This window comes from Gracilinanus agilis, chromosome 4 (genome assembly GCF_016433145.1).
Source record: "Gracilinanus agilis isolate LMUSP501 chromosome 4, AgileGrace, whole genome shotgun sequence".
NCBI lineage: Eukaryota > Metazoa > Chordata > Mammalia > Didelphimorphia > Didelphidae > Gracilinanus > Gracilinanus agilis.
The window spans coordinates 445609961-445716639 of NC_058133.1; the positions used below are offsets into that span (position 1 = coordinate 445609961).

The following is a 106679-nucleotide window of genomic DNA, read 5'->3' on the forward strand; positions in this document are numbered from 1 at the left end:
AGTCCAAGTTTCTATTAATTTCTTCTTTTTCTGGAAGACCAACGATTCTCAAATTATCTCTTCTAGACCGGTTTTCTTGGTCTGTCACTTTCTCATTGAGATATTTCATGTTTCCTTCTATTTTATCAGTCTTTTGATTTTGTTTTATTTTTTCTTGTTGTCTTGAGAGATCATTGGCTTCTAATTGCTCAATTCTAGCCTTTAGGGAATGGTTTTCGGCTATAATCTTTTGGTTTTTGGCTATAATCTTTTGGTTTTCCTTTTCAATCTGGTCATTTCTGGTGTTCAATTTGCTTATCACTTCATTTGATTTCTGAGCCTCACTTTCCAATTGCAAAATTCTGCCTTTTAAGCTCTTATTTTCTTGCCAGATCTCTTCCATCTTCTTCAACATCTCATTTTTGAACTCTTTAATAGCTTGTGACTAGCTTTCATTTTTTGGGGAAGGTTTGGATATGATTACTTGTTTGTCCTCCTCTGTTGTCTGGATTTTCTCTGTGTAAAAGTTGTCAAGTGTTCCAGAGTTTTTCTTGATAATCTTTTTCTTCTTCTGGGGTTCTCGGTTTGCCATCATTAGCCCCTCCCCTTTTCAGCTTTGTATTCACACTCAGGGTCTGCCTGCACTTTCTAACCTCCATGGGGTTGTGGTCTCCTTGTCCTTGGGGTCAAGCCTCCTGGTTGTCCCCAGTCTGCCCCTCTGCCCGAGGCTCCTTCACAGTCTCAGGGGCTGCTTTCACAGCCTCGCTCCCATCTGAACCAGGTCCCCACTCGAGGTCCAAGCCTGCACTCAGGATCTTTGTCCACGCCTAGGGCACTGCCTTCACCCTCACAGATGCTCGGGAAAGTCCGTGCGCTGGAGATCTTTGTCCTCACCCAGGGCACTACCTTCACCCGTGCAGACACTCAGGAAAGTCCGAGAGCGTTCCTTAGTCACTTGGGGTCCTAAGTCTTACAACTCTCAGGTACAAGCCCTGGAGCTGTGAGTGACCCACTGGTTGCCCCAATCCTGCTTTTACTCTTGTGCATTGGCTTTGGCGCTGTGCATGGTGTTGGGGGGGGTGGAGGGGCTTCTTCCTCTCACGTTTTAGTGAGATCTGTTTCACCCCTTTATAGCGTGGAAATGCCCCGATTCCGTGAACCTTCAATGCTGCGCCCTGTTGTGGGGGTCCTTCATTCGTCTGGATTCATTTTTATGTCCCCTTGAGGAGTCCTGTATGCTTCAGTTTGGAGAGATCGAGCAGCTGCTCCTTACTCTGCCGCCATCTTAACTGGAAGTCTCCGATAAAAAACATTTTTAAGAAAGGTATATTAAGCACCAATATTACTAAAATATACAATGCTTATGTGGTGTTCGTAGCAAATTCTTATCAAGCCAGGAAAAGCTAGATGAAAACAAAAAAATAGAGAAAAGAATGTAAAGGTGTATTTTGAAGTCAAATAGGCTTGATTTTGAATTGTGTTTCAGCTACTTATTTGAGTGACACAGGTCACTCAAACTCCTTCAATCTCAGTTTCCTCAATTTTAAAATAGGATGAATTATAGCCCTTATTCATAGGGCTGTTGAGAGGATCAATTAAGTTATATGTATATTTTTTCCATTGATAAAATAATATTTTTGATGTTGAAATGCACTACAAAGCCAAGGATTTTGATGGTAAGAATTATCTTTTATTTGTCTTCTTCAGTAGCAATGACTGTAACAACTCCAGAAGCAAATGACAGGCTGCCTCTCTACAGGGTGACTTCCCAAAATGATGGCTAAGGATACTAAACTGAAGTATTATATTCCTGAGGCTCTTAGGTTCAATATCCTAGAACATTTCTATCAGAATTTTAATGTAAATATAAGTCACATTGGTAGTGGTAGTCTCACTTATCTAGCACTTTTTTCTTCCCATCACTTTCTTTGCTGGTGTCTCATTGCTTCAGTTAGGCAACCTCATATAGGACAATTGCTTGGTAGCTGATGGAAATGGCTATCCATTTCGCAACAAAAATTGTTTCCCTGGGTGTTAGCTATGAAAGACAGATCTCTACTTTCATTGATGTTCCTATTCCCCCCCAAGGATACAGATAAAAATACATCCATGTTATTTCATCAGACTCTTATCATGTCCTTCTATAAAATTTCCATAGGGCCCCTACTAAGTATTCAAGGATTATTTCTTTTTTATTCCTTAATATTTCCAGGATGCCAGTGTAACTCCAGAGCCATCCTTTGGTTATCCTTCACTTTTGATACATTATCAGCCCAACTTATTTGTTGGTGAAACAGCTCTTTGAGGATATTCTTTAAATTGCTTCTATTATGTCATTATTTTGTTTTAGAATATTAAAAATCCATTTGTGTTCAGCATGTGCCTCTACATTACCCTTCCTCTGACCCTTCAGAAGTATCTTGGAAGTAAATTGGTAATAGAAATGTAGGACTAGAGGAAATTTTAGAGATTATCTTTTTTGAATGAGTAAGAGGAGACCCAGAGAGAATAAAGGACTTGTCTATGACTGAATATGTGGGATATGGAAGAGAAAAAATGTGGATATTGTTTTTTAAAACCCTTATCTTTCATCTTAGAATCAATACTGTGTATGAGTTCCAAGGCAGAAGATTTAGGACTAGACAGTGGTGGTTAAATGACTAGCTCAGGGTCACATAGCTACGAAGTATCTTAGGCCAAATTTGAACCAAGGACTTCTCATCTGTAGTCCTGACGCTCAATTCACTGAGTTACCTAACTGCCTCTTGAATGATGGTTTTTTTTGAGCTAAGTCTACTATTATTTTCAATACATCATTCATAACATGGTAAGTAAAACAGAACTTGGGTTATCAAGAAGTGTCCTATAACATGTTTTTTTTTGTCCTCATAAAATAGGAATTCAACAGTAGAAACAATAACATCCAAAAAATCATCTTAAACATGTTTTGGAAATGGCTAGTTCCCACACTTTTAAAATGAGCTATTATGCTCTCAATCCTAACCATTCTCACTGCCCTAATAAGGAGTATAAATTGATAGTGCTGAGAAGTGACAATAATGCTAATTCAATCTTATTCTATTGTTATTATAGTTGTTTGGTTTTAAGTGCTTAGTAGAAGAGCCTAGCTCTTTATCCATTATGTTATCCTATTTTTTCCTGTATAGTAATTGCCAGATCACAATGACTGAAAGATTTTAAATATAACATACCTGATTTACATGTCAATTGAAGAGTTATAGCATCTAAGGGCAACACTAGTTTAGAATTTAGAATGGAAAATCCTTTGTACTGTTTTATTCATAAGACTGATAGTATCTTTGAGAAATTGTTCCTTATGAAGCAGAGGAGCAGTGGAAGTTAAAACTAGTTTTAGGAAACTTTGTCAAGGGACCCAAATGAACAAAATCATTCCAAAATTACAAAAAGGATAAAAAGAAAGGACAACAAACAGGAAAATGGAAAAATTTTATAAATGCTTTTATAATTAATGTTTTTTGCTAATGACAACATAGTATGCTCACACTCTAAAACCACAGTAACTGATAAGCTCATAGAGAAGAAAGAAATGATTTTATGGGAAACTAAAACAGGAGAAACAGTTGTATTAACTATATATTCAGAGGCAAGATCCTTTTTGGAGGGGATATATTTGAAGAGCCTTGAGGTAGCAAATTTTAATGTCTCTTTCTAAAGAAGGAGAGATACTGAAGGCATAGTAAAAAATTGTGGAACTCATTATAATATCAACCCTTCCATCCAAAAATAATGTTAATATCTAATAACCTATTCATCTACTTTCATACACGTACATGTGAGTATAATTTTATAAGAATAATTTATATATACATCAAGAACATATATGATAAATATTCTGGTAAGGAATAGACAGGTTTTCACAAAAGTAACACTCAACAGTAGGTCACATTTTTCTATATATTATTGACTGAAAAACATAGAATATTCTGTACATGACATCTGATTGTGTTATTATTTGTTTTGTAATTTATAATAATATGAACAAATAATCTTTGACTAACTCCCTGACCCAGAAAGCCCAGAACATAATTACAAGGTAGCAATGAATTGTTATAATAACTATAAAGATAAGTCTTTGCGCTTGTCTCTTTAAAATATTTGAACACCTCTTCGACTTAGAAGGAAAGGTTTTGGCTGAACAGAAAATTAGCCATGCAATGGGAGCTGTAAACAGTTAAACTCATGAGTTGTGTGGGAATTTTACCCTTGAAGAATATTATAAAGAAAATGCTGGTGTTGGGGAGAAGATATTTTTTATCTTCTTTTCACTCCTCTTTATGGTGCCTAGAAACAACTTACTCAAAGCAAGATATCTCAATGAGTAATTTAAATGTCCATCAGAGAGAATTTGAAGCACTGTAAAGAGAAAAATCACTCTGGCTAAATAGCAATATAGAAATGTAGTTGTGGGAGGAAGCAGCTTTGAGAACACAAACCCTGGCAATTCAAAAGGGAGCTAGCTATGGTCTTACTGAAAGTTGAGGGAGTAGCTGATAGAGAGAATTATAATTTGTTAAACATTTAATTCAATAGAACAAAGCATTGCCTTAAAGAATCTTTTCTAACATTCTGTCAATCATATGTCAAAAATATTGAATCCTTGAAAGTTATAAAAATAAAGATAAATTTGAGAGACATATATTTGCCAAAAGAATTTGCCAATGAGTGAGAAGGTATTCAATACAACAAGGGGGAATCTCTGTGCATGTTGAGATCCTCTAGATTTTTGGCATCTATACCTATAAATATACCAAGAACAAATAACATGAATAGACAAAATTCAGAGTTGTAGGAGGAGGAAGAGAGGGGACTGAATGGCTATGAGGAAATATAGTCAAGCTCCTCTAGTGACCTCAAATATGCCCTAAAAGGAAAAGTCTATGTAATTAGAATGTTGTACCCTAAAAACTCCATCTCTTAGAATTGTTTTTCTTATCCAAAAGTTCCTTTTTCTTTCATCCCCATCTTGTGTCCTCACATTTTATAAATAAGTTGTGTGTAACTCTGCCCTTTCTCTCTTCTTCCACATTTGCAGCTGGGAAAGCTGGTTTGATCTAGGCTTTTACTTTTATCTTTTTATTCCTCTTATGTCAAGTGATTATTAATAAATCATATAAAATATAATACTTGGAGTTATTGTATATTGATTTTAAGCTTACAATCCCATCTTTTAATATCAATATTCTATCATTATTATTGTAAGACTATGAATAAAGCAAATAGATAAAGAATAGAAATGTCTCCAAGAGTAAGTGCATGTCATAAAGAGGGCAATAGAGAGGCTAATAATGATTGCTATTAGGCTACAATGCAACAACAACAAAAGAACATCAAAAAAGACTGTGAACAGGAAAATGTATAGTTGAACACAAAAAAGACTAAGTGCTAAGATCTATGGATAATTTGTGAAGATACAGATCATTCCACTGATATCCTCACATCATCAGGGGGAAAAGAAAAAGGCTCAAGTATGTGGGATAGTCTTTTTTTATGAACTTAAGAGGTGATACATACAAGAATTTTGAAAGACAGGCCAGCATACATGAAATGCAACAACAGATTAAAAATCCAGTTTGAAATCTTTTTTATTTATTGTATTTTGTTCTAGTATTTAGTTCATTCTGATGTTTCATAATCTGTAGAGATGGCATTGAATTCTTTAAGATTATAGACACTTAAGTATAATTTTAAGTCCTACAAAGTTGCCATATAAACTAAGGATTAAATTTTTAATCCAAATATATCTTTTATACAAAGATGATTCTGGCTCACCTCAGAGAGGTTCAGTTCCAAAGAGGTGACCATAATAAGATTTATTTCTTGGCCAATGTAACCCCTGAAATTCATTAAGATGTGCAGGGGATTTGATGTGTATTAGTGAGAGACCAACCAGAGTAACTAAATCAGAAATATTCTGAAGTCTTAAAAAAATCCAACAATTTAATATTCTTTTCCCAATATTCTTTTCCCATGGAAAATCCAGGTAATTTAAGTTAGGGTGATTTCTTTGCTTCAGTTATCTTATTTTTTCAAATGATTATTGATCTAGAAATAGAAATTATCTCATGAGCTAGCTGGCCTGGCTCCCTGGTTTTATGAAAGGAAAAAAGCAAGACCCAACATTATAATGGAATACTATTGCACCAAAAGAAATGACAAACAGGATGAGCTCAGAAAAACCTGGAAAACTTATATGAACTGATGCAAAGCAAAGTAAAGAGAACCAGAAGGATATTATATACACTAGTAGAAACAGTGTACGGTGATCAGTTGTGAAGGTCTAATTATCAGTAAAACAAATTTCCAAAATATCCATGAAAGACTCATCATGATAAAATGATATTGATTATCAAAGAAGGAACTGCTGGAGCCCAATTAGAGATCAAAGCATGCCGTCTTCCACTTAATTTTGTTTCTGAGCTTTTTATTGCATGTGATATGTTTTTTTTTCTATCATGGCATAAGCAATATGTAAACACATATTGTGTGAAAACACTGGTATAATGTATATCAGACTATTTACTGCCCAAGGACAGGGAAGAAGGAATGAGAGAATCTGACTCATAAAATGTCAGAAAACAATTGCCAAAAATTGTTCCTGAATGTAATTACAAAAAATTAAATTAAAAAGAATAATCTGAGCTGCAAAAAACAAGTGAATTGCTTATGACAGATGGTAGTCATCAGAAGTAGAATTTGAACCCATCACATCTGAATCTAGACCCTATTCATTTTCCATTGTTCCATACCCTCTGCTTAAATTCTCTTTGTACATCCAGCAAAGGAACAAGTTAACATTTTGTTTGTAAGGCAGGATGGAGTTACCTTTTACATACAGAAGATATCAAAATCCTAGAATTTTTGGACAAAGAAATCCATCTAGTTTAGATTGTGACAAGTTATGTCCTTTCCCCCTAAACATCCAGAACTATGAGATCTTTTGTATCCTCTCTTCTTTATATGTTTGTTTCATACTCTCCAAGTCACTAGATTCCATTTTTTAAATCTTTCTTCCTTTTCCACCAAAAATTGCAAAGGACCAGGCATGTACACATATAAATGAAGGAAATTTTTTTTGAAAACAGTGAAGTACTGGGTAATATTCCAGATTTGCACTGTCAAAGAGCACATGAAGACTACAAATGAACCATATTTTTAAAACACAGTGAAATTTTTCTGTCATTTAACTTATAGTTAAATTGCATAACTACACACATAGTTATAGTAAGTTAAATGGAAATATAAATTATTTAGTCTCCATACATGAGCAATTTTACATGTAAATCCGTTGAAATAAAAAAGTATGAGGATGAAGAAATTACATTCATGACTATACTAGAAGCTTGAAGATATTTCTCTTGTTTATAGCAGGCAAAGTAATTATGACCGTTGCAGAAATATTTCCTTCCTGGTCTCTCTTCTGCCCTTCCTATCACTCAATCTATACTTATTAATTTAAAAATAGATCATGGAATTATAGAATGTTAGAGTTGAAAGGAGACTTAGAACTCATTTGGTCCAACCTCATTATATTAAGGAAATCAATGCTGGCAGAAGTTGTTACTTTGTTAAGGGCACAGAGAAATAGAATAATAATACCACCTGACATTTATACTGTTTTAAGGTTTACAAAGCATTTTGAATCCATTACCTCATTTTTTAGGGTTTGCACTGGTACTGGAACAGTAAGGGTGACACCACATGGACTTTACTGTATATGTTTAGTATGTTATGGTATACAGAAGGACAACATTTAAATTAGAAAAATATTTAAGTTCTGCTTCTGATATTTAATAGCTGTATGACCATGGACTAGTCACCAAATCTCAGTGATCCAGGACACTGTCTAAGAATGTAAATTGCAAAGTGTCCATTTGCATTGAGCTCCTTCCACATGTGAAATCACAGGTCCAGACATAATCTCACAAATTTTGTCCTTTGTTAAAGTCACATTCAGATTATCTATTAGTAAATTGTTTTGTTAATGTTAAATAATATGTTAAATGTTAAATAATTGGCAATTTATTTTGTAACTTAAAATTCACAAGGCAGATTATATGCATTAAAGTGATTTATCCTCATAATAACATTGTGAATGAAATATTACAGATATCCTATGAAAGAATAGGAAACTGAGGCTCAAATAGGTTAACTGCCTTGCCCCATGTCATATAAATAAGTGTCAGATGGGATTTGATTCTATATCTCACTAATTCAAATCTAGTTTTCTATCCACTATACTATACTGCTTCTCACATAATAAAAGCAAATGTTAAGAAAGGAAAAAAAATAATTATTAGACCATCCATCTTGATTTTTGCTTTGGGTCAATATGTCGAGGAATGCATACTTCGTCTGAAGTTAGTTTAACTTCCACCAAGTCCAAAGATAAGTATAAATGACAGACACCCTCTCATACTTCTTAAACCAAGTTGTCGCATGTGCTGAGAATTCGTTAGCCATACATTTTATAGTTATAATCCTGTTTTAAAAAAATCACAACCTGATTTTTTTCTTTTTAATCAAACTGTTATACCCATATAAATTTAGAAAGTTATACAACATGTTTCCAAGGATGTAGAGGGTTTTAAAAATATTTAAAGACAGGGACATTTTCTCCACAATTTATGGATCAAAAATTAGTTTAGAAGAGGCTCTCTATAAAGGTAAAGAGGAAAGATCCCAGAGTCAAGAAAGAACCTGTTTAATTTTTTTTAAAGAAATAAAAATAAAAAGAGGTCTCAAAGATCTAAATTCCTACCTCTTATTTTGCCACAGATTTCTTTAATAAGATGAATGTAACAAGTTGATTAGACTTTACAAGCTTTAAGAAAAGTCAGGACCACTTACACTGAAAAATAGGCCTCAGAATGTAAATTATTCACAGTTCATTAGACTAAGACAAGCATTTCTCAAACATTTCTCCATGCTTGAGAAAAGCGACATATTGAACTCTATTTTACTGTGAGGCTCAAAATGGCAATTAACAGTCTTAAGCTGCATATAAAACCCAATATGAACTACATTTACAAGAAAATTGTGTGAGAATCAAATTATGTTATCTTTGGTTTGAAGAACTAAGAAATAATTGCCAATAAGTATTCATGTATAGGACCAATTTTTTGAAACAAGTTATTTTAATTACTACTAGTGTCAGGAGTACGTGAGGCTGATTTTATTAGAGTTAATGTGTTTAGGAAAGCTGCCTGAACTAGAGCAGTTTCCTTGACAAGGCAGGAGGATTGGACTGCTACCTGCATTGTTCAGTTTCTTGGCACCATGCTGAGAGAGGGTTTTACTTTTTGAAAAAAAAAAGTCTGTCTTGAAATGACTTCTTAAACTTTGCTTGAAGCAAATTAAATTGGAATGATAAATTATATCACTCTATTTAAAATGTTTCAGCATGTCTGCTAATACTACTAAGAAGTAGATAAATGAATTCAACAGTTGGAACAATCTTCCCCTAGTTGGATTCAATCACTCCAGTGATTAGGTGACGAAGAGTTGAGAGCTGATCTGTTGTTTCTGGCTGTCATTTCCCCTATTACATCATGTCCAAATGAGCAGAAATTTCTAGTTTGTTATGGATGCTCTGTCCCATTTCACTCTCTCCCCCAACACAAACTCTCTACCTTAAAGCTCTGACTGCTTTACTACAAAAAGTGTCAGTAATGAGATAAATTTCAGTCACCAAGAGGCAGACAGAGGGAGAAAAAAAAGGGAGACTGAGAGAGGAATGAGAGCTGTCCAAGGTACTAGATTCTGTTGTAAAATCAGGAAAAGCCCCATTCTCTCTCCCTCTGTGTATGTGTGTCCAAAGACAAAACTGGAAATTCAACATATCTTAATTTAACATATGCAGTCTTTCTTTCACCCCATCTAAAAGTTAAATGCTTTCTTACTCAGATTTTTTCCCCATTTCAGTCCTTGTAAATTTTCTTCCATCTGAATACCTAAAGGCTCCACAAACACATATCCAGATTAGCTTATTTACATGTAACTGTGCATATTGTGCAGCATTCAACTTGGGTAGAGGACAATACAACCCAATTTATATATTATCAAGATGTGATATAAATTAGCAGTTTGTGAGCTTTCCATTGACTATTAATCTGCAGTTATTCTACAATGAAAGAGCTGTTGGCTGGTTGAGGGAAAAATCAAAGATCCTAAAATAGAAGAAGTGAGCTGCAGTTATAAAAATAAATCTCTAGAAAGAAGAGAAGAGAAAAGAGAGGAATGTTCTAATCTCACCTTCATCATAATCTTATTAGCATTTCTCAGTGAGTAGTTCAAGTATCAGTCTATACTCTTATGAATCTGTCTCATAAATATGTCAAGTGCAAAGTATAGTTATTTTAATAGTCTGTGTTGGTGGGCCATCATGGATTTAATTAAGAGACAACTAGTGTATGAAATATGACACAAAAGCACAGGACTTAATGGAGAAATGTTTTACTGCAGATTTAAATCAGGGCCACAGACTTAATGATGATCTGGTCTCAGAAATCCTACTTAAATTTAATTAATGCAGGCTAGTGCAGACCTGTTCACATAAGAGTAAAAACATGGACATAAAAACATTAATGATTTAAGATTTTCAAAGTACATTGCCTTATTTATAAGGTTGTGTGAGCTTGGGGTTATTAATAGCTTATTGTTTTGAAATTTATTATATGAGATATTTAGAACGTAAGCTGCATAAAAGTCTTTTAAAAACACCATTTCCAATCTGCTTGTTTCATGGATGCTTCTGAAGCTTGTGATTTCTACCTTTTGGCACAAATACAACCAAGCACAGAATGTTGTGTTAGTTGGTGGGAATTATTTAATATTATGCCTTTATGCCTTATTTTTATATAGATTATATCCATAGAGATGGACAGAATAGAGATAGCTGGATTTCTGGATATTTCACATATAGATGAAAATATATGATATTGATAAAATAATAATTAGCAATAATATAGTTAGTAAAAAAACAGTTATCAAGTGCCTACTTGGATACAAATGCCATGCTAGCACTTTAAACTGTGCAAATATTTTTGGAATACTATCTAATTTATACCTTACTTTCCTGTGAGTTAGAGATTAGAGACAGAGACTTGTGATTTCATCAACAAATGAGGCACTTCCAGGAAAAAAATCTCCACCTAAGAAGAATGGTACCTTCTTTTAAATGTATTATCCAAGAGAGTGGTTTATAGCACTGAGAGGCGATAGCTTACACATAATCATAAAGTCATTATATTTTCAGAGATGGAACTTGAAGCCTGATCTTTCTGGATTAGTGTCCTAAACTTTATCCACTGTTCCTTTCAAAATAAGGACTATAGGTAGAGGCATCTAAATAGTACAATGAATAAAGTGCCAGGCCTGAAGTCAGGAGGATCTCAGTTCAAATCTGGCCTCAGACATTTCCAAGCTGTGCAATCCTAGGCAAGTCACTTAAATTCTTTTGCCTAGCCCTTATCACTCCTTTGTCTTAGAGCTGACACTGAGGGGGCAGCTGGATGCCTCAGTCAATTGAGATGAGAAGTCCTAGATTCAAATCTGGCATCAGACACTTCCTAGATTTGTGACTCTGGGAAAGTCACTTAACCCCCATTGCCTAGCCCTTACTGCTCTTCTGTCTTAGAATCAATACAAATTATTGATTCTAAGAAGGAAGGTGAGGGTTAAAAATAACTGACACTGACAGAAAGCAAGGGTTAATAGAAAAACAACTATAAGCATGTATATATGAGTGTTTGGTGGGCTGAGAGGTGTGGAAGTTGAGTGGCAGTGTCCGGATCTGTAATTTAATTGGTGTGATGGAACTCCTCATATGGAAATTTTCTTCACAAAAGTGTAATCAGTAATTCTTATTCTTGAAGAATTCCTTAGACCACTGAGAAGTTAAGTGATGTTCCCATAATCATACAGGCAGAATGTGTCAGAGGTAATAAATATTTGAAACCAAGACTTTATCTCCAAGTCCATCTATCTATAAAATAATGCTTCTGTGTTACAATGATAATACTGAAAACCTCAATTTTATTTCTTCATGATACTTGGTACATATGTAATCCTCTCTCTAAATTTCCTTACATGAAAAATGGCAATAATAATAACTTCAATACTGACCTTTCAGATTTATTTTGTACATAAAATATTTTGCAGAGGTTAAAGTTCTTTGTAAAATTCAGTTATTGTTTTAATTGCTTGCCATATTACTTATAAAGGGAGTTCTAAAAGTCTTAGTACAGCTTTAAGTTATAGTAGTAGCTTAATACTGCACTAAGACTTTGTGGACATGCTGTATAATGCTTTATATTTTTTAAATATCATTTTTATCTGCATCTGTGATTTATTTGATTCCCAATGAGAATACTACTTTTACCAAATGCCATCACAATTGTTCAACAACTTCACAAAATTACTGAATTTTGGAATTGGAAGAGTCATTACATTAATCTAGTTTATCCCAATGAAGGAGGATCCTATCATACCATACCTGAAAAATGATCATTTAGCTTCTATTTGAGAATTTCCTGGGATTAGAAGCCCATTATCCCTTTTTTTGGCAGCCTGTTCCACTTTTAGAACAATTCCAAGTGTTGGGCAGTTCCTTCCTGACTCTGCTGTCCAATTAGTCTAAATTCTTGTCATCTGAAAATCTGATGAGCATGCTATTTAGGACTGAATTCCAATAAGTGATTAGAAGTGTTAAACAGCAAAGGATCAAGCTTCCTCAGATATTCTACTGAATGCCTCCTGCTATATAAACACTGAAGCATTAACAATTATTCAGAATACAGTTATCCAACCAATTCTCCATCCATTTAATTATGTTATAATCTAGTCAATGATTCTCTCTTCTTCAAAAGGATAATGTAAAAATCTTCATCAAGAGCTTTACAAAAATCTAGATAAATCATTTTCACTTACCATTTTTAAGAGTAGCTTTGGGCACTAAGGAGATAAATAAAGTGAATAGAGTCCCATAACAAGGATGTGCCAAAAGGAGAATTTGAACTAGAGCTTTTCTGACTCCAAAGCTGGCCTCTCTGTCAACTATACTTTGATGGTTCATACTTTTATACTTAGTTGTTATTGAATGTTCTTCATTTTCAAAGATGACCAATAACATCACTAGGTAATGTCTTAACTTGCACATGAATTAAATTTAAGTGAGACAGAGGTGTACAGAGTCATCAGTCTTACTTTTTCTTCCAGAGTCTCCAATGTTCAGTGTTAGGGTAAAAGACACGATGACTGCCAATGGCCTGGAATGCAGTGGATGACCTTGGTGTCTTTGATGTCCAACCAGTCTCTAAGAAATCCACAATGCCTGCTTCAGCCTCCTTCAGGGGCACTGGAAGAAATTATTCACATCTGCTAAAGGTAGATTGAATTGTTTCAAATGGAATCAATTCTCACAACAACCCTCTATTGGTATGGGGACCATGATGATATTTTTGTATTTTATTGAAGAGAAAACAAGGGTCACAGGGTTATGTATCCAAACTTACAGGGGTAGTGAGTGGTGGAAAATGGAATTAGGACACAGCTCTGCCAACTCCTAGTCTTTTAGTTATATTTTACTATACCATTAACAAAGGAATTTTTTAATTTTCCAATAATTATTCAGATTACATAATTTGGACACTTACATCTTCTTGATATGGTCATAATAAGTGACTATTTTTACTAAGTCTAATTCTATTCAAAATTTACATGTTTGATGTCATTCCTTCTTTACATTCTAGAACTTTGACTTATTTAGGCTGCAATACAATTTACTTTCAGAGAGCTAGGGCATTAATATTTTGCTACATTAATATTGGACCTATATGACTAATTATTAACATTGCTTTTCATAATTCAGAGTTTGCATCATTTTTGCTCTGATTTTTAGCCTTCCATCATTGCCCACAGGCTTGAAGATATTTTAGAAATTATTTTAACAGTCTCAGTAAGGCTGATTTTCTGAATTCCCAAAGGTATACCTCCTCCAATCTTGCTGCATTATGAGCGTTCAAATTTTTCTTATATTCCCTCATCTGTCCTTGCACAGTGACCCTTTGGCAAAGTCTGCAGGACTCCCCAGTTATCATAGTTTACTAAATTTATCTCTTCTTTCTCTCTCTGCTTTCCTTTCTTCCAATCTTTTTCTTGCTTGCTTCCCCCTCCTTCTTTCCTTCCATCTATGTTTCTTTGCCACTCCCTGCCTCTCCTTACCATTTTCCATAAAAAAAATCCAGTAAGGAATAGATGATTAGCCATTTTAGAATTAACATCAATTTTATGCCCCTCCTCATTCATTAATAATCTACATCCTCTGTACCTCTAATATTCTCTTTTCCCTTCATATATTTATGAAAGTTCTTATTCTTATTCTCTTTAATTCATTTTAACATTAACTCATTCCGCATTTTGACTGCTCATCTCTCCACCAAATTTTAGTGCATCTAGCTCAATCTTTGTTTCCTTCTGAGTTCTGATTTTTCTTTAAGGTAAAGGGAAACCAATGCCAATTTGGAGAGTTTTTATTTTATAGCTTGAAATAGTCATACAATTAATGCATATAGACATCTTTCTTCATCTTTTTTTGAATACACAATCTCCTTTCTTATTCAACTACATAAATAATGCCCATATCAGGACTTTTATATTCATTTGTGTGATCTTGAGCCTTCATCTTTTCCAAAATGTCATCAAGTATATTGAGTTCTTACCATGTTCGAGTTGCACTTATAGATTTTGAAAGGAGTTGGTTGTTATAAAGGCAGTCAAATAGATATTATTAACCTTTTATTATATAAAAGTAGTTTTGAACATTGCTAATGAAAGAATTTATTTCTCTTGGATAAACATATTTGTTATAATTTATCACATATTTATGACCTAAAAAACAGTACTAGTTTTAGGAGACCTTTAACACATGACAAGATAGCTATTAGTAGCCGCCTGGTCTTCCGTTGCCAATCTGAAATACAGAAACATCATGTACATGGGAAGTTGCTTGACTTTGTAAAATCCTGGACTGAGAATGAGAAAGGCCTTTAAATCTTAGGAGCTATGGGGCAATGGGAAAGTCATGTCACCTCTCTGAGTCTCAGTTTCCTCAGTTGTAAAATGGGGTAAAATATATTTGTATTACGTATTTTACAAAGCTATTATGAATAAATAAGATATTGCATGTAAAACACTATTTAGACTTTAAAAGGCATTATGTGAACATCTTAAGTAGTATTAACAGAAATTTATAAGCAAAATGTATAAAACTAAATAATGAAAAATTTTAATAGACAGCTAAAATAAATCTGGGAATTTTAAAAATGAATTTAAGATTAATCCTCAATTGACAAATAAGCAAAGGATAAAAATGGATATTTTTAGAGGAAAAGGTCAAAGCTACCTCTCTGTTCATAATATTTGAGTCAGAAATGTCTTGAGGCACCTCATTATACTTCTCAGATTGTCTAAAAAAAAAAGGAAAATGACAGACGCTGGATGGACCGTTAGAAAACATGCACTATTCGTGAAGCTGTGAATTAATCCAAACATTCCAGGAAGTAATTTGGAACTATTTTCAAAGCTTATTAAACTGTGCATACTCTTTGACGCAAAAAGAGAAAAGGATCAATATGTACAAATATATTAATAATAGCTATTTTTGTGGTAACAAAGAACTGAAAATTGAAGGGCAATCCATCAACTGTGAAATATATGAACAAGTTATGTTATATGAATGTGATGGAATACTATGGTGCTATAAGAAATGATAAAGGAGATATTTTCAGAAAAGCCTTGGAAGACTTACATGAACTGATACAAAGTGAACCAGGAGAACAGTTTACACAGTAACCTCTATATTTTAAAGATAATCAACTATAAAAATATTTACTCTGATTCCTGACAGTTTCAAAGAACTCAAGATGAAAAATGTCAGCCACCTCCAGACAGGGAACTGATGGTCTCAAAAGACAGATTGAAGAATATTTCTTTATTTATTTTTCTTGCTTTGGGAGTGGGGGATTTGCCTAATGCAGAAATTTTTTTTTTTTGTGCGACTATACATATTTGTCATGAAATGTATTTTTCCTCCTTTCTCAAAAGGTGGAGTTTGCCAAAGAGGGAAGAATAGAATATGGAAAGGAAAAACAAAGATAAAAATCATGTGTTTTTAAATACATTAAAATATGTTTAAAGCAAACACTTAACCTTTTTTTGTGTGTCATGAATCACATTAGTCAGTCTATTGAATATTACATATTCCTGGGGTAGAAGAGAGAGTGCTGAACAGGCCTCAGCATACTTAAATGAAATATAGCAGAAGCAGAAGGAGAAAAAGAACTACTTGTTTAGTCCAGCTTCAGCAGGTTAAGAGCAGACACCAAAGCAATACAGAAAAAAAAAAAAAACAAAACAGTAGTGATAGGGAAATGGTCCCGCATAATCCAGATAAAACAGTAACCTGATGGGATCCATAACAGGCAGCAATGGGAGGAATTCAGTCGAGCAATATTCAGCCTCTTGGTAGGATTTGGCAAAATCCAACTCCAACTAGTTGAACTGAACAGCTATAAACCTCCACACAGCTCTGAGATTGAAACAGCTGAGTATATTCTGCACACAATGAGCATGAGACAATACTCCTTCAACCCAAGAACAGAGCTAAGCTTCAAAATATAGACAAGACCAAGGGGAAAATGCCCCCAAATGAGCAAAAGAAAGAGAAAAAGCTTGAAGCCAGAAAAATATTTTAACACGAGAGAAGACCAAAAAATAAGCTCAGATGAGGAGAGCAATAGTAAAAATAAAAATATGAGAAGCCCCAAAGGAAAATGTGAAAGGATGTGAAGCTAAAAATGAACCACCAAAAGAATTCTAAGAAAGAATAGATAAACAAATAATAAGAAACTTAGAAGAAAAATTAGAAGAGAAAATGATAGAAAAAATCAACAGCTTAGAAGAAATTAAGAAAATTGATGTCTTAAAAAGGATATACAAAATCTCAAACAGTAACATATTTCCCTAAGAAAAGAAGTACAAAGTCTCAAAGGAAAAAATGGCTCCCTTAAAATTAGAAATGGACATATTGAAGCTAATGACTCAATGAAAGCAGGAAACAGTAAAAAATTCAAAAGAATGAAAAAAAACAGGAGAAAATTTGAAATCTCTCACTTGAAAAACAAGTGACCTGGAAATACATCCAGGAGAGATAATCTAAAGATTCACTATGAAAGTCATGATCTAAAAAAGAATCTACAACATTTCAAGAAATTATCAGGAAAAACTACACTGATGTTCTTGAACAATAGCAGAAAATAGAAATTGAAAGAATATACCAATTATCACTTGGAATAAATCTCAAATTTAAAAATCCCAGGACTATTATAGCCAAATTCCAGAAATCTCAAGTTAAGGAGAAAATAACTACAAGTAGTGAGAAAAAATCAACTCAAATATTGTGGAAGGATCAGAAAGCATGGAATATGATATTCTGCAATGCAAAGGATATAGGCCAAGACTCAAAAATCACCTACCTCGGGAAACAACATAATACACCGGGTGAAGAAATGATTGTTTAATGAAATAGGGAAATTCCAGGAATTCTTGGCAAAAAGGCCTTAGCTAAAAAGATAATTAAATAACCAAATTTGACACTCACAAGAATCTTTTAAAATAGAAGCAGAAAAAAAAAAACTCTAGGAAATCAATGGGGTTAAACTGAATATATTCCTGCATGGTAAAGTGGTGACTAGTGTATGAATATATTTGACAACCATATAGAAATCAAGATAATGGACAGTTACCTGCTTAGAATGTGGAATGAACCAAGCCTGTCAGGGACTTTATAGGAGCCAATGGCAATTAGGCTCGGGTATAAAAACCAGGAATTTGAAGGAATCTGGAACTCAGTATTGAGATTTTTTGTTTGAGAAGAGTGGTTTGGGTAGGCCATAGGTGAACTGTATTCAATCATCAACCAACAACCAACTTCAAATTTATGTCACCAATCCCTGTTCCTGAATTTCGCTAACGAAGAAGAACAACAGCATATCATTCAGCAGGATAACCTTGACTTTAGGTTGGGCCTGCCTGGCCCAACTGGGCTGTTAACAACCAAACCTTGATGACCAGTATATCAGACTATTCATCAATAATATAATTAGCTTTAAACAGTTAAGGACTTCCTATTTTCATTCTCCTAGCCATTACCTTGCTCCTCCTCCCTAAGTCTATTAGATAATAAATCATCTTAAACTTACTACTGATTTGAGCTTCATCAAAAGATCTAGTGGGCTCTAGTGAATTATATCCTGTGACAACTTGAGGAAAGAGGATTATTACATCCCACAGAATCAGTGATCAATCTGTAGCCAGTCATAAGCATTATCCAAGGCACTGGGTTTCGGTTGGGTAAAGCTAGCTAAAAAAATCTCTCAATGGATTCCTTGCTTGGCTGGTAGCCCCGGGATACTGTTATCACCTGGAGTTTGGGATAAGTAGATTCAATATATTATAATAACATCTACTGCAGTGGGTGATCCTTCTGCTTCACTATCCTGTCTTAGGTGTCCCACATAGGATTCAACACCCACAATTAACCCTGCTCCAGATCCACTTAACTTTATATAACAGTTTTTGGCAAATTAAAGGGAATTGAATCTAATAATAACAAAGAAGGAAAATGGCTGTGGGAAGAATAACTTTTATAGTATCTAGCCTCTGCCTGATGATATACACCATTACCCAGGATGCTTACACTCTGTGGTTCAAGACTATATCAGGTTACCTGCTGAAGATTTTACTAATACATGATTCTTATAAATGGCTAGCACTTAGCTTAGTGGAATTGTTAGGATTCCTGCCTGCTCTAGGAGCTATTATAGTATCAGTTTTTCAAGGAATATGGACATTAAAGAAAGTGGTTGAGCATTTGACCAGGTCAAATCAAAACCTAACATCCTGGCCTACAGTTCATGAAGACTTGGAGGTATTGTCTCATGCCAATATGAGATATTTAGTGAGGTGCTGAATTGATTTACTTGAAGCCATTAGGTTACATCCCAAGAGACCTAACTCATGGACCAAGTTTGAGAAATTAAGGCAAGAAGAAGACGAATACCCAAGTGTATACTTGGACAGGCTAGTTGAATCTGCAGAGAATTTGCTTGGATACAAGGATAATCAGTCACCTGAAGCTTTGGAACACATATGTAGACAGTTTGTCAAAGGGGCTGCAGTGCCAATCCGAAACTACTTTTGCCAGAACTTCCCTGAATGGGAAACTCTGTCCATTGAGGATATTGGGAAACAGGCTAGTTATATACATGACTCTCATGTGAAAGAACAAAGGGTTGCCAGAGAATCTGAGAATGAGAAAGATACCTTAATTTAAAGATTTAAAGAGACAACTTAAAGAAGCAAAGAAAGAGAAAGAATGGGAAGAGATCAAAAACTTGGCACTACAGACCAGTAGGGGACAAAGTCAGTCTAGGCAATCAGGAGGCTATAATAACAGAAAAATAACATCAATGGAAAGATGTGTTATCTGTGTGGATGTCAAGACCACACAGTTAAATTTTGTAAATAGAAGAAGCAGATTGATTTCAACAAATCTTATTGCAATGAACAGCGTGATAACAAAAGAAAAACATATTATAATTCCAAGTGGTCAAACAAGGATGACAAACCTCACGATGGATGTTGTGACCATAAATGCAAAAAATTTAGCCAGTCTCCTTCATCTCCTTCATTTGATGAGATGGAAGTTTACTTGAGACAAGGAGAAAAACTGAAAAGCTTATGAACCAGCTGACTAGTACTGGCAAAAGACTGTGAAAAAGGTGACTGCAATAAGGCAGAGGGAAAAGACAGCACACTGACTAGGCTGGGCAAAATATAAATGAATTTACTTTAGGAAATATAAGGGTTAGTAATCAGACTGCTGAAAAAGATGAGGAGAAGCAAGACATCTTACAAATGAGGTAATATGTATATGGGACATCAAAAAATGAACTTAAAGAAAGTCAGCTTGCATATTCCTTACAGGGTAGTTTGGATATGCAGCAAAAGGACTTAATAGGAAGGATTAGTAATTGTTTACAAAAGGATGAAGCATTACAATCCAGCTTGATGCTTCAGAAACTGCAGCTCCATAACAGTCCATGGCTGATTGACAAGAGAATTCTAAAGGAAGATGTGAGTATGAAACGATACAGGACATAACAGGTCATATGTACAACACATATACACTTAAATTCCCTTCACATGTACATAATTGTACATATGTTGTATATAGTTAAGAGTAAAAGGGTACTTTAACAATGGAAAGGGGGAAATTTGTATCACTAGGATACTTAGGATTTCTATACACCAAGAGATACTTAAAGTATTTAATATACTTTAGTGATCAAAGAAAATAATGGTATTAAACTGATGACATTCTTTGCATGGGAAAATACTTATGGTATAAAATATATCTAAGATATTTTAAAGTAATCAAGGAAAAGCTTGGATTTAAACTGATTACATTACTATGAAGAAAGTGATAACTAAAATGTTTAAAATATCTATGATAGTCAAAGTACCTAAAATACCTAAAGTATTTAGGATGCTTAAGGTAAAGAAGATATTTAAGCATTTTATCACTATTAATATAATGAATAGGAGTATATGTAGAGAGCAGGAGTAAGTTGAAAACAATGGGATATGATTGTTTAAAAATCAAAGGATAATGTGGCCAAATTGGAATATTAATGAACTACTGGTGGAGTTGTGAACTGATCCAACCATTCTGGATGGCAATTTGGAACTATGCTCAAAGGGCTATAAAAGAATGCCTGCCTTTTGATCCAGCCATACCATTGTTGGGTTTTTACTCCAAAAAGATCATTGATAAACAGACTTGCACGAAAATATTTATAGTAGCACTTTTTTTGTGGTGGCAAAAAACTGGAAAATGAGGGTATGCCCTTCAATTGAGGAATGGCTGAACAAAATGTGGTATATGCTGGTGATGGAATACTATTGTGCTCAAAGGAATAATAAACTGGAGGAATTCCATGTGAACTGGAAAGACGTCCAGGAATTGATGCAGAGTGAAAGGAGCAGAGCCAGAAGAACATTGTACACAGAGACTGATACACTGTGGTAAAATCAAATGTAATAGACTTCTGTACTGGCAACAATGCAATGACCCAGGACAATTCTGAGGGACTTATGGTAAAGATGCTACCCACATTCAGAGGAAGAACTGCAGGAGAGGAAACACAGAAGAAAAGCAACTGCTTGAACACATGGGTTGAGGCAGACATGATTGGGCATGTAGACTCGAAACTACCCCACCAATGCAACTCTCAACAATTTGGAAATAGGTCTTGATCAATGACACATGTTAAAACCAGTAGAAACGCATATCGGTCATGGAAGGGGGGAAAGTTGGGGGGTGAAGGGGAAAGTAAGAGCATAAATCGTGTTACCTTGTTAACTTTTCTAAAAAATAAATATTAATAAATGATAAAAAAATAAAAAATAGGGGGTAGCTGGGTAGCTCAGTGGATTGAGAGTTAGGCCTAGAGATGGGAGGTCCTAGGTTCAAATCCGGCCTCAGACACTTCCCAGCTATGTGACCCTGGGCAATTCGCTTGACTCCCATTGCCTACCCTTGCCACTCTTCCACCTATAAATCAATACACAGAAGTTAAGGGTTTAAAAAAATAAAAAATAAACTTAAATAATCAAAGGATAACAATGAGCAGTACATTATGAAAAGATAAAAGGTGAGAAAATTGAGAGTTAAATTATCTCTTATAATTTATGGTGAGGTTATGGAATCAGGGTACAACTCCACAAGCTCTGAGGTTTCCCAGGGAATCAGTTACTGTCTGTAACTCCTACCATAGAGTCCTTCAAAGAGAGTGCAAGCAACTTCCTTCTTCCCCATTCCATGTGGAATTCTCCAGCCCTTCCTGCTAGATCCACATTAACTATATATAAACTAATACCTAAATAATGCTCACAACAATGGTGAGTAATGTTTAAACCTTACTCTCATCAAATTTTGTACAAATTCGGAATAACATTTATGCTCACTTATAGAAATGTCTTATCTAATAGGAAAGTAAGAAGGGAAAGGGAAACAAAAAAAGAGGGGACAAACAAAAGAGGAGAAATTCACGGAGGACAGTAAATAGAAGCAAAAACATTTGTGAACAGTGAAAGGTTGAAAGGAGAGAAAGAAAATGATAAACTGAGGAAAAAATAAGATAGAGAGATCAGAGATGGGGGGAAAGGAACTACTTAGAAAAAAATTCAGAACTATTTTTGTAGTGGTAAAGAACTGGAAGTTGAAGAGTTGTCCATCAATTGGGGAATAGCTAAATAAGCTGGTTATAATGGGAAGTGACTGCTCCATAAGACATGAGGAACAGAATGAGTTCAGAAAGATCTATAATGTCTTACATGAACTGATGCAAAGTAAAATTGAGCAAAACCAGAACTGTTTATACCAGTAATGGGCAAACTTTTTAAAGAGGGGGTCAAAGGAAAGGAAATGCTCATCTGTCAGTCTGTTTCTAAAGCAACTCTTTCGGAGTTTCATTGTATTGTATCCTACTCATTGTATTCATCAGATTAGGAATAATGTCGCCTACCAGATAGAACATTTCAGGGGGCCCGCATCTGGCCTGCAGGCCATAGTTTGCGCATCACTGGTTTATACAGTTACAGAAATACTGCAAGTTGATCAACCATGATGAACTAAACTAATATCAGCAAATCACAGTTCCTAGATAACTCCAAGGGACTTTGATTGTTTTTTAAATGCTATTCATAGACAAAGAAGAAACTGTTGGAATTTGATTGCAGATGAAAGCACACCATCTTTCACTTAATTTTCTTGGAGTCTTTTATTGTGTATGTGGTATATGTGTCTTCAATCACAATATTGGGGATTGGAAAATATATACTGAATGAAAGCACTGACATAACCTATATCAATCTATTTACTACTTTACTTCTGGAAAGAGGGGAAGGATGAAGGGAGAGATAATCTGAATTGTAAAATGTCAGGAAACAATTGGCCAATGATTGTTTCTACATGTAATTGAAAAAATAAATTAATACAAAAATTATAAAGGAATCATCATAATTATTTGTTCAATATCACATAAGTAGTATGAGGCAAAAGTGATATTTGAACATAAGTTCTTTGACTCCAAAACCCACTTGTATTTCCCCTTCCCAACATGGCCTATCCCCACTAAAACAAACAAACAAACAAACAAACAAATACCTACCCTCCACAGAAAACCAAAACCTATGACAATTTGTACAATAAACCCAAAGGAAAAAATAACTAGAAAATGAGGTTGATTGTGATCATGTTAAAATGTTATTGGTTCAGAAAAGAATTTTTAAATAATTCTGAAAGTTAGTTTGAATTTATATTACAGACATTAATATTGTGGTGGTATAATTGGATAGATAAGGAACATGGTTTATCTTCAGGAAAATGCATAGATTCAAGTCCTATATCTAACATACATTGACTATGTAAAATTGGGTAAGTTACTTAGACTCTCTGGGCTTGAAGCAACTCTCTAAGATTGTAAATCTAAGAATAGTTACCAATCTCATTTGGCAGAATCAAGTCAAGAAATATTTATTAAGTGCCTACTATGTACCAGACACTATAATAAGCCATGCAGTTTTTTTCCCAAATTAAACCAACTTATCCCTAATATAAAGGAGCTCAAAGTCTATTGGGGGAGACTATGAGCATATTATTATGTACAAATTTTATATATATATGTACATATATATATGTACATATATATATATATGTGTGTGTGTGTGTGTGTGTGTGTGTGCTAAGTTAGAGCTAATAGCAGAAGGACAGTACTAAAATTAAGGAAGACTAGGAAAGGCTTTATGTAGAAGGAAAGACATTAGCTGAGACTTGAAAGAGATGAAGAAGAGATAAAGAAGCATTCAGAAGACCCAGTGAAAATGCCCTAAATCAGAATGGAGGGTATTATAATAGGAAGGGGGCCATCATTACAGTATTACAGAGAATATTGTTGGGATAAGTAAGGCATAAGCAAATTGGAAAAGTAGAAAAGGATCAGGTCATGATTGCCTTTAAAAACTAGAGGATTTCATATTTGATCCTGTTCGCAACAATCATTGTATATGATTCCTTTTATCTTCATATCTTATTTGTATATATTGGTTTTCATACTCCAAAAGAGCAAAGATTGTACTGTATTTCCCCTTCTTTGTATCCCTAATGCTTAGCACAGTTCTTAGAGCAAAGGAGGTGCTTTAAAATGTTTATTGATTGACTGACTGATAAAAAGGTGGGTGGCATGATTAAACTTGTACTTTAGAAAGATCAATTTGACAGCAGAGAGGAGGATGGGACTGGGAAAGGAAAGATGACTCAGAGAGATGAACTAGTAGACTATTATAATAGTCAAGGCATAAGGTCATAAGGGTCTGCACGAGGGTAGTGATAATATGAGAGGAGAGACAGGACAGACATGAGATATATTAAAAAACTGAAAAAATAGGACATGGCAACTGTTTAAATGTAGGGGATGGTGTTATAAAGAAAGAGGACTTAAGGAAGACATTTTGTTTTTGAGCCTAATTGACTTGGGAGGTAATGATAGAGTTATCTCATCATGAAATCAAAATAAATAAAATCACAGATTTTACGCCTCACCAAAATACACACACACACACACACACACACACACACACACACACACACACACACGTAAAAAGTTTCTAGTTTGACTATTCATTTGACCTGGATTACTAGAGTGGTATATTTATTTATTTAATTTTATTTTTCCCCATTACTTAAAACAATTTCTGACATTTTCAAAATAATTTTGAGTCTAGAATGCTCTACCTCTTTCCCCCAACCCTGCCAAGATGATAAGCAATCTGATATAAATTCTGTATGTGCTATCACATAAAATATTTTTCCATATTAATTTTTCTGTGGAAGAAAATTCAACCAAAAAATTAACAAAGAAAATGGAAAAAATTGCTTTGGTCTGTATTCACACTGCATCAGTTCTTTCTCTGGAAGCAGATGGTATTTTTTTTATCATGAATTCTTAGAAATTGCTTTAATCGTTGGATTACTGAGAATAGCTAAGTTATTCACAGTTATTCATCATATAGTATCACCGTGTACAATGTTGCCCTGGTTCTGCTTACTTAACTCTTTTTCAGTTTGTGTAAGTTTTTCTAGGTTTTTTTTTTAACTCTTCATTCTCATCATTTCACCATAACCATATACAATAACTTAGCTTTTCCTCAGTTGATGAGTATCCCCTAATTTTTCCAATTCTTTGTCCCCACAAAAAGAGGTGCTTTAAATATCTTTGTACATAAAGGTCCTTCTCTTTTTATCTCTTTGTGATATAAACCAACAATGGCATTGCTAGGTTAAAGGATAGGGAGTATTTGATAGCCCTTTAAGCATAGATCCAAATTGCTGTCCAAAATCGTTAAATCAGTTCATAACTCCTCTAACAGTGAGTTAGTATCTCAGATTTCTCACATAAGTTCCAATTTCTGTCATTTCCGTTTTCTGTCATAATAGATGACCTGTTAGGTATGGGATAGTACCTCAGAGTTATTTTAAATAGTATTTCTCTAATTAATAGGGATTTAGAACATTTTTGCACAATTATAGAGAGCTTTAATTACTTTGTCTGAGATCACATCCTTTGACCATTTATCAGTTAGAGAATGGCTTATATTTCTGATACATTTGATTTATTTGTAAGACATTATAAAAATGTTTTGCACCACTGTGATTAGTGTATTTATTTGCCCTATTTACTTTCTCACTACATTTCGCAATCTTCCTTTTCTATTATCTCCACTCTTTTTCTCATATCTTCTTCCTCTCCTATTCTCCTATAGGGCAAGATAGATTTCTATACCCAAATGACTGAATATGTTCTTCCCCTTTTGAGTCAATTTTGATGGAAACAAGGTTCACATATTTCCCTCCCCACCTCACCCATCTTCTCCTACACTATAAAAACTCTTCAATGTATAATAATTTAACCCATTCTATTTTTCTCTTCCCCTTCTCTCAATGTATTTCTCTTTCTCAAGCTTTAATTTTATTTTTGTAAATATCCCATCATATTCATTTCATATCCTTGCCTTTTGTCTATGTATATTTCTCTTAACTGCCCTAATATAAATGAAAGTTCTTAGGAGTTACAAAAATCATCTCCCATGTGTAAGAGAGGAAAGGGTTTTTATTTGATATATTAATATTTAAAGGTGTGGTTGCCAAGGAACTGAATAAATTCCAATTCCTAAAATGATTTTAGTAATTTATTTACAAAATATAGGACAGAGTGGAAGTAGAAAGATGAGAAGAGGGTAGAGTAAGAGACTAACTTAATGAATTAGATTTGTATTCAAGTCTGGGCTTTACTCCAGCAGTGTTCCAGAGTCCCAGCCTAAGAGCCTAAAAGTCAATTAACAAGAGGCTTAATCACAAGGGCTTCTCCCAATCATGGGCCCCTTCAGAGGCTAAGGTAGTCAGTCTTCTTCAACCACCATGTGTAGTTCTAAGGGAAAGAATTAAGAACAGTCTCACCAAGGTCACAGGTTCCCATGTCCAGTGCTCCTCCAGCTCCAAGTCAGGAACAAGAAGAGAGCTGAACTCACTGAACACTCTTTTAAAGTGGCTTCTTTTGCACCATTTCCTGTGCCTTCCTCTTAGTTTACGTGTCCAATAACAACAGATACTTTTCTTAGGACTGCCCAGGAGGCAGTCAGTAAATTTTGATTCATCACTTACTTTAGCACATGTGGGTCACAGACCTCCCACTTTGTTAATTAAATGAAGATGTTCTCATCTTTGGTGATTAGATTAAGGATGGGCAGGGCAGATTTAATTTCATTATCACACATGTATGGATATAAAGAGTTGAACCTTAAATATCTTTTTTTTTAATTTAAATTTTTATTTTTTAGAAAAATTTTCCATGGTTACATGATTCATTTTCTTACTCTTCCCTCCCCCTCCCTCCAACTCCCCCCCTCCAATAGTTGATGTACATTTCCATTGGTTTTAGCATCAAGACTTATTTCAATATTATTTATAATTGTTCTAGGGTGATCATTTAGAGTAGACATTTTTTTCATTATTTTCCCTGATATTCTTGATCTTTTGATCTTCCAAATGAACTTTGTTTTAGTTTATTTCTAATTCAGTAAAAAAGTTTCTTGGTAGTTTAATAGGTATGGCACTAAATAAGTAAATTAATTTGGGTAGAATGGTCATTTTTATTATGTTAGCTCATCCTACCCATGAACATTCAATGTTTTTCCAATTGTTTAGATCCAGTTCCCTGAATAGTATGCTCAGTTTTGCTGGTTAAGTGATTCTTGGTTGAAATCCTAGATCTTTTGCCCTTTAGAAAATCATATTCCAGGACCTCTAAGCCTTTAATGTCGAAGCTATTAAATCTTATGTTATTGTGACTGTGCTACCCTGATATTTGAATTGTTTATTTTAGCCACTTGCAATATTTTCTCCTTAACCTTAGATCAATTTGGTCATGATATTTCTGAGAATTATCCTTCTGGCTCTCTTTCAAGAAGTGATCAATAGATTCTTTCAGTTTTCATTTTGAATTTCAGAGCAGTTTTCCTTGATACTTTGTTAAATTAAGATGTCTAAGCTCTTTTTTTAAAGCATAGCTTTCAGGTAGTTTAAAAATTCCTAGATTATCTCTTTTGGATTCATTTTAGGCCAATTGTTTTTCCAATGAGATAGTTCATTTTTTTTTCATTCTCTTTACTTTGTTTCTTGATGTATTTTGAAGTCATTGACTTCTATTGGCCCAATCCTAATTTTTAAAACATGATTTTCATGAGTAAGTTTTTGGTACCTTTTTTGCCATTTGGCAAATTCTACTTTTTACAAAGTTATTTTCCTCAGTGATTTTTTGGTACCTCTTTTTCCATATGGCCAATTCTGCCTTTTAAGATGTTCTTCTCTTCAGTGAATTTTTGTATTTTTGTTTCTATTTGTCTTGATTTGATTTCTAAGGATTTCCTCTTTCCAATGGATTTTGGTGCCTTTTTTGCTAATTGGCCTATTCTGGTGTTTAATATATTAATTTCTTCAATATTTTTGTGCCTCCTTAAACAAACTGTGGACTTTTTTCATGATTTTCTATATCACTTCTTTTCCCAATTTTTCTTCTACCTCTTTCATTTGGTTTTTAAAAACCTTTTTGAGATCCTCCATTAATTCTCTTTGGGCTTGAAAGCAATTCATATTTTCCTTGTAAACTTTGTTTGCAGTAATGTTGACTTTGTTGTCTTTCTGAATTTGTGTTTTGATTTTCTGTGTCACCGAAACAATTTTGTGTGTTGAGTTTCTTTTTTGTTGTTTGCTCATTTTCAGCCTTTTTTCTTTTCTTTCAACTAAAAAAACTATTAAAATAAGGCTTTGTAACTGTAGTGAAGGAAATAGTATTATAAGCATCAGGTTCTTTGTGCAGCTGCCTTCCGAATTAGCTGGGATTTATAAGCTTTCATTTTTTTCCAAAATGGTATGATGTAAAGACAGATATACTTAATACTCACCTGGTCTATGCTCTAGTCTGTGTAACCACAAGCACTCTTTTCCACCTTGGAACTGTGATCAAGGCCCCTTTTCCATTGTGGCTGCAAGAGCTAGTGAATACTAGTGCTTTTCCTCTTCCTGAGACCACAACAGAGAATTGCAACCTGAATTTGCATATGGGCAACATGACAAGAGACTTGCACCCACAACCAGCAAAGAGAACCCTTATAATAATCTCCTTCTGAGCAGTTTTCCCACCTGTCCCTCTTAGTGTCTATAGATGAGGCCTCTGGAAGCATTTTCTGTTGATTCAGTCACACATACCACCACTACCCACTAAGGGCAGTTGCCCCATTAGACCTGTTTTTTTAAATCTTCTTTATGCCTCACTTCCACCTTGGCACAATAAATCTTTCATGCCAGCCTACTAAGTTGTTTAGGGCTGAAAAAACTCTCAGTCCATCTTTTTGTAGGGTGTTTAGCAACTTCAGAATTTATATTGAGGTGTTATGTCATGTTTTTGGAGGTAATTTGATAGAGATCAAGTGAATATGTATTCCTTCTCTGCCATCTTGGTTATGCCCTCCTAGAGTGGCAAATTATAAAAACACTATTTGGTCATGTTGAGCATACACACCTAAAAAATGTTATCGCTCATTTAGATTTTGCCTTGATAGTTCTCATTTTGATTTTTAGATACCCTGATGTTTTAAAAGAACTATTAAAACCTTCATGAAAAAATTTCTGCTTCTGGAGGAAAAAAATATACAGCAATTATCTTAAATTACTGAAAAATGAGCCCTTTAACTATGATGTAGTTATTTCTCTTCTCTAGAAATACCACAAAGGTGTTTTTAAAGTGTTAGTATATTTTTGTTTTCCCATTTTGTTATGTAAAGGATGGCAGTATGGAATCCCTGCAAAATACAGGGTCAGCCTCACGCAGAATTCCAGGGGACCCCCCCCCTGGAGAACTTTGGGTGAGGGGACAGTTGAGAGGGAGTTAGTCAGTTGCTTCTGGAGGGTTAATGTGGGCAGATCTCATTGCTTACTGCTCCTGACTTGGGGGTTCACCTGAGAGGGCCATTGTGGCTAAGCCATTGTGGTTTCTACTCAGGAGTTTGCCTGCTTAGTAGGATTAGTTCTTACCAACATCAATAAAACAATTATTTAGTGATATGGAGATTAGAAATATTCATTATTAACAAGAGAGCCAGTTTAGCCAAGTACCTGTCACCCCTTCCTGAGGAGGGGAAGGGCAGCTTCAACCTAACAGATCAGGGTTATCCTTTCCTTATCCAAAACCTAATTACTCCCTCTAGCTTTTCCCTTTCCTTCTTAATATAAGTTTTACCTTCAATATCTGTGCCTGGCAATTATTTGGGGTTACTCACTGCTCCTAGTTATCACATAGCTTGAATCCTCTCAGGTGCCAGTTCTAAGAAGATCAGATCCATCTCAGTCCTCAACATTTAGATAACTAGCTTCTACTTATTCCTCTATCAGACCTGTGGGGAACATAAGTTAAAGAAAGGGAACATCATAAGAGTTTGGCCTAAACAGAAACTTGCTAGAAGAACCTCAGCTTGTCTCCATAATCCCAACTGAAAAGCAACTGCTTGGGGGGAGGGGTTTGAGAGTCAGGAGTGTCTAACCCCCTCCCTTCTCACTGAAGCCTGTCAGTCAGTGTCTGTGACTTGGAGGTTACTGGCCCTGGCATAATTATCTTGCTTCCTCCATCTGTTATTATCTACATAAAGACTTGTAAATCTTAACTTTAGATAGGAGGATTAGAGTTAATTGAATTGCATTTAGGAAATGGTGTATATTTCAGTGATTCCACGCTACCCCTTTCAGAGGTAATTCTGACTTTCCAAAAGTCAATGTCATCAATTAGCTGTCTTCTCACTTTGGAATATCCATCATGGACTGAGATCTTACATTGAAACATCCCTCCACCATACCAGCTTCCTTCTCACAATGTTTTCCTTCCAGAGGACTCAATTTGGGGGATAGGCACAAGTCAACCATGTTTATGTTACCCCCCCCACACTTTGGATTTTGCCACCATGTCTCTCTCCAGATACATGAACCTTTTATTCCTTTGTAGAATATCTTTTTTTTCAGCTCTCTTTTATGTGTGATCATCTCCCATTAGTATATAAGCTTCTTAAGGACAAGCATTTTCTTTCTTTTTTTACCTAAAATTTGTATTACTAGTGCTTGTCACAGTGCACATAATAAATATTTGCCGCCTTATCAACTCATTGACAACAAAACCTATTTTAGTCTAATATTACAGTAATTCTTTGAGTCTATGGATCATAGTTTACTATAATTAGAATCCAAATAAAATTTCAGGTGGTCCAAAGGACAACAGAATAATTAATGGTAGGCATAGGCAAGTTACAGGAAGAATAATGTAAGGAATTTCATTCAAGAAATGTCTGATCAGAAAAGGAATGTCCTTTATATAGCATGAAGAGAAGCAGACAGCTATCCAAAGAGTGGAGGACTAACAATTATAAAATGTTAAAATGATAATTCTTTTTTTAAAACCCTTACCTTCTGTCTTGGAGCCAATACGCAGGCAGAAGAGTGGTTAGGATAGGCAATGGGGCTCAAGTAACTTGCCCAGGGTCACACAGCTGAGAAGTGCCTGAGGTTGGATTTGAACCTAGGACCTCCCTTCTCTAGGCCTGGCTCTCAATCCACTGAGCTACCCAGCTGCCCCCTAAAATGATAATTCTTGATATTTGTATGGCAATTTAAGTTTCTCATCAATAGCTCTGATCATTTCACCAACCCTGTGAGATAAATCCCAAAGGTATAATTATCTTCACTATATGATGAAGAAACTGTGCCTATGGGAAGTCAAAAAATTTACTTATGGTCACTCAGCTATTAAATATCAGAGGTAGAATTTGAACACAAGTCCTCTGATATTACAGCCAGTGTTCTTTTCATTTTGATAGCTTAGAATAAGGTTAGCAAGGCCTATGACTAAAGGAAACATTGATAGATCTGAGCTCAGAGGAGCAAAATCCATATCCCTTTTCTGTCGCACAGTTGGGGGGCTGAAAATGAAAGTTTTAGTGTGAAGTCTCCAAGATGTTAGCAGTAGGAGGGAACAGTCAGTTGTAATACATATCTGTGGGTGCAATCACTATTATATGAATACTATTTATTGAAAAATTATAGGTTGGGACAAATTAGAAGCTAGTTGAGAGGAAAAGAATAAGGACCATTGAACACGTCTCTATAGATGATTAGTTGAGAATTAAAGTATATACTGCAGCCAATGAATGTTCAAAAACAAAACACCACCACAGTTCTTGGGCTTAAATGAATTAAGGTAAAACATCCTCTAATAGATATTTATCCTATTATCCAAAATAAGTTTTTCTCTTTTCATAGTGTATTCAAGGTAATGCAATCTTTAAGTGATGTCTGATGAGTTAAATGAGTATCTTAATATTTTAAATGTTACAAACAAAGGAATAAATATATTTTTAAGGATTAACACCAATGATAGATACTTTCATTTACTTTGTCTATATGTACAAATTTACTCATATGTGGTTTCTACAATTCAAGTATAAGCTCCTTAATGGCAAGGGCTATTATTGATTTTTCTTAGGAGACCCAGTGCTTAGAAGAGTGTTTATTATGTTGTTGTTGTTGAATTTTGTCTAATTCTTGTGATCCCATTTGTGATTTTCTTGGCAGAGATACTGAAGTGGTTTGCTTTTTTTCCTTTCCATGCTGATTTTATAGATGAGGAATTGAGGCAAATGGGCTGAAGTGGCTTATCCAGAATCACACAGCTCTGAGATCAGATTTGAACGCAGAAAGAGGAATCTTCCTGATTCCAAGCCCAGTGCTCTATTCACTGTGCCACATAGATGCATCCAGTTGGTATATACCAAGTTCTTTAAAAATGCATGTTCATTGACTGATTCATCCTTAATTGTAAGAGTAGGTGCTCTACTCATAAAGTAAGAATGAGGCAATAGATGGATCCACTAAGAATGTTGGTGATTTGAGATTTGAAAGCACCAAAGGGAAGGAGGCTTTTAACACATATTTGGATATCAGTGGAAGCTATCCAAAATAGAGCAGATTAATCACACAGACTTAAAAAGGTATGGAATGATTTATCTGTACCAGTGAAAATATTGCCCTCCTACAATCATAGAATTTTAAAGTGAAAAGAAATCTCAGACACCCCAAACTACTCACACAAAGAAGCCCCCATTTCATTTTATTCAATAACTTTTCATCCAGTGTCTGTTTCAGTTCCAATAGTAAGAGGCTATCCACTAACTGCCAAGAAATCCATTATACATTTGAACAGCTTTAATTTTTAGGTAATGTTTCCTGACATTATCTGCAATTTCTCTCAAACTTCCTGATTCTACTCTTTAGGATCTTATGGAAAGAATCTAATCACTTTTCCACATATCACTCCTTCAAACATTTAAACAAAGCTATCATGGCTTCCCTGAGTTTTCTTTCTTTTCACCCTCATTATTAATCTACATTTTTGTTTCAACTTCTTCATAGAGCAGGGGCTAAAGAACATTCACAAACTTGGTTGCATTCTGTTAAGTTATTAATCCCCTCTGAAACAGTGATACCCTGAACACAATACATTATTAGGATAACAGCTCCATTTGTATAAATTGTTGTCCACAAAAAGTCAATTTGGGGGAGGAAAGCAACTACCAATCTTAGTATTTTCTCTTCAAATGTTCAATGGATCAGTGATCTGGCAAATCACAACCCCTTCATTTAGGCTCATCCTGTGGAATACTTGTGAATATCTTCTCCTAAGTTTATCAAAGATGGTCCACTCATGATAGAGATAGTCTTCTATTTCTCCTCATAGTGTGAAGAAATATCATGTAGCCAATAAACTCAATTCCTCATTAAAAATAAAATAAATTTAAAAACATGGGGGAGGGAATAGCATTGGGAAAAAATGCAAATTTTGTATGAACAGAAAATTTCCTACATTTATATATGTCCATTGCCACCTACTGAACTACATTACAATCATATGCCAGAGATGATTAATAGTATGTATTGCTTCGAATACCACCACCAACTCAAACATCCTTAGCCTTTGCTCACATGTTTGATTTTTGTAATGAAATCCAAATTCTGCATCCCCACTTCTAATTGATCTCATACTTTTAGAATATTTATATAAATTTGTGGCTAAACATATAATTTAACCCATTTTAAGTGAACTGACAAACAACTTCATTTAAAGCACTAGACACCTCAGTGAAGCTCAGGTTACACTGTTTGACTGAATTGACCAATCCAGTTTTCTACCATAGCAAATGTCGTCGTCTTCTTGTCTCTAATTTGAAATTTATGTAGTTCCTTTCCTCTGAAGGGAAAATTTAATCTACTTCAATATTACATTTAACAGGTTATAAAAATAGCTTCTCACTCTTTTAAATGGCATATGTTGAATGGGCCAAGAGGAAAACTAGTGGAACTTATTTTACAGAGAACATTTTATCCCAAACCATTACCAGCTACAGGATGGTTAGTTGCACTGCACCTTTTTCTTATAATCACATACAGAATTAAGCCGTAAAATTTATTATATGTACTCTATAATTGTCCTTTCTATATATAGTAGAACTATACATCTCTGTTACTTTTTACAAGTCTGAGGCGATAATTTCTTCACTTGGCTTTCCTGGATACATTTATCCTTGCTGGTCTTCTAAATCATCTGTCAATTCCTCCTACCTCCTTGCAAACATGGAAACATGAGCCTAGTTACATTATAACATATATACATATATACATATATATATACATACACTTATGTACATGTATATATATACATATTTTAAATTTGCTAATAGTTAATATTTTGTACTCCTCCTAGATACTTTTGGAGTTAGAAACACAAAGTATTTCAGGGAATTAAGCTTTTAGAGGTGATGAAACCATTAAACCCTAACCAATCCCAGATTTTACACAATAGTTTTAAATTTCTATTACCATGCTATGGAATGTAGCAGATTATGTCAATTTTCCAAAGACTAGATTAGATAATTTGGAGAAAATCATCTCTAATGGTTGATACATAAGATAATGAATTCTTTAGCCATGGCAACCCATGAAATAAAAATTTAAAAGACTTTATATATTAGGAGTGGTTATGCTGGTTCATAAGGGGATAGGGAGACTATTTGTGTACCATGCCACTAGACATAAAAACTCAATCTCTTACAGGGAACTAGTGCTGGAAATTTCATTGGAATTCCCATTTCCCTTTAGGTAAGTCTTTCTGACTTAGTTTTACTGATTGCTATGGTTATTATATAGCATTTTATCTGAGTTAAAATCATTTTTATATTAAGGAGTCATATAATTTTTATTAATCTTATGTAAAGTTGTTTTTATTGCATTTTATGATCCATGAATGTTAACCCTACAGCCTGATTCATTGGATTGTCCTGAGTTAGACTTGGCTCCTTTTAGGCCTTCAATCTTGTTTTGCCTTCTTCTATTTTCAAAATAACTGTAGCAAAATAATGCAAAAGAAGTTTCAATAGAGTTATAAAAGCACACAGTTTTTAGATTATTTAAAAACATTAATTTCACTGTTGATATTCTAAATGTGAAATTATTGTCCAATGTGTTATTACAGAAATTCAATTATAATCATTTGGATATTCCTACTAGAATTGAAACCTAGAGATATGAAGAAAGTGTAGCTAAGTGGAAAGGGAATTCATAAGTTTTCCTTGGAGAGGAGTTGGCAGAATTGTTTTTATCATGTAGACAAGGGCCAGTGAAACATGGATTCAGCTTTATTGTTGTTAAATCATTTTCAGTCATGTCTAACCCTTTATGTCCATATATATATATATATAGTTTTCTTGGAAAAGATACTAGTTCTGCCATTTCCTTCTCCATTTCATTTTACATAATGGGAAACTGAGGCAAAAGGAGTTAAGTGGCTTGCCTAGGGTCACACAGCTAGTAAGTGTGTGAGACCAAATTTGAACTCAGGTTTTCCTAACTCTAGGCCTTCTACTCTATCCACTGCACCACCTAGATGTCCTGTGGATCTGAGAGTGGTTTCTGTATCAGTCAGGCCATCAACTTGTTACCAAAAAGATAAATAATAATAAAATATTAAGAAGAAAAAAGAGAATAAGCTACAGCATACTTATAACAACTTCACTATGACATGTATGAGAGCTCTTAATAGATAAATGAATAAGAATGAACATAAATTATCACTACTTCCTGAGAAAGTTTTACTCATCACAATAGTAAGACAAAAAGAATATAGTAACCAATCCCTTGTCGCATCACCTTGCTTCACAATAACAATCTTCACCAAGGATAACACTAGTTCAGAATGTAAATTCATTTTTAAAATCTTATTAAGCATGATAAAGGGAAATTATCGGAAATATTGCTTTGTAGAATAGTTCATTGGAGGACAGAAAAATTAGTTTATAGAATATTGAAGTTACTTAAATTAACCCTCCTACTTAATTGAGATCATTTTAAGGGCACTTAAAAATTAAACTGGAAGGACAACTAGTCAAAAATGCAAAAAGGTCTGCCAAAATTTCTACCAATAAATGTTTCCCCTCTACCAAAGATAATAGAGTCATAAAATTGTGAGTCCAACAACACCAATATCAATATGCTAGAGGAAGAATTAGAAATGTCACTAAAGCAAATAAATAGAGAAAAACAAGCAGACTAGTATAACTTTACAAAGAGGAGCTAAATACTGGATATACATTTTAAGAAACAAATCTCAAGATATCTTAAAATTAAGATTCTGGGCTATCAGAATTTGCTTGATGTTAAAACTACTGGGGGAAAAATGTTGATTGAGAAGATATTGGTAATCATAAGCCCAAATATATCCTTTTTTCAGTTCTATAATATCTTTATTAGACTAATTTATATATGTATCCAGGACACATGATGAAAATATCATGAGTCAAGCTTTCTTTAAATGATATCAAAGCTTATTTTATTTACACAATTGATTGATAAGTACAGAGAATACAGGATATTGTGCTTATTGACAATAAAAATAAATTTGATTTAGTGAAGCAAATCATAGCCTCAAGACTTTTGTCCAGTTATAACTCTCTCATCGATGTGTGAAAATCTTAAAATATGTCACCATATACTTAAAGATAAAAGTAACCTTATCTAATGATGCTCTATTAATATAAAGACGCAAAAGTTTGATGTATGCTTTTCAAAAGAGATCTCAAAGAAGTCCAGACAGTAGTACAAACTAGAGGAGTTGATTAGTAAAGTTTAGATGAACAGCAATTAGATCAACAACTCACATTTTACCAAGACACATTCCAAAAAAATATGTCATGGAGATTTAAAAAAAAGTCACATCATAAACAAATTACAGGAACAAGTTAAAAAACTTCTATCCATGCACAGGGAAAGAGCTCATGACTAGGCAAGAAAAGGACAATTATTCAGAAGTTAAAATGGACAGTTTTGATTCCATAAAGAAAAAGGTTTTGCACAAAGAAATCAAATATAGTTAAAATTAGAAGACAGCCAATAAATTGGGGGTGGGGGAGAATCATAGCCACAAGTTTCTTTGACAAAGGTCTCATTTCCAATATTTATAAGAAACTGATTCCAATTTATAAGAATAGAAGTTGCTCCTCAATTGTAATATGACCTAAGGATTTGAACAGGCATTCATTCAAAAGAGAAACTCAAGCCATTTAGATATGCCAAATCACTAATGGTTAAAGAAATGAAAATTAAAGTAAAAATGGATTTCCATCTCACAATCATCAAATTAGAAGTGCCACCAAAAAAATAAAATCATAAGTGTTGGAGGGGATTCAGGAAAACAGGCATACTGATGCACCGTTAATTGAAGCTATGATTTGTTTCAATTCTTCTGGATGGAAATTTAGAATTATGTCCAAAAGGTTAGCAAACTGTCCACACCTTACATTCTCATGATACTACAGCTAGAATTATAACTGAAAGCAACTAGAAAAAGAGGGGGAAAGCCCAATGTTTATATACGAATACACATGTGTATATATATTACACATAACCTACATATATATGTAAAAACCTCACATATAGAAGACAATATATAAGAATAAAAAAATTAAAGGGGTCCCCAATAATTGGATAGTGATTGGGATTTAAGAAATTAAAAGTGAGTTTCTAATAAATACAGGAAAACTTCTATGACCTGATGCAGGTTAAGAAAGCAGAATAGGATCAATTTAAACCATAAAATATGATATTTAATACCATGTTATCTTGTAAATACAGTACTACATGTTCTTTAATATTTTATTTTTATTTTATTTTTATTTCATTTTTAATTTTTTTAAACCCTTAACTTCTGTGTATTGGCTCCTTGGTGGAAGAGTGGTAAGGGTGGGCAATGGGGGTCAAGTGACTTGCCCAGGGTCGCACAGCTGGGAACTGTGTGAGGCCGGATTTAAACCCAGGACCTACTGTCTCTAGGCCTGACTTTCAATCCGCTGAGATACCCAGCTGCCTCTCTTTACTATTTTAATATTATGCAATATTCTAAAAATGAATTCTCGGAAATGTAAAAACTCTGATTAATGAAATAATCAAACTTGTTCTTTATAATTAGAATAACAATATCAACAGGGTTGTTGTGGGGATCAAAAGATATATGTGAGTGTAATATACATGTTACTTTATAAACCCTAAATAGTTATATAAATTGCTCATTATCATTATTCATAAGAATAATAATCTTTGTATGCCATTGTACACCACAGATGTACAATGAGCAGTACCTAGAATTGGATAATAAAAGAAATGAATGAATTGTGCTTTAAATAACTCCAGTAGTCTTCTAGAAACAAAATCCTGTCTCCTTCTTAACCACATATTTTCTGCTTATTCGATTAGGCTGTCACTCCATAAGAAGTAGAATGATGTTCATGGATCAGGGTCAAGGCTTGGAATCAGGCAAATCTGAGTTCAAATCCCACCTCTGACATTTATCTATAGCTTAATCAAGAGAAATTTTTATTCTAGGTCTCTGAACCACATCTGTAGATAAATTTTGCATCTGAGATTCTTATTTGTAAAATGAGCATAATAATACCTCTAATACCTCCCTGACAGAAGCACTATAAGGCTCAAATGAAATAATATATGCAAAGTGCTCAGCAAACTTTAATGCAAGTGTTTTATAAATACCAGTTATCATCATGGACTATCAAAATTTCTGAGAGATCAAGATTGTTCATCACTCAAAGTACAATGTAGAGGTGTCATAGTGGGTATAGATGAGCTATAATATAATATTAGTACTAAATTACCTTTAAAAACCTCTCTTAAAAATCATCAGAGATATGAGACTATCAAAGAAGTTAGACTAATCAACTAATAATAGTGAGAGATGACAGGGAAATTCCTTAGAACTGATTTGATCTCAATATAAGCGAAAAAATTTAATGGATAGCCTGGGGAACATTGGTGAAAGAATATGTACAGCAATTGCCTAGAATAAAGCATCAATGAGATATATCCTTCAATACTGGAGGTGGAATATCCATGTAAGGACTTAATTAGCTGAGCCCTGACAAAACACTTGATATTGTGATGAATCTTTTATTTTAGTAGACATTTTTTGAGATTAGGGAGAGCCTGTTGTTAAACATCTTGTGGCATATCCTTTATTAGTGCAGATTACAAGCCCTCCATATCATCCCGTCTTAGGTGAGTCTTGTCCCTCTGTAACTGTAATATCTTTAGCAATAGCTATGGAGCAGAATTCAATAACCTGTATCAAATATTTATGTTCCCTCTTCCTAACTGGATAAAGTGGATATGAATCTTCCCTAAGCCTTGTCTATACCTACCTGGAGTAATTATTTTAGAAAATATCTTTTCTTCATCCCCAGTCCTTTCCTCCCAACCTTCCTTCTCTCTGGAGATTTGATGCTTTAGAAGAATTCCTATTGATATTGTATCTGAGATTAGGAAAACAAATTTGCCCTAGATCAAGAAAATTTCCCAGGCAATGCATCTATTCTCTTTTCAAGCCCTGGTTACTTAATTTGATTGTATGCTTGGTTTGCAGACAATCTAATACACTGGAAATGATATCGCCTATTCCTTGTCCTTTGAAGTGACTTTAAACTCTAAACTTTTCACTCTACACAAGAAGGAATCAATATCACAAGTATGTAAATGACTTTGTTTATTATAATACAGCTAATCAGTAACAGAACAGGAAGTTGAAACCAAATATTCTGACCACAAATTCAGTATTGTTTCATTAACCAAAGTCTGCATCTCCTTAGTTGGGTGAAATAAATGCTACCTCATGAACAAAAATCAACATTGAATGGTTATGTGGTGAGAGTAAGTGATAATGACGGGTAACCTTAGTGCTACCTTGGTATCTTCATGATGTCAAAAGAAATCAAGAAAGAGCCCCAGAACCTTAGGTTCCTCTCTTCCCTGTCTCTAACTTATGGAAGAATATAGACAGTAGTTGAATAGAACAACTAAAGATGCATGGGTTATGATATTTATTATTACAAGGGATACTTACATCGATGAGGTGATAGATGAATTGAATTTTTGAACTGAGGAACTGCTCAAATACACAAACACATTTCTGATTGTCTTCTGTAATTGTTGTTGTTCATCCTTTGTTTCAAAGAAGGCCAGTGACATGAGAGTGATGTCTTTACTTGATCATAAATTGGGCTGAAGTGAGGTAATGTTTCATAAAGTTGTCAGACTCACTCTTTCTTCCACAGTAATTGAAGTCTAGTGGCAGGTCAAAAGACGAGAGTTAGCATTTGAAGCTTAAAAAGGGTAAGGGCCTTTCCTTGGTAAAAACAAAAACAAAAACAGAACAAAACAGAACAAAAATGGACCAGGAGAACAATGGCAATACTTTTTCCTGAATCACACTACCTTGGAAGTGCAGTAAAAAAACTTGAAAACAATAGGGAAAAAAAAGCCTAAACGTTGGGATAGTGAGCACCACCACTGCAAAATGAGCAGAAACCAAATCAAACATGAAAGCCAAAAAATTGATTGAAAAGATAAAAAACAATAACAAAAACTAATCATAAAATGTTCATTAACCATAAAAAACTAAGAGCAAGACACTAGCTCAGAAGACAACACCATGAAAATACTCATAGGCAAATCTTCAAAGGGAAAAAAGGCTGCTTAGTTACAAGCACAACAAGAATTGCTAGAAGAGATAAAGAAAGAGGTAAAAAGACACCCAAAAAGATTTTTTAAATCAAGGAAGAGCAGTAGAAAAAAATGTGGGTAAAAAAATGAGAGGAATGCAAGAAAATTATAAAAAGGAAATTAGCAGCTTGGCAAAAGACGTTAAAAACATACTGAGGCTTAATGATAAAAGAGGTGGAAACTTATTTGAATATTAATGTATAGGCTTAATTTGCTTTTAGAAAATTTATTTACTAAGATGGTAAAAGTAATAAGTATTAGGACAAAACCCCAGAAACACCAAAAAATGTTGAGGCGCCCTCTCCAACAAAAATAAACAGAGTGAAGGGGAAGAATGGGATTAAATAGAGAGTATGATTATAATGGAGCATATATGTCAAGAACAGATGTGACTAGAGGGTAGACTGAATTCTTCTTTAAACAAAGGGTCACATTCATTGAAATGTCTTTCTTCCATAGAGAACATTACAAGATATAAAATGAATAATTTTGATTATATTAAATTCAAAAGTTTTTGTACAAACAAAAACAATGCCACCCAGATTATAAGGGAAACAACAAACTGGTGAAAATTCATAAAAAAATTTCTGTGATAATGATCTCATTTCTCAAATATATAAAGAACTGTCAAATTTATAAGAATTCCAGCCTTTTCCCAATTGATAAATGGTCAAAGGATGTAAATAAGCAGTTTTCAGATGAAGAAATCAAAGTTATCAATAAAAGCAAATTTAAATTATGTTGAGGTATCACCTCACATCTATCAGATTTACCAATATGTCAGTAAAGAAAAATGATAAATGATGCAGATGTGGCAAAATAGAGACACTAATGCATTGCTGGTGGAGTTGCGAATTGATCCAACCATTCTGGAGGGCAATTTGGAACTATGTCCTAAGGGCTATTAAACAATGTTTATTTAATAGTAATAGTACCCTTTGTTCAAGTAATGCCACTACTCAGTCTGTATCCCAAAGAGATAAAAAATGGGAAAGGATCTGATTTTCAAAAATATTTATACTGTTTTTTTTGTTTTGGGAAAGAATTGAAAAATTAAGGTATATCTCTCAATTGGAGAATGGCTAAACAAATTGTGGTATATGATGATGATGGAATACCATTGTGCTATAAGGAATGATAAACAGGATGATTTCAGGAAGAGCTGGAAAGTTCTACATGAACTGATGCAGAGTGAAATAAGGAGAACCAGGAAAACATTGTACACAGTAACAGCAATATTGTGGAATGATCAAATGTGATGGATTTAGCTACTGATGGCAATACAATGATCCAGAACAATTCTGAAAGACTTAAGAAAAAGAATGCTATCCACATCCAGGGAAAGAACTCTTGTAGTAGAAATGCAGATGAAAACATATGATTTACCACTTGTTTATTTGGTTATAAGTTTTGAGGTTTTGGTTTTATAAAACTATTCACATACAAGAATGAATAATATGGAATTATTTTTCACATGGCAATACATACATAACCCAGATTGAATTGCTTGTCAGCTCTAGGAGAGGGTAGAAAAGAAGGGAGGGAGACAATTTGGATAATGTAATTCCAGAAAACATCTATGGAAACTTCTTATTAAAAATAAAATGACAAAAAATTTCTTCTTTATATAGCATTTTTTTTCTTCTGTGTTTCTCTATGTTGCTCCTCTGGAAACTATACTATTACTATTCCATTCTCTCTTCCTCTAAATTCTCAGTCTATTGGTCACCCTATGGATATACAACCTTCACATTAGAGATCATGAGCCCCCACTAATGTGTCTTCCATGAGCAATCTGCCAGTAGAATCAATTTTCTATTAACAAAGATATATATGCAAATAGTATAACAAGAACAGTAGTTACAAAATATTACCCCCATAAAACCTTGACACCCCCCTATATCAATTATATTCTTGGGGAAAGTGGACTAAAACCTAGAGTACAATGGTAGTGAGATGCAGAAATTAATATGTTATAACCAAGGAAACTCACAATTCCTGACACTGTAGTGACTAAAATTCTAAAAGTAAATCGATAAAAACAATAATCACTAGTAGATATATAGTTCTTTAAGGTTTGCAAAGAACTTTTACATGCACTTCATAAATGTTATTTCATTTGATGCTCACAAAAACCTTATGAAGTAGATTCTTTCATTGTCTTCATTTTATTTTCTTTCTTCATAAATGCTTCCTGCTATTTTCTCAAAGTATATTTCTCTCCACAGCTCAATTCTCAGTAACCAAAGGTCATTTTCTGTGAAATTGTTATCTCCCTTGGGTGACTATTTCTCTGTATCTATTTCTGTCTTCCATGTGTTTCTCTCCTCCCCATTGGATGTAACATCTTCAAGTGGTCTGGTAGCCCCCTTCTAAGTTATATGTCTAATATGTTTGTGTTTATGGGATAGAAACTCTGCACGAGATTTCTCTACAATGGTTCCAAGTCTCAATGTCCTTTAAGAAATGTTTAGCTATTGAAATTCCCCAGAAGTCTAGTTAATTTGTTTTCTCAATTAATTGAGTTGGTCCCTTCTTGACAATCAGAGAGTTTTGCATTTCATAAGGGCATGGATCCATTTTGTTAAACATTAAATCCTGTCCAGGTTATCATTCATTACTATGCCACCATGAGATGGGGAAGGGTGAGCCATCTCATCCCCTTATCATTTTTCCCAGTATCATGAAGAGTTTCCATTTTCTAATGGTACTGTTACCATTGGGCCTCTCAAGCATGTTCTTGGGTTAATGATATATCCTGAGATGTTCCTGAATAATTTTATCTTTAAACTCTTAGCCCTAAGAAATATAAATGTAAGAAGACTTTTTTCAGACTTTATTGGTTAAATATAAATATAAAGAACTAGGAACTTTTTCAGCAAGAGAGATAATTACTTTGTCTCAGGAATTGCTATGGCTATCCCCTGGATAGATGTGTGGGTTTGCATGTGTGTATGTGTATGTGTGTGCCTTGTGCATATATATATATATATATTACAACAGAAGTAATTTTGGAGTTGAAAAATAGATGTTCTGGAACTCCATGACCCTGGATAGACTAACCCCTAAATAAATTAGAATTAGGTGTTTGTCTAGTTTTTGAAGACTAAAATTGGGAGGTCAAGAGAATGCTCATTATAAGCTGGAGTAAGAGCCAATCCTAGACCAGGAATCTGAGTCTAAAAAGCATATGAAGGATGATATTTAAGTAAGAACATATTTAATCTTTCTTCTGAACAGGTTAGCACCTAAAGCAAAGAATCTCAAGACTGTGTGAGGCTGGGTAACTAAGATTCAGTAGGGGGAAATGCAGTCCGTTCCTTGAGGGGAAAAGATGGAAAGGTTTATTCTAAGGGCTGGACTGTTCTTGGTCCTAAGGCTGACAAGGGCCATTTATTTTCTAAAAGAGTTATAAAAAATGCCTCAGGACTATGAGATTGAAAGCAGGACAAAACTCCTTCCTTGAATCTCTTGAGGAAGAGATAAAATTATGACCAAAAACTTCAAAGAAAGGGGAGGAAGAGAGGAATGAGCATTTATATAGTACCCACTATGGGCCAGGTGCTGTCCTAAGTACTTTACAAATATTATTAAATATGATAATAACACTAGAAAATCATTTCTATACCTGATTGTACAGTGAGAATACTGAGATAAGCATAAATTAAGTAAGTGACTTGCCCAGGTCCACATAGTCACCAAGTATAGTAGGCAGGATTTGAATTCAGGAATTCCTGACTCCATACCTAGTGTATTATCCAAAGAGCCACCAGCTACCTGAATCTAGAGGTGGAAAGCAGAAATTTCAGAGCCAAATGGCTGCTAGGAATATATCTTGCAGTTTCATGCATGTCTATCAGAGCAACATAGGTAGAAAACAACATGCCTGATAGAACATTCTCTGGCAGATACTATGTGTTCAACAGACCAGATTCTTGGGGATGCAATGTAGCATGCAGAGACTACTGGGAATAGGTCCTATTGGAATGGTCTGGTAGCACCATAAGACATCAGTGGTTGTAGACTCTAAATGACCACTCTAGTGGAAATATCAATAATATGGAAATAGGTCTTCATCAATGACAAATGTAAAGCCCAGTGGAATTACGTGATAGCTATGGGAGGGGTGGGAGGAGAGAAAGGGAAAAACATGAATCATGTAACCATGGAAAATTTTTCTTAATTAATCAATAAAAAAAGTAAACTTAAAAAAAGACATCAGTGGTCCCACTGATTGAAGATGTAAAGTGTTTCTGCTTAGGTGTCTTGCTTCTACAAAGTGTTCTGATCATACTTATTGTCTATGAGTAACCCCCTCTATTTAGGCACTCTACCTTCATAGCTTCTCTACATGCATGTCTCCCTACCTCTGTCCATACAGATTTCCATGCTTCTCATTAATGGTATGGGAAGTTTTGGGGACAGTGTACCTCAGTTTTGCAAAGAATTTATTTAACTGTTATTTTTCTTTCTATGAGATTTTATTAAATTTCTTTTGCTCTAGCTAGTTGTGTACTACAGCTATTAAAAGTGCATATATTTATCAGAGCTATGTGCTATGATTTTGAATGCCTGTGGGTACACAGAGCACTTTAAATCTGGAGTAGTCTTCTCTGATGGGATCCATTTTGCAAGTTGGAAGGGTATTCCCATGTGCTACAGAAGAAAATTGATTCTCTATCCATAGTTGTTCTCGACTCCTGTTATATTTGCAATTTGTCTTCTTTTTCAGTCGTACATTTCTTCAGGTTACAGTAAATAAATTCAGTTATTGGAGATTCATTCATTTTGGTTCTAGTCTAAGATTTCTTAATGTTATATACATAATAATTATGTTTATTATGTTTTAGTGGAAAGAGCACATGGCTTGTAATTAGAAAACTTAAGCTCAAATCATAATTTTGCCATTTACACCCTTGTGATCTTAAGTAAGTCATGTAAATTCCTTAGACTTTGTTTTCCTCATCTGCAAAGTAGGGAGATTGTATTAGATGACTTCTAAGATCCCTACCTCTATTCCATGATCTTCTGCTCCAATAAAATACAAATGCCTCTGAAAGACTGGTATTAACTGTTGATCATAATTTACATTTTGTTGGGAAAATAGTATTACAGGGAAGAAAGAGCCATTTGTTTATAATCATTTGTCTTGGATTCATATCCCAGTAGTGATACTTAAGAGCTGTAACATTTCTAGTCCCTTTTTCCCCATCAGCAAAGTAGGAATAACATCTGTCTAGTGTATATCTGAAGACTGCCACTGTCTCCAAGAGGAAACGGAGAAAGCATTACAGAAAAATAGCCCCAGGGAATATGGAATTGATCAAATATAACCACTAGGGACCAAAGAAATTGTACTAACCACTAAAGAGTAGTTATTGTTGATTGGTATGTTTCCAAGTATAAAAGTCTGTTTCCAAATCTTTTTTACTGTGTACTCTATAAGTACAAATTATGTATATGCCTCCAATAATTTAATTAATTTTATTCATAAATATATGTAGTACTATACTAATAATTATGGATTCATTAAATATAAAATATTTAAAAAGAAATGTGTATATTGTAATACACATAATAAAATGTTTTAATATTGTATATACAATTATTTGTATATACTTATACAAATATGTTAATCATGCATACTATTAAATTTATACAAATAGAAAAAAAAAGATGAGATAAAGATGAAATGATATTTTGTCATAGAGATAATTGGGATCCACTAGAGTTTAGAAAGTAGAGAAGTTAATGGTGAGTCTGAGGATTTAGGTCAATCACCCTGCTGACAGTTATGAGTGTAGTGCACTGAAGTGGAGGAAGACTTAAGATAGGAAGATCAATTAGTCTAATGAAATAGGGAGAAATGGCGAGAATACAAGCATTTATTTAGCTCCCTAAAAGGACCAGACATTGTCCTAAATGATTTACAACTATTTTCTCATTTTTGTCATTTGATAATGGTTCCAGAAAGAAGTGGCTAGTCCCTGAACTACGAGATAGATGTCTAAGTAGAGAAATGGAGATACATGGGCAATGTTACTGAGGAAAAAATACAATATTTGGCAACTAATGTAATATGTAATAATTTGAAGATGACCTTTAGTTTGTGAATCTGGATGAGGTTTGAGTGAAAACAAAAAAAAAAACTCTGTTATTTTAATAACAATTCATTTGAGCCTGCCCTCTTGCTAAGCTCACTCTTTTCATTAAAATAATAGGGCATGAGGCATATTATTTACTAATCACATCCATTGAATGTAAAAATCCATTGTCCTGTCATGAGGGGCTTGAGGTGAACCCCCTGGGTTAGGGAAAGGTACCCTTTGCAAGAATGCAAGGCTCCAAAACTTAGCTTAAAAATAAAAAGGGAAATTTATTCATTTAGGAGGTGATGTTGAATCTGCCCAGGTGGAGATGTAAAGCTGCCTCCCAGAGGGCAAGACTTCTGGGGTCTTTATATTCTTTTTCACAGGTGATATGTGTTTTTTTAACCCTTAACTTCCTTGTATTGGCTCCTTGGTGGAAGAGTGGTGAGGGTGGGCAATGGGGGTCAAGTGACTTGCCCAGGGTCACACAGTTGGGAAGTGTCTGAGGCCAGATTTGAACCCAGGACCTCCAGTCTCTAGGCCTGACTCTCAATTCACTGAGCTACCCAGCTGCTCCCTTGTTTGTTTGTTTTTTTCCCCACAGGTCATATGTGAAGTGAGGAGGGTACGCACTCAGGCACAAGGGGGAAGGGCAGGGGGCCTGGTCATCTGATAGAGGTCAGCCTGAAGATATAGGGGGTGATTCTCATAGTTTAGGAGACAGAGAGATGTCTTAGATACAACCCGGTGGTATCAAGACAGAGCCTGAAGGTGTATCTCTATGTCCATTTCAAACCCTAAAGGACAATTCAAGTAGGATACTTCTCTTCTGGGATTTTGCCATTGATGTAACAGGGCCTTATCAGAAGTTATCAGATGTTTTAGGGTTAATAGTCACCAGGATGCAAGGAAGGAAAGATATTTTCCTGCTTATGGTTTGACCTGAAACACTTCTATAATTTGGGGGGATACAACATCCCATGCCAGTCCCACAAAGGACTTTTGAAGCCAGTAAAGAATAGGCACTACAAAGTATGGAAAGAAAATTTTCCCCAGTGACACCTAAACAGATGCAGTTTGGTCATCAATGGCCTGGTGACCTAATATCAGCTCAAAGAGAGGTAAGGTTAGAATTTTAGTAGTACAGTAGACTTGGAGGACATTTCCAGATAAATGTCGATGAAGTTGTTTTGAAGAAAAGCACTGTAATTGGCCATAGTAGGGAGGGTGAAGAGAGCTCAGTTTCCCACACTAATTGGTTAATCAAGCATTCCTTGGTTGCAGGGCACATAGCCTTCCAGGAAGCCAAAGCCTTTACTTTGAAGACTTTGGTATAGTGGATAGAAAGTTATTCTCAGAGTCAGAAAGACCTAGGTCCTAGTCCTGGTATTAACCTCCCAGGCAATTCTTTAAGATTATAAATTGTGGAATAGGTGGGGGACCTGAATTAATAGAGTTTCCTTTCTGCTGGTTCTACCACCTAAACCAATGAAATAAGTAGGCCTATACAAAAATAAAAATAAAAATATATCAATTTTCTAACAATAAATTGGATCTTTTATGTAGTGAACCTTATTTAGTGTTAACTATATTTTAATGCCTCTAGAAGTTGTAACAATTAAATTTAGGTTTCAACTCAATATGAGAGTTATAAAAGTGATCACTGTTTATAAAATATTAGCCCCTAAGTCAAAATGACTGTTAGCAGCTTTTATTTACAAGGTAAAGATATTAAAAGTGGGAAATGTAGGAAGCCCTAAATGCTGCTCCAGTGAAGTCCAGCTCAGCCGCTGGCAGAGGCTTCTCCAAGTCCAGATCTCCATGTGGATTTCCTGGTAGTGTTCAGCCAGAAGTCCTGGTGGTGTCTTCAGCTAGAGTTCCACCAAAGCAGAATGACTCCAAGGAAAAATGTGTCTCTTCAGCTCTACTCACTGATGTGGAATCCAAGGGAAAAGTCTCTCCAAGTAACCAGATTCTCCAAAATCAAGGAAGCAAAGAAAGCTCCTTTGACCAAGTTCACCAACACAGAGAGAGTCCCAGAATTTTCAGGTTGTTTTTTTTTAAAGTAGTTTTCTCAATGACACTTCCTTTTGTTCCCCAACTTCATGGGAACCAATAACAGCCTTCCAATTTGCCTAGCACTTGGGGCGGGGAGGAGGGGAGGTAGTGGTCTTTGCAGGTGTGAGCTTTCTCCAGTAAGTGACTTCTGAACTCTCTTACCTAATGCTTATCTAGCTACTAAGTAGTGGTACTTTAAGTTCTGATTCGATTAACTAAAAATAAACAAAGAGAATAAAGAATTCCCTTTCACAATCCCCCCTGTGATTCTACTGGGAGAAGAACACGTTGAAATCTCTCAAATTAAATGCTTAGTCTCCTCAATGAATCATTTCAAATATTCAGCTTATATCTCTAAAGATCTTCTAGCTAAAGTTGCATAAATATTGCACTTTCTAAGAGATTACAATAGTTGGAGATAAGAGGGAAATAAAAGAGAGAGAGAGAGAGAGCAAAACCAATTATTGGTAGGCACATTGACAAAGAGCCAATTTGAGGACGATCCCCTTTGGCATGAGTTTAGATCCAGAATAAATGTGTCCAACCCCCTTCAGTTCAGGTGACTACATTCCAAATTTCATTCTGGATCTTCTGATGCAATGTGTAGTTTCTGCAGGCTTCTTTATGGCATCTTCTCCAAACAGTCCATTTTCTTTGTTTGGAGAATTAGCAAGCTTCTTTTCCTGAAATTTCTCTCAAAAATTTTAAATCTTCAGTTCTGGGTTAAGATGGCAACAGAATAAAAAGCAGCTGCTTGACCTCTCCTAACCCACGCATATAGGACTCCTCAAGAAGACATAAAAACAAATCCAGACAAATGAAGGGACCCCACAACAGGGTGCAATATTAAAGGAACATGGAATCGGGGCACTTCCATGCTATAAAGGGGTGAAATAGCTTTCACTAAAGCGCAAGCTGAGCAACCCCCTCCCCCCACCACCACCTACAGTGCCAAAGCCAGTGCAAAAGAGGAAGAGCAAGTTTGGGGCACCCATTAAGTCATTGGCAGCTCCAGGGTCTGCTCCTGAGAGCAGCAAGACTTAAGTCCCCAAGAGGCTAAAGAACTTACGGACTTTGAACTCAGACCCTGAGCATAGGCCTGAACAAGGATCCTGAATGCAGGCACAGACTCAGATACTGAGCACAGGCACAGACCTTGAGTGGGGACTGAGCACAGAGGGATGTACAACTGTGGAAGCAGTGCCCTGAGACTGTTAAAGGAGCTTCAGGCAGAAGAACAAACTAAGGGGACCAACAGGAGGCTTGACCCTGAGAACAACTAGACCTGAGACCTCAGGAGCCTAAAGACCACAGACAGACCCTGGGCTTGAGGATAAAGCTGGGAGGGCACACAGCTCACAATGGCAAGCCAGACTCAGGAACCCCAGAAAAGAAAGATGAAAAAGAAACCTTTAACACTCGACAACTTCTACACAGAAAAAATCCAGACAACAGAGCAAACAGCAGAGGATAACAAAGAAATAACCATATCGAAACCTTTCCAAAAAATGAAAATGTGTCACAAGGTCTTTAAAAGTTGAAATGTGAGATTATGAGAAAGATGGAAGAGATCTGGCAAGAAAATAACAGTTTAAAAGGCAGAATATCCCAACTGGAAAGTGAGGCAAGTAAATCAAAGACCAGAAATGACCAGATTAAAAAGGAAAACCAGTCTCTAAAATCTAGAATTGGGCAATTCAAAAAAGATGCCCCCAAATCAAAAGAACTGATAAGCAAATTGGAGACCAAATCAAACAGCAGGAAAATAGGATAGACCACATCGAAAAGGAAAGTCAAAAGCTTATAGAAGAAAACCAGTATCTAAAGATTGGGTAAGTAGAAACCAATGATCTCTCAAGACAGCAAGAACAAATAAAAGTCAAAACACTGATAAAGTAGAAGGAAACATGAAATATCTTAATGAGAAATTGACAGATCAAGAAAATAGGTCTAGAAGAGACAATTTGAGAATCATTGGTCTTCTTGAAAAGGCAGAAATTAATAGAAATTTGGACTGCATACTAAAAAAATTATTCAGTAAAACTACCCTGAAGTTCAACAACAAGAGGGCAATATATACATTGAAAGGATCCATAGATCACCCTCTACATTAGACCCTGAAAAGACAACCTCCAGGAATATAATAGCCAAATTCAAGAGCTTCCAAGTAAAAGAAAAAATTTTAATAGAAGCCTGAAAGACACAATTCAGATATCAAGGAGCACCAATCAGGATCACACAGGATCTGACAGCCTCCACATTAAAAGACTGCAAGGCTTGGAATATGATATTCAAAAAGGCAAGAGATCTGGGTCTACAACCAAGGGTCACCTACCCATCAAAATTGACTATATACTTCCAGGGGAAAGTTTGGGCATTCAACAAGGTAGAAGATTTCCAAGTATTTGCACAGAAAAGATCAGGACTAAATGGAAAGTTTGATATACAACCACAAAAATCAAGAGAAACATGAAAAGGTAAATAAGAAAAAGAAGGGAAAGAAAAAAAACATATTTTTTTTTAAAAAATTTGCCTCTTTAAGGGCTTCAATGAGATCTAATTATCTCTATTCCTATGTGGAGAAATTTTATGTGTAATTCTCTGTAGTGAATTCTATTCAGTATTATAGTATTCACTATTATAGTAATTAGAAGAATTATTCATAGGGAGAGGTTAGAATACTAAATGGTCTAAGATGATATGGGGGTGGGTGGGAAAGAGGGGGATGAATAGTAGAGGACACCAAGAGAAACTTGAATGAATAAGAAAAATAGGGTATTCTATTACACACAAAGAGGGCATGGGAAGGGGAAGGGATGAATACTATTATAAGAAGGAGAGGAAGAGAGCATTAAGAGGTAACATTAAACCAGGGGTTGGCAAAGTATGGCTCTTGAGCCATATCTGGCTCTTTTTAGGGCCAGATATGGCACTTATTGCAGGAGCCATGAAGTTAATTTTTTTCAGGCTCTGTTACAGAAGCACACAATGTGAGTGCTGTACGGCTCTCACGAAATTACATTTTAAAAAATGTGGCATTTATGGCTTTCATGGCCAAAAAGGTTGCCGACCCCTGATTTAAACTTAACTCTCAGTGTAATCAACCGTGAGAGGGAAGAGTAGCTATAACCATTGGGATATTAAACTCTATCTAACCCTACTGAGAAAGTCAGAAGGGATAAACCAAGGGGAGCAGGGGAATGGGGAGGTCAAAAAAGGGAAGGAAGAAGAAGGGGGAGTGAGTTCATTGGGCCTTAAAAATAAAAAGAGGGGAATAAAAAGGGAGGGGGTAGAAAGGGAAGTAAATCAAGGGAGGGGACAAGCGTTACTGGCTTAAAGGAAACCACTGATATAAAAGGAAATAGTGTAAGAAAAAGAGGTAGAACTAGGAGAGGATACCAAAATGTTGGTGAATACACAACTGATAATTATAACTCTGAAAGTGAATGGGATGAACTCGTCCATAAAACGGAAGCAAATAGCAGAGTGGATTAGAAACCAAAATCCTACCATATGTTGTCTACAAGAAACAGATATGAGGTTGGTGGAAATACACAAGTTTAAGGTAAAGGGCTTGAGCAAAATCTTTTGGGCTTCAAATGAGAAAAAGAAGGCAGGAGTGGCAATCATGATTTCTGAAAAAGCCAAAGTAAAAATAGATATGATTAAAGAAGACAGGGAAGTTAATTACATCCTGATAAAAGGCAGTATAAACAATGAGGAAATAACAGTGTTCAATATGTATGCACCAAATGATATAGCATCCAAATTCGTTAGGAAAAACTGGCAGAGCTCAAGAAGGAAATAGATAGTAAAACCATACTATTGGGAGATATAAATATTCCTCTTTCAGAACTAGATAAATTAAACTAAAAAATAAATAAGAAAGAGGTAAGAGAGGTGAATGAAGTCCTAGAAAAATTAGATTTAATAAATATGTGGAGAAAAATAAATAGGGACAAAAAGGAATACACCTTCTTTTCAGCTACACATGGTTCATTTACAAAGATTGACCATGTAATAGGGCATAGAAACATTGCAAACAAATGCAAAAGAGCAGAAATAATAAATGTAACCTTCCCAGATCATAATGCAATAAAAATAATAATTAGCAAGGGCACCTGGACAGGCAAATAAAAAACTAATTGGAAATTAAATAATAAGATTCTCCAAAACTAGTTAGTCAAAGAAGAAATCATAGAAACAATCAACACTTTCATTGAAGAGAATGATAATGATGAGACATCCTACCAAACTCTGTGGGATACAGCCAAGGCAGTACTCAGGGGGAAATTTAAATCCTTGAGTGCATATATTAACAAATTAAGGAGGGCAGAGATTAATGAATTGGGCACGCAACTTAAAAAATTAGAAAGCAAGCAAATTAAATATCCCCAGATGAAAACTAAATTAGAAATACTAAAAATCAAAGGGAGAAATTAGTAAAATCGAAAGTAAAAGAACTATTGAATTAATAAATAAAACTAGAAGCTGGTATTTTGAAAAAAAAACAGATAAAATAGACAAAGTACTGGTCAATCTAATGAAAAAGGAAAGAAGAAAACCAAATTGACAGTATCAAAGTTGAAAAGGGAGACCTCATCTCTAATGAAGGGGAAATAGATAAACAGACTTGTACGAAAAATATTTATAGCCACGCTTTTTGTGGTGGCAAAAAACTGGAAAATGAGGATATGCCCTTCATTTGGGGAATGGCTGAACAAATTGTGGCATATGCTAGTGATGGAATACTATTGTGCTCAAAGGAATAATAAACTGGAGGAATTCCATGTGAACTGGAAAGACCTCCAGGAATTGATGCAGAGTGAAAGGAGCAGAGCCAGAAGAACATTTTACACAGAGATCAATATACTGTGCTAAGATAGAATGTAATGGACTTCTGTACTAGCAGCAATGCAATGACCCAGGACAATTCTGAGGGACTTATGGTAAAGAACGCTATGCACATTCAGAGGAAGAACTGCAGGAGTGGAAACACAGAAGAAAAACAACTGCTTGAACACATGGGTTGAGTCGGACATGATTGGGGATGTAGACTCAAAACTACCACATCAATGCAACTATCAACAATTTGGAATTAGGTCTTGATCAATGACACATGTTAAAACCAGTGGAAATGCATATCGGCCATGGGAATGGGGTATGTTGGGGGTGAAGGGGAAAGTAAGAACATGAACCATGTAACCATGTTAAATTTTCTAAAAAATAAATATTATTAAATGTTAAAAAATTTAAATCTTGGTTTTTATAAAAATTATACAAAGTGGAAGGTCAGATAGAGGGTCATCTGGCTGTTTGTGAGTACTGTGCTTAACTAGCTTTTCCTGGTGGGACCCATAGAATAGTATATCTCAGAAACACTTATAGATACACCATCTGACTCCTCTATGTACTCACTATATCCTTATTTATATCTCAATTAATTTAAGCCAAGCAAATTCCCAGAACATGAGTCTAGTCCCTTTTACTCAAATTCTTGAACTATCTTGTTATCTCACAGTGTTGTCATGGGTAGAATACTTTAGAAATATAATTATCTTTATCAAATTCAGGGCACTTAGGGAGTGTTGGATTTTCATGAGGCAAAATAAAGGAGGGTGACATAAAAGCATTCACTTTAAATGGATAAGATTGATTAGGAAGGTGTTGTGCAAGAACTTCAAGGGAGAGAGGGAAAAGAAGGAGAGATGGAAAGGAATGACTCAATGAATGTTGAATTAAATCAGTGTAAATTAAATTGAAGGAAAACAGGAGTTGGAGAAGAAGCACAGAGTAGGTAACAAAACATTTTGACAGGTGTTCTTATGGGCAGCCTGAGAATCAGATAAGTATGAACAGTGGAGGCAGCTAGGTAACTAAATGGGTAGAGTGCCAGCCCTGAATTCAGGAAGACTCATCTTCATGACTTCAAATCTGGTCTCAGACACTCACTATGTGATCTTGGGCAAGTCACTTAGCCCTGTTTGCCTCAGTTCCTTCATCTGTAAAATGAATTGGTAAAGGAAATGGCAAATCACTTCAGTATCTCTGCCAAGAGAAATCCCAAACAGGATAAAAAAGACTTGCACAGAATTGAGAAATAAATTACTAAATGATAACAATAACAACAAGTGAGCATTTATTAACCACTTCCCCAAATACCAAGGACTGTCCTCAGCAATGGGCATACAAATAAGACAGTTCTTGCTCTTAAGGAGCTCACATTCATGATTGAATAACAACAAAATAGATGGAAAAATCAGGATAAAGAATCCAAAACAGTAAATAATCTGCAAATCATTTGTATCTGTTTTTGGGAAATATTGTAAACAGGATGAGGATTCTGACTAATCTTATACCCATAGTAGTTGGTATTTCTCTAAAAAACATATGCATTGATGATGGAGTGTCCACTATTCCTAAAGTACACTGATTCACTCAGGGAATAAGATTTAATCTACATTCTTTGTTGATTTGTTGGTATATAATTGAAAGACTGTCACCTGCTCAACTGTTTGCATCCACTCAAATGCTTTGTTGCTGAGGAGTAGCAGCTAGCTAGTCCTCAATCCCTTGTTGCTCCATGAAAACAATCACTTCCACTATGACTTACTGGAATACATTTACATATTCTAAGTTGCCACCTACACTTATGGTATTCTATCTATGCAAAATGAAAAATGGGTTCTTCTATATAATATGGATACTTCACCATATTTGTGCAGCAAGACTGTTATTGGGCCATCTGCTATTGTTTTTTCTAAAATTGTCCATAATTAGGCATTGGATTATCCACACTACTACTCATTCTTCCTTGTAGCCAACAAGGAGTATCCATTTTATTTCACAAGCATTTGTTGCTCATCCACAGATTATGATCTCTTAATTATCAAATATAATAGCTGTTTCTCATTACATATTGAACTTGCATTTGATACTGTTACGCACTGTTCTCATGAATACTCATTCTTCTTTGGCTTGTAATAACACTTCTTTCTCTCTCAGTTTTCCTCTTTCTCTACCTGTTGATTACTTCATGCTCTCCTTGACTGGTTTATCTTTCATAACCCATCCCTTAGCCTTGAGCATGTAAGATTTCATCTATTCTTTCCTGGCTCTCTTTTTTCTCTTCTCTTCTCTTTTCTTCTCTTCTCTTCTCTTCTTTTCTCTTCTCTTCTCTTCTCTTCTCTTCTCTTCTCTTCTCTTCTCTTCTCTTTTCCTTCTCTTCTCTTCTCTTCTCTTCTCTTTTCCTCTTCTCTTCTTCTATTCTCCTCTTTCCTCTCTGCCTACCTTCTTCTCTCTCTGTCTCTTTCTTTGTCTCCCCCCTCCCTCTCTCCCTCCCTCCCTCCCTCTCTCTTTCTCTCTCTCTCTCTCTCTCTCTCTCTCTCTCTCTCTCTCTCTCTCTCTCTCTTTCTCTGCCTGTCACCTTGATCTCAACAATTCTTCTGTATTTATCAATCATTTCAATACAAAATGACAGATATAACATGTATATGCATGTATAATAAGCCAAAGCAGAACTCATTGTCTTTTCCTGTAAATTTCCTTTTCCCCTAAATTCATTATTTCTCTTAATATCAGTTGTCATTCTATTCACTCAAGTTCACAACTTCAGAGTTATATTCAACTCTTCCCTTCTGTAGGACACTTCAGGGAAAATGGGCATCCTACATTAATTATAACTGGGTAAACGTGGGCAAAGGAAGAGGAAAAGAAGATAGTCCCAAACTTGTTCAAATATAGGCTGCTGGTATCAGGCACTTAATTAAACAGAAGTTTTTAAAAGGTCTGCCCCTTAAAGTGGTTCATTTATTTACTCCAGAATGACACAGTTTAAACTTTAGTAATCAAAAACTGGCTCCTATGCATAAATATTTTCAATTTTCAATTCAAATTTTCAAACTATTCCAACAAAGTCTTCCTTCACCCATTTTTGTTCCTAATTATAGAGAGAATATTGCATGATAAAATCATAGAGGACAAGAAACTGATACAAGAAATTGACTCTCAAAGTATCATCATGGATTTGACAGGTAAGAAAAGCTTGTCCAGTCAAAATTCTGCATTCATACATGCCAACTAAGGAACTACATGACTGATGATGTTATTTGCATGTTAAATTGCCCATCACCCATTGGGCTTGGACAAAAGGAACTTTGCAGGTGCAGCCATGGAATTATTTGAGGTTGCTGAGAACCTTATCTCATCTTGATATCTGGGGACTGATTCAAGGCAAAAAGTTTACAAAAATCAATAGGGCAACAAAAATGCTACCAGATGCCAAATTTGCATCTGTTCTACTTGTGCTAGTTTTCCCTCATTCCCAGAGGTTAATAGAATTCAAACTTTGGCTAGATGCAAATATGCTTGGAATTTCTCCATAAAGGCAAATTTCCATGAAAATTTCACTTTTTCACTTAAAGAAAATAGGATGTACTTTTTATGTTATGTTACATTATGTTAACATTGATTTATAACATTATAAATTACATTAATTGCATTATATTACTTCATATCACATTGCATTATGTCATGCTAACATCATATGATATTTGAAATTAAATTACATTCCAATTGTATTAAGTTAAAATTAAACCATTCAATACTACTTTTTGGTTCTAAAAAAATTTGGGGGTTTGATAAAAGACTGGTTCAAGTGAGAAATCCAAAAAGACTTTAAGAATAATAGATATCAGGGCAGCTAGTTAACTCAGTCAATTGAAAGCCAGGTCTGGAGACAGAAGGTTTTTGGTCAAAACTGGTCTCACTTCCTAAGAGTGTGGCCCTGGGTAAGTCACTCGACCCTAATTGCCTAGCCCTTATTACTCTTCTACCTTGGAAAAAATACTTAGTATTTATACTAAGACACAGGAAGTTAAAGTTTTTTTTAACATTTTTTGTTTTTTAAAAGAATAATATAAATCTAGTAATAGAGCTAACCTCTAATTATGTCCATGAATGTCTGTTTCATAAATATATTATTTCATTTCCCTGCCTTAAGAAATATACTGTCATAGATATGTCAGTTTTCCTTTGTTTATGCCTCTATTTATTATTTCCTCAGGATTTTGCAGAATTTCTTGGCTGTAAGAATTGTATTGGTCAGGACAATATTCAAGGAATATACCACTACACTTGTTAAAAAGTGGATCGTTTCTGACTATTTATTGGATAAAAGATAGAGTTAGGCTCAAGTCACAACCAGATTTCATAGAATAAATGTCCATGAAATATTTATTGACATGTAAATAGGAAAAGAGCTGTTCTTTGAGGCTACTTTTGGCCAGAATGGCACAATGTGGATCAGGTATCACATCAAGGCTTGATGAATTATAACAAATAGATCAAGGATTACAATTGAGTTGCGTAAACACAGAAAGATTTAAAGAGTACAAACCAACAATTCGAAGGTAAAAAAAGAAAGTGTCAGGAGCAAATCATATCAATCTCCCTTACTTCATGAGATGACAATAACAATGATACATATAAATTATAGGAATCATTAGATAGGATTACAAATGCAGGTATAGAATGTGTAGAACTTTGGACAGTTCTGATCAAATAAATGCATGCATGCCTTGCATGAATAAATGAATAGAAAAGCATGGAGCATACTGTATGCAAGGGAAGGGTAGACAGAGAAACATAAGGAGAGAGAAAGAGAAGAGAGAAAGAGGGGAGAGAGAGAGAGAGAGAGAGAGAGAGAAAGAGAGAGAGAGAGACAAAGAGAGAGAGAGAGACAAAGAGAGAGACAGAGACAGAGAAAAAGAGAGAGAGAGGAAGCATGATCTGAAAGTGGGTTAGATATATGGATTACGTGTGTTTATATTTACTGACTCACCAATCCAAACAGTTTAATATGAGGAGAGCTATCTCAAGCTGAATAGATTAACTCCTTGATGAAGTTGGGGTATGTTTTTCTCTAGAGTGCTATGTAGTTAAGAAGGTGTTATAAGTCATGGAAAGGCTACAACAATGAGTCATATGAGAAGATGTCCAGAGTCAAAGGTCTGTTTTCTGGAATAAATCACCAATAGCTCATAATAATTGTCATTTTTCTCTTTCTAATAAAACTAGAAGATAGTAAAAATTTTCAATCATCTAATTTAATGTTTTGAGTTATAATAAGATAGAATCCCATAATATGTTACGATTAGCACTATATGAAATGTATAAATCAAAATGTTTTAAAATTCATTTTATAATGAATTTACTTTTACATTATTGATTTTGAAAGAATTTTAGTAAACAAATATGTTTCTGTATGTTTGTATACATACACATATATGTATGTAGATATACATATGTGTATACATGCACACATTATATAATTTGAAGAGGCCAAGTTTGTCTTCGGAGTTCAAACACTATCATTGTGCCTTCCTTCCTGACTCCCTTTCCAGGTAGTTCTTTCCCTACTCCTTTAAAGGATTACTATCTTCAGTACCCTCTGGTCTCCATCTCTAGCTCATGCCCATAAACTGAGACCTCCTTCTGAGCATCCTACTTTGGGTATAAAAAAATTCTAGTTAAAGAATTAATATTAGAGTTAGATCTTTAGTGAGAATAGAAGAGGATTAGATGATGAGATGCCTACATTTACATGAAATCTTTGCCCAATTTCATTCTCTCTGTCTGGAGCTAGATAATAAAGCAAACAAAGAAGCAAACAAAGGCTTTACTTTTTGGCCAAATTTCAGATCAATAGAGCAACTGGGCCAGAGCCAATTTTCAGAGGCATCTGTGGTGAAAGAAGCTACAGATCATTAAAGAGGAAGAAAGTCATAAGCATCAGCACAGTCGGCATTTTTTTGGCAAGCTCAACACTGAGGCCAGGGATTGAATGTACATGGAAATGAACTGTCCACTCCATTCATAGGGAGTTCCCCTTTCTAGATGACCATCAAGGGTTCTATGCAGTGTCGAATCAGTGTAGGGAAACATTGGGTTCCACCGTGGGTGTCTATGCCTGTGTACTATGAAGGTTGCAAGTTCCAGCACTCATCACAAACTTTTCACGTAGCAGTCTTTCATTAAAAATGCCTACAGTCCTTCTGGCTTTCTTCATACATAGAATTAAAGCAACATAGAGCTATAAAATAACAGTTTCATATCCAAAAGCATTTGTGAGAAATCATACCTTATGGCTTACACTAGCCTTTAATGAAAGCTATCACAGCTTGCTGTGTAAATGGCAATCTCCATTTGAGACAGTGCTATTTCTCATGTATAAAAAAATACATCAAGTTGTCACTCTGTCATAGAATCATGGACTTTAAGAATCTGAAAGATCTTTTGAGGTCCTGACATTGGCAGGGCATGAGGCATACAATAAATCAAGGGCGAGCAGCTAACCAAGGAAGCAAGGCAGAAAGATCTCTGTGTTAGGGTAGTTTGTGGAAGCATTCAGAAATTGGAAGAGAGGGATGGGGCACAAGAAATCAAAGACAATGGAAAGCGGATAACCACCTATGCCAAGATAGTAATAATGTGAAATCGTTGCCAAACATACAAAGCTAAAGGAAGACGAATTGGATGTTAATATTAATAATAATGTTATTTTCCTCTACTCGCTAAGTGAATATCCATCTTCCCGTTTTATATCTTTGTCAAAATTGACAGTTATAGGATTGTTGAATGAAGTTGTATCAGTGATTGCCTCTATCATGGAATCTCACAAGATCCTTTTAGAAAATATGTTGGGAACATCTTAGAGGAAAAGGTTTCTAAAGTTAATATTTTGTTTTATTGAGCTCAAAGCTTTAAAAATAATGTTTAAAAGGAATCAAATTGGTGAGATACTATTTTTTTCAGTCCTCTAAATAATTCTGTGATTGTTAAGATGTAACCATTTACCACAGTAAATAATTTGCTGAAGACTCCAGGTCCTCCTCATCTTGTGTCTTCATCAAGAACACCTTCCATGTATAGATTTAAAAGTAGAAGGGATCTCAGTGACTATCTAGTCCATAGTTCCCATTTTAGAGATTCATAAATTTAGACCTAAAGACTTTAAACATGTTTTCTGAACAAACAAAGCAACACATCTAGAATTTAATCCCACATATTTTTGCTCCAAATTCTACAGTTTTCTTCTACCCTATTAGACTGGATCTTTCATGTGTGTGTATCATTTCCAAAAAAAGATTTTATGAATAAGGAAGTAGGCATTTGGGCCAGTGATTTTTTATATTTTCTAAATAATTTATTTTGGTAGCAATCAAACTATCACTTTTGAATTCATTTCAATTCTTCCTTTTCACATATCTTCTAATTGATTATTTGTTTCCTGAAAGGTTACATACTATCTCTGGAATGAATTTCTTCCATATGTGCTAGATATTTTGAAGCTGTTCTTCCTATCTTCATCTATTTTAATATTTCTTCAGATAACATCAGTGACTGAAGTATTAACGGCATATGTGAAAATTCTGCTGTCATCTATAAGAAAATAATATGTTCTACTTTTTTGGGCCTGAAGAATGGATGGAAAAGGGGAAAAATAGGATCCAGAAACACAAATTAAAAGGCTACAGTATTTGAGAGGGAATAGTCCTTTGAGAGTGAAGGACATAGAACACAGAAGGAAACAAATATAAAGGATAATTTGGAAATAGAAAGGACACAACATAATGCTGATTTGATATGGAGGTGAGAGAGAGTGATGATCGGAGAATATTTCTGAGGTGAATAGAAAGTGAATAGAAAGATAGTGCCCTCCTCAAAATTAACAGGGAAATCTGGAGGAGTGATGGATCTTTTAGGAAATATAATAGGTCCTTTCAAGACAAGGTTCATCAAGAATAAAGTCTTACACCTAAAATATTTATAGAAAAAAATTATTAGCTTTTCTATGGAGGGGAGAGAGAACGAAAAAGTGTGACTAATTCTCCTCAAAAGTTTCTAAGAGTTATATGTAGAGTTCAAAGGATACAAGCTGAGGGGCCTGAAGTAGGCAGTTTCCAAAGAGGGATAGTTTCCAGATGTTGCTTGAGATACATACACACCAGCAGGTAAATATAATCATTCAATAAAACTTTCTTTTGTTATTGCCATCTTTATTGCCTTCTACTGGGCAGATCCAAAATATAAGAATTTTGAGTGGAATCAAGACCTGCATGAACACCAAAAAAAAATTGGGGTGGCATTTGAGCATTCCTTGAAGTAGTAAGATCTCTGGTTTTCTTGGCGTGTCTCTGGGGTCCACATTCCCACCTCATATTCTAGATTAAATAATATCTAGAAATGTTAACCTAGATTCAAAAATATTAATAAACAATAAAGCATTTCCCCAAAAACAAACAATTTTTTTAAACTTAAGAACTGATATTCACAATCTTGACTCCAGAGAACTGATGAAGAAGCATACTACTAACCTCCTACAAATATAAAATTGTTTCATGTTAGAGGGAGATATATAATTTTAGAAATATCAACGTTGAAGTTTGGTTTGCTTGACTACCCATATTGTAACAAATGCACACTAGCTATTTTTCTTAGTAATACTGGCTACAGTGGCCCTCTGGAGTTCCTGGGGTACCTTGAGAAAGCTTATCTTTTCTCTGCTGATATTAGATTGAGACTGCACTGACTATATAATTACCACTGAAAGGTCATAGTGGGTAATGCCCTTGTTTCATTTAACCACTTAAAATCAATTAGCTTTTATATTTTGCTATCAAGATATGATAAGAACTTAAGTCCAAACTTATCTCTCAACAATTTGGGGGAACAGTTTCCCTTATCCCACTTTGGCCTCCAAGGAGCATAGACTTAAAATTATTTAAATTCATACAAAATATTGGTCCTTTCAAGTTCCTTTCTAGATGTGGCATTTCTACTTAGATGGTTGTCTCAGCTACTTCTCAACTCAGTCCTGAATGTCACTGGAAAAGACCACTCCTTTCTCTTTGAGGTATTATTACTGAGTTGTTGTCAGAGCTCAATTTCTGAGTCCCTGAAATGCTACTTTCCCTTAACTTTTTAAGTTAAAAGAACAATTGCCAAGGAAGGCAAAGAAAATCCAGCTTGAGCATGGACTCAGATTTTTTTTCAGTGACATCATCTTGTCTGTTAGCTCTTGAGTTTATGAGCTTTTAGAGGAACAGAAAAACAACTTTTATAAAAATGATCTTTCTATGGGTAAATAAATATCCACCATACTGAAACCCTGAATCTAAAGTGTATGACCCACATTTTAATGTCTAGAAAGAATGCTCTGACATTTCTTACTTCCCTTACTTAAAATGGGCAGTAAAAACCTGGAAATACTGATTTCTGATGCTCATACATCAGTTTTCCTGCACCACATTGACTGGATTTGCTAAATAATTAATTTCGTTCCCATCATATGTGACCTAAAGTAAAATCTCAGAAGAAATTGGTACTATGCCAGAGGGGACAAGACTGTCCTATTCTGGCTGCCTGGGGCCCTATTTTTTAAATGGATATTTCTTGTTATATCTAGTACAAAGTCTATCTGAAACCAAAAGGAAGCCTCATATGCTACAGGGATACTCTAGAACATTTTCGAACACATATAGGAGTAAATCAGGGATGATAACTCTTCCCATCATTATTTTATGTAATTCTAGAAAAGTTAGCAATAGCAATGAGAAAAGAGGAAGAATTTAGAAGCACAAAGATGAGTAAAACAGAGATAAAAACTATTTCCACTTCCTGATGATATGGTGATATACTTGGAAAATACCTGGGAACCAGTAAAGATAGTAACAGAAAATTAATAACTTCAGGAAAGTTGCAGGCTACAAAGTAAACCCTCAAAAACCAATAACATTTCAGATGATGATGGTGGTAGTGATGATGATGATAATTCCAAAAGGAATTGATAAAATGTAATTTTAACTTGTTAAAATGTAATTTCATTGAGTGACTGGATTTTTACTTAAACCTGTCTAGGGCTATGATCTTCTCAGGCTCATAGAGCAAGATGGCTACTCTCCGTCCTAGGCCAGTAGATGACCACTTTTTCTTCACTTAAACAGTAACGGGTTTATTATAAGTTTTTGATTAGGGTAAGGTAAGGTATGTGGGCTGAGGATTCCCTTTTATTAATAAATATTACCTTTTCCATACCTTCTGACTCTGACTTTCTCGCTCACTGTCTCAATAACCCTCCTCCCCGTATAATCTGACTATTCTAGGCTAAGCCCACATTAATTATAGTCTCTAGTGAAAGTCACAGATTTTAGTGGAGTCAGGAACTGATTCCAGATGAAGCTAAGGCCCACCAAGGCAACTGAGCAGTTCAGGTCAATGTTGCTGGAAATTCCTGCTTGAGACTTCTCCAGATGTTGTATCAGATTATAGGACCAAAGATAGATAATATTCAGGAACTGGCTGGTTTCTCACAGGAACAGGTCATTCAGAGGAAAGAGCTGGCTTTGGGAGGTGTTTACTTCTCCAGAGTCCAAACCCAACTCTTTAATGGCAGTTACCTTTCTCAGAATTCTAACCCTGGATTCTGAGAGCTTCCTATGTATTTCCTGGTTTCCTTCATTCCATCAACTCTACATATCCATTCTGGTTCATTTCCTTCTTCCCAAATTCCAATCTATCATTCTAGAAAAAGAAATTCATTCCAGTAACCATAAGACATAAAATATATGGGAATCATTCTACCAAAGCATAGAAAAACATATAGATTCAGCTACAAAATATTCTTTAAAGAAATAAGGAATAAGTTAAACTAGATGAGGGAATATTTATACTCATCACTGAGTTCTACTAATATAATAATTTTAAAATGACCAAAAGTTTATTTTTTTATACTATACCAATAACATTATTAAACAGGTAATTTATAGAACATATATATGTATATTAAGGCATACATACTTATGTGTATATGTGATTTAGATCATTCTGATATCAGCTTGTTATAGTTTAAAATTTTTCTTCTGAACTCTGTTTATCTGTCAACTTCTGTGAAACTCTGGGTCCATACCCTTTTCTGACTAGTAGTTTCTAGTCATCTTCCCCTATCCCAAAGGAAAAACTGCTTGAAATCTATACTGTGAGCAGCAGTTTCTAACTGCCCCATTCCTGAACATAATTCCAAGGACATTTCTACAACCCCTCGCTTCATGCACTTTAGCTTTTCTGGTGACCCTTTAGGTAACCCTAGCTTAGGGCTCATTCAGAGTCCTACTTCTGCTGGCTAGAAGCCATTTAAACCAATCCTGTGTTTTTTCCAGGAAAGTACTATCACCCTCTATCTACCTTGCTGCCCTTCCTAAATACATATGACCTCTGATGTAGCTCCCTTCTTTGAATAACCATTTCTGAGTAAGGCAAAGCATTGTTCTGAGTTGCATTCCTTGAACAAGAATAAAATGCCTCACTATTGCAGTAGGGCCCCATATCCATTGGGATACAGATGCATTCCAAGACTTACCAGCACTTCACTGGTGGACCTCTAACACTTTAGTCTGACCTCCATTAGCTGAAGTTGTGAAAAGCCAAACCCAATAATAAGGGTGTCCTAGTGTAGTATTTATTGGTCACCTAGTTGGACTGAGTTTTTTTATTAGACATTTATTAATATTCGTTTTTAATCTGTTTACATACTTTATGCCCCTACTTTCCCCTTCACCCCCTGCTCTCCCCCCACCTATGGCCAACGCACATTTCCACTGGTTGTAACAAGTGTCCTTGTTCAGGGTCTATTTCCCATTCATGTCCGCCTCAGTCCATGCATTCAAGCAATTGTTTATCTTATATGTTTCCTCTCCTGCAGTCCTTCCTCTGAATGTGGGTAGCATCTTTACCATAAATCCCTCAGAGCTGTCTTGTGTCATTGCATTGTTGCTGGTACAGAAGCCCATTAATGACATTTGATTTTACCATAGTATATCAGTCTCTGTGTACAATGTTCTTCTGGCTCTGCTCCTTTCACTCTGCTTCACTTCCTGGAGGTCTCTCCAATTTGCATGGAATTCCTCCAGTTTATTATTCCTTTTAGCACAATAGTATTCCATCACCCGCATATACCACAATTTGTTTATCCATTCCCCAATTGAAGGAAATCACCTCATTTTCCAGTTTTTTGTCACTACAAAAAGTGCAGCTATAAATATTTTCGTACAAGTCTGTTTATCTATGATCTGTTTGGGGTACAAACCCAGCAATGGTATGGCTGGATCAAAGGGCAGGCAGTCTTTTATAGCCCTTTGGGCATAGTTCCAAATTGCCAGCCAGAATGGCCGGATCATTTCACAACTCCACCAGCAATGCATCAATGTCCCGATTTTGCCACATCCCCTCCAACATTCATTACTCTCCCCTTCTTTCATTTTAGCCAATCTGGACTGAGTTTTTTTTTAAAAAAAACAGGTTGAAACATATCTATTGAACACTTATCTAATGGGAAATTAATTTACCAAAAAAAATTATCAGAATAATCAAAATTACTAATGTTAGGAGAAATAAAAAATCAAAACAACCCCACTTTCACTTAACACCTTAAATTTTTGCAGAAATTTGGGAAAGCAGTTTGAAATAATGAAAACAAAATTACTTGAAAGTCCATACTCTCCAACCCAGAGATTCCATTACTAATCCTATATTATTAAATTATGAAGGGATCTCTATTGTTTCCAAACCATATTCTTAACCAGCCTGTTAGAAGGATGCCCACAAGTCTGTTGCATAAACTTTGATCCATCCTCTAACCAATAGTCTCATAGTTAATGTGCTTAAATCCCATTCCTCTTACATCTAATTTAATTGCCCTATGATTCCACAATGGAAGAGTTGAGGTATGGAACAATGAGGATTATTTTTCTTATGACAAAACATTAACTTTTGGAGTGACTCTTTGAATCACTTGCCCTGGTCTCTTGTGACCAGTCTACCAATCTGTATGTGCCTTGATGTCTGCTTTCTTTAATAAACTTTAATTTTCTCTACCTGAGTTTGCTCCATTAGGGAAGCCAAAAGTCCAAACAAAGGTTTTCTTTTAACAACATCTTGAGGAGTCTCTAAATTAGAAGAAAGTTCCCATATATACCAAAATATTGTGACAGTAAAGAACTGGAGACAAAGGCAATGCCTATCATTTGAGAAATGGCTAAATAAATTGTGATACATGAATGTAATTGAATTTTACTTTTTTGTATAAAATAATTTAGGTGATGAATACAGAGATACATGGAGAGATTTATATGAAAAGAATCAGATGAAGTAAGAAGGGCCAAGAAAATTAAATGCAAAATGACAACAATATTATATAAAGAAATAATAACCAGGAAAAAAAGCAAAAGTTGTAAAATGAAAAAGAAGAAGCATAGCTTGAAAGAAGAAACATAAAAAGACATTGCTATCTCAACCCTTTGCAGAGGTTAGAAGTCCACAAATGCTATACTTGTATGCACTTCCACATTTTTGATATATTGGTCAGTTATACTGATTTTTCTGTCTTTCCTCTCTCTTATTTATTTTTTTACTTTTGCTAAAATCCTGATTGCTACCTTTGCCTTTTTTACTTCAAATAAAGTAAATTAGATTCTTTTCCAATTCTATACTTTAAGTCTGTGTTTATCTTTCTGTTTTAAGTGTTTCTCATACATTTTGCTATCTGCTTCCATTTTGGGGGAAAATTTATGCCATTCATTTTCACAGTTATGGTAACTAAGTATCTCTATCCCTTTTCTTCAGTTTTTTTTCCTCTCTCTATCTCTCTTTTTATCCTGTCTCTCCTCAAGAGTATTTTACTTCTAACCATTACCTCCCTTAATCCACCCTCCCCCTTCTTTTACCATGCCCTTTCTATTATCCCCTTCCTTTCCTATTAGGTAAGTTATATTTGTCTAAATAACTGAGTTTATATATATATATATATATATACATACATACATACATATTCATCTTTTAATCAATTCTGATAACGTGACTCAAGCATTGCCCATCACCACAACCATTTTCCTTCCATTGTAAAATCTCTTCCTTGTGTGTCTTTTTTATGTGAAAAACTTTTCCCATTCTACATCTTCCTTTCTCTTTCTCCCAATATCTTCCTCTTTCTAACTTCTTCATTTATCCTTAGCAGAGCATTAACCAACTCATACCCCTACCCACTGTCTATATAAGCAAATTCCTTTGAACTTTACTAATAATGTTAAAGGAGTAACATATATTACCTTTACATATAGGAATACAAATAGCTAAAATTTATTGTCTTGTGTTTTTATATAAAAATTTCTATTCAACTTTGGTCTTGAAATTCTTCTATTTAATTAAATATCTATTTTTCCTCCTGAAGAATTATATTATTTTCCTTTATTTTCTTTTTTACATTTAATTAATTAATTAATTTTGAATGTTTTCCCCTAGTTACATGTATCATGTTCTTTCCTTCCCCTCCTCCCCTTCCCATATCCAATGAGCAGTTCCACTGGGTTTTATATGTGTCGTTGATCAAGACATATTTCCATATTATTAGTATTTGCACTAGGGTGATCATTTAGAGTCTACATCCTCAATCATATCCCCATCGAAATATGTGATCAAGCAGTTATTTTTCTTCTGTGTTTCTACTCCCAAAGTTCTTTCTTTGGATGTGAATAGTGTTCCTTCTCATAAGTCCCTCAAAATTGTCCTGGATCATTCCATTGCTGCTAATAGAGAAGTCTATTATATTTGATTGTGCCACAGTATAATTGTCTCTGTGTATAATGTTCTCCTGGTTCTGCTTTTTTCACTCTGCATCAATTTATACTCATTATTCCTGGCTAGATTATTCTTATTTGTAACTAGCTCCTTTGCTTTCCAGAATATCATATTCCAACCGTGTCCCTCCTTTAATATGGAAGACTAAATTCTGTGCAATTTTGACTGAGGCTCCATAATTTTTAAATTATACCTTTCTGTCTACTTGAACTATTTTTCTTTCATCTAGGAACTCTAGAATGTGGGTATAATATTCCTGTGGTCTTTCATTTTGGGATCTTTCAGGAAGTAGTTGGTGGATTTTTTCAATTTCTAGTTTGCTCTAGAGTCTAGAGTCCAGGCTCTCTTATTTACCCAGGAAGAGATCTTATTTCCCTTCAGTCATATATACTATCACTCCTCTTTGCCTTGGAATTGTAAGCTGAGCCCCTGCTCCATTGTGACCAACCACCAGTGCTCCTTTCCATCCTGAAACCATGGCCCAGAACTGCATAAGGGAAAAAGAGTTGTCACTCTAAGTCATTTATACCAAGTGCCAGTAGAGAGTGCCCTGAATTTTCTTTCTCATTAGTTGTCCAAACCCTTTATTATCTCTGGGCTGAGAGCTTTCAAAGTTATTGTCACTGTTTCAACCACTGCTATACATATTTTTATGTGTGCTATGGACAGACCTCCATCCTAGTGCCATATACTTCTCCTCTAAAGTTTTCTTAGGCTGGAAAAAGGTATCATCCAGACATTTTATTGGTTTTGCCATTATAAAATTTGATTTTTAGATTATTTTAAAGCTGTTTTGAAGATGATGTTGGGAGAGTTCGGCTGAATGGCTATCCCTAATCCACTATATTGGCTCTCCCCTAAAAATCATTTTTTGAGCACTTACCATATCCTAAACACTAAAGCAACACTGGAGTAGCAGATTTCAAAGTAATAACTGAGACTACCTTCAAAGAACTTACTTTGTAATAAGGGAGAGGAGGAAATCACATAGATAAGTAGTGACCAGGAAGCAATACTTTGACGTGGAATGGTAAATAGCACCATAGAACAGTAGTCTGACCTACTCCATCTAGAAACAATTATTTGATAATAGTTCCAGAATTCTAGAACTTGGGGAGAGAGAAGAAAAGTGTACACAAGTAGAAACAAAACAACTGATAATAAGGAAATGGAGGAGGTGACTGGAGAGGAAGGAGTGAAGAAAAGTCTAGCAGAGAGCAGTCAGTCATCAATTAGTAAAAACTGGACCAAGGGCAAAGTTCTCCATTGCATGGTCTCTGTACAGGCAGCAAGGTAGTTGCTTAGGAAATTGTGGAGGAAGTGGTTGGTGGAATCTAACAGTGTAATTTCCCTGAAGATGATTTGATACTGATGTGGAGAATCTGTTAAAACTTATTGGGTGAATGAAACAGTGATATTCAATCACAAATAAACAAATGGAATGCTAGCAAAGTCTAAGGAAAATATTCAGTAATTAGTGACTATAATTTGCAGTTGATAAAATTCATTCAAACTGTCAAGTATCTTAGGAATACACCTAGTACAATTATATTCACTAATTTATATCTCATTTTTGGATGAATAGTTACATTTTCCTGAACTAGCATTTAAGAGCAAAAGAAAAAAAACTCTTTATATGAAATGGTAACACAAGCCTCTTTCATCAACTGGAAAAAGATGTTTATCCTAACTGTTTCCCATAATGAAATTTCTACAAAAAATAAATCCTCATTTCAGAGTCCATCATGAAATAAAGCTCTTTTTTACAATTCTGAAGGAAAGATTTCCCTTTATGTATGTAGCAAAACAAAGATTAAATAATGGAAAAGTCAAAAATGTTTATTTATGATTTACTTACTGATGGTAAATCTATAGTATCTATAGTGATCACGACCTTGATTGAACATCTTGACAATTTTTACCAATGGTTCTTTTTCAAATTATGAAAAATGTTTTCACTTTTAATAAATTCATTAGGATGCATCATCACTGGCCTATCTTATGCATTATTTTCCTCTTCTAGATTATTCCTCATTTTTGTACCAGAACACAAATATAACAATGATTATTTAGTCATGTATTTCTCAGTAAGATTAGAATTTAAGTATGAACCATGTTTGTTTTGAAAGGCCAGATTCACAAAGGGTCTTAAAAATTATTTCCATTATCAGAGTTTTTATAGATTTTTTACAAGTGGATTTTTTGCTCCAAAAGAGATATTCTAAGGGGAAAAATTGAGATAAGCCATAATGGAAAATAGTGCTACTTTCATGGGAGGTAATATATTTTTAGGATTTTTTAGGAATGACCATAGCTTGTGAAAAAGTATGGATAAGTGTCTATTCAGAACAGGGTCTAATTAGAAGTATTTATTTTAGATGATTAGGCCTTTAGATGTTGTTTGCAGAAGAAAACACATTAGTTGCTTCAAGTCCTAAAATATTACAACCCAAGAGTTAGAATATTATCATTCAGTTTCATGTTGTCAGAATTTTCGAAATGTTTTTTTTTTTTATTCTCAAAGGCTGCTATTGTTTGTCATTAGAAGAAAAAATAATTTTTTTCTTCTCTATTCTTAAAAACCTATAGACTTTTCCACAGTTAAAGGAAAAAAGGGAGGCAACCATCACTATGTTGAGTGGGAAATAGGCAGCACAGAAATTTGGTTAAAATGACTTAAATTCCAAATTCAGGCTTATCATTCAGATATCTATCGTATAATCTAAACATGAAATTTTATTTCAACTTTGCAGATAATATGACAGTTAACTCGGAGAATCCTAGATAATCATCATAAGTTGGCCTTACCATACATTATAATCCTTATAATAAATAATGAAGCTAAATATTTACAACATTGGCCATCTCCAAAAATATATATTTCATTCTACATATTTATTCCATTCTATCTTTTTCAGGAAGTGGGGACATTGTCATATCATGAGCCCTCTAGAATTATGAGCAGTAATTTCAAAAATCAAATTCCCCAAGTTTTAAAATTTTTTCAATTTGTTTGTACAAAACCTTTTTAATATAATCAAAATTATTTATTTTACATTTTGTAACTTTTTCTAACTCTTGCTTGGTTTTAAAATCTTTCCTCTCCCAGAGATCTGACAAGTATACTATTCTCTGTTCACTTAATTTACTTACAGTTTCCTACTTTATATTCAAATCTTTCACCCATTCTGAATTTATCTTGGTTTAGGGTGTGAGATGTTGATCTAAACCTAATCTCTCCCATATTGTTTTCCAAATTACCCAGTAGTTTTTGTCAAATAGTGGAATTTGTCCCAAAAGTTGGGCTCTTCTTTGGGTTTATCATACACTGTTTTGCTGATGTCACTTACCCCAAGTCTATTCTACTGATCCTCCCTTTTGTCTCTTAGCCAGTACCATATTGTTTTATGACCACTGCTTTATAGTATAGCTTAATATCTGGTACTGCTAGGCCACCTTCCTTTATGTTTTTTTTTCCATTATTTCCTTTAATATACTTGATCTTTTGTTCTTCCAAATAAACTTTGTTATAGTTTTTTTTTCTAATTCAGTAAAAAAGTTTTTTTGGTAGTTTGATAGGCATAGCACTAAATAAGTAAATTAATTTGGGTAGAAGGGTCATTTTTATTATGTTAGCTCATCCTACCCATGAGTAGTCAATGTTTTTCCAATTGTTTAGATCTAGTTTTAATTTTTTGGAAAGTGTTTTGTAGTTATGTACGTATACTTCCTGTGTTTGTTTTAGTAGATAGATTCCTAAGTATTTTATATTGTCTAGGGTGCTTTTAATGGTGTTTCTCTTTCTACCTCTTGCTGCTGTGATGTGTTGGAAATATACAGAAATGCCGATGATTTATGTGAATTTATTTTGTATCTGCAGCTTTCCTAAAGTTGTTGATTATTTCTACTAGCTTTTTAGTTGATTCTCTAGGATTTTTTAAGTAGACCATCATATCATCTGCAAAGGGTAATAGCTTAGTCTCCTCATTGCCTTCAATTTAATACCTTCAATTTCTTTTTCTTCTCTAATTGCTACTGCTAGTGTTTCAAGTACAATGTTAAATAATAGAGGTGATAATGGGCATCCTTGTTTCATACCTGATCTTATTGGAAAGGATTCTAATTTATCCCCATTGCATATGATGCTTGTTGATAGTTTAAGATATATACTGTTTATTATTTTTAGGAAAGGACGTTCTATTCCTATATTTTCTAGTGTTTTCAGTAGGAATGGGTGTTGTATTTTGTCAAAGGCTTTTTCAGCATCTATTCAGATAATCATGTGGTTTTTCTTGGTTTGCTTGTTGATATGGTCAATTATGTGGATGGTTTTCCTAATGTTGAACCATCCTTGCATTCCTGGTATAAATCCCACCTGTTCATGATGGGTAACCCTCTTGATCACTTGCTGGAGTCTTTTTGATGGTATTCTATTTAAGATTTTTGCATCTATGTTCATTAGGGAGATTGGTCTATAGTTTTCTTTCTCTGTTTTTGATCTCCCTGGCTTTAGAATCAGTACCATATTTGTGTCATAAAAGGAATTTGATAGGTCCCCTTTTTTGCTTATTATATTAAATAATTTGTATAGTATCAGGATTAATTGTTCTTTGAATGTTTGATAGAATCACTTATGAATCCATTCAGGTGCTGGAGATTTTTCTTAGGGAGTTCTTTGATGGCTTGTTCAATTTCTTTATCTGACATGGATTATTTAAGTATTCTATTTCTTCTGCTGTTAATCTAGGCAATTTATAGTTTTGTAAATATTCATCCACATCACCTAGATTAATAAATTTATTACCATATAATTGTGCAAAATAGTTTTTATGGTTGCCTTAATTTCCTCTTCATTAGAGGTGACGTCTCCCTTTCCATCTTTGATACTATTAATTTGGTTTTCTTCTTTCCTTTTTTTTATTAGATTTACCAGTACTTTGTCTATTTTATCTGTTTTTTCAAAATACCAGCTTCTAGTCTTATTTATTAATTCAATAGTTCTTTTACTCTCAATTTTATTAATTTTCCCTTTGATTTTTAGTATTTTTAATTTAGTTTTTATCTGAGGATTTTTAATTTGTTCATTTTATAGTTTTTTAATTTGCATGACCAATTCATTAACCTCTGCCCTCTCTAATTGGTTAATATATGCATTCAGTGATATAAATTTTCCCCTTAGAACTGCTTTGGCTGCATCCCATAGTTTGGGGTAAGATGTCTCATCATTGTCATTGTCTTCAATGAAATTATTAATTGTTTCTATGATTTGTTCTTTCACTAAATTATTTTGGAAAATCATATTATTTAATTTCCAACTAGTTTTTGGTTTGCCTCTCCATGTAATCTTACTAATAACTATTTTTATTGTATTATGATCTGAGAAGGTTACATTTATTATTTCTGCTTTTTTGCATATGTTTGCCATGTTTTTATGCCCTATTACATGGTCTATCTTTGTGAATGTTCCATGTGCTGCTGAAAAGAAGGTGTATTCCTTTTTGTCCCTATTTATTTTTCTCCATATATCTATTAACTCTACTTTTTCTAGGGTTTCATTCACCTCTCTTATCTCTTTCTTATTTATTTTTTTGGTAATTTTTTTCATTTTTATAATATTTATATGTCTTCCCAGAAATCTCTGAAAACATTTCTTTTATCATTGCTCATTAAACAATTTGATAAAACTATGCAAAGAGACTAAGCTCATTTATATTTTGACTTTGGAACATGGCTTTGAAATTAAAGATGGAAATATATTTTACCTTTGCACATAATATGACAATACATGTACACATCCTAGAGTCAATCAAAATTTTAATTAAAATAATAAAAACTTTAGCAAAGTTCCAGAATATAAAATAATCTGACATAAATTGTCATCGTTTATATATTACCAATAAAGTCCAAAAGCAAGAGATAGTGAAATCCCATTTAAAATAATTGTAGACAATGTAAAATACATAGGTGTCAACCTCCAAAGGTAAACCCAGAAACTACATGAACACAACTAGAAAACCCTTTTATAAATAAAGTCAGTTCTAAACAACAGGAAAAATATTAATTGCTCCTGAATAGATCAACTAATAAAATAAAAATGACAATCCTGCCTAAATGTATTTACCTATTCAGTGTCATACCAATCAAACCACTCAAAAATGTATTTCAGAAAGCTAGAAAAAATAGCAAAATGTGTCTGGAAGAATAAAAGACCAACAATATCAAAGGAATTAATTTTAAATGTTTTAAGGTAGCTTATATATATATATATATATATATCATATTTCACACTACATTATAAAACCATCAAAAAGAATATCAAAAAAATGTATTTCATGCCTGTTGTTCACATAACAGCCAACTAAATTCTGAGAAACCCATTTTTAGAAATTTGATAACCAGGTAATGATGGATTTTATTTTTTTTTTAGGGAATAGCAACCTCCAAAACCATCTTCTAAAGTTTGGTAGACTATACTCTTTGTCAATGTATGGAGGATGCATATTCACAAAATAGAGATCTTTGTAGTAATTTGTAGTGCTATGAAATAGAGTAGTGGATCAATGGAATTGATTAGGCACTCAACACAGAGAAGGAAATTGACTATAGTAATGCAGAGTTTGACAAATTCAGGCTTTTGGAAGGACTCACTATTTAACAAAAACTGCTGAGAAAACTGGGAAAACAATATGGCAGAAATTAGGCATAGATTAGTATCTCATGCCATATACCAAGATAAATTCAAAATGAATACATAATTGTGAAGTAAAGAAGATTCTATAAACAAAATAGAGAAGCACAAAATAGCTTATCTGTTGGACTTGAGCATAAGAAAAGAATTTATGATCAAACAAGACATAATGAACATTATAAGATATAAAATAGATCACTTTGACTACATTAAATTATAAAGGTTTTGCACAAACAAAACCAACACTACCAAGATTAGAAAGGAAACAACAAAAGTAAGGGAAGAAAATAAGCAATTGTCCCTGACAAAGTCCTTATTTCTCAAATATTTGGACAACTGAGTCAAATTTATCAGAATACAAGTCATTCTCCAACTGGTAAATAGTCTAAGGATATGAACTGACAATTATCAGATTAAGAATTTAAAAACATTTTTTATAACATGAAAAAAAATCAACCAAATCATTATTAATTAGAGAAATGCAAATTAAGACAACTCTGAGGTATATTGTCACATCTCCCATACTGGTTAATGTGACAAAAATGGAAAACAATAAATATTGGAGGGAATGTGGAAAAATTAGGGCCCTGATATACTGTTGATGGACTTCATCTATTCTGAAAAGCAATTTGGAAACATGTCCAAAGTGTCGTCAAACTATGCATACTCTTTAACCAAATAATGCAACTACTAGGTCTGAATTCCCAAATGACCAAAAATAAAGGAAAAGGACCTTTTTGTACAAAAAAAATATATAAGCAGCCCTTTTTGTGGTGGCAAAGAATTGGTAATTGAAGGGATATCCATCAATTTGTGGAACGGCTGAACAATTTGTGCTATAGGAATGTAAAGGAATATTATTACTCCATAAGAAATGACAAACAAGATAAAAACAATACAAAAATAGAAAATTTATATGAAATGATGCAAAGTGAAGTGTGAAGAACCAGGAGAATATTGTACATAGTAACAGCAATAATATATGATGATCAACAGAGAGAGATTTCACTATTATCAGCAATGCAAGAATCCAACACAACTAGAAGGAACTGATAGAGTCTAAACACAGATTGAATCATACTATCTTCACTTTATTTCCTCCATAAATTGTTTTTCTTGTAAATGTGATATGTCTTCTTTTAAAACATGAAAATGTTTAAAACATGAAAATTGTATTATATAATAGCACATCTATAGCCTATATCATATTACCAGCATCTTGGGAAGAAGTAGGAGGAGGAAGAGAACATGGATTGCAAAATGTCAGAAAATTATTATTAAAAATCTTATCTACATATATTTGAAAAAAATATAATAAGTTAAAAAGAAATATATTTCAGAGACCAGACTAACTAAATTCTGAGAAACCTATATACTTAGTTACCTGGCTACCTGGTAAAAATATTTTTTTTAATTTTTATTTCTTGGAGCATCAATCCACAGAAATTGCCTGCTAAGGTTTGGCAATGGATGCTTTTGGTCAATATATGGAGGATCCACTCTCACAGAAGTAGAAATCTTTGTGAAATTCTGCAATTCTTTACAAAGTAAGTGTTGTAGGAGGTAAGTCAACTATTGAGAGGGGATCCTGAAGTTCATTGGAAGAGATGCTAAACTGAAGTTTTAAAACAATGAGAAAATCTGTAAGAGATTTAAAAGAAAGGCCAAGTTCAAGGTTTCCCATTTCTTCAAGAAACAAAATGGCAGAAAACTAAGGCCAAAGAGTCATACAAAGAAGAACTAACTAGCAGGAAATACTACAGGATCTATAGCAAGGAAGCTAATTTTGTGTGCTCAGAGTTTCATGGATAGTGGACTGTTTTATGCCCCTAATTTCCACTCCCTATTTACCATCTATGCTTCTGTTATGTATGTTTGGGTCAGTTTGGCAATGATTGGTAATGGAGTCAGAGCCAAGGTTGAAGCTGGCTATCCTAGCAAGGGGAGGGGTGTGAGTAAATAGAATTCTTTCTCCTCTCCCCCCATCGCCAGGCAGTTATAGCAGGAAGAATAACAGTTTTAACAGATTCACCCTTTTAGATCAGGAATGGAGGCTCTTTAGGCTTGATTATTCCAGGGCTAAATTAGTTGACATATAGGAAATAATCCCACTGAGATTAGCAATTTCTAAAGTTAGAAGATTATTCTCCAAAGCCTAAGGTAGATAAAGGTCCTGGATGTCTTCAAAACTGCAGACTTGCTCTCCAGACAACAGCTGTGTTCACTGTTAGCCTGGATGAAGATTTGGCCTAGGTAATGTATGGAATTGGTGGGTAAGGTCTAAAACATAACTTCACACTGGCTCATAAACTTAACAAGGGAAGGGGTTTTATTATGTAAGATAAGTATAAGTAATGGGGTCACCAGGGATATTAAAATCAACTATGGGGTTTGTGGGAACACTCTCTGGGATGTAAGAGAGACTAAAACTGATCACTGAAGTCTTGTACAGCTACACCACTCTCAACTGGAAAAATAACAACCAACTGTCACTCTGGCCAGAGGCCTTGAATTTACTGACAAGGTAACAAGGTGAAATTAGGTTTTAATTAGAAACAACTAAAAGGAGGGATAGGAATGACTACTCTAAAATCTTAACACCTAATAACAAAACCCAAAGGGATAGGGAAGGACTTATTCACTACACTAATTTAAGTTATCTAACTAACAGAGCCCAAGGAGCTATACTGGAGTCTCTGGGTTTCTGCCTCACACCTGGAACCTGCCAGGTTTGAGTACAGCTGGGGTTTTTGTGGCTTTGGGATTTCTCACTGCAATCCACTGATGATGTCTGGATGCCAGGAGCTACAGTTGTCCCAGGAACCAAGCAGTAAGGGTTTTGCTTGAAGCACTGTCCTCTTCTCTTGTTCTTTCCTTAAATGCCACACCACACAGGATCCCAGGGGAAAACAGGAGGCAAGGTGTCCTTTGCTCTGAGTTCTCCCAGGCTGGCAACAGTTTTTGCCTACCACTAATGGAGTCCACACACAGCACAGAGATAGACTTCCTCCTCCTTCATTCCAACATGGAATTCCCAGCTCCAGCTCCTTCCTGCTAGGTACTTCCTAATCAATATATAATCAATACCTAATAACTAGCTAATCTAATCTTACTCATAACAATTAATTACAGGAAAACAGGAGAAGGAGGGAAGTTTTACGTTTAAGGGTAAGGAAAGCTATCTAATGTCTTCAGGAAACTTGTTAGATATAGCATTCCCCAGAGGGGAATGCTTTTGAATAACTTAACTTCTAACTCCCTCATAAACTAACTTTTCTCTTAATCTAATGTTATCAAGTTTAAGATGATGAAGGTAATATTGATTGAAGGTCTATTTAAATTAGAGATTAACTGAGATACTACATGAGAGGTATTTTCCAGTGCACACACCTGGTTTAGTCTGTGTAAGGTAAACAGCAAAGTAGCACCCTGCTCTCTGAGGTCAGAGATGAGCTTACCAAAAGAGAAGCAAACCTTCCTCTCTCCCACCCACCCTTGATCCCCCCAAAAATGAGTTTTTCAAGCTAGGTGTCCTGGCTTTTGATACCCACATTCTTAACTGCCCCAACTGCTCCCTCTCCTGGAGTTCTGCAGGGTACTGTGCAATTCTGTGAGGCAGTTTCAACCCACTTAAGATCATGGATGTTACAGTTACTCCCCAATATCCATATTTCAATGGGACCTGGACACATAACTCACAATCCTTTTAAAAATGGGAGAAATCCTGAGTGTTCTATTGTTTGCAGTTCTTGAAAATGAAAGGTTCTTCTTAGTGAAAAAATACAAATTCCATCTAGCAATATTTCGGAATTGAATTTTTTTAAGCTTCTTTGGACTCAATGATCATTTTTTACTTACACATATAAGTGCTGATAAATAATAATAATAATAATGATAACAATAGAAAACTTTATATAATGCTTTAAGGTTTTCAAAACACTTTATGCATTATTGATCCTCACAACAACACAGTAGGGAAGTTGCCATTATTATTTTTAAGTTATTTTAGAGGAAATTGAGATTGAATAATAAAAATGCCTAGCATTTATATATCACATTAAGTTTTGTAAGGTTTTGTTTTTGTTTTTGTTTTTGTTTTCACAAATATTAACAACATCACTAGTGATTTGGCTAATAAATGTCTAACTAAACTTCAACTGAACTAAACTTCAAGCAAATAGTTCATGGTCCCTTGTGAAAGAGGCATTCTTATTCAGGCATGAACTGTTCTAGACTAGGTTGCCTCTCAGAGGTCCCCTCTCAATTTGAAATTCTATAATTCTGCAAACAATAAATCAGAAGCACCACAATATTGTGGAAAGGGTGTTCAATTTATTGTCAGGGGAAGGTTTATATTATGCTCCATAATAAATCTTTGATGTGTACAGTAAGAACTGCCACCTTCATTTTATGGCTGAGGAAACTGAGGCTCAATTAATAAATCAATAATCATTTTTAAGTTTCTACTACCATGTACTAGGCACTCTGCTGAGCACTGAGATTACAAAAAGAGGCAAAAGAGTGTCCCTGCTCTCAAGCAAAATTTAGGATGAATAAGAAATAATTAACAGAGAGAAGGCACAAGAATTGGGAGGGGTTGGGAAAGGCTACCATTAAAGGTAAGACTTAAGCTGGGATTTAAAGGAAGCACAAGAAGTTAGATGACAGAGCAGAAGACAGAGAACATTCCAGGCATAAGGGATAGCCAGAGGAAATGCCAGGAGATGAGAAATGCAGTGTCTTGTTTGTGGAACAGCTAGGAAGCTACTGTTAATGGTTCAATGAATATATGTCAGGGAGAAAAATATAACAAGGCTATTAAGGGAGGAGGGGCTAAATAGTTTTATAGTCACATGGCTAATTTAATTTTTTTCTTAAAAAGGCACACACTCATCAGACATTCTTTGCCAATTTTGAAATGTATATACTACTCAATTATTTTAGTGGATCTCTGGTCTTACCAATAAATGTACTTACTTCAGTGATATAGATTACAAACAGCCTAATTTAATCCCTTACCCAAGTCTTGACCTTGCCTAGCCATTTATTATCCACAGAGGATTTCTCAAATGACTTTGAGTCATACTTCTAGAAGTTTAACATTCTGTGGGAGCTAGAACAGCATTGGGGCTGGCCATCTATATATCTCTCATTCTTGTTTCAGGACCATTCCACCTCCCAAGCTGATCATACATTTCCTGAATAATAACTTTTGTACCATTTTGCATTCAAGAAATCATTGGTCCTTTCCCCCATCTTCCCCCATTCCCTTTTTTTTCCTCTTTCCTTATTTCTTTCTTCACTTCCTCTCTTGCTCTTCTCCCTTTCTTCCCTCTCTCTTCAGTTACTTCTTCCTTTATTTCCTCTCTCTCCCCCTTCCTTTTCTTCCTCTCTCACTCTTCCCCTCCTTCCCTTTTCTTTCTCCTTTAACCCTCCCTTCCCTCCCTCTTCCATTCCCTTTTCCTCTCCCTCTCCTTCCTCCCTTTTCTCCTTTAGAAATTCCCAACTTTCCCTTGGTTCCTCTAACCCCAAGATGTAGATCAAATTATTTATGCCCCCCTCCTCCATCTTCCTTTCTGGCCAGCAGAAGGGGAATGAGTAGATGTAATGATTTATGTTTTGAACACCTAGGTAGTTTGTATGTCTCAAAGTTTTACTTTGGATTGAGATACAATTTCCCAAGTGCTTAGCACATGGCCTGGCACATAGTATTATTCTGGAGAGAAGAAAGCTCCTGTTTTCACAATCTTTATTGGAGGAAATCATGAAACTTCTAATCACTTGCAAGAGCTACCTTATGGTGGCTGGGTGGCACCAAACATATACTATCTAGGATATCCTGGAGTAGTTAAATTCCATGGTGTAAAAATTGTTGGAATCTCTGGTATCTTCAAATCTCATGACTACCGGAAAGGACACTATCAGTGCCCCCATTATGATCAAAACTCAGTAAGAAGTGTATATCATGTGAGAAATATTGAAGTCTTCACCTTAAAACAGCTGAAGCAAACTATTAATATATTCCTGTCTCATGACTGGCCAAGAAGTACATACCATCATGGCAATAAAAAGCAACTTCTTCAAACAAAATCCTTCTTTTGACAAGAAGTAAAAAACAACACGTTAGGAAGCTGCACTGCTTCAGAGCTTTTACATCATCTGCATCCTACTTCCCTGGTTCTCTGCACACCTTCATGTGAAGTTTGCAGCTTTAATGAAACATCAGGCCAGCGATGGACAGGTACCAAAAGAAACCAAATTCTTAGCCTTAGAAAAATGTCTGCCCCACAGAGACTTCCTACAGATAATAGAAGTAGACCATGATGTAAATGCACCAGACTATTTGGAATATGACCTTGAATGACTCACTATTCTAAAGGCTACTAATAGTCTTGTAAATGTGTCATGAAGTTTATGGAATATGCCTGAAAATAATGGCCTCCATGCAAAGTGAGATTATAGTGCAACAGAAGAATCTCTGAAAGAGTTATTGGAAGAAATGAACCATGACCTCAAAGTTAACATAGAACTTCACTGTGACAGCTATATGTTATGATTCCAGCAGGCCCCAGAAACACATGGAGTTAGTTCATAGTATCAGTCCTCAAACCACGGAATTTTGTGCCCAGCTTGGCCTCACTGATATTAATAACCAAATTCAACAAGTAATAGAAAAAAATTCATTGCGTGGAGACTATGAGGAGGACTTGGACAGTAATGGATCAGAAGAACCAAGTGAATACAACACAGATAATTCTGTCTTATCTTCCTCAATTAACCCAGATGAAATAATGATTGATGAGGATGATGAGGGTGAAGATAGTATTACAGGTATACATGGTGACATTAGTACTCCCTCAGTGGAGCCCTCACCTGATCATCACCCTCCTGATTTTTCAACAAGCTTTTCTGATATTAGGATCTTACCAGATTCCATGGTAGTATCTTCTGATGATACCATGAATTCTACAAATGAACTGGAGTAATCTAGTGAAAATCAGGATTCCGAGGAAGGGGGGAACTTAAATGAGAAGCCCTTAAAAAGACTAAGTAATGAAACTGTAAATGTAAACCATTTACAAAAGAAAATTAAGGGGGCAGCTGGGTGGCTCAGTGGATTGAGAACCAGGCCTAGAGACGGGAGGTCCTAAGTTCAAATCTGGCCTCAGACACTTCCCAGCTGTGTGACTCTGGGCAAGTCACTTGACCCCCATTGCCTACCCTTACCGCTCTTCTGCCTTGGAACCAATACACAATATCAACTCCAAGACAGAAGGTAAGGGTTTAAATAAAAAAGAAAATTAAGAGAAGGAATCAAGCTATCTATTCTACAGATGATGAAAATAATATAGAATGAAGAAAGAAGAAAAACTCTACATGAACTTTGTGTTATACAGAATAAGTTGTCATATATACAAGCAATCTAATTCCTTTTGTAGTTGGATGGCATTTAATTTGGATATCCGTACCTGTACTAAACTAACAATTGTCAATGGAATCAACACAAGAAATTTCAACAATTACTTCCTGGGGAGTGTCTGTGTTTAACTTCTTATATATTCTGGATTAAATAAATTTATTTTCTGAAAGCAAAAAAAAAAAAGAAATCATTGATAATATGTGACAGCCTAATTATGGCCACCATCCATCTGGTGCTATTATCCTTTGAATCACTTACATTTTTTTCTTTTGAGGTTCTGGTGTTTTATGATGGGAATATATATATCATCACAGCAACAATATTTCTATTTTTTATTGGATTATTGTATGAAAAAGTAGCATGGAATCAGTGAAACCACTATGGCCTGGCCCAAATACCATCTGCCTAATCTCTTCTTTCAATTCAATTATGAACCCAGTTTATTTTCTTCCTCTGTGATACCTACCCATGATAGATGTTCAAATGGGCCAACTCAATATGCTGCCTATACAAATCCATTCATCAATCCGTGAAACATAGCACTGCATAAAAAATGAAAGCCCTTATCATTATCATTACATTATATTCATACCTCATGAAGGAATGTGTAATAGAATTGAAAAACAAATAGATACAATAACCAAAGAAATAGGGTCTATCATTCACCAACATTTATTGAGCTTCCAGGGGACACTGTACCTAGGAGTCAGACACTAAAATAGTTCATCTCATCTATGCAACCAGAATTCTTGATCTGAAAAGAAATGTCAGTACAAGAATGAAATGCACAGACCCACAGAAAGAATGTTCTCTTGTTTCTCTATTAAGCAAATGTGCCTTGAGAATGAAGATTTCCTTCAAAAAATACAAGATGAAGACACTCTTTTCCCCAAGGCATTTTCCTTATGTTAGTATCAACTGCAATCAAGCAATCTTTTTTTTTATTCTGATAAAGATATAAGTTTAGGCTCTTATTGTAGAACAGTGAAGAAAGAGATGGACTTGCAATCAGAGCACCTAATTTTAATCCTAATTCTGTGATTCATTATTTGTATGGCATTAAGTAAGTCACTTTTCTTCCTTTGGTCTCTGCTTTAAAATAATGGGATTGGGTTATATGACTTCTAAGACATCTCCCAGATCTAAATCTATAATTCTATAAAATTTTTAAGTTCATTCACGGATAATCTAAGGATGAAGTTTTCACAAAATAAGACTTAAAATCTAAATGCTTTTTTGACTTTATGAGTGGAAAAATATCCTGAGTAGTGCTTAAATTAATAACCAATTTCAAATTTACCACAATATTCAAAGAAAGTGCCCACAGACATAATGACTCTACACTTTAATAATTATTTTAATGGAATATGGAAATATTACTTAAGGTTCTATCATTATTTTTTTAAATGAGTGAGAGAAAATAGGATTGTTAAGAGAAAACTCAGCAGCTATTATGATTCTATCGTTTATGAGGTTGATCATGTTATTGCTCCCATCTACCTTTCCAGTTTTATTTGATATTATTTTCCACATGTAATGCCTGTACCTACACAGTCTTCCCTCTTCGACTCCATCTTCTAGAACGTCTGTCTCTCTTCAAAGCACATTTTATATCCCACCTTATATAAAATACCTTTATCATCTACATATATGTTGGCACTACTTTTTTCTTAAAAATACTTGCTCAAATGTAATGTTCCAGGATAATTCTGAGGGATTTATGAAAAAGAATGCTAGCCATATCTTGCAAAAGAATTTTGGGGGTAGAATTCCAGAAGAAAACACATGATTTATCACTTGTTCACTTGGGTATATGATTTGAAGTTTTGGTTTTTAAAAAATTGCTCTATTACAAAAATGAATAAAAAGGAAGTAGGTGTTGAGTGACAATATAGGTATGACCCAGTGGAATTTCTTGTCAACTTCTGAAGGGGGGAAGGAAGAAGAGGGTGTGACAACATGAGTCATGTAACCATAGGAAAAATTAAATTAAATTTAAAAAAAATAACTTGCTCAACCAAACAATTTTCTCTTAATAGTCCTACTTTCTCTTCCTTCTCTTTTTTAAAAAAGGAATGATAGAACCTGAAGTGATATATCCATATTCTGCTAAAATAATTAGTAAAGTGCAGAGTCATAAAGTCTGTGGACACTTTCTTTGACAATTATAGTAATTCAAAATTGGTTATTAATTTAAGAACTTCTCCGGATATGCTTTCTCTCACATTACTTGTCATTGATCTATATGCATCTTGTATCCCTTCCAATAACTTAGATTCTGGAAGAGTGTTTGCTTTTCTGTTTGTTGTTTATATCCACAAATTTTACATTAGTACATTAAATAGCTGTTTCTGGAAGTTAGAAAGCTCAGAAGATTGAGTGATAGACTTAAAAACAGGAGTTCAAATGCTGACTCAATTATTAACTAGATTTGTGCTCCTGAGCAAGTTATTCAATTTCTCTTTATTTTAGTTCTTCATCTGTAAAAATGAGGATGATAATAATACCTACCTCCCAGAGTTGTTTCAAGGATGAAATGAGATCTTATTTGTAAAAAGTCCTTTAAACTTCAAAGTGTTCTATAAATGCTAGAAACTGCTGGGTTTTGGGTAGGAAAGATCTGACAAGAAAACTCTCAACTAATGTAAATCTACAATTACTCCATTTATAATCTTAAAGAATTTCTGGCTATACTTAGAGATAATATGACTTTCTCAGGGTCACATATCCAATTTATATCAGAAACAGGACTTAAATGTCAGATCTTCAGGATTGAGAATCCGTTTCTTTCTTAGAATCCATTTTTCTTCTATAACTTAATGTAGGTGTCTGAAAGTTCCTCCCCTTAACATCTCATCTTAGGCAAGTTAGGAATTTGTAAAAAGCCAATAGATCAATTTAAATTGTCAGCTGTTTTGTGTTTGTAAATAATAAAAGCCAGAGAATTTTTAAAAATATTTAAAATGATAGTTTCATATAATCCCATTTATTTTTCAAACTTTGGTTGTTTTTTTTTTTATTCAGTCAGCAAGCACTACTGGAGGGCTTACTGTAAGGAAACTTTTCATGTAAACTGCATCAACTTATGCTTCTAGTACCTCTATGAAAGACAGGAAAAGTAACCTAATTTATTTTACAAATGGAGACAGTTGCATTGAGTTGTTTTGTAATTTATCTCAGGGGTTTATCTTTAGGCAGTAGTGGGAATTAGGGTTAAAAACCAAGCAGAATATCATCAAACATAGATCAGAAGGCTAGTTGGGATAGATTCTGAATTTCCTGACTTCTGATATATATACATATTCACACATATGTGTGTATACACACACACAAACATACATATATATGTGTGTATATATATATATATTTTTCCATTATAGCTTCGTGGATCCCACAGGAAGTTTGTTTTTTGTCCACAAGACACTCCAGATTAATATCCTAAAACTCAAATCACTCCCCAATCTGGCCATAACTTATTCTTAGCTACAGATAGCAAGGCATCAAGAAGGCAGACAATCAGAAAGACAGAAGCAGAGAAGAGAGAGAGAGAGAGAGAGAGAGAGAGAGAGAGAGAGAGAGAGAGAGACAGAGAGACAGAGAGAGAGAGAGAGAGAGACAGAGAGACAGAGAGACAGAGAGAGAGAGACAGAGAGAGAGAGACAGAGAGACAGAGAGACAGAGAGTCAGAGAGAAGAAACAAATAAATGGAAGCCACCCAAATAGAAAACTTTGGCATATATATCCATTTTCCCTCTAACATGCTCTGAGCCCCACCTTCTTGGCAACTCAATACTGGTGGCAAGTCATTAATTGTCCTTCCAGAGAAAGAGAAACTTGTAGCAAGTTGTCTCAAACTCTTAACGTTTGTTATTCAGTTGACTCATCCTGCTGCTCTGAGTGCGCCATAAGTAGCAATCCCTAATGGATGTGGGATGTGGGTTTTCCCTCATGCAAAATAAGCCTCTTGGCACTCAGCAGTGCCAAAGAGAGCCGTTTTCTAAAACTCTGCTCTCGAGAATGTGTTCGGACAATCTCTGCCCAGATGTCAGTGTGCAGATGCATATTTCAGATGTGCTTTTTTTTCCTGATTAGCATGCAGCCAGCACACCTGTTTTGCTGCCTGAAGGAACCACATTAGAAATGAAGATACACCTGCATAGTCAAATATTTGCACTGTATTTATAAACAGAGTTCTTAGTGTTTGTATGCGCATTTCCCCGTCATGCTGAAACTCTGCAACTGTATTCATGGAAACTACTCCAATCCCGTTTGGCTGACTGATCACCCCTCTTTACAAAGGTTGCATTTGTAAGCAGTCTTGGCGTGCTGTCTCTGCATCCTCAGTGGACACTCAGCGGATTTTTTTGCACTCTGTGTGGGAAACTCTGCAGAGCCAGAGACAAATGCCACCCTTTGGAAAGACCAGAAGAGGGATACTGTATATAACATTTATGGTTACCAGAAAAGACAGGTAGGTCATGGTCCAAATGAACAAGTTAGAGAGGACATAATCTCTGTCTTCAATTATTGGATGGGCTGTCATGTGGAAGAGGGATTGAATTTACTCAGCTTGATCCCAGAGGGCAGAACTGGGAGCAATGAGGAGAGGTAGCTCAGAGGCAAAATATCAGCTCAACAGTAAGCAAGAATTTCTGAACAATTAACTTCATCACTGGAAATGTTTTTAAAAGTGTCAGGGATATTATAGAAGGTATTCCTACATTCATTAGGAACCTTCCATCTACTCTTCATGTGCGTGTGTATATATATTATTATTTATTATATAATATACATTATATAATAAATGTATATTTATTACATAAAATGTACAGACACAAATACATATATAATCAGGCATATGTTTATATATATATATATATATATATTTGTGCATCTCTCTTTGTACATTCAGAGTTATTCCTTTATCATCCATGTATTTATATGTTATCTTCCACATGAGAATGTTAGCTCTAGAAGCTAGGCACTATTTTTGCATTTTTTTGTAGTTTGACACTTTGTAAATGCTTTCGGAAAGACTGAAGCCTCATCCTTCTAGAACGCAGTAAACTTTCCTTCCTTCGGCAATATTTTAAATGCAGTTAAGCAAATTGGGAATGGCTGAACAAGTTGTGGTGTATGATTATAATGGAATATTATTGTGCCATAAGAAATAATGAACAAGATGATCTCAAATAAAACCTGGACTTATAGGAAATGATGCCAAGTGAAGGAAGCAGAACCAGGAGAACTTCATTCATAGTAACAGCAATAATGATCAAATGTGAATGACTTCACTAAAAGCAGCAGTGCAAGGATCCACAGCAACCCAGTGCCATAGAAGGAACTGATAGAGTCTAAAAGGGGACCCAATCATACAATTCTTCCCTTTATTTCCTCCATTAATTTCTCTCTAGTGTAAGCAATGTGGGCCTTTTTTCACATTACAGATGTAGAAAAACACGTAGCGTGATAGCGTATGCATAATCTATATTATATTATCTGCTATCTTGGGAAGAGGGGAGAGGGAGGAGGGAGAAAGAGAAAGAGTGAAAACGGATTACAAAATGTCAGAAAACAACTAATAAAAATTGTATCAACAGGTAAAAAAATAAAATAAATAAAAATAAAAAAATAAATGCTGGTTAAGCATATAAAATATTGCACTGGGGTCAGGTCTAAATTACTTCCCTAACTACTTAGAAGCTATTCCAGTGGTGTTAGACTAGATTTACAAGTCACAGCCTTTCTGGCATCTCACTTTCTTTCTCTGTATGATAAACGGATTTGATTATTTTATCTCTAAAAGATCCTCTGACTTCAAGATATATGATTCTAGAACACTATGGAAGAGACATTAAAATCAATAATCAATAAAGAGTTTAAATTCCCTAAATGGAACCTGACTTCCAAATCTAAATGGAACTAATGCTACCAGATGTATATTAATTATTTGTGAATGCATGCATTTTTGTCATCCTGGAGGAAAGGAAAAGTTCTAAAATCTTATCAAAAAGGTTGCTTAAAGGGTCTGAGGAGGGGTGGAAGGTGACAAACTGAGAAATAAAATTTTTCTGAGAGAAATTATCTTTATTAAATTAATGACCAAATTTGAGTCAATCAGTCAACAACCATTTATTAAATTTATCTGGGTGTCAGGCTGTGTGCTAAGCTATTGGTGATACAAATTCAAGCAAAAAAAAAAAAAAAAAAGAAAACTCTGCTCCCAAGGTGCTTACTTTCTAATAGGGGAAGACAACACAGAAAGAAGGGGAGTACCCATAGTGGGGTATGGTGAAGTATTCCCTAGAAAAAAAAGAAAACCTTGCCAGAGGGGGAAGGGCTAACTTACTTCTGCTTTTCCTATTGAAAAGTTGCTTCTATGAAAAGAGTTTTTGAATCTTTTGTAGGACATCAAGCATTGATTTCTCTATATAGCTCTGAGGATCAACTGTATTCTTCTCAATTCCTTAGAACTGAGGCCATTAGAGTGAAACTCTTTCAGTTTCTTAATAGATTCAAGATGGACCAGACTAGCCTTTCAAAACGAATATAGCAAATTTCCCAGTCCCATGTAAGGGGAACTCTTAAATAAGCCATTCAGACTAAGAGGGAGAGAACAAAAATATGGATTGGCCCTATATTTTTTCCTTAATCTGTCTAAATCAATTAAGCATTTGAATTGTGGTATTGTATTTCCAGGAAGCTACATTGCTTTCTATTATCCTCATGACAAAAATAAACAATTCCTTTGGAAATCATAAAGAAAAATGCATCCCACTGAGCTGATGTTGTATGCTGTTATATGCAAGAACATATGTGTAATAAAAAATGAGGAATTATGGATCAAATAATGATGTTGGAGCCACTTACATAAACAATGGAGAGCATTTTGGATGAGCTCCAAATATCATCACTATTGTTTAATTTCAACCCCAGTTTTGCATCTGCCTAGGCTAGTGTCAAAGATAATAATCTCACCAGACAGAATACAAAATACGCAACTAAAATTGCAAGGCTCAATTATTTTATTTACTAGTAATGGTAAGTCATTTTTTTTCAGCTGGCTAATTTAACAGAAATGTGCCTCTTATTCTTTAGGTCCCCTTAAAAATGACATCATCTTTGTGCTTAGAGCATGTTCCTTCAATATTGGGCTATCTTGTATCAGTCAGGGAAACTCAAGTTTAACTAGTAAGATGCAAAACTACTAGTCATTAATCTTTAATGAATTTATTCTTTAAATCTTCTACACAAACACATACACACAGTTATGGCCTTTTCATGCCATGCTGAGATTTATCGAATATCATGAAATGCCAGTTAAAAGAAAAAGAGAACAACTGAGTGCCAAGTCACTCATTCTGAGAAATAGATGAAAAGTAGTCAGGGTACACTTCAATTTTCATTGCTGAGATGCCTTGCAGTAGTCAGCCCATTACAGTTCAATCAATTGACAAGCATTTATTAAGCACCCATTACTATGTACTTAGGTTAGACTTTGGAGATACAAAGAAAAATAAAACCTTCTCTGCCCTCACAGAGTTCAGTCCCCATTCCCATTCCATAACCATTACTAATAAATAGTTATATATGTATGACACTAATAAAAAAGAGAGAAATGAGGACCCTGTTTTGTTATTTCATTGTTTGATTGATTATCTAGAGCAAAAAGAATGGGGGGGTGAAAGAAATGAGTGAGGAGGCAATATGATGTAATGAAAATGTGAAAACAGCAGTCAGGAGACTGCCAGGCTCAAATCCTACCTCCAAATCTTGCTAACTGTGCGGCAATGGACAAATCCCTTGACCTCTCTGAGCCTCAATTTCCTTATCTATAAAATTCAGATGATAATTGCACTCATTTTTCTGGGTTATTTTGAGGATCAAATGAGATATATGTAATGTACTTTGCAAACCTTAAGGCAATCCTTAAATGTCAGCTCTGATTATTGTTATTATATATATAGCAGATATAATTCAGTTGAATATTTTCACAGAGAGTAAAGGTGACACTCTCCTGATTTCCCAAGAATCAGAAGACAAAACTTTTACCTTGTATCTTCTTTGATAGCAGAGCACCAGATTCTAAGTAGAATGGAGCAGGATCTGCCTTTCCATCACTGGCAGTTAATAATTAAATCAAACATTATATTCAGCAATAGAACATATGCATCAGCTTCTTTCAAATTGCATTTCCTTCCTGTTAGGTCCATTAGTGTAAACCAGACTGCCTTTAGAAACCCCCTTATTGCTGCTGTCTTTCAGCACAGTTCCTGAAATGGATAATGTGGTGCATATTATGGGCAATTACAGAGAACTCCCCAGCGATTGGGTTTTAGAGTTACAGAATGAAACAGCTGGAACTACCAAGTAATAAGCTAATCAGAAAAAAAAGGAAATAGTGAAAAAAACTGGGGGAAAAACCCTTGCAGCTTAGAATCCTTGATTACAATGTAGACAAAAGATAAATGGAAAGAATGAGAAATTCTATAAATCTTTTGTTCTTCCAAAAGATATATAAATATATGAATATATATATATACATATATATAGGTAACAGCAGTTCATGATCTAAAATGATCTAAAGCTAAAGACTGTATTTTGATTCTGTTTCCAACTCTTAATACAATGTGTACTCAGCAAGCCAATACAAAAATATTGTGATCTATTCCTCCAAGGATGTATCAATGCTCTATTTCCATATTAGTAAGGAATTAAACACACGCACACACACACTCACAAAAGCCTTCTTTTCTGTTGTCTCATGCTATGCTGGAAGGTCAAGATGCTATTATCCATTAAATGAACCAATGGTATATGGTTTTTAGCCCTTTATTTTATGTATAAGCATTTGTGTGAGTGCTCAGATCAATTATGTGTTCTATCTTGCCATTTAGTTGGGATTCTGGAATTATAATATTCTCCTGGGGCTGAGGGGAGGATCAAATAAAAGCATTAGAAATAATTCTGAGAGAAAAGTTTCCAATTGCATGTGGAAAGGAATATTCTGACTTTTAAAAAGAGTTTTGAAATGACTTTTTGAAGAGTGCTTATTTGGGGGAGCAGAGTCATTGCTTCATTTTGTTGTAAGTGATGTGAATCTTGGCTCAACCAAATGAAATGTTTTGAAAATTTTTAGTAAAATGACTTTGACACTTGTGAAATGACTGAACAATCTGTATAGCAGTGACATGGAGAGATGGGATGAAATCATGTCCAATTACATAGTTTAAAAATAGTTGAAAACTCTTTCCTAATTTTTCCTCCTAATTTTCCCACCTGCAAAATTTTCTAACTTGGAGAGTCAGAAGATTTGCACAAATATCGCAGGTCCCTTTCTCCCATAAAAAGATGGATTATATAGTCATAGTCAGATTTATGTGGCTACTTATGTACTTTCATAAGGCTTCAGTATCCAATCTTTATTTCAGCAACAATAAAATGGCAGCAGGAAGAACTTGGACATAAAACATGCTATCCAGTTTGATATCCTTTACAGTCATTGTCTCCTTCTTCCCCTAAGAGCAGTGATTCTTCGTTGTGTACCATGTGTTTTTTTTTCTGTTTCCCTTTCCAGTAATAGCTTTATTATGATCAAGTGAAACAAGTGGAAACAGAGATTTTAACAAGACAAAAATGTTAAAGTCTTAGAAAGACAATGTCTTCTCATTAAGAAAAAAAAAGCCAAAAAACAAAAAGGTAATGTTCACTTTAACATCAAAAAGCTCGTTTGTTTATATTACTGAAATTACCTTTGTGAGCGTACAGGCTAATAAATGAATGTGCTTTGAATGCTCTTCGTGGACTCAAGATAAACAAAATATAAAGGAATCACAGAGGGATTTTGATCTTGCATATTTCTGTCCTCACCAAGGAGGGAATATTATGTGAGAAGAATGTTGTGTGGAAGTGTGAAAAAATGAAAAAATGTATTGTGGAGAGGAAAAGCTCTGGATTTGACAGCAGAAGAACTGAGTTCAAGCTGAGCTTCTACCATTTAATAGCTAATCATTTAACCTCAGCTTTTTTCTTCTTAAGGATTACCATGTTGGCAAAGCTGTGGCGGCATATGAGAAGGTTGCTATGTTCCCCCTTTCCACAGACCCCCAATGACATTTTTGCATGCCCTGCCCCTCTGGCCAGCTACCCAAAAAAGAGTACTTCCTTCCTCCACTCTCTGAGGTTATGGGGGGTGGCTCACAGGTTGCTTGAAGTTGCATTTTGGGCACGTGATCTCAAAAAATCTTCCCTTAAGCTGGTGAAAGATCATACCTGTAGAGCTGCAAGAAACCTCAGAAGTCAATATCTTCTGTTTGCAAGTGAAGAAACTGAGGCCCAGAGTGTCATCATAGTGTAGTCAATTGGACACTGAAAAAGACTTAGGTTCAAATCTTGCTTCAGACAGTTATTTTGTGATGCCTGTTTCTGTATCTACATAATGAAGTTGTTAAAGTTCATAGACTCTAAGACTCCTTTCAGCTCTAAATGTATAATCCTGTGAGGAAGAACAGAATTCATATCTAGTATCTGACACAACTTTGTGCCCCTGGGTAAGTCATTTAACATCTATTTGTCTCAGTTTCTTCAACTATAAAATAAGAATAATGGTTACCTGGAAGAGTTTTGTGAAGATTAAATGAGAATATCTGTATAGCACTTAGCATAGTGCCTGGTACACAGGTGCTCACTCTCTCTCTCTCTCTCTCTCTCTCTCTTACTTTCTCTCTCTCTCCATATATATATATATATATATATATATATATATTATATATATATAAAATATACACACACACACACACACACACACACACACACACACATACCCTTTCTTCCCTTTCCCCTTATGAAAGATGGCTTGCAGAAGGTCACACAAGTAGTAAGCCTCATAAGTGGGATATAAAATCAGGTTGTCTGATTCTAAAATCACTCTTTCCATTGCCCCACACAATTCCTTAGAATCCCTCGAGTCCTCCCAGTTCTAAATCTATGGTCCTATATGTTTCCAATTCCCCTACAATGCAGTAGAGATGTTTCAGATGATGTTTCAGTGCTTTCATAAGTTAAAAATGCTTTTCGATTCTTTGTAAGTTGAAGCCACTTGAGTCCTCCTCTTTCTGGAATTACTAAAAAGCTCTCACTGTGGTTATAAAATATAAGGTAAAATTGGACCAAAACCTCCCGGGTTTTAAATAAGAAGGCCTGGATTTGAAATCCAGCTCCATTATATACTATCTTACTGTCCTTGATTAATTAAGTCATTCACCTTGTATGGGTCTCCAGTTTTCTCTCCTTATAACAAATAACAATTGTAATGGGCACAGCTCTTCCAGTTTACAAAGTGTTTCACATTTGCTCATTCACATATGCACATTAACCTGTGAGGTTTTATTTTCATTTTACAGATGAAGGAAGAGAAATTTTCACATATCTAATGTGTCTGTGGGTGTGTGAAGGTGTCTCGTGTTATGGGGAGTCAAACATTGGCCTCCTTGACTTCCAACTCCAGTGTTCCACCAGCTTTTTCAAGCTAACTCTCATGGAACTAGGTGGCATAGTTAATAAAGCACTAGGGCTAGAGGAAGGAGGACCTGAGTTTAAATCTGATAAGATCATAGGCGACTCTTGACTTTCGATTCCTTATTTACAAAAATGGTTATGTTGGACTTGATGCCCTCTAAGATCCCTTTTACATAAAAATCTATGATCCTCCCTAAAAATTATGGTGCTGGACTATGCAACTAATATTTGAAGTATCTTCTCATTTTTTCATTTGATTTAATTTACCCAGAGAGGAAAATTAACTCTCATCTTCCTATGGGCAAAGGACTCCACTCTCCATCACCTCATGTTAAATCTGCAAAATACTTGTTTCTGAAGGGAGATATTCACCTATCATAGAGGGGCTGCAGTGTGACTGCATGAAAAGGATGAAAACTGAAGAAAAATGATCAATCAGCTAGTGATAGGAACTTGGAATAAGGAAAACCAAGATTCAAACCCCACCTTGGACACATACTGGCCATTTGACCATGGTCAAGCTACTTTGCCTCTGACGGCCACAGGGAACTCACTGAGACTAAACATTTCTGACTTCCTACCAATCTGCATCTGTAGGAGGATTTTCTACACTGCGACTTTCTTAGACTAATGAAATCATAGAACCATTGTTAGAATTTTGAGGTCCTATGCTAGGGGCTGCAGATACAATACAAAACCCAAAAAGTTCCTCTCCTAAAGGAACCCATGCATTACTAAAGGAATACAACGTATAAACCTAGTGGTACAATACAAGGTCAATTTGAGAAGGGAAAGATCACTAACCATTGGGAAAATAATGGAATGTGTCTCAGAGGAAATGATACCTGCATTGAGCTTTGAAGGAAGACAAACATTCTGAAATGGCTATAAGCACCCTAAGTTCCTCTTGGAATCCCATCCTTCCAGTGTTTGGTAATCTAGCCCCGGAGGTTATGTTGTATTTACTAAATGATTAGAAATGATTCACATCACTGTGAGTTATTTTGTTGTTCCTATTAAATTGCAGCTCACATTCTCTATAACCTGACTCCAGTGGTCATAAAAGCCCCTTTATTACCTGGAAAAATATCCTCCAATATGCCAATGGAACCTCTCCATAAAAATAGGACATGAGCACAGTTCCAATATGTCATTTGGAATGTATAAGCGCCACATTCAGATTTTTCATAGTATGCTTAACTTCTTATAAAGGTATTTATTGGTACACTGAGAAGAAGGTTAATCCTTGAAAACAGGATGAGGTGAAGAGCAGGTGAAGGAGTTTTTCCTCCCACTAGGAAAAATGCCCACAATGGAGAAAAAACTTGGGAAAAAATTTTCTTTTACTACCAAGGAGCAACCTTGAATGTGTGATTTCTCAGACTCTAAAATAAAGCCAAATAAAGGGCCTTATTTCTAGATATACCAGAGTTGAATTTTCAATGAACATTTTGCCTTTATTGTAATTCTCCATTGAGAATGATCTAACAGTTATCTATTTTTTAATTAGGCAGAAGATGAAAATGGCCCTTTGGAGAAACCAGTGACAGCAAGGAAAGCTAGAATGTGGATATAGGCACAAATGGATTATATATACTAATGTTCCATCTGCCTTAACAGTAACCGTAAACATTTTCTTCTATTCTTATCAAATGTGTTATCCTCTTCATGGCACTGGGAATCGAATCTAGTTAAAGAATAAGATTCTTTCATAGTTTCCTAAAGAAAGGGGAAATGCAAAGCTTATGTAGGAAGAATCAGTTTACCTCTATGTTTGGACCTACCACCTCGTAGCTATCTAATTCTCACACTTGAAACTATGTACAAATGACTAATAACTGCAATCTGAGAAGTATGTGCTAGTAGAAAATTTACCATCAGCAAGACAAAACAGGGTTCTAGTTCCAAGTCTTGAAAGGACCCAGCATTATACTATCATCATAAGACCTTCCCTCAACCCTCCTTGAGCTCACCAAAACCAATCAGCTCAGCTCTGTTTTCCTTGAAATCACAGGACAATTTGTTCATACCTTTATAAGGCATTTAACACGTTCCCTAGAGATGCTGAGATCATCTAGACGCTCCTATTTAAGGAAGGCATTATGTAGATAGAATTAAATTCCTGAATACTATACAGGTTTCTCAACAAGATCAAGATCCATCACCACTCCAAAGGAATCACTTTGTTGTGTGTGTGAGTGAGTGAGTGAGTGTGTATGATCTCATGGAGGACCTAAAGCTATCTGATTGGGATTTAATATATATGTGCCTCTGCATACACAATTCTAAATATACATGTACCCACACATATATATGACATTAATATAAGTATGATGAATACATATTAACCAGATAATATTGCACAGTTGAACTGCAAACTACTAAGTATACACACATGTGTAAGTTTATAAATATAAATACAAATATACTTGTTGGGCATTCAAAACAAGTGTACTATTAGCTGCCCGCCCCCAGAGTGAATAACAGAATTTTTTTTAAAAGGGAGTTAGATTGAATTTGGGAAATAACACCTTGACCCACTCCCAAAGATTCTGTCTGATATAAAACTCCATTTTTTTTCTTAGACTAGTATTCTTATGGCAATGTCATGAGTTTCCAGATCATGGAATAAAAACATCTCCAAAGAATCAGAATTTTAGAAGATCAAAAAGACAGTCAAAAGGGTAGACACATTTTGGCAACAAATGACCGCTGCTAACTTATATGTGAGAAAATATATCCACTATGGAAAAAATGTTTTACATGATTTCACTTGTACTATCTATATAAGAATTCTTATTATTTGGGTGTGGGGGCAGAAGGGGATAAGAATAGGAATGAGAAAGAATTTGGAATTCAAAATTTTAAATAATATTAAAATTGTTTTTACATTTAATTGGGGGAAATTAAATATTGGTTTAAAAAAAAAGAAAAAGAAATTATATCCACCCAGGAAATGTTGGATTTGAAATGGAAGAGGAAAGTGATAAAGCAAGAGAGAGTAATATTGTATGATACTCATGCCTATAATCCTAACTGACTGAGGCTGGAGTGGGTAGAACTCAAGTTCATGAGTTCTGACCTCTAGTACACTAAGTTAAATAGTGTTAATACCAAATCTGCTAGAATATACAGAATAGTCTGTCTAAGGAGAAATTATCTAGCCCAGGTTGGACACAGAGCAGGAGCAGGACCCATGAGTGGCTTCTTTATTTCTAGCTTAAGTGAAATAGGGAAATCTAGTCTAGAAGAAAATATAAATCTCTGCAATTTCTTTGCAGAAGTGGAGGAAGGGTGCCTATGATTGTGGATCACTTAATATAATATAATATTTTATAATTTTTTTTCATTAATTTTGCTGAATTTTTTTCTCTTCTTATTGTTTTTTTTTAATTTTTCTTTAAAAATAATTTAAGGTCAGGTAGGTAGTTCAGTGAATAGAAAGCCAGGCCTCAAGAAAGCCAGACCTCAAGAAAGGGAGGGACTGGGTTCAAAATTGGCTTGAGAAACTTTCTTGATATGTGACCCTGGACAAATCACTTACCCCCAGTTGCCTAGCCCTAATGGCTCCTCTGCCTTGGAACTAATACTTAATATCAGTCCTAATATAGAAGGTAAGTGTTAAAAAGAATCTTTCTTTAAAAGGATGGCTTTCTGAGGCAGGAAAGAAGGAAATAGAGAAGAATACCTCTGAGGAAAAAAATTATCAGATAGATCAACAAAATCTATGATTTAAAAAAAAATCAGCTCAAATGAGGAACAATTACAAAAAAAAGGGGGAGATATGGAAAGAAGTCAACAATGCTAAAGACAATGCTCTTTTACATATTAAAAAAGACATTAAACCTAAAGGAATTATACAAATTATCAGTTTAAGAACAGATTCAAAATGTATTTCAATTACTAGTTTTAGGAACTGAAATATGTATAGAGATTGAGATGCCTTCTACTTTCTACATGGAATTGAACCCATGAGTAGCCCATGCTTTTTCAATCTGAACCAAATAAGGAAACCCGGTTTCCTGGCTTCCAGCATTGAGAAAGAAGAAAGATAGTGAACTTCACTTCAGGTTGCTGAAGGAAAAAACTGTGGGAAGAAGTCCATGGAAGGACTTGGAGGTCTCTATCATTTCCTATCCCCAGCTTGCTGCACTGGAGACTTTGGGAAACTTCCCTTTGGGAGAGATCTAGGACATTCTTCTGGTTGAGCTGCATGATCTCTCTCCAAATGGGAGAGCTTCTGTGCTCTGTATTTTCTAGTATATGTTCTTCTATGTATACTTTATCTGATTTCTCTTTGATATAGACTTGGACAAACTAGGTTCTTTGATTTTTAGGAAAAATAAACAAATGAATAAATAAATATATAAATGGATGAAAGAAAAAAGGAAGGAAGGAAGGAAGGAAGGAAGGGAGGGAGGGAGGTTAGAGGAATGGAAGGAAGGAATAAATAAAGATAAAGAGCTTGATAACAGATGGCAGCCCATTCAGTTATTTGGGGGGGGGGTTATTCTCCCAATCTCTGCCTATTGAAATTCACTGTGTTCTTTAAGACACAGGAAAGCTACTACCTCTACCATGAAGCTTCTTTTTATTCACCTACTCTGACATGAATTTTCTTGCCTCTTAATTTTTGTAGCTTTTTGTGCTCTTTAAAGTACTTTGTGAGCACAAAGAGCTACAAAAATTAAAATTAAAAATTCTTTAAAGTATTTTGTGGGGGGCAGCTGGGTAGCTCAGTGGATTGAGAGTCAGGCCTAGAGATGGGAGGTCCTAGGTTCAAATCTGGCCTCAGACACTTCCCACCTGTGTGACCCTGGGCAAGTCACTTGACCCCCGTTGCCCACTCTTACCACTCTTCCTCCTAGGAACTAATACACAGAAGTTAAGGGTTTAAAAAAAGAACAAACAAAAAAAGAAAGTACTTTGTGAATTCCATTTTGACGTATACTTATTTACATACATTTATTATCTATTAGTAATAATAACAGAAACATATACAGTGTTTTAAGATTTATGAAATGCTTTACAAATATTATCTATTTTAACCTCGTAATAATTCAGGGAGGTAGATGCTATTTCTATTATCCCCTTTTTTTTCAGAGGAAGAAATTGAGGTATAAAGCTTACACGGTTGCTAGTCAAACAATTAATAAATGTCTAAGGCAGTGATTCCCAAAGTGGGCACTACTGTCCCCTGGTAGGTGCTGCAGCGATCCAGGGGAGCGGTGATGGCCACGGGTACATATATCTTTCCTATTAATTGCTATTAAAATTAAAAAAAATTAATTTCCAGGGGACTAAGTAATATTTTTTTCTGGAAAGAGGGTGGTAGGCCAAAAAAGTTTGGAAACCACTTGTCTAAGGTCATATTTGAGCTCTTCTTCCTGAATCTATGTTCACTGACCTAAACACACTATGTCACCCAGCTGCCTCTTAACTTGAGGTCCCTGAACTTAAAAAAAATGATAACTATATTTCAGTATAATTTTCTTTTGTAATCTTGTGTTTTATTTGGTGCATTTCAAAACATTATTATGAGAAGTTTCTGCTAGACTAGTGTTCCCAAACTTTTTTGGCCTACCACCCCCTTTCCAGAAAAAATATTACTTAGCTCCCCCTGTCACATACTATCACTGCCCCCTTACAATTATTCACTGCCCCTAAATGCACCTGTGGCCTTCACCGCACCCCTGGATCGCTGCAGCACCCACCAGGGGGCTGTGGTGCCCACTTTAGGAATCACTGTGTTAGACAAAAAAAAAAAAAGATTGTCAATCCCTAATATAAAGTGTAAATTATTGAAACATAGAGATCATTTCATTGATTCTTCTATCCTATCTAATCTAAGGAACACTTATTAAGTTCTTTACATTGTACTGGGCACTGATAATATGAAAACATAAGAAAATCAGTCCATGACTGCAGAGACATTCCATTCTGATGGAGAGATCCAACATATAACATGATGATTAAGGGAGGCAACATGACAAAGTGCATAAAGAGTTGGTCTTGGATGTCCAGAAATGACCAGTCAAAAATATTTATTTAAAATCCTACCATATTTCCATTTTCCTGACAATAGGGGCATAAAGACGAAAGTGAAAGAACTTAGATTCTGATGGAAGAACTAATATATGTATAGTATTAAATACAGGACACATAACAAAGCTAGTCTGAAAGAGACCACCTTGGAGGCAGATATTTACTGCTGGGGAGAACAGGAAAGGTTGGGGTTCCAGCCTCCTCTGACACATAATGGCTTTGTTGTTCTTGCCAAGTACTTAACCTCTCAGTGACCAAGACTACTATCTAAAACTTGTTTGAAGAGCAGTTGATGTTCTATATTGGTAAAGGGAGTTGCCATATTGGGAGTTCTTTAGACCAATGAAATAATGTTATCTCCCCTCCTCCTCTCTCTCAAAAGAAATGGTCAAAAGGGAAACAGCTAAAAATATTCTGATAGCATCTAATAGGTCATTTTCCTTTGGGTCCTCAATGTGGATGTTTTTATAATGCAAGGTGGGGAAGAATTGTATCCCTTTAATATCTGAATCATTTATATACAGTTCACCATTATATAAAGGTAAAACCTGTAATATTGCTATGGTATGTGCCTTTCTTAATAAGATGCCAGTCGTATATATTAAAACCTACCTCCAGGTGGATTCAGTTTTCCTATTGCTTGTTGCAATTTTCATTAAATCCATGTGCTTGTTTGATCTTTCTGTGTGTCCCAAATTTGCTTTCTTTTAGCCTCCACTATAACAGCTATTCACCAAATATTTCCCATCAGCATCCTGAATACTGATTTTGTGCAAATGACAAGCAGAAAGTAACAGGTTTGCTTTCCCAAATGACTCTCCCAACATTTCCTCAGAGGAGTCAAAAGTCTTGCCCTTCATTTAGGATCAGTAATAACAGTTTAGCATCAAAAGAATTGTTTTGCTGATTTGGGGGGCCCAGGGTAGCATGAACACACTACAGATGCTCATTTTTCTTTAATAAGCTTAGAGAAAGGCATGTCATGAAGACATTTTCTGCCACTAGGATTTGCATTTCCTTTGTTTTTAACTATTCCATGAGCATTTTTTAAGTTCACACTGAAAGAGACATGAAAAGAATTGTAAAGTGTAGAATCTTAATATTAATAAGATTTTCAATACGGCTGTACATTTAGGAAATGGTCATCTTCCTATCTCCCCTGAGTGTTACAAGCATTACCACAGTAATACTTATCAGTTGGTCCAAGATGTAGCTGGATAATTTCAACATTTCCTGAATATATTCTGAAAGCAAGGCTTTGAATCCACAGAATCAAAAAAGAGTAAGGCACAAAACTGAAATTAAAGTCATAATATCCTGGTTTATTTTATTACTTTCATCCCTATAAATATTGAGGCAATGTGACATAGTCAACATAGGACTTATCATAGTGTGAAGAAGGCCTGGATTCTAATTCCCCCTTTGGCACTTCTTAGCTTCATAGCACAGGTAAGTCATTAATTTTTCTGAACCCTGGGTAACTCTAAAAACTCTGAGTTACAGGCATTTTGTAATGTGTGCAGTGGAAAAGAAAGTATTCACACTTGATGAAAAAAAATCATTGTTCACTGACTAATTGACTTAACCTAGTGAATGTCCTTGTTCAGCATTCAGATTGAGGAATTTGTAAGGCTATCTGTGGTTTAATAATAGACAGGTTTTATGTTAGAGGATTTTTTTTCCATCTTAAGCTGCAAGACTGCCCTCGCTACCTGACTAATTCATAGGGTATGCCCTGTATTCGTGACAATAGATAGACTTTACTAAGTGTGGTTAGGGAATCCTTTTTGATGTCCTTACCAAGTAATGGGAATAGACTCGGGTTTTCTTTGGAAACAGATCAAATTGAGGTCGCCTTAAAGAAGTCATTGTCTGCAAATAGAATAATATTGATTGAAGGAATTTTGCTGATGAATAAGGGCAAAGGACCAACTGTCATAATATGTGCCTAGTCTTAACAAAATACTGGCTTATAGCATGTGTTTGGGGAATAGAAGACACAGCAGTAAAACTATCTTAGCTACAGATTAGGTTTACTGGGAACACTTTAAAATCATATTTTGAGTTTCAACAAATTCTTTTGGGGACCAGTAGAGCATAGGTCCTGTGATATTTAGAATTTCTGGGGTTCCATTTAGAGGTATTGGGGCTCATTTGAGCCTTAAGATATGTATCACGTCAGAAACTGGAAACCCATTGGATCACAGAAAATGTAGTCTCAAAGTCCACAGGAAGTTTGTCATATATCTACATATCTTAAGGCTCAAATGATGCTCAATACCTCTAAATGGAACACCAGAAATTCTAAATAACACAGTTCCCCAACAGAAAGTAAGCTCCTTGAGGATAAGGATTTCTGTTTGTTGTACGGTTGGTGCTCAATAAAGGCAGATAGGTAATGTTGAAGAAAGAGTGATATAGATTTGAGATCACTGAAACTAGAATCCTGGAATCAGACATTTGATAGCTGTATAATCATAGGCAGGTCAATTAACCTCTATTTTACTCATTTTCCTCATCTATAAATAGGGAAAGTAATATCACACCTCTTTAAGGGGTTGTTGTATAAAATTAGATATTTTTAAATGCTTTGTAAAACTTACAGCATTATATAAATGCTAGTTATTATTAAATGTTTCTGGAATAAAACTGAATAAAGAAGAAAATATAATTAGTTATTTATATTGAGTGCCTATGTACACACAGCTATTTGGAAAAACAAGGGTTAATTCAGGCAAAAAGATAATTGACAATCACGTTTCAGACAATAACTTATTAGTTAATGAAATTAGTCAATTATTCTGCTTTGAGGATGTTTTCTTTATTTCCAAGTTTTTTGTTGCCTTTTGTTTTTACACCAGTCATTGTTGCTTGTTGTTGCCCTCCCCCTATGCTGAAATTCATAATATACAAAAATAATGAAAAATATCGAAGGAGAGCTGATATAACAGACTTCTAGGATGTGCATTCCACATCCCATAACCATTGTCTCCTCCTCAGTTTCAGGTTTTTCTTTTTGTTTTCTCTCCCCAGATCAGTCCCCCCAAGCATATTGTCTGTTTTCCATCAGTGGATGAATATTCCAGGAAAAAATAAAACAGAAACGTGTATAGTGAGTGAGTGATACAAGGGAAAGAAGCTATTAAGTATTAAAGAAATCGTGTAAGCTTACACTTATCCAAGTGGCACTGCTAGACTTGTGTTGATTGGAGCCTTGAAATGGAGAAAAGAATAAATTAGGAGTCACAAAGTGAGAGAGAGAGAAATCTTTGAGTGGCCCTGTGCAGTTCTTGCCGTGAGCAGTGCTTACCAAGCCAGTGACCTTTATGAGATTATTGTTTATGATCACTCGGTGTGTGCCAGAGTAAGAGAAAAGAATATTCCAATTTATTTCAAAGGTTACATATCAAAACTGAATATGCAGCACAATTACATTATCATTCTGTATCACTTTTACATGAGGAGCTGGATCTGGATCACTACCACTGCTGCTCTTCAAGCCTGTGTTTTGATTTCTGTTCTGCAAAGACACATCCCTTCTGATTCCCCAAATGGGATCCAGGACAGGATTGCAAATCAAAATCTGCCTGTTTGCTAGACTGGGGAACTGGAGGTCTATGGGAAAGATCTGCTGAATTATTTTCTTAAGCCCATTAGGAGAGGCCCATTCTGTCTCAAAGAATAATGAAATTTAATTGCAACTGTTCCTTATTTTTTTTCCTTGCCAAGTTATCATTATCATCTAGAATGGTGTATTTAAGAGTCTCGAGCTAATAATCCAATTGAGCTTCATCAGCCATAGCAACAGAGAATTCTGCTCCTAAGAGCAAATGGAAACAGATCCATTAGATGCATCTCCCCCTTGCTTCCCATAAGTGGCCCTAATTCTCTGCTCCAGAATATAGAAACTAAGGAGTACAGTATATTTTTGCTTCTGTGTACAAAGAAAGGTAACAGTTTGTTTTAATAGGGGCTCTAATCACTGACCATCCTGCTTCATCTCTGTCCATGATGAAAAAAGCTAAAGCCAGAGGAGGCTATTTTCCCATTTACTCTTTTTTTCCTCATAGTGAACCTGGGATCTGAGAAACTTGTTTCTTTCCAACACACTGTAGAGAGAAATAAGCCATCCTTGTTTTCTTTCCTTTAATCATTCACTTCAAAAATCAAAACCCCAGCATCACAATGAGTACTAGGCAGCCAGGTGGCACATTAAGAGGGAGTGTTGGTCTAGAGTCAGGAAGACTCGAGTTCAAATCCATCCTCTGACACTATCTACGTCACCTTGGGCAGATCACTTAACCTCCCTTTGCCTCAATTTCCTCCTGATAATAGCACCTAACTTCCAGGGCTGTTACTAGGATAAAATGAAATAATTGTGAAGCACTTAGCACAGGGTCTCACAGGTAGTAATCACTATGTATCTATGTATCTATCTTTATCGTTTTCTATGTATCTAGTTATATAGTAATCTATGTATCTAGCTATATACTTATCTAAGTATCTAGCTATATAGTTATGTATTGATATATCTATCTATCCATGTTAGCTATTATTAGGACTAGACTGATTACTCTTTGCCTTCATTCATTCTTTTGACAAATGTATATTGAGGAACTTGTTTTAAAAGTTGAGGAGAAATCTGACCTCAGACACTTCCTAGCTGTGTTACCCTGGGCAAGTCACTTAAGCCCAACTTCCTAGCCCTTACCTTCCTTCTGTGTTGAACTGATGCTGAGTATGTATTATATGACAGAAGGTAAAGGATTTTAAAAATAAAATAAGGGGCAGACAAGTGGCTCAGCGGATGGAGAGTCAGCCCTAGAGATGGGAGGTCCAGGGTTCAAATAAAAACTCAGACACTTCCTAGCTATGTAACTCTGAGGAAGTCACTGAATCTTTATTGCCTAGCCCTTACTACTCTTCTGCCTTTGAACCAACACACAGAATTGATTATAAAATGGGAGGTAAGGTTTTTTAATTAAATAAAAGCTCTAGAGGTAAAGAACAAAGCGAGAATAAACTTTGTTCTTTTTCTTGAAGGATTTTACAGGTGTTAAGGGAAACAGACATATACACAAAGAATAATCACACAAGATACATTATGAAAGTACAATAAGAGAGATAAGTATAAATAAAAACTTTTAATACAAAGCAGTAATGGAGGAGTAGAGAGAAGAAAATATGTTGGAGAGATATTGCATAAGTAGAAACAGTGCAACTTAGACACTCCTACAGGAAAACAAGATGGCTCTTGATTTCTCCTCAGTGGCATCGGTGATAAAAAAATTACTTATATAAATTTATCAATATTCTAGATTAGTTCTTTCCCAGTTAAACCTTTCCTTATTCCATAGCCAATTCTAACTCATGGGCCATTTTAAAGAGAGCCCCGGCCCAGTTTCTTGACATTAGAGCTTCTTAAAACAAACAAACAAACAAAAACCCAAAGAGATAGGAGGGTATAGAATTTTTTGTCATTTCCTTTTATCCTGATCTCCTCTTGTTACATGAACTCATGTGTACTTCCATGAATTCCTAGAGTATCGAACCATCTCGAACGCCAGTACTTCAGGGCTCAACTTTTCATTTTGCTGATGGAAGGGACATTAATTTTAAGAAAAGACAATAATGAAGCATCCATATTACTAGAAACTGGATGCTGTCTGAAATTAGATTTAGACAAAGCTTCAGCTTTGCAAAAAAAAGAAATGCCCGTAAAGGTCACCTTCTCAGAAAGTTGTTTGTCTCCTCTTCTGTGATCTATGCAGGCGTGTCACTCAGGCCACCCAAACAGACATTGATCTCATAAATGGCATTTGAGATGGTGTACTTCTATCCATATTTCTTCTCTCCTCAAAGCTGAGCATAGCAGTATTATCCTTTCTCTTCAAAGGTGTCCCTATTGATGGTGATTGCTCTCTATGTAGGCAGATGTCAACTAAAAGACAGATAACAAATTACCAATCCCTTCAACCTTGTATGGACACAAAATTCATTTTCTGATATGCAGTTGTGACCATTATTTGCCAAAGGTTCTCCTAAAGCGTTTGATCATGTCTCTCATTTTATCTTTGGGGACAAGATGGAGAGATATGGGCCAGACAATAATATAGTTAGGTACATTCAGGACTAGTTGAATGATCAAACACAAAGAGCAGTCAATAATTTTGATAAATAGTAACTTGCAGGAAGTTGCTTAATGAAGTATGGTAGATATATATATATATATATATATATATATATATATATATGGTATTGCAC

General features: G+C 34.9%; 1 pseudogene; it reads left to right on the top strand.

The window, feature by feature from the left end:
• Window positions 1-13281: 13281 nt before the first annotated feature.
• On the top strand, window positions 13282-82419 carry LOC123246686 (annotated as a pseudogene).
• Window positions 82420-106679: the final 24260 nt, after the last annotated feature.